General features: G+C 43.9%; 2 protein-coding genes across 2 annotated transcripts; one reads left to right on the top strand and one right to left on the bottom strand.

Moving 5' to 3' along the window:
• Positions 1 to 14,209: 14,209 nt before the first annotated feature.
• Gpr137b (G protein-coupled receptor 137B) lies at positions 14,210 to 50,538 on the top strand. Its single transcript, XM_036187920.1, has 7 exons — positions 14,210 to 14,709; positions 33,605 to 33,654; positions 37,976 to 38,198; positions 40,473 to 40,622; positions 42,209 to 42,337; positions 44,048 to 44,172; positions 45,753 to 50,538. Exons 1-7 carry the CDS (start codon positions 14,341 to 14,343, stop codon positions 45,862 to 45,864), a joined length of 1,158 nt encoding a protein of 385 aa, XP_036043813.1. The 5' UTR covers positions 14,210 to 14,340; the 3' UTR covers positions 45,865 to 50,538.
• A 2,663-nt stretch (positions 50,539 to 53,201) lies between these two features.
• Positions 53,202 to 95,120, bottom strand: Ero1b (endoplasmic reticulum oxidoreductase 1 beta). Its single transcript, XM_036187512.1, is given in 17 exon segments — positions 53,202 to 55,945; positions 59,075 to 59,208; positions 60,932 to 61,018; positions 61,575 to 61,644; positions 62,337 to 62,509; positions 62,511 to 62,584; positions 62,723 to 62,815; positions 66,835 to 66,861; positions 69,356 to 69,367; positions 72,204 to 72,250; positions 72,349 to 72,469; positions 76,722 to 76,795; positions 77,407 to 77,489; positions 78,912 to 78,953; positions 80,340 to 80,423; positions 84,634 to 84,753; positions 94,821 to 95,120. Coding segments are annotated over 17 exon segments (1,404 nt in total). The 5' UTR covers positions 94,923 to 95,120; the 3' UTR covers positions 53,202 to 55,884.
• Positions 95,121 to 140,720: the final 45,600 nt, after the last annotated feature.

The raw sequence follows: 140,720 nt of genomic DNA on the forward strand, positions 1-140,720 counted from the left end.
AGCAGGATCCTAGTACTCAGGAGGCTGAGGCAGATGGAGCTCTGTGAGTTCGAGGCCAGTCTGGTCTACAGAGCGAGTTCTAGGACAACCAGAATTGTTACACAGAGAAATTGAAACCCTGTCTTGAAAAACACAACAACAACAAAAAAGTCAGAGGAAGAGGAGAGACAGGAAAGAAGGAAGGAGAGGAAAGAGGAGAAGAGAAAGGAGGAAAGGAAGGGAGGGAGAGAGACTGAAGAGAAAAGAAGAGGAGTGAAAATAGGGTGAGAGAGGGAAGAGAAGAGAGGAAGGAGTAGAGAAGAAGGGAGGGAGCAGGGAAGTGTGTGTGTGTGTGTGTGTGAGAGAGAGAGAGAGAGAGAGAGAGAGAGAGAGAGAGAGAGGAGAGACAGAGAGAGACAGAGAGAGAGAGAGAGGAGAGACAGAGAGAGAGAGAGGAGAGACAGAGAGAGAGAGAGGAGAGACAGAGAGAGGGGGGGAGAGAGAGGAGAGACAGAGAGAGAGAGAGAGAGAGAGAGAGGAGAGACAGAGAGAGAGAGAGGAGAGACAGAGAGAGGGGGGGAGAGAGAGGAGGGAGAGAGAGAGAGAGAGAGAGAGAGAGAGAGAGAGAGAGAGAGAGAGAGAGAAGGGCTTCCACATAATCCACTGATTATTTAGCCAAGACTGTTAATTAAAGTTGGCTGTGACTTCCAGCGTAGCCTACCCTAGAGCCCACAGGAGGCCTACATGATGCCATCCCACTGAGCTATGGGTCAAGGCCACCATCCTCCATCCTACCTGCAATATTGTAGGATCTACCTACATCCCCTTCTTGCAACATTGAAGTCATGACATGGAGAAAGAACAAGATTTGCAATCCAAAAAACTGAGGTCAAATGGCCCTAAGCTGGCCCCGGTAGCTTGTCAGACACCACAGGGCACTTTAGGTAGTGTTTCTCAGTGGCTCACTGTTAGATGCAGAGCATTTGGGGCCAGTCTTGCTCTCTATGGCTGTGTGTCTTCAGGGAACACTTCTAACCTCCCAGAGCCTTCTCTAATCACTCATGTCAATGAGAACAGAATGATAAATTACAGGACATAGTAAGGGATTGATTTATTTGCCTGTTGGTTTAATGTAGTTAGAGTTTTCCTGCCTGGCCCAGTCAGGACAAATCTCTCTTACCCACCAGTCCCATAGTCGCTCAGACCCAACCAAGAAAGCACACAGAAACTTACATTGTTTAGAAACTGTATGGCCATGGCAGGCTGCTTGTTATCTACCTTTTCTATCTTAAATTAACCCATTTCTGTTAGTCTATACTTTGTCACATGGCTTGTGGCTTACCAGTGTCTTTACATGTTGCTTTCCATGGCAGCGGCTCGCGGTGTCTCCCCCAGCCTTCTACTTCCCAGAATTCTCTACTCTCTTGTCCCGCCTATACTTCCTGCCTGGCCACTGGCCAATCAGAACTTTATTTACACAGAGTGATATCCACAGCACTTCCCCTTTTCTTTTTTTTTTAAAAAGGAAGGTTTTAACTTTTACATAGTACAATTACATATAACAAAACAATTATCAAGCAAGAATTATAGTTACAATATTAAAGAAGATATCCTATCTATCTTATATTTGTGAGTCTAAAGTTTTATATCTAACTCTTCTTGTATCATAACTGAGGAAATTATTACTATACAGTCTTCAACCACATCAAAGACCTCAGAAGGATATAATATTACCTGAGAACCGGGAGAAGGATGTAAGCATTTTTCAGGAGTCTTGCAAGAGTAGACAGAGACAGCTGGCAGCCTGGACAGTCACCTAATGTTCCTTTGTAAAGTTGGGGCATCTGTCTTCAGCCCACAGGGCTAGAGTCTCTTGGTCACTTCTCTCAGTGTCCTGTAGAATGTCTGGCCGTTTCCTCTGTGAAGCAGGAACCTGAAGGACCATTTTGTCAAACAAAGTTTAGTGGTCACCTTTCTATGGGTCCTGCATGTCCAGTTGATCAAGCAGTCCAGGCAAGAACAGTTTCTTGCCCAAATGGCTATTTTTGCCAAGGTAAAGATAAACTCCATATGAAGTGTCTTCAATGCCCATCCTCCTCTCTGAAGTAAATCGGTGCTGCCAGGAGCAGACATGTCTCACTGTCTAGAAAGTCTAAATTTTAAAAATATTTTAAATGCCATATTCTGAAGGTCTTTGAAGTATTTGAAGATTACCTGTCTATCTGAAATATCTCTATGTATACCCAGAAGACTTAACTAACATGGCTATGAGTATGATTATCACAGATGATTAATTATTAATCTATTTTTAATTATCCATTACAATTTTAAATGAGCTATACAAACATAATACCTTAAACAGGAGTAGAAATATATATATATATAGTATAACAAAATTAACTTTAAGTTTGTATCAATAGACTAAAATCTATACCAATGTAAAACATTTTAAACAAGTTGTTGCTCTTTAGAAGTAAGTTCCCTAATCTACCCTTTCATCCTATTATATCTATATCATATTCCCCTTTCTTCTTTAGAAAGAGATCTCATTTATAATCAACCTGCTTTAAAGAAAAATATTGTTTTTTCTCTGTCCCACACCAGAGGGCTCTTCTGATTTGGGACATAAGAATGTCTTAACCTTTTTTTTTTTTAGCAATATGTCTGGGTTTAGAGAAGGAGTGAGCCAATTCCATCTCCAAAGCCAGCTTGATAATTTTGGGAATGTGGGCGTAGTTTTTGTTACTTCTTCCTGCTGGAGGGGGGCGCTGTATCTTATGGGGACACAAAGAAAATTTTAGGATTCTGGAGTAGTCCGTGAGGGTAAACCTCTGAGCCAGTTGCCTTGAAAACATTCTGGATGTCAGATCATCTGGGCCATTGTGTCACTGGAGACCTTTCAGGTGGTCTTGGCTGATCAAACCTGATGTATCTTAATCTGGAACAAATCCGTAGCCTCTGGTTTTCTGTGGAAACAAAAGCAGAGACTCCTTTCCAAAGCAACATATCTTTATATCCAAATTTTGAAGTCAAGGTATCTTTAAAATTTACATATTTGTTTAACTCAACAGCTTTTACGATCAAATCTTTTTCTGTAGTTAAAAATCCCAAAGACAACATAAACCAGATTCTCTGTGTAATATCCATCTTTGTAAGACTGAAGCGCCGCTGTGGCTGCTGGCTCTGCCCACCTCAGCTTCCCAACATGGCGGTACAGTTCACCGCCAGCTCTGGGTCTGGAGCCATGTGTACCATCAACTATCAGAAGCAGTTCTATCAAAGCAGTGCATAGCCCAGAAAACTTTTTTTTTTTTTTTTTTTTTTTTTTTTTTTTTTTTTTAACTAGCAAAGGCTAAATCTACCATGCAGCAGAGTAAAGTGCCGCTTGTAGACTCCTCATTCCCACCACACTGCAGGTCAGACACACACGCCAGGAACCCGCCATAGTAGCTGAAACCGGCATGCTGCCGCTAACTCGAGAGAGACAATTAGGAAGCTGATTTTAGCTCCGTCTTAGAATCTTTTTTCTCAGGTTTTAGGTGGAAACTCTTGCCCCACGTTGGGCGCCAGATATTGGTGAAATTATTAAGGCCACTCCACGTAGTTAAAAGGGAGGTTTATTTTGTGGGGTAACTTACAAATGAAGGGATAGGTTGCAGGGTCTGGCAAAGGTATAGCGCAGTCCGGTGGTGTTCTCTGGAGAACTCTGCTCGGTCTACCTCCAGCGTCCAGAGCCCCAACCAAGAGAGCAACCTCCTCCTGATCCTCGGTCTTCAGCTCCCTCCTCTGCCCCGCCTTGTGGGCGTGATCATTACTGAAGCCTCAATGGGGGTTGGAACTTCCAGGCCAATGCTGGGTTGGCTATCTACTACAGTTTAATATTTCTGGGGGCTGTTTAATTCCAACTTCCTACCTCCTACCTTGCTCACCTTGACTTTGTACCCTCTGACCTCAGAGTAGTTCTGGGTTATGTTACTCTCTGGGAGAATAGAAGTAGGAGCAGAGACTTTGGCTCTGAGACCTCCCAGTGTCCTTAGTTCAGTATGCTTTAGGTTATTGTTCTCTGAGCTCCAACAAAGCCATGTGGTTATCACCCTTCCTTTCTCTTCTGACACCATCTGCTTGACTATCATACTACAACCAACCATTAAGCCAATGCCTGCCTGCCCGCCCTCCTTCTTTTCTTCTTCCTCTTCCTCCTTCTTCCCCGACCCTCTTGATCCTCAGAATGGATCAAAGTGTCTTGCACATGCTAGGCAATGCCTTTCCACTAAGCCACATCCTTAAGATCTTACCATTCAGCACAGACTGGCACAGAATTCATTCTGTAATCCAGGCTGGCCTTGGACTCAAGCAACCCTCCTGCCTTAGCCTTCTGTGTATTAGGATTCCATGTGTGAGCCACCACATGGGTGTTAGGAATAAAACCCCAGTCCTCAACAAAAGCAACAAGTGCTCTTAACCACTGACCCATCTCTCTAGCCCTCTCATTAAAATTTTAAAAAGGCTTTTAAGCATGTGTGTACTTCCTGCCTGCCTGCCTTGAGTTATAACCATCCCATAGTCTCAGTGCATGCTAAACAATACACACACACACACACACACACACACGCACACGCACACGCACACACACACACTGCCTATAACAGCTACTTCTTCAGCGCCCACAGGTCCCACGGTGCTCACAGAAATGGTGTTCCTGGTCTAACACCTGATCCCTTACACCCTGCTGTTGTGGGGTCAAGGGCCATGGAGACAGAACCCAGAGCAGAGCAACTGCCCATAGTTACAAGGCCCTTGCTAAGTGGTCATCAGGAGCTGTCCTTATCCAAGCAGAACAGAGCTGGCTGCTGCTGGTTCCGGCCTCCTCTCCCCCACACCCTCCCATCCACTTCATGGGGCTGAACAGAGTCCAGCATCTAGTTGTACATTAAAGGACAGCAGGCCAGTCCCTAGGGCAGTGGGGACAGTGAGGAGCTGTATCTTGGAACATTGCCAACTCTGGGGGCCACAGGAACAGGCATGGTCTCATCCAGGCTTAATGGAACTGGTGATTGCCAACAGGCAGCATTGCCCAGCGGCTCAGACCAGACACCAGCTCTGCCCTCTGGGAGCTGTGTGTCATTGGGGGAAGGCCTCTAACTTCTCAGGGCCTCCTCTAACCACCTATGAGCCAGGAGAATTGGAGACCTGAAAAACAACTGGTTTTAGCAGGGCAAGGTGGTATAATCCTAGCACTTGGGAGGTAGAGGTAAGAGGATCAAGAGTTCAAGGTCATCTGTGGGGCTACATATGGTGAGGCCCTGCCTCAACAAAACAAAGAACTATGGCAAACAGCCAGTTGGCTTCGAGCTGAGTGTGGTAGTGCATACCTGCCATCCCAGCACTTGGAAGCTGAGGCCAGAGGATCATAAGTTCCAGGACAGCCTGAGCTACACAGGGAGACCCTGAAAAAGAAAATGGTTTTAGTTTGCTTGCTTGCTCATCCTGTTTTCCTGTAGTTATTTCATTCTATGCCTGACCTTTCCTAGCTATGACCACCAGGGCGCTGTTAGCTCACCACCTGTCTGCACCACTAGACCTCTCTCTCTTCAAACCCTTCCTGTCTTTCTCTGTGTGTGTGTGTGTGTGTGTGTGTGTGTGTGTGTGTGTGTGTGTGTGTGTGTATACACATGCACTTCACACTCATGTGAAGATCCATCCACTTGGATGGATCCCATAGCATAAAAGAGATGTACAAGGGAAAAATGAAGACAAGTCTTACTGGTTAGCCTGACCAGACCCACGGGAGTCACCCATGGCTTAACTGAGTAAACCTCCTTGCCTCCAAAACAAGAAGGAGCATATGGGAACTTCTGGGTTGGGCACGACTCAGTGTGGAGAGTTACCCAGGCCAAGTGTACAAGTAGGGCTGAGATTTTCTGGCAGAATGAAGTGGGATCCTCCTCTGATGAGACTTCTCCCAGTGACTTAATCACCCTCTCCTGTCAACTGATGTTCTCACTGATGGGACTTTGTTTCTAGACCCAAGTGTTCCTTACAAAAATGTGACTTCCTCTATCTATGGGCCAACCCTATGAAGTTTGCTTGATATTCCTTATTCTATGAGTTGTATCGAGGTGACGTAATCTGCTGTACCTGTGCTCCTGTAATGTGGGCACAATACTATAGGCACACATATCCAGGGTCCATCATTTTCATAGTTGCTGAGGTTCACTGAAGTGGAGAATTGGGATTCTCACGGGCTTGCGGCAAACCAGAGACAGTTCTTGTCTGTTGCACACATGCCCAGAGCCATCTACATCTTGTTCCTCCCTTGTGGATCTCAGCAGCTTCCAGAAGTTTCTCTGACTCAGTACAAGCACTCCATTCACCCACGGGGGCACAGCAAGCCACTTGCTCCCTGAGTAGTAAGGAACTCTTAGAGGTAATGTCCCAGCAGCCAAGCCATGGTGAGATGGCATCCTGTATTAGAGGTCACCACTGAAGCCACAGGGTGATTTTGTATTCTTTTTTTCCTGGTTCCTGAGACAGAGCCTCATGTAGTCCAGGCTGGCCTCAAACTTGCTATGGATTGAGGCTGTCCTTGAACTTGTGACCCCCTGCTGTGACCCCCTGAGTGCTGAGATTACAGGCCTTCGTTGTGACAGCAGCTCGGCTTGGACTCTTTACCATGGGCAGAGGGGAACAGCTGCTCACTCCTAACTCCTAGACCTCCACTCCTCCTGGAAAAGTCCCCATGGCTCCCCAGGTGCCTTCTTCCCCAGTCTGACAACTTCTTGGACTGAATTCCTGATGGACAAAATCCGTGCTATTCTTTTTGGGATGGGACCCCTCATCGTGTTCCTGTCTGAGGGTACAACCAGCAAGCCTTTGCTTCAGGATGGAGCATTGCATTCTTGAGAGCTTGTTTGTTGGTTCCAGCAGCTACTCAAATACCCTTGGCCAATGACTGGTCCTCCTCTGCGGTGAAGGTCATCCACTTTGACTGAGTGTGCCACTCTGTGGAATGGACACCTTTGGAGCAGTTAGGGAGGAAGGGACACCATCAGCCAGGTCATTAGCATTGATCCTGGCAATCAGTGGGGTGTCAGGTGCTGCAGATAGATAGATGCTGTAGTCTGGAAGGGTCAGTCCATCCTGAGGGCATCTAGCTGTCCTGACCAGGGCCCGTGTCGGTCAAATTCCACCCTTGGAGCCCAGGCTTGCCTTGTTCACCTCTTCGGCCTCCCTCCCTCCCCTGTCCTGCAGATGAAAGATGCTGGGCGCTCCCTGGCCTGTGGGCTGGGAGGTCACTCTCCTTCAAAAGCACAAAGCCCTCAGTGTACTCTGTACCAGAGGAAAATGCAAATGGTGTCCTGGGTGTGACCGGTCCCGAGGGCCCCAGAGCTGGCCTGCGCTTGTTTTTTTCCTTGAGGCAGCCTTATTTTCTCTTTCAGAGGACTGAACTATGAGGCCATTACAACTGTGAATATGTGAGTATGACCACAGTCTGGCTCATGAGTATCATCAGCCCAACGGCTGTGCCACTCATAACTGCCCAAGGTAACCAGAGATGCCCTAAAAACTGCAGTATTAGAATTAAAGGAAAGAAAAGCTCACCCAAGTTCCCCACACTTAACTGAGCATGGTGGTGCATACCTGTGATCCTAGCTCTTCAGAAGCTGAGGCAGGAGGATTATGCTTTCATAAGCCAGACTAGGCTGTAAGACCTTGCATTAAAACACCAAAAAAAGCTGGATATGATGGCTCAATTTTGCAATCCTAGCATTCAGGGAGCTAAGGCAGGAGGATTACCCTGAACCTAGGCTGCTTAGTGAGTTCCAGACCAGCTCACAGGAATCCTTTTGCCTTAGCCTCCAGAGAACTGGCATTATAGGCATGAGCCTGCAGGCCGCATATCCCCTGCAGTGTCTCTCTTGTTAGTTTATAAGAACACATGCTGTGCTGGGACTTTGTAGTTCCTCTCCCCAGTTAGAACTGCAGACAAGCTCAAGACAACCTTGAATTCTAACTTTGCTTTTCTTCAGTGCCTTCTTGTCTTGTGATTCCTAGCACATAGGAGGAACCAGACCATCATGTGGTGTGGAGCTTGCCTATCTACCCTTGAAAACCTGGAAGGATGACGGAACTCTCTTTGTCTTACAGATTTAAAGACTCTCCCTTGAAGACCTCATCACATTGTCTATAATGCTCTAACACTCCTGGTATTCCTGGAACTGAAGGGCCCCATCTCTCTTCCTTTGGGACCCCTGTTATGCTTGCCATTCATGGAAGCCATCTCTTGTAGTCTCTCCCATCTGAGGGCCTCATTGTGACTCCTTACAGCCATGCTCTTATAATTCTCCTAATACAGGTCCTGTAAAGGGTAACGTTGGTTTTCTCAGGTTCCTTTTCTAAGGTGTCTTTTATATTTTATCTATCAGGGTCTGCCTGGAGGAACTAGGTCAGTGGGGGTAGGCCTTTGGAGGTGATATCTCATCCCTAGTTCCTTCCCGTTCCTCTCTCTGCTTCACATCTGTCATGAGGTAAAGAATGCCCTCTAATACACAATGCTGCCACTGCACACTTTTGCTCAAGTGCTTAGGGCAAGAAACAATGAATGGGAGCCTCTGGAATGGGCAGAATACGTTCTTGCACCATTAAGTTGCTCTTGAAAGTATTTCAGACACAGCTGCACAAAAGGAAATTAATATGGCTGAGTCCATCAGCACAAAAATCTAGACACATGGCTACAAAGACGAAGAGAATGGCACTTCTCAATCTACCTGCCAACTTCCTGTTTCTGGCTTATCTCATCATAGACTTCCAGGTCATAGTCTGTTTTTGAAGAAATTCAGGGCAAGAATTCAAGGAAAGAGCTTGAATCCAAAAAGAACAGAGGAACACTGCTTGCTGGTTGCTGGCTAGTCTCTGGATTGCTTCTCATGTAGCTTTCTTATACAGCCTAGGTCCTTCTCTTTCAGAATAGTACCACCTACAGTGACTGGGCTTGCTTACATCATTATCACTGAAGACAATAGCTCATGACAATGCCACAGGCCATTCTGATCTGAGAACTCCCTCCTCCCAGATAACTCTAGTTTGTGTCAAGTTGACAGTAGAAACTAACTAACACAGGAGTCAAAAGGTATTCCTCTACTTGGAGGATCCTGGCACAGTTCCCTGGAAATAGATACTGGCTCTCTCAGACTCCTCATGACAGTGGATTGAAGAAACACTAGCTATGATGATATTTATGGCTCTGATTACTGAGGTGTTGTGATGACTGTGATGACTATGAGAGCCATGGTGACACTAATGACCATAGTGGTTATGATGACTGTGATGTCTATGATGGTTGTGATGTCTATGATGACTTTGATGAGACTGTGATGTTCTATGATGACTGGTGGATGTCTAATGATGACTGTGATGTCTATGATGACTGTGGATGTCTATGATGACCTGTGATAGGCTATGATGACTGTGATGGCCTATGATGGTTTGTGATGTCTATGATGGTTGTGATGTCTTATGATGGTTGTGATTTGTGATGTCTATGATGACTGTGATGTCTATGATGACTGTGATGTCTATGATGACTGTGATGTCTATGATGACTGTGATGTCTATGATGACTGTGATGGCTATGATGACTGTGATGTCTATGATGACTGTGATGTCTATGATGACTGTGATGTCTATGATGACTGTGATGTCTATGATGGTTGTGATGTCTATGATGACTGTGATGGCTATGATGACTGTGATGTCTATGATGACTGTGATGTCTATGATGACTGTGATGTCTATGATGACTGTGATGTCTATGATGACTGTGATGGCTATGATGGTTGTGATGGCTATGATGACTGTGATGGCTATGATGACTGTGATGTCTATGATGACTGTGATGTCTATGATGGTTGTGATGTCTATGATGGTTGTGATGTCTATGATGACTGTGATGGCTATGATGACTGTGATGTCTATGATGACTGTGATGGCTATGATGACTGTGATGGCTATGATGATTGTGATGGCTACGATGACTGTGGTGGTTATGATGACTGTAATGACTATAATGGTTATGAAGGCTGTTAAGGCTAAATGGCTGTGGCAGCTAGGATGACTATGATAGCTTTGATGATTGTGGTGGGTATCATGACTGTGGTGTTATCATGACTGTGATGGCTGTTATGATTGTGATGGTTATAATGATTATTATGGCTATGATGGCTGTGATGGCTTGATGATAGCGATGGCTATGATTATGATGATGGGATATATTGGGGATGACTATGATGGTTTTGAAGGCCATGATGATGGTATCGGCTGTGATGGCAGTGATGACTATGATGATGGAAATGACTATGATGGCAGTGAGACTATGAAGACCATGATGACTAAGATGACAGTGAAGGCTATGAAGATGGTAACAGTTGGGACGACAGTGCTGCTGCTGCTGGTGATGACAGTCATTATTATGATGACCATATTTGCTCTGATGACAGTGATGATCAAGGGTTGTGCTTATGTGATGAGTGAAAGGTGGTGAGTGGATGACATCCAGCCATGGACATGTGCCCTCCCACTAGTGGCACATCCAAGGATAAACACTCACAAGCTAAGACCCTCATGAGGATTCCCCCTGACAAGGGACTGTAGGGGACAAGCCCCCACATTTATTTTCCCTAGGGACTCTTGAGGAATGAGGAATAAGAGACTAAGTTAGAAATAGAGGGAAAGAGAAACAGAGAGAAATGCAGGATAGACTCAAGTGGGCCTGGATCCTATCCACTGGCCCTGAACTTTATTTTAAAGGTCTATTTATAATAATGTCAAGGGGTGGAGCAAAAGACCTCCCCCTTGCTAGTTACAGTCAAGTGTAGACCCTTACAAACATCTGATACTCAGGCCCATGGTCCAATCAACCTGTTATGCAGTCCTGTTGGGTACAGCCACTAGGAAACCTAGTGGGCTACAACAAGGGACCTGATAGAGAGATAGAGAGGACTGGGGTGGTGGGTCAAAGTTAGAGCACTTTCCTAGTACTCACCAGACCTTGGGTTTCATCCACAACACATAACATAACATAAAAAGGAAATGGAGATTACACAATGTGCCTCAAAGTGAGGAGTCACTAACACCATCCCTAGCTTTAGGACCATCTGTGCAATAAGGACTCTAACTTCTGCTTTAGTTTTTCCTTGCCATGTCCTAGGTATGTTTCTATCTGTTTGAAGTAGTCATACTTTTCCATCTGTTTTCTTCTACTGTTTTTTACAGGGCCAACTAGTGATAGGCATCTTAATACTTAATAAAAGCAACCATCTGTGTTAGTTACTTTTCTAGCTCCTATGGAAAAATACCCAATGAAAACAATTTAAGGAGGGGTTTGCTTTGGCACACAGTTTGGGGATACAGTCTCCTATGGTGGTGAAGGCATGGCAGAAGGAGTGTGAAACATTTGGTCACATTGCATTCATAGTCAAGAAGTAGAAAATAGACAAATGCTGGTGTTCAGCTTACTTTCTTCCTTTTATACAGCCTGTGCCTCCAGCTCATAGAATGGTGCCATCCATGTTTAACTCAACTTAGTACCTTCTTCACAGACATGCCCGGAAGTGTGTTGCCTGTAGATCCAGTCAAATCAACAATCAATATTAAGCATCATCCATGCCTAGCTATTGTTGGCATTCTTTTAAACATGTGGTGTAGATGGATTGCTCCCCTCTTAGTTCATTCTCTCTTCATCCACAATATCAGAAGTATGACTGTCAGAACTGTATAGCACCATACAGAATGAATACTATCAGTCAGCTTCTTCTGTAGCTAGCTTACTAAGGTAATCAAAGTCTATTAATGAGTAGAAATCAGATGCATGTACATAATTTCTGGGATGGCTTAATAAAAAAGACAGGTAAAATACTCTTCAGTTCTCTGTTTTTTTTTTTTTTTTTCTGATGCTTGCATGGACTATGGATGCAATAGTTGGAGAGCAAGCAGCCACCTGGGATCAAGAGATAGTCTTGCATAGTATAGGACAATTTTAAAGGTTGGTTTCTAAGGACAAATTATATTCCTTCAGTATAATAAAATGGAGACTTGGCAGGGTGGTGGCGGCGAACGCCTATAATCCCAGCACTCGGGAGGCAGAGGCAGGTGGATCTCTGTGAGTTCGAGGCCAGCCTGGTCTACAGAGTTAGTCCAGGACAGGCTCCAAAGCTATAGAGAAACCCTGTCTTGAAAAACCAATCAATCAATCAATCAATCAATCAATAAAAATAAATGGAGGCTTGCTTCTACAATGTGCTAAGAGAGCCAATGGTAAACAAGACAATATTTCTATCCCAAGGAAACTTACACAGATGTCAAGATGACTGCCAATTAGACAGGGATGTTCTGGAAAGACACAGAGCATTTAGCCTAAGTGGCCAGCACATGGTAGATGTTGTGGTCTATTAAGTGCATTGGTGCTCCAGGAGGTAGAGGCAGGGTGGTCTTGAGCTCAAAGGCCAGTGAGTTCCAGGATAGTCTGAGGTACAAATTGAGACCTGTCTTGAAAACAGTTTCTGGAGGAAATGACTCCATACAGATAGGTAAAAGGACTGGGTGAGAGATGGAAGAAGGCATGAAAGAGTTGTTTTGCTCAGTGAGTTGCCAGGCGTTGGTACTGTTCACCCTTCCTTGGGAGTTCAGTGAGGGGTCTCGATCCTGAGAAGGTGCGGTTAGACTCAAGCTTGAGAATAACAGGCAGATGTGATTTAGAAAGCTAGAGTCATCTGTTTTGTGCAGAACCCACTGAAGTGGGTCAGTTCAGAAGAGGCAGACCAGCTCGGCATCTACAGGGAAAGATTAGAATCAGATAAGGAACTCTACTCCGAAGGCGCGTTGACCTGGTTTAGTTGGAAGCCAGTGTGTAAATCCCAATTTTAAGGAACAGCCAGCTTCACTTTAGGCGTGGCTTCTTAAGCTAAAAGAACATGCAATTAGGAACGACACTGAATATTAATTTAAGAAAATGAGAAAGGGAATCAGAAAAGCTGGAACTGTCTCTTGGAAAATCCACGTTTTCCTTCTGCTTATCATAACTGCTCCTCTAGCTACACCTGCATAAGGCAACTTGGTTTCTCGAGAGCTCAGAAGTTACCAACTCCCAACACTACCACTATAAAATAAGTAGTGTGGCACAGGGTCGGGAATAAACTGAGTCAACTTGACCTGAGACTAGAGAACCTCTGAGCAGCAGCAACTGAGAGGAAGGAGAGTATCTAGGTGGATCAGATTGCGCTTGTCTCACCTAACCCTTGGTGCTCCTCTGCTCTGAGGACAAGAGCGCAGCCGCACTACCGCCTGCAGTTAGGTGTTCCGGGAGAACACTGCTAAAAGCAGTAGTTGACCAGAGCAGGCTGGGGAAATTGCAGCCATTTGGCTATTTGCATTCAGAGTTCAGCAGCGCTGCAGAGGCTGGCCAGCTCGTGGTCACAATTTTATTGTTAAAGGCGGGTGACTGCGTGGGTGTACTGGAGAAGGAACTTGCAAAGTGGTTTGGTTTTTAAATAAAAGAGTGAAAAGCAAAAACCATGCATCAGCAGAAAACGCGAGGTCAAGCGCGCAGACACGCCCCCAAGCCACACCCCCAACCAAACACCAGCCGCAGACTCCCACAACTGGAGCGTGCAAGCTTGTGGTGGAGTCAGGGGCGCGTAGTTTGTACGCGAGAGAGGGGGATGCCCAGGTCAAGGGCATAGATCTCCGTCACTAGACGACGCGAGAAGTCAAAGAGATGCACTGATCAGGGGTGCGTGCTATAAGGGGGAGCACAGTGCAGGGGCATGCGGATGCTCCCCAGCGCCATCAATGGGATCTTGGGGGAACACATGGATCCCAGACGTGGATGTTCCCAATCCCATCCCCAGCGCCAGCCGCGGGATAATGGGGAGCGCACGGGTTTGGGGGCACAGATGTTTCTCCAACCCCAGCCTTGGGATCCTGAGAGGCGTGTGGCCGCAGGTTAGGAGGCGCTGTGAGCCGGCGTGAGGATCATCCCTAGTCTTGGCTGTGGGTGAGCACAGTCACAAGCGTACTTGGCACGCGAGCACCGATCCGGCTTCAGCTCTAAGGCTGCTGTCCCCGGGGCGCGCGCACCAGGGGCGCGCAGGGCCGGGATGGGCGGGCCGGGTGCGGGCGCGCGCTCCTGGGGGCGCGGCGCTGCCAATCGCAGACAAAGGCCGCCCAGCAGATCATGTGGTGCGGCGGGAGGAAGTGCGGCTTGTTTTCCCGGCTAGGTTCTGGAGCGGCGGGTGCGGCGCGATGCGCGGGTACCCGGCAGCGGACGGCTGCGAGCCCCGATGAAGCCGGAGCGGCCCCAGCCCGATGGAGCCGCCTCCGTGGGAGCCGGTGCGCAACGACTCGCTGCCGCCCACGCTGAGCCCGGCCGTGCCGCCCTATGTGAAGCTCGGCCTCACCGCGGTCTACACCGCCTTCTACGCGCTCCTCTTCGTGTTCATCTATGCGCAGCTCTGGCTGGTGCTGCGCTACCGCCACAAGCGGCTCAGCTACCAGAGCGTCTTCCTCTTCCTCTGCCTCTTCTGGGCCTCGCTGCGTACTGTGCTCTTCTCCTTTTACTTCCGAGACTTCGTGGCGGCCAACTCGTTCAGCCCTTTCGTCTTCTGGCTGCTCTACTGCTTCCCCGTGTGTCTGCAGTTCTTCACCCTCACGCTCATGAACTTGTACTTTACGCAGGTGAGTCCCGAGAGACGCTCACCTGCCGGAGTCGCCCTCCATCCTCCGGCCAGGGACGGCTCTCCTCAACCGCAGGTGGAGAGGGTGGGGGCGAGGTGCGGGTCCTGGGACTGTCCTATCCTCGGACTCTAATCTCAGGTGATCCTACTCTGTTCCCGAAAGTAGGGAGGACCCACCGGGTACCCGGAGTCTTCTGTGCGTGCACATCGTATTAGGTGCTGATGCAAGGGGTGCCTGAACTCGTTTGCCCTGTCTCCCTTGCTCTTCTTAAGACACCTACCCCATAGCCTAGAAGGCCATCTGCGTGTTGGCCCCACTTTGGGGCCAGACACGGCCTGTTGTGGGTAATGGCGGGACGGGCTTGGTTTTGATGAGATGTTTTGAACCTTTGGGATTAGGAGCCCTACTGTACTGTGAATTAGTAACTCATTCCACAGGATTGCTTCACCAGGGCTGTCTGGTGGCACACCCAGCTCCCCAGCTGCAGGAGGTTTTTTAAGGCGTGCTGTCTGAGCTCATCGGAGAAACCCCAAGAAATAAGCCATAAAATTGAACCTGGGCTCTTTTTACAGGCTCACCAGCTTCATTTTATGAGATAAGTTAATAAGCTAAGGGATTGCAGGAGGGCTCCTGTGGCTGTGTCTTTACTTAATGAGAGTACAGTGATTGCAGGAGGCTTTACAAATCCCAAGTCCAGCATTTCACAAAGGCTTAATGACACTGCGGCGTTATCCTTGCCTTCTCCGGTTCCCATTAGCTTTCTGGGCACTAAAATGCCCATTTTTACTAGTGCTCTGCCCAGGGGGCAAGCTCTAACTGTGTCACCTGATGGGGGTGATGTAAGTGTCTCCTTGGCAGAGGTGCCGTGGGAGCAGGCATTTGAACAGTATCTCTGTTTTTCCAAAGAAAATGTTTTGATGAAAAAAAAAAGTTGTGCTTGTTGGGGTGCAGGTCAGTGGTGCTATGAACAATGGGTCTGACTGCCAAGGGGCAGAATTGTCCTTGCATGGTAGAAACTGCTGACTGAAAATTTGGAAGAAATATTTTTGACTTAACAGATACCAGATATGTTGGTGCACACCTGAAATCCTAGTACTTGATGAGTAGAGGCAGGAGGATCAGGGGTTCTAGGCCAGCCTCAGCTACATGGCAAGTTGAGGGCCACCCTGAGGTATATGAGACTCTGTAGGGATCTAAAGGAAACTAAAGGAGAGAGGGGGGAAGAGACCAGACATGTTAGGTGTGGTGGCTCCTACCTGTAATCTTAGCACTTGGGTAGCCAAGCCAGGGAGATTGCTATGAGTTCGGGGTAGCCTGAGCTATACAGCATGAGACCCTGCACCCCTCCTCCAATCAGATGTAATATTTAGCAGAGTATGTATGTGTATTTATATGTGTGTATATATATATTAGATTTAATAATATATGTATTGGGTTTCTGCTCGGAGCCTTCTTTTTTTTTTTTTCAAGACAGGGTCTCTCTGTAGCTTTGGAGGCTGTTCTGGAACTCGCTTTGTAGACCAGGCTGGCCTCGAACTCACAGAGATCCACCTGCCTCTGCCTCCCAAGTGCTGGGATTACAGGTGTGCGCCACCAACTGCCTGGCTGCTCCGAGCCTTCTTAGTGGTCCTCTTGGTCAGCGTATTTTCCAGTCCAGGGGTAATGGGCGTGGCTTGTCTGAGCGCCGCTTTTAAACTTGACAACCAATCCAGGCCATCAGCTTCATGACACACTGGTTTTGTAATTGGATAAAAATGGGGTGGTTCCTGCAAGATGCAGATGTAAGGTGAGGTGGTGTCACCTGGAAAACCGGGTCTCAGATGGAGAGCTCATCTCTGGTCCCTTTTGAGTATGCTGCCCTGGCTCTCTGTCGGTCACATGCCAAGCCTGCTCTTAGAGCCAGCTTAGGGGCCTGGCGGCACATTTTCTGCACCATCTGCTGGTTGTTGAGTAAATGCTGAGCAAGGGGAAAAGTGACCAGGCAGACAGAGCCACTGGTCAGGAGGCCCCAAGTCACTGTCCTTGTTCCCTTTATGTCCCCCAGGGTGGGAGGACACAGTGGCAAAGGGCGTTTTGTCTGAGGACTCAGGGTAGCTGGCAGGAGAAGGTGAGGGCATACCTAGCTTCCTCACAAGAATTCTGGTCCTTCTTGAGAGTTAGGAAGCTGGCTCCATCACTTGTTCTATGGCATGGGGGTTGCAGCCACTAGAAGTGACTGAAATGTGGCTCTCCAGGGATCACCCTGCCTGAGCTCATCTCAGACCATGTAAATCTGAGTGTGGAGGAGGGTGGCGACTACCAATTAAGAAGTATATGCTAGCTGGGCCTGGTGGTATGTGTCTGTGATCTCAGCACTTCGGGTGTGGAGACAGGAGGATTGCTGAAAGTTCAAGACCAGCCTAGACTACAGAGTTCAGCTTATCTCAGTGCCCCCTAAAAATATTCAAATCCAGTTGCAGTGATAAGGTGTGTGTACATGCACACTTGTCAGTCATGACTTAAAGGACTGAAAAGAGTGAGGACTAGGAGACTGCACGATGCAATCCCTACATCCCCAGGATGGGGTTCCTGAGGCAAGAGACTGGGTAGAAGAGAGCCAGAAGGCCCAGGGCTTGGAAAGGATCAAGAAAGGAGCCTGGGAAGCAGAGGAAGCTGCCTTCTATTGTCACATCCTTAGGCCTGACGCTCTTGTCACTTAGCCTTTCTTATAACCCATGAACTGTTCCTCCTCCCAAGCCTCAGAAACAGGAGGCATTACCACAGTCAGCAGCAGTGTGGAGTGACCCCACCCCTGGAATGCCCTATGGTATTTTTGTTGTACACAAAGAGCGGTCTGGAGAAGGGTGTGTCCTCTCTCAGCCTGTTGCTCTCCTCCGAGGGCCAGTCAGGGGAGCAGCACCTTGTTTGGTAGCTCAACCTGTCTGCCCTGGAGATGCTCTTGCTCTGCCTGCGGGTGACTGGGCGTCAGCTTTATTCAGGCCTGCTTTCTGATTCTTTTGCATGAAGCCTTAAGGGTAGTAGGACCCTCTGTACTGCTTAGCCACACAGACGTTGGGCAGGGCGCCGACTAGTGTCTTCTGGATCCCCCATCTGGGCGCTTTTCCCTTGACAGGAGTGCCTTCCCCCACCCCCTTGCGCATGCGCAGACAACAGATAGGAAGGAGCAGGACCCCCGGCAGGGCTCACCTAGCCAGAACTCTTAGCAATCCACTTTACTTTAGTACTTATACCCATTGGGCCCTCATGTTCTCAGATCAGTGGTGCCCGTTGAGGCTCCTCAGGGACCTGGAAGAAGGGGCTCTCATGCCAGTGAGCTCATGAGACTCCATCTCCGCTTCACCTTCTGATGTAGCCAGAAAGAGAGAGAGACAGCCAGTGGCTGGCTTTGTTTGCCAATCAGAAAGCTATATGCAGTGGTGTGTGTGTGTGTGTGTGTGTGTGTGTGTGTGTGTGTGTGTGTGTGTGTGTGTGTGTGTGTGTGCATGCGCGCGCACACGCGCACGATATCCCTAAATATTTGAGCTCTATTTGATACACCCATTGTTCCCAGTGATGAGTCAACTCCAGGGGACAGTTGAGTTACACACAGCTTGCAGGGGAGGGCCAGACATACACAGAAGCCTTGGACCTGGAGTCTGCTAAGCATCATGTCACATCACTCTCTTCATAGTTAGGGCAGGATAAGGCTTTGAGACTGAGGCCTGTGAAAGATCCTGTGTGTGGGACATTGTATTATCCCCTCAATAGTTTATAAGACAGTTAGTCCAAAGCAAAAAGTCTCAACTTCTGCATGGGGCAAGTCTGTCTTCAGAGCAGAAGCCGAGGGTCATGAGGTGGTTGGGGCTCTGAAATCCTGGTTGCTGTGTGTCCCAGACACCTTGCTAGAAATTTCCAGTCCAGGACTCCAATTTTGGAGGCTCTTGAGGTTGGTTGGATGAAGTGGGCTCAAGCTTTTCTAGGACCCTGTGTGGTTTGAGAAGAGAAACGGAGGAGTGAGCTCTCTGTTGGGGAGAGGTGGTGTGGTAAATGGACATTGTCTTGGGAAGTAGGAGACACCAGAAATCCAAGACTGTGGACTGTTACCATACCACCAAGAAAACAGGGTAGTGGATTCTGGACTAAGTGTGTTCTTATTATGACTTCTAGCAGTCAGTTCAGTCCAAAATTATCTATCAAATATCTGTTGTATGTCAGGCCTCTGGGAATTGGGAGGGGAAAGCTTCCAGGCCTCTTGGTGATTGTGAAGTGGTCTAAAGCTTGGGAAACAGAGGAGACAGATCTTGCTGACTCCTGGGTGTCTCAGGTCAGAGCTGGGACTATGCCTAGCCTGGGCTGTGCACCACCCAGAGCCCAGGTGCCTCGGTGATCAACACTCCAGGATCTGTTGAGCCAGAGTTGTGTGCATTTCTGGGTATGCATTTGTTACCTGAGTGTGTGACCACAGGTGCAAGGGTTTTGCACCTGTATGCCTGCTTACCTTTCAGTGTCTGTGTGCATCTGTGAGAAGTTGTTTATGCACATATGTTTGTGTGTATCTGTGTACAAATCCCTGCATGGACATGCACCTGTATATCTGTGTGCCTGGATGTGAACCCTATATATGTCAGTGTGCATGTTTGTGTATATGCCTGTGTAGTGGGAATCTTAAAGAGCTCTTATTAATGAAATCAAACCCGAGGCCAGTTATTGGGGTGAATGCTGGAAGATCAGAGACACAGAACAAGCCACAGCTACCTCACCTTGCTAGTTCCTCAGCTGGTCTTATTTCCTCAGACTGGAAGCTTCTGAGTCCTCATCCCAATGGCTCTCATCTATACTGTGTTGCTCCAAAGCCTGAATGCTAAACCAACCAAATGCTTAACTAACTACATGCTTTACTCCTTTAGTTCCTGGTCCTCACGCCTTATATACCTTTCTCTTTCTGCCCCCTCTCCCTGGGATTAAAGGTTGGGTTTCTGGGATTAAAGGCGTGGGTCACCATGCTTAGCTGTTTCTAAAGTGGCCTTGAACTCAGAGATCCGGCTAGCTCTGCCTCCCAAGTGCTGGGATTAAAGGTGTGTACCACCACCGCCCAACTCTGTTATGGCTTACTCTTCCCATTTTCTAGCCACCATTTGTGGCTTTGTTCTAGTGGCTGTCTGTTCTCTGACCCCAGATAAGTTTATTAGGGTGCACAATATTGTGGGGAACACAATACCACCACATGCCTGTGTGTGTGTCTACCTGTGTAGGTCTGTGAAAACTTGCCTGTGTGTACATGCTTGTCTATGACTTGTGTGTATGCTTCTGAGCATGTCTGTGTGTGAACACCTATGTACATGTCAGTATGCATGCTTATGTGCATCTTTGAGTATATGCTTGCTATGAATGCTCATGTGGGTCTCTGAAAATCAGTTTATATACACCTGTGTGCACCTCTGCATGTTTGCATGTGCCAGTGTTTGGACACCTCTGTGTGTGTGTGTGTGTGTGTGTGTGTGTGTGTGTGTGTGTGTGTGCATGTCTGTGTTTGTCTGTGTGTGTATGCTCATGGAGAGCCCGCACTCACAGTTATTGCTTCTGTACCCAGTACCTCCTGGGTAGAACCTCCTATCTGAGCAAGACAGGCTCCTGCCGTCCCTCAGCACTGTTTTTGTTTTGTTTTGTTTTTTGGAGACAGGATCTCAAGAGGTTGCCAAGGTTGGCCTTGAAGTTGCAATATAGCCTAGGCAGACCTTGAACTCTTGACTCAGGCTCGTGGGTAGCTGGGATGGCAAGCTTGAGTTACCAGATGTGACTTCAGCATCTTTACTCTCTGCATGCTCTTTCCTCCTTTCTCCCAAGCTTCCTTTGCATGCCTGGCACTCTGGGAACAGGCAGACTCCTCTGTGTCAGTGGTCTGGTCCTCTGACCTTGACTTCCAGCACAGGCTTGGCTGAGGAGACCGCACAGCAGTAGTCATCTTAGGACTCCCGATATGCTGGTCCTTTACATTTCAGTCCCTGCCTTGCCATAGTCACACAAACAGACATCAGGACAGAGCCCTGTCCTAAATCGGTGTCATCACCTGGATGAATTCAGTGGCCCATACCAGGGTGCTTCTGCCAGCGTTCACTGTCCCCGGGCTCGCCTCCCGGGCCATCCCTGTCCCTCTTCTGTTAGATGTTTTTCCTGGTAGCTGCAGCTCTGAGCCCCACGTGCGAGTGAGCTGAAGCAGGGCAGGGAACAGGAGAAGGGCTGAGCAGGCAAGCACTGCCCCATGCAGCCCTCTGCAGCACCTCCCTGCCAGGACCCGGCGTTTGGGGAAGATCCAATCTTGTGTCCACTTCCTTTAGCCCTTCCTGGTCACCTTGAATTTCCTTGTGAGGAGGAAGCCGCTTCCAGATTGGAAGTCCTGCCAGCCTTGAGCGTCAGGTGGCCATGGCTCCTAAGACAGAAAAATAGCTCCACCAACAGCTCAAGCAGCACCTATGGGGGCTGCAGAGGCTCAGAGATTCCAGTTCATTCTTCAGCTGAGGTCTTTACCTGGGAGGGGTGAGGGAAGCCTAGTAGTTTCTTCACCAAGCTGCCTATTCCTCAGGCTTCCGGTGGAAGATGGCGAGAAAGGATGGGATGCCTGGTGCTGGCCAGGACGTCAGGCCAGTGAGCCACATGTGGTCTCTGTCACATGTCCCTTTTCCCCTTTCTCCTATTTTTAAATAACCCTTCACAAAGGTAAAACCATCCCTAGCGAACAGATTTTAAAAGCAGCCTTCAGGATGGACTGGGTCTGTGGACCGCAGTTGGCTAGCCCTGGGGTCAGGACAAACCTGTTGCTTTTCCTAGCTCTCACTCCACCTTTAGACTGTGGGGTTTGCTGAAGCAAGTCCTGCAGGCAAGTCTCAAGCAAGCCTTGGCTTTGCTCATGAGAGTATCACTCATTCAGTGCCAACGTTTTTACTCCCTCTTAGTATAGCCTCAGGAGGGACCGCATTTCCAACACACAGATGGATCCCGGGGGCAGATCACATCCAACCTGTGGCTTCTAGTAAGCCGTCACTCCTTCCTTTTCACGGCAGCCTCAGGCAGCAACACCACCCTTTCTGTCTGGACGTTGCATATCAAAGGAATCATACAGCGTGCCAGCCTCTGTGTCTAGCTTATCTCACTTAGTCTATCATGTATTTGTTGTTCATTTCACAGCATTGGGAATTGAACCTGTGGCCTCCCATATGCCAAGTAAGCACTCCCTAAAGGGTTCTTTTTTTTTTTACTTTTTGTTTTGGGGGCCGGGTCTCACTAAGTTGCCTGGGCTGCCTTGAACTCGCTCTGTAGTGCAGGCAGGCTGACTTGTGTCTCATCTTCCCAAGTAGCTAGGATGACAGGCCTGCACCACCAAAGCTGCCTTTCTACTCGGAACCAGCCCTTCTTAGTGCCTTTCCTTGTTTCTGATGCGATGTAGACTTGTCCCTTCCCTCCTGGTTGCTGTCCTTGAAAGTCCTACCCAGTAGCTGGGCCTGCTGGCACAGGCCTGCCAACCCTGCTACACAAGAGACTGAGGCAGGCCTGCCTGGGCTACAGAGTGAGTTCAAGGCTAGCCCAGGCAGCTTGGTAAGTCATAGTCTTCAAATAAAAATGTCAAGAGGAAGTTGAGGATATAGCTCAGTGGAAGAGCACTTGCTTAGTGTCCTCAAGGCCCCAAGTTCCATCTCTAGTGTGAAAGGAAAAAAAAAAAACCCAAAAAACAAAAAAACCTCAGCCTGGCTGCTTCCCCTTCAGGAGTTCCCATAGCTATTCATTCTTTGTAGAACACGAGGAACACCGTCCGACACCACATGACCCACAGATCATGGGTTCCTGGGAAAGTCTATAAACCTCCACATTTGCCTTAATTTGAAGTAGAAAATCACTCTGTGGGGGGAAACCTGGGCGGTTTTTGGAGCTAACTTGTTTTGTAGCTTTCGCATAATTTGCTTCCCAGGAAGGAATACCCTGTGGTAAGATGTGTGCTGCTGCTGCATGCTGGCCAAGTGACCGTCCTTGGTGAAGCCTTTGACTAGCTAGTTCCTACTGTTATGAGGGGACATCCTCCCTGTCGCCTGGTTAATCTCCTTTGGATCCTTGTGGCAGTTGAGCAGCCCGGGTTACCGAACTGAAGCTGTGATCTTGGCTCACCATGATCACAGGGCCCTGTCGTCACTCCTGGGACTGAGAAGAGATCCTGTGAGATCCTGTGAGATCGGTTGTTCATCTGTATGCCAGTCAGCTTGGGACGGGCAGTAACAGGAGGGCGGGGCGGTGTGTAGCTCAGACTGAATCTGCCCTTGAGGCTGCTAGGTCACCCCGGCCTCTTCATTGAACCAAGTAGGGCCAATGAGCACGGCTCCTTAGAAGGAGGCTGCAGTGATACTCGTGGACACTGAAGGACCGGGGTACAAACATCTCTGGGATAGCACCCAGATGAACATTGGTGCCACCCCAGTTATATGACAGATGCTGAGCCTGAGCAGTTCACCAGCCTGTGCCTGGGACTGAGCAGACTCTCTGGATCCAGCTCTCAGCAGACAAGAACAGGGGAAGCTGGGGTACCAATGAGCAGCATTTGGTGTGACTTGGGTTCAACTGGAAGAACTTCCCATAGGAGGGTGGCCTTGAACTCACTGTGTAGCCCATTCTGGCCTCAAGCTCATGGTTTCCCCACCTCAGACTCCCTAAGACTGGAATTACAGACATGTATCACCACATCTAGCCTCTATAGGCCAGTCAGCTCCACTGACGTGGACACAGGGATAGGTGTGGGGCTGCAGCCCCTCTCTGGTCCCCAAGTCGTAGCTCTGTCTGGAAGGAAAGACTAACAAAGAATGCAGAGGCATGTTTGTAGCTAGAGTGTTCTCTACACACGTTCTCACTTTGCTGTCTTGCCCTGGTGACCTCAGCTGCAGATCCCCTAGAGCGGCTCCAAGTTCTCCAGGGAATCCTGTAGGAAGGGCGACACTCTGAATCTGATTTCAGGGACGCTGACTGTCTGCCATCCTGCCCGTTGAAGTGGGAAGCTCAAGGCCTGTAGATACCTTATAGCAACGGGATGATGGCTGGTGCTGGGAGACATGGGAGGAAAGAGGAAGACCAGGGCTTCCGGGTTTATGTAATTTCCCTAGTATATCAGGAAGTGGGCAGTGCAGCAGGGCCATGAGTCGATGCTCATGTGCCATTGAGCCCCTCACCTGGTTGAGTATGAGAGTTCCTTTTATGGTCAAGAAAGCATCCAGGCTAGTCTTTTGGCATTTAGAATCGTGCTTTGAAGCCATGTCTGATGATACATAATCATAATAGCCATCTGGGCAGCACAGGCCTACGTAGTACCTATCAAGAGGCAGGCGTTTGACCAATCCCTTTACACATTTTACTCACCTAGGTCTCAGAAACACCCCAGGCAGGTGCTGTTATCCATCTTATTTTATGGATACTTGAAGAGTAGTGAGGTCGGGTACCTACCCTAGATGCTGGTAATTGGTAAAGCTATCGAGGGTCACGTCTGGATTCATCTCAAGACTTTCCGCTCTTTCCCCTAGATGTTCCTCTGCTTGGGTGGATATGTACAGGTGGCCTGTGAAGACACAGTAAATGTGGTGTTAGGTGAAAATGCAGGACCTAGAGAGCTGTGTGTTCTGAGTGTCGTTGTCATGGGTGGATGCGCCAGCGGTAGAAGACTGTGGGAGGTATGGATACAGTCATAAGAAATACAAACTTGTGTGTGACAGTGCCATAGTTTGTTTCTGCATACATACAAATACACAGTGAAAGTATAAGCCTGCTGGGTGGTGGTGGCGCACGCCCTTAAACCCAGCACTCGGGAGGCAGAGCCAGGCGGATCTCTGTGAGTTCGAGGCCAGCCTGGTCTACAGAGCGAGATCCAGGACAGGCACCAAAACTACATGGAGAAACCCTGTCTCAAGCCTGCCTGGGTCGAAAACACCAGCCCCAGGGAAGGACTCACCCCAGCAGGAACAGGACCCAAGGCTTAGCTGGCAAGTGTGCCAGTTTTGTTTATTAAAAACAAAGCTGAGCTGGAGAGATGGCTCAGTCAATGAGGTGCTTGCTGCTGCACAGACATGAGGATATGACTTCTGATCTTCGGTGTCCATTGAAAAAAAAGCCAGGCACACACAGTAACACAAGCCTGTAATCCCAGCACTGGGAAGACAGAGACAGGAGGAGGATGTCTGGAGTTCCCTGGATAACCAGCCTAGTTTAATTGGAAATTGCCAAATTTAGTGAGAGACACTGTCTCAGAAAACAAGTTGGACACTGATTTAGAAAGACTTGTGATGTTGACCTCTGGGGCATGCGAGAGAGCGCGCGCGCGCGCGCGCACACACACACACACACACACACACACACACACTCCTCTTTCTCTCATACTTGTAACAGACATACAGCATGTTACTATTGGAAGTGAGTGGTAGGCATGTGGATTACTCTCTTTGCATGTATATGGAATATTTTGGAATAAAATGTGGCTGGGGATGTAGCTTAGTGGTGGCACTCTTGTGTAGCATATGTGAGAACCAAGAAAAAAGATGTATGGGCATTAGATGCAGTGGTGCAGGCCTGTCATCCCAGCTACCCTGGAGGCTGGGCAGGAGGGTCTGGAGTTCATAGCTTGTCTGGTCTTCAGAGTAAGTTCAGGGCCAATCTAAGCACCTCACTAGTCTCTATCTTAAAATAAATAGGGACAAGAGTATAAGGGATGTGGTGATTCAATGGTAAAAACGCAAGCCTGTCTATTAACATTCCCAGACCAGTTCACATACATACATCTACAAACCTGTGTGCACATGTCTAGCTTCTCGTTGCTTCCAGGGGCTTCCCAGGACTTTCATCCCACAGGCAGGACCAATGCCTGCAGAGGGTGAGGGGAATATGCTGCGTCCCCTAAGCCTGTCTTTTTCTATGGGACAACATTTCATGAGGTTGGGTACAGAACTGGGGACTCTTAAGAAGGTTATGTTTTAGAAGGATTTTTGAAAGACTTCCATAGAATTCTTTTTGGTGGTAGTGGGAGATTTGGAAACAGGGTCTCAATATGCAGTCCCAGGCTAGACTCAAACTCGAAGTGATCCCTCCTGCTTCAGTTTTCCAAATGCTGGGATTACAGGTGTGGACCCACATTCCAGAAAACAATAGAGGAATTCCAAAGCAAGTATAACTTAGGAAGCATGATGGATCCCTTCACTGGCACAGCTGTGTCTCTGGGGACAGCAGGCTTGCAAAGGGACACCGTCACACATGGAAAGGTGGGTGGTGTGGGCTGTTTCTACCAGGACCAACTATTATGACAATAGTGAAAGTGAATGTCAATGCCAACTTGAAATAGTGGTTGAAAACACAGGTCGTCAGAAGTTCAAAGGGTGTGAGCCGATCTGTGACATCAACAGCCTGTGATTTATTAGGCGAGAGAGACAGAGGTCAGCCACTTCTCAAAAGAACTGCGTCACTCATCTGGCCCTGTCATCTAGAAGGGTGTGGTGAAGGGCCTGGGGTTCCTGAGGGGTTTTAAGGTTACCTGTTTACCTGTAGTTGGACGGTAGTGAAGAAGCCAGTTCAAGAAACCATGCAGGATCTCCACATTCCCATCATCTGTCTGCTGGAGCCTTTTTTTTTTTTTTTTCTTTCCCCGAGACATGGTTTCTCTGTGTAGTTTTGTGACTGTCCTGGATCTCACTCTGTAGACTAGGCTGGCCTCAAACTCACAGAGATCCGCCTGGCTCTGCTTCCTGAGTGCTGGGATTAAAGGCATGCGCCACCGCCGCCGGAGCCTCTGAAGGCTGAAACTCAGATGTATAGCTGTCACCACCAAGAACAAGTCACTAAGACCTGTGTGAAGCCCTGCCTGGTTCTGCCAGGACAGACCAGACCCTATGAGCCTTCATTCCTCTTTTCTGATCCTTTCCTTTCTTTCCTGTTGGAGATTGAACCCAAGTCCTTTTGGATGTGAGGCAAGCATGCTATCACTAAGCCGTGTACACAGCCCCTTTTTTCTTTTCATTTTCAGACAGGTCCTCACCCAGTTGACCAGGCTGGCTCTGGACTCACCTCTGTAGCCCAGGCAGACCTTGAACTTCAATCCTCTCTCAGCCTCCTAAGTGACCAGCTCCTGGTAGAACTTAAAGAAGTAGAGGAACTGGGTGTGGTTGTGTCAGCCTGTAAGCCCAGTGCCTGAGAAACAGAGGCAGGAGGATTGAGCCTTTCAGGCTAGCCTGTGCTAACTAGCACACCCTCCCCACAATGATGACAAAAGGCTGATGAAGTGAAGCTAAAACTCAAAGGAATTTGCAGGCCCCTTTGCTTGTCTTGCAAAAAGACCTGAGGTGACAGGCCTGTAAGACCCGAGGTGACAAGCCTATGGAGTCTCTGAAGAGGCTGGCCTCCCCCCCCCCCCAGGCCACTCCTGCTGCCTCTCTCCCCACTGTGGGGGAATCTCCCGAGAGCCCTGGTCTCAGGGTTAGGAGGGGAAGGAGGAAATGCCCAGTTCCTGATCCAGCCTCTCAGCGCCTGGGAGTCTGTCTTGGTCAGTGTTCTACTGCTGTGAAGAAACACATGACCAAGGCAACTCTTATCAAAGGAAGCATTTAATTGGGGTTTGCTTTATAGTTTCAGAGGTTAGTCCATCATGGCAGGGAGCATGGCAGCACACTGGCAGGCATGGTGCTGGGGAAAGTAGCTAGGAATTCTACATCCTGATCCTCAGGCTGCAGGAAGAGAGAGAGCTCAAACCCCCAGTGATACACTTCCTCCAGCAAGGCCACACCTCCTAATACTTGTAATTCTTTCAAAACAGTTCCACCCCCTGATGACTAAACTATTCCAATATATGAATCTATGGGGCCACTCTTTTTTAAGCATTTTTAAAAATATTTTTTATTATTTAAAACAGTTTTTTTAACTTGAAATATATTTTGATCATATTCTTCCACTCCCCAAGTCCTTCTAGATCCTTTCCCCATCTCTACCCACCCAACTTTAAGTTTTCTCAAAAAACAAAAACTCAATACAACAACAACCCCCCAAACCAAGAAAACACCACCCCAGAAGAAACAAAACAAGACACCAAACTGCAATCAAATAAAAGCATACAAAAAACTGTGGAGTCCATTATATGCTGGTCAACTTCTCCTGAACATGAGGCCTGTCCTGGAGTGGCTGATATGCCCAGTATCACTCCATTGGAGAAAATGATTTTCCCTTTCACAGCAGGTATGACAGCTTAGTTGTTATTAACCTTTACCTTAGGGACTAGGTTCTCATTCATTCATAAAAAAAAAAAAAAAAAAAAAAAATATTATATATATATATATATATATATATATATATATATATCTCCAAGTAAAATGTAATAAGATAAAATAAAAACTATCAAAACCAACATCAAAGCTGGACAGCACAAACCAACAGAAGAAAATGAGCCCAAGAGAAGGCACAGGAATCAGAGGCCCACTTGTTTGCACACTCAGGAATCCCATAAAAACACTAAACTAGAAGCAATAATATATCCTCCTAGGACCTGGTGCAGACCCAGGCAGGCCCTGTGCGTGCTCACTCAGACTCTTGACTTCAGATGAACTCATGTTAAGTTAGAGGGCCCTGTTTTCTCGGTGTCCTCCATCCCCTCTGGCTCTTACATGCTGTCTGCTTTTTCTCAGGGTTTCCTGAGCTCTGAGGGGAAGGATTTGATGAGACGTTTTATTTAGGGCTGAGTGTTCCAAGGTCTCTCACTCTCTTTGTAATGTCTGACTGTGGTCTCTGTATTTGTTCCCTTCTGATGCAGGAGGAGGCTTCTCTGATGATGGCCGAACAAGACACTAATCTATGAGTATAGTAGAATCATTAGTAGTCATTTTATCACTACATTTTTTTTTTTCTTTTTTAGACCAGTATTATTTGGTTTTACATTAGGTCCCTGGGCTATCTGGTCTCAGGATCTTGGCCACCCGAGCAGTGTTGGGGTATGGGTTCTATCTCATGGAGTGGGCCTTAGAGGTCAAATGAGTTATTGTTTGGTTGTCCACACAAGCTTCGTGCCATCATTACTCTAGCAATATCTTGCAGGTAGTGCACCATTGAGGACAAAGGGGTTGGGGCTGGCTTGGTGTTTACACTGTCTTTTGGTAGTGTGCAGAGGACGTTCCTGTAACAAAGACACTGGAACATAGGGAATGTAGGCTCTATGTAGGCACCAGCTGGACATCTCTATGTTCAACGAATTGGGTGAGAGCTGTCTTCAGCAATGGGGCCTCCTGTTAGTTTGTAGAGAGCAATCAATAACAAACTATTATAGTCTTGGTAACAGCCTGGCTTGTTTGGGGATTCCCATGGGGTCCCTTTGGCCTACAATTCAATTAGATGTAACCCAATCCTGGTACTGGAAGCTTCATTTGGTGACAAGAGATGGCCAGCTGGACCCTGTTTCCTTGTGGGGTCCACTCTAACTCAAAGCAGTCCAGGCTGTGGTCTCGATACTCCAGCCTTTTGCTGAGAGCCTGCCTCTGCCTCTGCCCTGCACGGTTCTCCTGGTCTTACAGTTTTAACAAGGGCCTCATACTCTCCAATAGCCTCTGCCTGACATGTCACCTGCACACATTTTGAAAGGGTGACTATGTCCAGATTTGACTCATGGCTCCCACTTCCCTTTGCCTGCGGTTCTGGGTGCGCACTTCCCCTCAGGCCCTCCCCTGCTGCCAGGCCCAGTGGCCATAGTCAGTTCATAATGTCTCACCTCTCAGCACATATGACAACCCTCCTTGTTCCCACATTTCAGCAGACTGACCTTGACTGCTGAGTAGGCCGTTCCTGGACTCCTCTGTTCTGTTCCTCTTTTCTCTTCTCAAAAAAACCAACCCCAGCTTAACTAAGGGATAACTCACACCCCACGTGACTCCCCTGTGGCACTGTATTTAGGGTTGTACAGTTGTCGCCACAGTCATCTGTCACCCCAAAAGGAAGTCTTGTGTCCGCTAGTGGTCACCTTCTGCCCACCGTCCAGCCTAGACAGCCACCCGTCCACAGCATGGCTCTGATTTGCCCACCAGCACGCGCGTCTTCTCAGTGCAGGCCTTTTGTTTCTGCTGAGCGGCAGTTCTCATTGAAGTCCTTTCACGGCTTTTAACCAGGGCATGTACACCCCCAATCCAGCGCCAGGCTGGTGTCTCATGGCACCTCCTGATCCAGCCTTTCTGCTGGGCCGGGCCTCCAGGAGGCTCCCCAGCCTCCCAGCTCACACTTCCACACCCTCATGCTTCACACCTTCCTAGATTTGCTGACATCTCCACTCCTCTGTCTCCTGTGTCTTCACATTCTTAGTCCATGTCTTCACACCTCTCCACTCCATGATTCTTTGTATTGTCTGCCTCCCTACAGCTTGTCAAATCCCCACAATCCACAAACCCAAGCACCTCTCCTCTCTATCTTCACATCTTTGAGCTCTTCACACCTTCCTACATTCCCTGCATCTCAACCTCACACCTCCTCCTACTTCTCTCTCCTCACCTCCCTTCCTTTCTTCATCCCTCCTCACATTTTACACCTTTCCTCATCTCCTTGCACTCACAATCTCAACACCATCCCACACCTCCCTACAACCCCTCACACTTCCCTCATCTAGAGCTCCCTGTACCTCACATCTCATACCAGTTGCTCACCTTTAGACTTCACATCGATGGACACCTCCCTTATCTCCTCAGACTTCCCTGTACCTCACATCTCTCCACACCTCCTCTGATAACTCTCTACACCTCCCCTCATCTCCTAGAGCTCCCTGTACCTCACATCTCATACCAGTTCCTCACCTTTAGACTTCACATCGCTCGACACCTGCTTTGATAACTCCTTTCATTTGGCACCTCCCTCTACCTCACACCCCCACACTTCTCAGATCTCCTCACACTTGCCCACTTCTCTTTAGACTTTCCTGCACCTCACACTTCTACTTCTACTCAGACCTTTGTACCTCCTATCTCCTCACTTCCCCTCAGACCTTCCTGCACCTCATTACTGTCCTCATGCCTGGTTAATCTCATGTCTTCCTCATCTCACACTTTCCTATACTTTACGTCTTCTCTTCCCTCTCCTCCAATTCTTCACTGGTGCTTATTTAGGGACAAACCTGTCTTGTCTCCAGGTCCAGCTTTTCCTTTCCAGGGTTCAGAGGCCACCCATGTGCCTGGTGCCCACCCTGTGCGAGTCCTTTGTCTGGCCCATTAGAATTGTTTCCTTACTCTCTTGTTGAATTCCCCCAACCTGTTGGATGGCGGGAGTCTTTGCCCTTTACCTTTTGTAGCTCTGACTTTGTATCCATCTGTGCTGTTAACAGCTCTGTAAACTGCAACAGAGTGATTCATCTTTGTTTGCCTCGCGACAGGAGTTTCCTCTGCTTCCAGCTGAGTTCCTGCCAGTCTGGAGTCAGGGCAGTCTCATGGAGAAGGGTAGCTGGGTAAGAGGTCCCAAGGACCGAGAGGTCACGTGAGGCTGAGTTTTCATCAATCTTTAATGAAGCCCCTGCAGACAGTGGGAGCTCAGGACAGCTTGGACTTATTACCATTTTACAACTTAGTTCAGGCGTGTATGTCTTTTAATAAATGAGGACAAAATTATGCTCAAAATATATTTATGTATGTATTGATGGATAAAGCTTGCTATCTATCAAATGTCCATTCTCCCATCACTTGTATTATTTCCGTTTCAATTGTCATCGATTTCTATAAACTTTAGGGAACTTAAGGATGAAGGAAGAGTTCTGAGCACAGCTTGAGGAGCCTGGCTGAATTCAGACAAGATGTAATTGCTGCACAAGGAGGGTGGGTGAAGCTTTTTGTTTTGACCTTGATTTGTTGACTTGGAAGGATCATGGTGATGTCCTATCATCTAGGATGACTTCTTCCCTTCATGCAGGGATGAGACCTTAATGGTGAGGTGAGTTAGGGTTGGTAGGTTAGTGTCATCTTTGGTAGTGGCAGGTGAGGGGAGGGGCTTTCCTACTTAGTGCATTACTTAGATTCGTGTCCAGGGGCTAAAACTTGGATATCATTTTCAACTTTCTCTTCCTAATTATTGGAAGATCATTGTTGGTATTGTTGGTATTGTTGGTATTGTTGCTCTTTCTCAGGCTGCTGTGAACATCCCCTCTGTACCACAGGACAGTGTTCCCCAGCGTCTGTTCCCTGAGTAGCCATTAGGAAGACTGAGTGATTAAATAAATTTGGAAAACTGCTGTACAGCATGTTTCTCTTGGAGACTGATGTTACAGGAGTCTTTTAAAGGCTCTGAGAGTTCCTGTAGGGGAACAGGCACTAGGCCCCCAACATAGGTCAGTGGGTAAAGATGCTTGCTGCCAAGACTGATGGCCTGAGTTTGATCCCTGGGGTCCACAGACAGACTCAAAGTTATTCTTTGACCTCTACCTGCACACATGGTACATCTGTGCCCATCTACATACACACACAAATAATTTAAGAAGGTAAATGTTTTTTCTAATGTTTCTATATGTATTTGCTCACATGACCACATTTCCAATTTCTAATGCTGTTTTTTGTTTATTGCTGATTACCAGTTCTGTTAGAACAGCGTAAAGGTTCTGTCTTAGAGCCAATCCTCAGGTATGGTTGCTGTGCTGAAGCAGGCAAGTGTTTCCAAGGCTTGTGTGCTGGAAATGGGAGCCTTGTCCTTTATGTGGGACTGGGGACGGATTTTCATGGGTCTTGGCTAGGGTTGTTGGGTCTCTCCTGACTCCATTCTGTGTGTCCTTCACTAAAAGTGGGCAGGCAGAGATGTGGGGCCAGGGACTTCTGGAAACAAAAATTACTTATTTATAGTGCATAGTTGGTAAGGCTATACTGCCTATGGGATGGTGGGGCTGTTTTGTATCTCTTGAGTGAGGACATCATTCTGCAGGTTCCAGAGAAAACAGACACAGCATTGGCAAAAGCTGACAGTGAGCTGGGATCCCACAGGAGCCCTGGCTTCACTCTAACCCACTCATAGTCTGTCCCATGTCTTCGTGTGACCTAGGCCACACCTCAGCATGGTTGAGAGCAGAGATGATCTGGTGTCTCAGTCTGAGGCTGAGTCCACAGCCTGTAAATCTGTGCTCCCACACGCTGCACTTAGAGACTTTTTTGGTAGTTCTGTATGTCTGGACCCTTTTCCTTCAGTGGGACTATAAGCCACTGAAGGCAGGGTGGTCTTTGCTTTCTCTTTGCTGACAGCATTATGCATGGAGCTGAGCTCATTGATAGGGTCACTCAGTTGTGCCCTGGCTGGCAATGCAGCTCCCAGAGGCACATGGGTAGGAATGGGTAGTCTCACAGCAATGCCACTGAGTGTTAGGAACTTGTAGATAGTGAGTTAAAGAAAGTTGCATGCTTTGAATGAGCCCCCAACTGTAGCACAGCATCAAAGAAAATGATGTAGTTCCATGATAAGATCAAGCATCCTTTTTGCTGTGACACAGTCTTGCTTTGGCTGGCCTTGAACTTTTGGATCTCCTGAATGCCTGCTTCAAAAACACTCGTTAAAATTAGTGTAATTTCTGTCTTTTCTTCATTGGCTACTTTAATGAAGTCTCTTGCTTTTTTGTTTTATTTTGCTTCAGCGCTAAGCCCAAGACCATGCACATGTTAGGCAAGTACTTGACTGAGCTGCATCCTCAGTCCTTATTTGAGACAAGGTTTCACTGAGTTGCTGAAACTGACCGTAAACTCACTTGTAGCCTGGGCAGTCCTTGAACCTGGTACCCTTCTTTACTTCAGCCTCCCAAGACTTCTCAGTGTCATGGAAAAGTGCCTGGAACCTGGCTGTAAAAAGAAGAGGACTCTAAGTGATGGTGACATTTTGTTGCCAAACACTTTGTGCCCCAACCTACCATGTTTTTCTGTCATTGCAGGTGATTTTCAAAGCCAAGTCAAAATATTCTCCAGAATTACTCAAGTATCGGTAAGTACCCCAGAACGTTACTCCTCCAACAGAAAGTGAAAGTGTACATGAAACCTGTTTCATCAGCTAGAGTGTGTACATTTACCCTTCTGTAAACACCAAATAGCCCTACAGTGGTCCTGATTGCCTACTGTAATACTCTTCTTGTTCATGAGAGCCTGCACATTGATAGGATTTATTGGAGTCCTGTGGAACAATGCGTACACACACACACACACATACACACGCATGCACACACCAAAATACACCCCTAAACCTTCAGAAAGAAATTGCATCAGTACTGAACATATGCAGATATTTTATTGTCAGTTATTTACACAGCATTTGCGTTATACTGGGTATCCTGCATGACACAGACTTGATTTAGGTTATATAGGAGAATGTGCATAGGTTCTATGCAAATAAGCCATTTTATGAAGGGTTGTCCAGGCATCCTTGGATTTTGGTATCTTTGGTGTCCTGGAATCAATCCCTGGTAGATACTGAGAGATGACTGTATGTAATGAGGATTCTACAGACAACATTTATTCAACACTCAATTTAAATGCTTTTGATCACGTGTGTGTGTGTGTGTGTGTGTGTGTGTCTGTCTGTCTGTCTGTTTGTATCAGTGTATTTATGTTTATGGGGATGCCCAAGGAGGCTGGAGGTGTTAGATCCTCTGGAGCTGGAGTTATATGGATACCTGCTATAGGTGCTGGGGATTGAACTCAAGTCCTTTGTGTGGAGGCCCACAAAGGTTTCCTAGTGAGATATGAACTTGCTTTATTCAGAAGAGCTGCATTAGAGGATTGCTTGACCATGTCCATGGTTTCTAGGTGATTGGAAGGGTCTGTACTTGGCTGAGCTAGGGGGACATCTTTTGCTCCATGCCCTTGGCATTCCTATAAAAAGCCCTTTAGAAGAGCCAGGAGGGGCTGGTGGATAAGGATCCAGGTCCTCCCGAGCCTATCCTGTGTTTCTGTTTCTCTCCACTCTATCCTTCTTCTTTTTAAAAAAATTTTTTTTATATTTTTTTAAAATACAAACCCTTGTGTCGAGGGCTGACTTTCAATAGATTGCAGCGAGGGAGCTGCTCTGCTATGTACGAAACCCCGACCACTCTCTCCTTCTATTGGTATCTCTTATCCCTCACTCCTTGAGTACCCTGGGGTAAAATGTGGGAGCATCTCCCAGCTGGTCTCCCACACCTCTATAAGTAATACACTCTCTTAACCACAGAGCCATCTCTTCAGCCCCCAGAAGAGGTTGGTTTTTTTTTTTTTTGTTGTTTTTGTTTTTGTTTTTGTTTTTGTTTTTATCCTCGGTCTATATCTAGGAAACAAGTTTGGAAAGTTGTGCACGGATTGGGAGCCCATGCCTGACACTGTCTGTCCGTCCTGCAGTTTTTCTGTTCTGACTTCTGTCACTGCTGTTGTGTGGTTCTGTGTGTTTCCATCACACCGTAGAGCTGGAGCTTTGGAATCCATTAAGATGCGGTGATGTTGGAGCCAGGAGGTGGAGTAGCCTTGATCTCAAAATCGCAAATACCCTCAACCCTGAAACACCTGAATGTGCATATGAAACAGAAGTGGTTTTTGTTGTTGTTTACACTTGGGGTCTGTTCCCCAGTGATCTCACTCTAATTTACATTCCCAGTTTTTTAAAACAACTTTAGAACAATTTTATAACTAATTGATTGTACTTGGGATTAAACTAGTCACAAGCATTTTGGATGAGGGATACTCTGTGCCTAACGGTAACAAACCAGCTCTTCTGTGCTCTGCACTGTAATCTCCCATCCAAGTACTAACCAGGCTGACTCTGCTTAACTTCTGTGGTTTCTGGATTAGTGATGTTCAACCCATGTTGACACATGGAAGGCAGTGAAAACTCCCAAGGCTGCCTCCTCTTGCAGCCCCTCGACTCCCAGGACCTGCAGAGATGTCTGAGTTCTGTGTCTTCCAGACAGAGCATTTGAATGTCTGCACTCCGACCTCCGACCTCCTTCCCTTTTCTGTTTTGGTGGGGCAGGGGTGGAGATCTGAGATGGTGTTTCATCCCCCCCAGGGCCAGTGTCCAACCCAATCACATACTCCTCCTGGTATTTGGGATCTCATTTCTCTGGGCCACATGGCTTGTCCCTCCTTCCAGGTGTACACACTCACTCTGAGCTCCTTGTCATTAGAACTGGCTGGCCTGTGTGGTTTCCCCTTTCATCAGATGGGCTGGAGATGCATGTGGCTCTGGGTACAGGGCTGTGCAAAGGCATGCACAGTCCTTTCTGTCTACCTGGAAAGATGTCTTCTGTCCATGCCAAATTGTCTCCAACAAGAGGATGTTGTACTTTGGGAGCCAGAGGGAGCCAAGTTCAGGTATCTCATACGGGGCTTTGGGCTTAAGCCCTTCCTCATGAGGTAAGGGTTCGAGGCTAGCCTCCAACTCATTCTAATGTCACTGAAGATGACCGCAAACTTCTGGTCTTTTTCTGTTTCCACATCTCAAGTGCTGGGATGACTGGCGTGCACCTCTGCTCCCAGCTAACATAGCACTGGAACTCAAACCCAGGGCCTCATACATGCCAGGCAAGCATGCTAGCAGCTGAGCTACATCCCCAGCTCCTCTTTTCCATCTCAAAACATACACAACAGTAGCAGGAACCCCTGCCTGCTTGGTGTGAGCATAGCCAGGCCTCAGGCTTTGGACCCTGTATAGGTGGAGGAAGGCATGAATTGATTCTTCATCTCTTTGGTTCTAAGCCATGAGAAATCTGTGGAATTTAAGTGTAAGGGACTCAGGAAAGCAGAGAAAATGGAGTGTGCATGTCTATTGGTATGGGAGGGTCAGAATCAGCAAAGGTCTCTGGCAGCTGCTGAGTTGAGCTACAGGCTGTACTGGAAGCCAGAGAAAAAAGGCCTCTTGGAATCATGGCTTCTAACTAGTATTGAAATTACAAACACAGGCAACCTGCACCAGTCTATTGTGTGTGTGTGTGGAGTGGGGGATATGTACACGTATATGTAGCCACTTGTGCACCCAGAGGAGGGCACTGACATTGTGTGTCCAGATCTGTCCCTGTCCTTATTCCTTTGAGGTAGTCTCTTACTGAATCTGGAGCTAGGCTGGCAGCCAACAATTCCCATTGGTCACCCTACCCACCCCCAGTCATTGGGGTTGCAGGTGTGTATAGCCATGCCCATTTTGTGTATGTTCTGGGGATTTGGACTGGTGGATTACCTGCTGAGCCAAGCTCTCACACCGGTTCATTTTTGAGCCGCATGATTTCACTCCCCTTTGCGTGTCTACCATGTGGGTCTGCCAGAAGAGAGCGTAACTTGGGAGCTGTGAGAGGAACCTGAGCTGAGGCCTTGAGTGTCAGTGAGTGTGAGGAGTCGCCTCACTTGTGCACAGGCTTCTTGCACATGTGTAGCTCTGGAAAACTGTACGATGAAACTGCCAGTGAAATGAATGGTTTAGGGCTTGGGCTCTGTTTGATAAGAACACTCACCAAGGGTGTGCAGTGTCCTGGGTTCAATCCTAGTACTACGAAAGAAAAATAAGAAAAGAGAGGGCAGTTTTTATCCATTTAGCATTTATTAGTTGCTGTGTGTGTTGCCGTGGTAGATTTGTATTGTGGTTTTCTTGCAGTGTTAGAACTCAAATCTGGTTCCGTGCTAGGCAAGTGCTCAGCCACTTAGCAATGTTCCCAGCCCAGCTGCGGCAAAATTGTTTTTTTTTTTTTAAACCTTTCTTCATTTTATGCATGAATGTTTTGCTTGTGTGTATACCTCATGTGTGCCTGGTTCCAGTAAAAGCTAGAAGGCAATTCTTGGGGCTGGAGTTACAGACAGTTGTGAGCTGCCATGTGGGTGATGGGAATTAAACCCAGGTCCTCTGGAAGAGTAGCCAGTGCTCTTAATTGCTGAGCCATGCCTCCAGTACCTGTGGCAGGTTTTTACTCACAGGGAGTACTCTCCGCACCTGGTGAACTCAGGGTGGGTTGGGGGTATAACACATATGCAAATGATTGTATTAAATATATACAGTTGGCCGGACGGTGGTGGTGACACACATCTTTAATCCCAATACTAAGGAGGCAGGGTCAGGCAGATCTCTGTGAGTTCGAGGCCAGCCTGGTCTACAGAGCAAGATCCAGGACAGACAGGCACCTAAACTACACAGAGAAACCCTGTCTTAAAACACACACACACACACACACACACACACACACACACACACACACACACACGCAACCTTTAACATTTGTGAGGGACAGATTCTGTGACCCAGAATGTGTAGCTGATATGAAGTAACAGATCCTGGTGTGTCTGGTCTTCCTCAGGTTACCCCTCTACCTGGCCTCACTTTTCATCAGCCTTGTTTTCCTGCTGGTGAATCTGACCTGTGCTGTGCTGGTGAAGACAGGAACCTGGGAAAGGAAGGTCATCGTCTCTGTGAGAGTGGCTATCAATGACACACTCTTCGTGCTGTGTGCCATCTCTCTCTCCATCTGCCTCTACAAAATCTCCAAGATGTCCCTGGCTAACATCTACCTGGAGTCAAAGGTAAGGTGGGAATGTGGTCGAGTTCCTTACTCTGAAAATGGCTTCCTGGTTTGTACTTAGGACACAACAGATAGATCTTGCTCACCCTGTGGCTCAATGAACTCCGTGTGAATTTTTGTTTCTGGGTGCCTTAGCATGTGTTAGGTAGGAAAGTCTCTGGGAAAGTTCAGTCTGGTTCAGAACTACATCTGTTTAACTGTTGACTTATTTTGTGGCACTGGAGATCAAACCCAAGGTCCATGCATGCTAGCCAAGCATCTGCCACTGAGTTGCAGCAACGCACATTAGAAACATTTTTATTTGGAGACAAGGTCTTTGTAAGTTGCCCAGGCTGGCTTTGAACTCAGCATAGGCTAGCCTCAAACTCGCGATCCTCCTACCTTAGGCTTCTGAGTTGTTAGGATTAGAGGAATGTGCCATTAGGCCTGGCTGAACTACTCTTAACTATCTAGTAGGACAGCTGTACAAACAACTCTGATAGCAAGCATGTGTCTAGTGTTGACCTGGCCCCTTGATAAACACCCTTTGGGGGGAGGGTAATGGAATCAAACTCAGAGCCTCTCATGTATTAGGCAACATCTGTATCACTCAGCTGTATCCCCAGCCTTTAAAAAACAAATCATTTTAAGACAGGGTCTCACCATGTTGCCTAGGCTGGCCTTGAACTCAGGCTGGACTTAACTTGTGATCCTCCTACTTCAGCCACCACCACAGTAGCTGGGACTATGGCCTTACACCTCCAGGCCCGACTTGATGAGCATTTTTAGTGCCTGAGCTAATGTCTGCCTCCCAAGTGGGTAGCGTGTTAAATCTCCATTTAATGGATAAGGAAACAGAGCCATGCACAGAGAGGTCAGGAAGCTTGTCCTAGGTCAGTGAATGAGGGCCACGGTTCATGGCCTTCTAGTACCTCTTGTGTCTCTGTGGTGACTCAGATTTAGCCTATCCTTGTTGGTAGGAATGTTCCCAGCACTTGGTCCTGGATAGCTGGGGGCCTGGCCCCTCACCTCTGTCCTTACCCTCATCACTCCTGTGGCCTGGCCCTGTCATTATGAAGAGATTGTGATTACTCCAGAGCCTGTTACCATGTGACAGACCCGTTGTTGCCTTCCTCTGGGACTCTTCTGGCCTCAGTATGCCTTTGGCCTGAAGACTGCAAGGCAGCTGGGCTCCTGCCATGTTGTCTGGAGAAGTGGTCAGTAGGTGAAAATCCGTCTCCAGCTCTCACAGGGCACCCAGTGATTCAGCTGGATTCATGAAAACCCTACACCCTAGCTGGGCCAGTTTCATTTGTAAATTTTGATGAATTTTACACTTAATTTTTGTCATAAAGGTTATTATTTTACCTCTAATATATGAGTTATGAATAAAATTTTGTAAAATAAAAGTGTAGCTTTTAAAAGGAAGGATTAAATCATAGACTGTCAGATATTAGCTGACCTCTGTGACAATATGGATAATACTTTGATTGAGTTAATGACTCCTCCACACAGGATGCAAGTCCGCTCTGCTTTTCTTTGGTTTTGTTAACTAGCTGGGGGGTCCTTTAACTGTGTGCAGAAACTGATAAAGCTTCATAAAGAGGGATAAGCCACAAATACTCAAGTGATCCCATCCCAGAGACCAAGCAGGACTCCTGTGCTCCCAGCCAAGAAGGTTCTAGATTTTGAAAAAGGCCATATGCATCCTGACAAGGGCTTGTGGGCTGTACAAGGTGATCAGCCAGGATCTTGTTACTGAACAGTGGGACTTAAGAGATCTCATGAGTTTTTTGACATTCTGGCTCTTAAGATCCAGGCCTTATAGGCCAGGGCAACACCTCAGCCGGTAAACTGCAAACACAAGGGCCTGGCTCCGATTCCACCAGAAGCCACATTAGTAGGGTAGCATAGCGTAGCATCATGTGCTCATAATCCCAGTGCTCAGCAGAGGAGACAGGAGGATCAGCAAGCTCCAGGGACAGTGAGACCCTTTCTCAAAAACAGGGTAGAGTGTGATCAAGGAAGACACTATGAGACACACATACACCCAAAGGCCTTGGGGAAAGGCCCGTAGTTAATCCTCTTAGCAGCATCTTCCCAGTCTCAAGTTTTAGATGAAGGTAACAGAAATCTGAGAGGAAGGGGTACAGATGGAGCAAGGCCTGGGGTGGAGTGCTCTGGCAGAACTGGCTACCTGCCAAGGCTCTCAATTATCAAGGCTTACTGGGTGACACCAGATGGAAGGGGCTGGTGCATCTGCAGTGGCCCATTCCTGTTGGCTTTTGTCTTCCAGGGTTCATCGGTGTGTCAGGTGACTGCCATTGGTGTCACCGTCATCTTGCTCTACGCCTCTCGGGCCTGCTACAACCTGTTCATCTTGTCATTTTCTCAGATCAAGAATGTTCACTCCTTTGATTATGACTGGTACAATGTTTCAGACCAGGTCAGTGGGGCATGGAAGGTGCTGCCTGCATCCCACATCAGTGGGATGTGGTGAGGTGCTGTCTCAGTGGGGACCAGGTCAGTCAGTGGGGGTATGACAAGATGCTGCCTGCATCCCACATCAGTGGGATGTGGTGAGGTGCTGTCTCAGTGGGGACTAGGTCAGTGGGGGCATGACAAGATGCTGCCTGAATAGGGACCAGGTCAGTGGGGACCAGGTTAGTAGGATGCAATGAGTGCTGCCTGCTGGAAGGCCAGACTCCCTGTTTCTGCTGTTGTACAGTGCTGGGTGTACAGAAGGGAACAGGTATCTTCCCTGCCCCATGGGAGTTGATGGGTCACTGATGTGCAGACACAGATAAACCTGTGTGGTGGAGAAATAGTCCTCTAACAATACTATTGCTTTGCAATACTCCTTAGTGTTACCTAGAAAAACAGCAAATACCCAAAAGTGTGTAAGTCCAGGTATAAAAATCCTACCAGTGCTCCCAGCTGGAGCCGATTTAAGACAGTGAGATAAAAATAAAATGACCTCAGTGAGCTAAATCTATGATGGCTATATGCCTGGGAAAGATGAGACCATGGCTGTAACCTAGCAACCCTGGCCAAGCTTGTCCCATAGGTGCAGCAGGGAGAAAGCTGGGCAAGGATGCTCAGGTCCTTGTGCCGTTTGAGAAAAATCAGACGTGAGATCCCTACACAGTGGAAGATTATAGAGAAGTTCATCATACACATAAGGGTTTTCAAGAGCCGTAGCATTGGTACATACATGTTCAAACCATCACTACTGCCCTCTTGACCTTTTCATCTTTCCAAACTGAGGCTTCATCAAGCAACACATCTGGTCTTAACAAGTCACTTCCATTTTTCTTTCAATTAAGAACTTAAAACCTTCATGTTTGGGGTGTGATGGTTTTGAAATGCTTGTTTTGGTTGTTTCAAGCATCGGTGCCTTCTTGGGGAAAGGCAGAGACAGCACTGGGCTGAGCTGTGGTGGTCAAGGAGAAGGAGGAGACATGAGTGCCATCACCCTGGGGAGGAGTGAGGCAGCTTCCAGCATCATGTGCTAGAGAAAGAAGGCTTGAGGACCAGGCTGGGGCTCAGTGTTATCTTTCCTGAAATGGGCTGGGAAGCTGCCACGTCTGGTGTCTCTCTACTGTGGGACCTTCTCTCCATGAAACCTCCATGGCCCTCCTCTTGGGCATTGCCTTGCTCAGAGGACTCTTTCTGGACAAACTGCCTGTGGTCAGCTCTCATGGAGAGCAGGGTGTGACTGTTGTGATAGGACTCTGCACAGACAAGCTGCTGTCCATTAGGTGGAGTCTGGGCTGGGGTGTGGGCTCTGGGTTCATCTCCTGAACTGCAAAAGTGAGTGAGTGGCCCGTCATAAATAACCATCCTTAATGGTTTCCACCATCCTCCAGCTGAGTGAGGCCTGACCCATCACTGTGACCAGGTTTCAAAGGGTAGGCTTTAGGGGGAGCACTTCACTGTAGCTAGGAGTGTCCTCTGCTCTGTGTCCTCCATCACTGGTTGCCTGAGGTCTCATGACTTCATATCCTCCCCCCCCCCCCCGCTCTGGAACAGGCAGATCTGAAGAGCCAGCTGGGCGATGCGGGCTATGTAGTGTTCGGCGTGGTGCTTTTTGTGTGGGAGCTCTTACCCACCACCTTGGTGGTGTACTTCTTCCGAGTCAGAAATCCAACGAAGGACCTTGTAAGTACCTGCTGTCTGTTTGCTGGCATCCCTAATCCTCCCGAAACTAGCAAGTAGGATTTTCCTCTTACTTTTCAGTGAAGCTTCTTGGATCCCATTGCCAGGTAGGTCATCTATGACCCTTTCAACTAGAATCTTTTCCCTTAATTTTCTCTTAAAGAAAGTGTATTTGGGGGTGTAGCTTTATTTTACAAAAGAAATGAAAGTTAAGGTACATCTCATGGCCCTGGGAACTAGTGATTCCTAATGCCGCACAGTATTTAGTGGCCTCCAAACACATATGCCGCCCTTTTAGCAGAAGATGGAGGGCTGGAGATATGGCAGTGGGTAGAGTGCTTGCCTAACATGCATAAAGCCCTGGGTTTACTCCTCAGTACCACATAAAACCAGGCATGTAATCCTAGCACTGGGGAGATGGAAGCAAGAGGATCAGAGGTTCATTCATCCTTGGCTACATAGTGAGTTCAAGACCAGCCTGAGCTACATGATACCTTATTTGCAAAAGACTTAAAAAAAAGGAAGATGTAAACTCACTTTATCCCCAGAGTGACAACAGCTCATCAGAGAGTGGGAGAGCAGTGTAGTGGCATCTGAGTGACCATGCTAAAGCCACCCACTTGTGCTTGACCACATGTGCTGAACCAACCCTGTAGAAGAGAAAGTCAAGTTCAGAATTCCCTGGAAGCCTTGCTGCACCATACAAGCTAGAGTACAGCTTTGCTTTCCTGAGCCATACACTCAGGAGCGGGGGCCAGTGTGAGCAGTGACGGGGGCACAGCTCCTGGTCCATACCCCGATAACAGCAGCTTGCTGCTCTTTTCCCTACTCACCTCTGGGTGGTCACTGCTGACCCAGGAAACAGACCAGGGTGAGGTCCAACTTGGCTGTGCCTTCCCTGCTAGGATGGACTTCAGCCATGTCCATTTGCATTTTTTGAGAATTCGGTTTGGGGCAAGAGGATGAAAGGATCGAGGGAGGGTCCTGAAGGAAGAACCTCCCGAGAGCCTGTGTCATTATACAGGTGTGTCTCCACATGGACTGTCTGCTTTAGTTTGGGGAACTCTTTGTTGTTCTGAGACAATCCTGCTGTAGAATACAGGCAGGCCTTGAGATAAAACCTTTTGCCTCAGCCTTCCGAGTGCTAGGATTATAAGCATGAATGACCATGCCTGGCTATTTTGACATATCAGTGAGAAATGGAAACCGTAATTCATCATTGGAAATCCGAGCTATGTATTTCATTGTGGTGTTTATATAGGCATATATTTTGTTCATCTTCTCTCCCAGTTACCCTCTCCTTCCTACTGACCTCCTTGTCTCACCGACTAGTCTGTCCTCTTCCTATTTTCACACCCTTCCTTTTTTCACACACTGCCTATAGATCCTTAAAGAAAACAGCACCCCCTCCTCCATTTTGTATTTTGGAGACTGAGGATGGTAGCTCAATTGGTAGAGTGCTTGCCTAGCATGCATGGAACCTTGGATTTAATCCCTAGCACCCGAGATATAGCAAGAGGAAAACAATAAAAAATTCAAGGTCATCTTTGGCTACTAAGGTTGAGTCTAGACTGGGATACATGAGACCCTGTCTTTAAAACAAACAGAAAAGGCATACACAGCACATTAAACACTCTAGTGTTGACAGTACTCCTTCCTCATGTTAGCAGGCAGTTGTCTGCACAGATGCTAAATGACAACATCTTCTTCTAGACCAACCCTGGGATGGTCCCCAGCCATGGATTCAGTCCCAGATCTTATTTCTTTGACAACCCTCGAAGATACGACAGTGATGATGATCTTGCCTGGAATGTTGCTCCTCAGGGACTTCAGGGAAGGTAAGAGCCTGTTCCTGTTGGAGAGTGCTAGGCCACTGGAACAGATTGAACTGGAAGACTACCCCTACACAGAGCTGTCCTGCAGGGTCAGGTTCACCACGGGAGGTAGCCAGGTGTGGGAGAAAACAAACGATCTTTAAAAGATTCTCTCCTCCAGCATTTTTCCTAGTCAGTGTTCCATGGAATGCTTAATAGTTGTACTGATTTTAAAGAAATCAACCTTACAAGACTTCTCTGAGCCTACCCAGAGAGCGCCAGGGCATTTGCTGCTGGAATCACTCAGTGGAACATGATCTGGGACATCCAGGCAGACATCTCAGACCCTCTTCTAAAGCCAGAGAATACATGAACAGTAAATCACTAGAGTGAATATGTTATAAGAACCAGAATTTGAAATTTGTGATTCTTAGACATTTATTTACTAAGATATTCACCTGGGGACTGCCTCTTTTCTTGAAAATTCACTAGCAGACTGGGCTCAGTCTATTTTGCGGATGGGCACTTACACATGGTAGCATTCACAATGGTGTGTGCGCTGAAGACAGCAAACTAAGCTGGACCTGGCTGCCTTCCACAAGTTCCAGAGTCTGGATAACAGCTAGGAAAAGGAGGATGAGAAGCACCTGCTTGCCAGGGCCTGGAGCACCCCTCACGGCTTTGGTTCTTCCTCTCTCTGTGCACCCAGTCTGGCCCGTGCTCAAAAAGCTGTGCTTGCTTTTCGCTCTGTATAACCAATAGTGAAAGGCCTTGGAAATGGGAAGAGGGCTCTGAAAGGACCTTGGGTTGAGATACAGAACTGAGGCAGAACATATTACTGTCTCGGTGGGTAGGGAGGAGAGACCCCCAATCATATCACATAAAAACCAAAAACAAGGTAGCAGTCAGGGAAAAACACGGAGCAGCCATGTGTAAAGTACAGACTCTGGAAGCAAGCCAACTACAAAGATTTCTCAAGGTCAAAAGTTACCCTCCCAGAGTTTGAGCTCCAATTCTTCCTAAAACAGTCCTCTTATCTAGCTACCCCGCTGGAGCATCCCTAACCATTACTTGCCAATAATTACCAAGAGCAGAGAGGGGAGTGATTCACCCTGTACACAGAGCAAGAAAAGATCCTTTTCCATGAGAGGAAAATGAACACAGTATATTGAGTTCTAATGAGATTGTACATACTGCTCCTGAGGATTTCTGTAGGTGTTCATTCAACCTTGACAACAGCCCAACAAGGAAGGACTGATATCACTCCTGTCCCACAGAGGAACTTGAGACAGAGAAGTTGTCAGTCCAAAACACACAGTCAACTATAGTGCCACCTTGGGGTTCAGACACAAGTGTTTGGTAAAACTGTTCTCAACAGTGGCTAACTTTAGGTTCTAGTGGTCCCAAACTTCTGAGTACTGCTGGGTTCAGTGGACTTGAATATAGACTGCCTGCACTGTGTGTAGCTGTTTGGTGGGAAAATGGGCTTCAAGACACAGCGTGAAGAACTCAGGTCTGTTGCTAAACTACACAAGTCACGTGGACACAGCACACACACTATACTGTGTCAAGCCACTGAACTGGTTTTGTTTGTTTGTTTAAAGTTTTGCTCCAGACTACTGTGATTGGGGACAACAGAGCAACAGCTCCCTGGCACAAGCAGGAACTTTGCAACAAGACTCCACTCTGGATCCAGACAAAGCCAGCCAAGGGTAGCACCAGGTGCCAGTCCTATGGAAGAGTCCTCTGTTGAAAACCTTCAGCCAGACAGACTGGATGACAGCTGAGTTTTTAGGGCGCCTTTCCTTAGGAAACAGGACTCAGTTTTTTGCTATAGCTTTCTCATGCCTAGATCGGACTAAGCAATAATTTAGAGTGATAAACCCTTACTTTAGTATTAGCAGAGAGCATGGCTATTTCAGTGGGTGTAATTTAAACTTAAAGAGATTCTGTACTTTTATAAAGATGTATTTTATATAATTTAAATACTAATGCTAAAGTATACTAGGTTTTTCCTTGATTGTTATTGTATGTTGTAGTTTGCACAGATTTTCATGCATAATTCACTTTAAAACGTATAGAATACGTGGTCTAATAGTTTAAAGCTTTTGGACAAAAGTGTCCTCAATCCTTACCTCTGAAGGTCACTGAAGGTCACTGTGAGTGTGAGCTCCACATTGGTAGACTCCTTTATCTGCCACTCCAGTGTTGAAAGTTAAGAGGAAGCAGAGTGTCCCAGTCTGTGTCCACGGTAGTAGTTTCTCTGGAATTTTGCCCCCAGTCTGGTGCTTCTTCATCTGAGAGCACAACTGTAAGCACTCCAGTAACAAGTGGATACTGTCAAGATGTTGTCACCGACACTACTCAGCCTCCTTGGCTGTGTGTGTAGCCATGTTGTACACTTTTCTTCAGCCCAGTGTAACTGAATACTCACTACCTCAGTAGGATGACAAGATTGCCTTCCCTAACTCAGCCAGTGCTCGCTATAGTTAATGACAAGCCAAGAGGTTCCCACAGAGTGTTACCAATAAATATTTCTGGCCCTCAAGCTAAAGGACTGTGGACTCGTGTCAGCTTCTCTGTAAAACATGCCTGTTATTTGTAGGAGACTGACATGTGCTCACTGCCTGTTTTTTAAATAGTACTCTGACCGTCTGTTGAAAGCTATGTGTATGAAAAAGTGGGTTCTGCCTACGTGGTAGCAGGACCCCTGTTTCAGCCAGACAGCGTTCCAGACAATGATCCCCATGTGCTATCTCAGGGCTTTGAGAACCAAATGGCCATCCTGGAGGCTAGTTTCTTTGGCTTCTCACAAAATGCATCATCTGGTCACCAGAGCCAAAAGACAAGTCTCGCTCACAGACTCTAGCCCACTTCACATACTTCTGCTGTCCTAAGGTTTGGTAAAAACCCATCTTGGGGATTTAACAGGGACAAGCCCATTCTCTCCTGTTTAGATGTATTTAAAATTGGGATCCCAAATTTCACACAGGTTGTGATTGGATTTTCATTGTATAGCACACAAAGTTGAAGACTCTGCACAGCCCACATCTTTGCTTTTGAGTACGAGCAAACATCTGGGTTACAAGCCATTTAAAATAGTTATTTGCCAGGGTGAATTCCACACTGAAGCAAAGCCTGCACAAGTTGCCTAAATCAGTAGTTTACAATAACAGTGTACAAGACAGCTTATCTGTCACTATACCTGCAACAATTCGGCTGTTGCAGCCAGTGCCCAGAGCCCCTGTGTCCTTGTCGCCAGCAAGTCTGAATCCATCAGCAGCCAAGGGCAGGGCTTTCTGAAAAGCACAGTACCATCAGATAGTTATGTATGCACTCATTTTGTAGCACATGCACACTTTACAATTTGTCTATAAGAAAACAGACACCCAGCATTAACCAACAAGCTATGATCCACTTTACGATAAAGTTGCCAGCATTCATGGCAGCTATTTGTTTTGCATTGGAAAGGACAAAATGATATGTCTATTGACTCTCACCATTTTTTAAAAGACTATAACTCTTAAATGCTGTCACCACAGGCTGGAATATAAACACGGTGGCTGTGGTTCTCATGTCGGGAAGGAGTTTTGAGTTGCCTTTGAGCCTTCTCCCTTACTTTCTCTGCTAACAAAACTTCCTAATGTGTTAGATTAAACCTAGGAAAAGAAAAGTTAATGTTTACACCACCATGAAATTAAAACCCTGGTAATATTAAAGCTTAAAGTGCATGGGGCCAAGTATGGTATTATGCTTGTAATCTCAGCACTAGGTCAAATTTGAGGCCAGCCTGGGCTATAGAAATATTCTGAGATGAACAAGTACACAGGACAGAGGGAATACCACTGAAAGTGTGGCAGATGTGGTACCAGCATTGAGGTTTGCTGTAACGAGGCCAGGACACATAGTTTTTGACTGCTGGAAGAGTCATTTGCCCTCACAGTTAATATTTGCCCACATAGCTAATAATTCTGGGCCAAGCTGTGTTCATACGTATCATTGATTGGCACATATTCCTTTAGACAGTTAGCATCTGAGTGTTATGAGTTGTGAAATACAAGTTATTACAGCACACATCCCAGTCATATTTATGCATTTTTTAATTTTCTGTTGCTGCCGCAAGGATGGTATCCGGGGCCTTACTCATATATGGCAAATGCTCTTTACCACTGAGCTGTAGTCTCAGCTCTTGTTAACTCAGTCTTGACTACCGGACACACTCATAATAACTGTTCTGTCCCATGTTTATCTGCATAGATCAGGTAAATCCTAATGCACCCCAAATTCCTCCTTCACTAAAACTCAATTTTTGTGGACAAGTGTTGAACCAACCCTTCACCCCTGTGAAAAGCAAAAGCAGCATCAGTCACTGTGGGTGCTTCAGAAGCACTATGAGAATCTCATTTGGATCTACATTGTACATTACTAGAATATTGTGTACCCATATGCATGTGTACCTGCACAGTGACGATCAAATCTTGGCCTTTCTCCTGCTAAGCAAGTGCTTTGCCGCTGGGCTACATACATTCCAATTCCAGTCCGTTGTTTGTTCTTCAGGGTTACAAATAATTTATCAAGATTTACAAGTTAAGCCAATTATTCTAGAAAAAGGATCCTTTCACTTTTATTGGGCAGAGATCTTAAGAGACTGGGGTAGAAACATATCAATGTCCATTTCCTCTTTATCCAGTAGGTACGAGCTATTCACAGCTTCTGATGGGACCAGATAGGGAACTGCTGAAAGGAGCAGGCTCAAGTCAGAGTTCTCAGCAAAGACTAACTAATAAGATGAAGTGAGAACAATTTTTAAATGGGACTGTGAAGACAGACTGTGGAATTCACTGGGTCTACTGGGTAACTCTCCTATACAGTGCCGGACTGGGCAGTTGTCATGAGTTCGGATTTGAGATCATACAGAGAGGATCACACATTAACTTACTCATAGTTCCTGGTGGAGACATGAAAAACCCTCTCCTCAAAGAACAAAGTACCTGTCACCTGCTGCGGCCATCTCTATCTCAAACTATTGGACTCCTATACCTTTGCCTCATCCTTGCCCTAGGTAGGTACTATGTTCAGTATGGACTCATGCAATCCAGGCTTGTGATCCTTGGATCCAAATGTAGGGTCTTGGCAGCTCCTATAGGCATACACATCTGCCTTCTTCAAACCTTGATTTGTCCCTGCTCCATTTTTTTTTTATGTAGATACCTTCCTTCCCAGTGGCTTCTTTTCCCCTAAGCCTCATCTGGTTAACCCCTCAAATCCTGATTTTTTTTTTATACTCTGAATAGACCTTATGTCTCCAAACATTAACTTAGAACTAGAGTTTAGATGCCCACTTTATTCAGCTTATATGAGCCTCAAAATTCCTCCCTTTCTACCAACCCTTGTTCATATAATTGTTACCCATGATTCTGACACCCACTAGTCACTTCCCAGTCATGGTGTTTCTTCAAGACCCTAACTAAAGCATGAAAGGGTGCATACAATCAGTGCCTTCCTAGGGCTGCTGTGTCCGTGTAACTGAGCATCCTTCATGTACTTCCCTAGAAATAAACTCACTGGCCCCATCCATGCTTCAAGTGATGGGCCTATGAAAGGCTTTGCCCAGCTGTAGGTACATCCTAGGCAGGATGGTTTGGTAGCTGTCAGATGGCTTTCCTGACTCAGTGTGCTGGTAGCATCAGGAGGCTACCTGTACTGCTGAGAACATTTTTAGGTGGCATGTGGCCTCAGTGGCATTTTCTTCAGGTGAAGTCTTACTATAAATGGAATGGAATCTGGTTGGGCTATGAAGGCTGTGTTGTGTGGTGGCAGGAGTGTTTATCTCACTTATTGCTATGTTTCCAGAGCTCAGAAGAGTCAACCCTCCTCATAGCTGCCCTTAAGTAACTCTTACACTTGCACTTTTACCAAGGTTAGCACTCACTGAAGGGCCCCCACTTATGAGTCTTTTACAGACAACCAATTTTTTAACAAAGAAATGGAAGGAGAGAGTTGTTTTTGTTGTTGTTGTTGTTGTTGTTTTAATAATATATGAAGGTAAGCCCAAAATTATTCTTGGAGACTTTGTCTTACAAGGTGAACTCTGACCTCATCGGTGCTGTCATACCTTTATTAACTGCTCCATTTAGTAAGAGTACTCAAAAAATTACCCCAAGTAGTTAAAACCTAAAAGGGTCTTTACCATGTGAGACTGAGTTAGAAGAATAAAGGTATCGAGAAGTTAAAAGTGCCTTCACATCTAAGGGTGTAGTTGTAGGCAGAGTGCTTGTCCATGTGTAGGAAGCTCTGGGTCCAACCTCCAGCACAGCACAAAATGGGCATGACTGTTTACACCTCTGATCCCAGCACTTGGAAGTTGGAGGATCAGAAATGGGAGTTTGAGGCCAGCCTGAGACACATGAGACCCTGAAAGTAATGAAAGGGAAGGAGGAAAAGAGACCCCAAGAAAACAGTTTGACAGAGTTCTGTTATGCTAAAAAGAATTTTTCAAAGCTCACATGGAATCAAACAGTATGGAGGAAAAACAAGTCAAAAGGGTGCAGGGAAAGGAAGGAGAAGGTGTGATTAGTCTGGACACACAGTAAACTCCAGCTCACCAATACCGTGTGCTGTCACATTAAGGAAAAATGAGAGCACTCCCCTTGGTGTCATTTAACCAAGAGTGAGCTCAGATTTGGATTTTCTGTTTCATGCTCCCTGTGTTTTCTGTCCTCATCCTGTGTGCCTGTCCTATCAGTCTGAATCTGCCTGCCTGAAGGCTGTCTTGTAAATCTACCCGTGTGTTCATCCCTTACAAAGGGCTTTGCTCTTTATTGAACAGCACAGAAGGCATCACATGGGGGAAGGAATTAGTGACACTTTACAGAAATCTTTAACGGAGTTCTATAAGGGACCAAGTCACAGACTCAGTTAACCCCATCTGACCCACACGACAGTATTTCAAACACTATTGTTTATCAAGCAATATTTAAATGTTGTGTTCAACATTATGGTGGATATTCATTTTAGAAGATTGCTTTCAGCTTCTATACTTGCTGTTTTCAGCAAATGATACACAGGCATTACTCTGGGTCAAGGATATGAAGAAGTACATAACTTAAGGTTATAGCTATGCTGGGCTGGAGAGATGGCTCAGTGGTTAAGAATACTGGCTGCTCTTCCAGAGGACCCAGGTTCAATTCCCAGCACCCATATGGCAGCTTACAACTGTAACTCTGGTTCCAGGGGATCTGACACCATCATACCAGTGCACATAAAGTTAAATCAATTATTAAAAAAAAAAAAAAGATTATAGCTTTGCATTGGGAATTCCAAGGGCAAGTAAGGGTGACTGTTAACATTGTTCTCTGAAAGGCAGGATAAACAAACAGCTGAGTACACAGTAGGATAGCAGTCTTAAGTCATAAGTGACCTCAGACCTCCACGAGAAGTTCTAGTCCAGTCCTCAGAACATATATTTTTTTAATATTGCATCACCATGAGAGGGCTGAGGACTAATGTTAAATATTATTTATTAAAACAATGCCTACTGGTACATATAGAAAATGGACTGATGAAATGGAACAGAACCTAGCTAGATAAAGAGCTAAGTCCACAAAGATATCAGAGATCTGTCTTATCTACATGTAGCCTCAAACTAGTCATGGAAAAGATGGGCTGGTCAGGAACAACCAGGTTATCCTCTTGAGAAGGTAAGGGTGGTTTCTTAACCTGTATTTTGTACTAGGATCCATCCATCCCCAAAGGATCAGAATTTAAAAAGCAAAAGGCAAAACCATTCATGAAAATCAGAAAAAAAAGAATACTGGTGGATTACTGTCTTGGTCTGAAGTAAGGAAGACATTCTCTGAGTTAATACAGAAATCACCAAAGAACTGGTAAATCAGACCATACAACAGCATGATAAAACCATTAGAGCAAAGCCAGAAAACCAACTGGAAGAATATGCCACTCTTCACACTTAGAACCTCACCTGTTAGAAGTATAATAGCCATGTGGTAAAAGTGGACAAAGGTCATTAAGCAGAGTCAGGAGACTCCTTCCTATATTAAAAGTTGTTCATTTTATATAGTTAGGCAACAAATGACTATTTTAAATTTATATTCTATCAGAACATCCAAGTCTAGCATTTGAATGCCATTTCTGATGGTGATGTGGGTGGGCAAGCACTGTCAATCTGTAGATGGTATGTGAACTGTGGAGGGCAGCATCTGAGTCAGTGCCTTTCAAAACTCAGTGTGTGTAGTCTTTCTCTTTTGAATACTTACTTTAGAGATGTACGCACACAAACGTGTAATGACATGTGGACAAGGTCTAGAAACAACCCAAATGCCCGAGAATGGTACTGCTCAACTAAATAATGACAGCCACAGTAAGGAAACCAAGCAACCACTATAGTGAAAAAGCTATCTGGTGATATGTGGCCATTGAATATTAGGTGATAAAAAGCAGATGGTGTGTATGTGATGTCACTCCCAGTAAAGATAGAGAGAAAGGCTTTATATTTGTATATGTTGGCATATTTAAAAAAATTATGGATGGAAATAGAAAAGCCAAGGAGGGAGGGCGTGTGTGTAGTGTGGCATTGTATTTTTGGTATAAAATGTGTTTTTTAACCAGATGAATGTACCACCTATTCAGAAAGTTAAATAAAGCAAGCATTTTTTTTTTAAAGCCTATGGCTCAATACAAATCAAAAAACATCGAAATTCCTACAGTTTGATTGAGTGGTAATAGGCCATTACAAAAATGCCACAAATGGCCCAATTATCAGTAGAGGCTCTTGAGCCCTGGGTTCTGGTGGCATGAGTTGTGACTATAGCCGATTCTCAGAACTCATCTGTTTTCATGCTTCAGAAAATAACTGTACTTCCCACCTAGTGTGCTGGTGACGAGCTGTTGCATGTGGAGCCCTCAGCATAGGCTGCCAATACTTGCCATTTGTACTACAAGAAGAGTCCCCCTCAGACCATGCAGATGGTGTATTTTCTCCCTGATTCATAAGTTATAATCATGTTCTCTTGAAATGGAGGAGGAAAAAAAAAAAACCAAAGCATAAAAAGATTGCAGAAACATGTACTTTAATTCATGGTCTAGATTCTGGTGGGTACAACAGTGAATTATTCGGAATTCTGCTCAGAAAACTCAAAGCTGTACCTGTAGATGTTATTTCAAATAAAGGACATGTGGATTTCTGTGCTTGGCTTGTACCAAGGAGTTTCCATGACACTGTGTACCTGGTCTGAGCCTTTTGGTGACTAGCTATGGCTTCTGCGGGAACTTCAATCTGCAAACTGCTGAGAGGCCTACTGTGAACTGTTTCCAGATGTCCAGCTGAAGGCTGTCCTTCCTTATATACAGTGGCACCTAGGCAGAGTCGAGAAATACGGCACAGCGTTTCATACACATGGTACAGGGGCCCAACATTTGACCTGTCAAGTTTCAAAACTAAGATCTTGTTTTGTCTGATCCTCCACATAATCCAATACTGAATACTGAACATTGACTATTTTAATATATATAATCTGTCTAACACCAATACCATTAAAGAAAAACCAACGTAGGCAACCCAGGGAAAATACTTCCTCTTCTTCATGTTGATTTTGCCATCAGGTCTGGTCGTTTCCGTCAATTTTTGTTGTCCGATGCTAGATTTTTGCAGTAGGTGACGAGACATGGATAGACAGCATCTGTTGCTCCAGCTGTCAAGCATTCTCAGCTAAGCAGTGATCCCCTGGCACTGGTGACAGAACTGGCAGACAGCCTCCTGAGGACCAGACTCATTACCAGGGCCAGCCTACAATCTCCACGGTCCTCAGACAGCAGAAATATAGGCCATGCACACAATCCTAACGTATGTAAAAGTTATCCAACAAATACCAACTTAAAAATACTTGCCTTACTGAGGAAATTCAGTATAGCCTTGTGTACGTTTTAACTTAACCACATCTTTTCAATTCCCTAGAACACTCTAATACTACCATGTGTCCTAAGCTTGAAGCAAACCACAGTTAAGAAAAATTCAAATGGAAATTAAGATTTTTTTTCCTCAAGCAAATAGTTTAAGACAATAGCATATACCTGCAGTAATGGTAAGTGACATTACCAAAATGACCTCTGCATTTAAAATAAAAATAGACAAAGTGAAAAAATTTCACATTTCCTTACATTCTAAATGGACACTACAGAACACTTCTTACTGATGAACTAGCAAGGTCACTGGTATTCACTTTGTAGACTTTTTGTCTTACGGTGGCCCACTCCCATCACCTGGTAATGCTTGCAACTCTAAAAAAGCAAAGAAAAAGGAAAACTGGAAGCTAGCTTAAAAGAAAAATCAACCTACAAAATCCCCCACTATCAACAAAACATTTAGTTTATAAAGGTTAGAAATAGGAGGGAAGTAACTAGTGAGGCCCCAGTCCCCCGTCACACCTCCACAGTGGATGGCGAAGCATCAAGAGGACCGAGCAACTCAATCTGCACACACCATGAAGTCACAAGGAACACAGTCCAGACTTTGGCAGATAAAATGTGGGTAAGAGCACTTACTGTTTACTTCAGCAAGATGGAATCTAAGGAGAAGAGACTTTGGACTCGAATTGCTTCCACATAGATAAAAACCTTTCAAGTAATCCCATTATCCACTGCCACCTTTAAAAGAACCAAGATTTAAAACATTGAAAGACTTTAAATCCCAGGTTTAGAAAATGACAGTCTAGGTCCTTCAAGTCCTCTACTGTCTTAAGTCACACCAAGGATGGCTGCTCTGGGATGAATGGAAGGTGGGAGGGGGTGAGACCCCTGCGAAGCATCTCACCAGAAGGAATCACACAAAGAGGTAGAGGATTGCATAGATTGTGTTCAAAATAAAACATTGAAAATGCTTACTTTAAAACAGCAAAATTTGTGTATAATGCCAGTAGCATTATAAACCCATAGGATCCCATTCAAAGTTTATGAATAAACAATCCATTAAATAAATAGGGCTTTTCATAAAATAACTGAAAATGTTTATAATTAGGAGAGGAACAAAGGAGTCAGAAGAAGGGGAGCTGTGGGCTTTAGTAAAGGACACTCCACTCTTGAGCCAGCCGGTGTACATAGGACATCTGGCCAAGTGAGCGTGGGAGGGCACTTACCCACCTTCACCAAGGCAGGACCCTTTAGGCCAAAACCAAAGCAGCAACAGCAACTAAACATCTTAAAATGGTTGAAGTCCTGGGAAGTCATCCAGAACCTCTCTCACTAGTCATTGAAAGGCCTATTCATTATAGTGACAGCCCTGTGTTACAGAAGATGACACACTGTTAGGCAAGGCTAAAACACTAACTACAGCATTGACAAATTTCTGTCACTGAGACCAGCCCTAGGCAGCACTGGTTCCCTAGTTCTTTTTCTATAACAGACTGAATAGTCTTCTCAGGATAGACACAGTCACTTAAAGTTTGACAACTAGGAATGAAGGGTGGTAATACAATACAAATAAAACCAATGTGAAACAAACATGGGATTAGTATAACTTACAATTTTAAAGTATATACTTCATTTATAAATATCTCTAATTGATAGTCTATTAAGGATCATAAATATTCAAGTGAACATTTGAATTTTCTCTTTAAGAGTTCGAAATTCTTGAAGTCTTAGACACTTAGTCTCTCTGCTCAATGTCCAAGGCTAAAAGGCTTCACACAGTCCGTTATGTCTACGGAGACAGAAAAGTCTTCATTACCTCCTGTGCTGTAATAATGCTTTAAAGTTCTGTAATTCTCTTATGCTTGTTGAAAGCCTACAGGAGGAAAACAAGTAAGTGCATGTTAGTACATACAGCCTGCAGGATGTGCACACATTTCAAATAGTTCATACTGGATCCTTGGGCTCTAGAACCTAGAAGCAAAAACCTAAAAGAACCAAACACTGAACATTGAGAATTCCATTTTAAATAGATATGCTGTAACTCTATTAAAAGTGACAGATCATGGGGCTTTGGTTCTTTGGGCTTGCTTAGAAGGGCAAAAGAAGCCAATTCATCTTCACATCAAGACTACAGATGAGAACCAGGTATGGTGGTGCACGCCCTTAATCCCAGCATTCAGGAGGCTGAGGCAAATGGATCTCTGAGTTCAGAGGCAGCCTGCTTTACAAGGTGAGTTTCAGGACTGCCGGGGCTACACCAGGGAAACCCTGTCTTGAAAACAAAACAATAACAAAAAGACTGCAGATGAGTCATAGAAACAATGCCATGAAAGGCACACAAATATTTGTTGTCTCCTACACAGACCCTCCCAACTCCTAGTACCTATCTACATTTATGGTATTGTGTAAGGGATTATTGGCTCAATGAATAAGTAAAGAGCTTAAACCCAGAAATAAAATTCTGAGATGGGAAGAAATGAAAAACTTACAAGTTCACTTTTCCCTTATGTACAAAATTCAGGGTTAATGAAACAAAATTCCAGTATTTCTCTTCTACAGCCTAGTGATACAGTGTATACTGCTAACTACTCTTTTTCCGTTACCCCAGTACTTGAAGACTCCCTGTTTATTGAGAGCTTATTGTTTATTGAGGTTCCAGGCAATGATCTGAGCCTGTCAAGTGTACACACTCAATTAACTTAAAGAATGCAACAACAAAAGGTCGCTAGGACTTTGCTTTTACATTTTAGGTAAAATCAGACTCAAATAATTGGCCCTGATAATTTCATAGGGAGTGGCATTATTGTTGGAGTGGGTATGGCCTTGTTGGAGGAAGTGTGTCACTTTGGGGGTGGGCTTTGAGGTTTCCTATGTTCAGGATACCACCCAGTGTCTCAGTCACCTTCCTGTTGCCTGCAAGATGTAGGACTCTCAGCTCCAGCACCACATCCGCCTGCATGCTGCCATGTTCCCCACCATGGTAGTGGACTAAACCTCTGAAACTGCAAGCAAGCCACCTTCAATTAAATGTTTTCCTTTGTAAGAGTTGCTGTGGTCATGGGTGTCTCTTTACAGCAATAAAAACCCTTAAGATACTCAGCTAACAGGTGGGTTCTGAACAGGGAGCCAAGGTTTGCTGAGATGTACTGCAGGCAAATAGCAGGCCAGGATCCCAGGACTCCAGAACCTGTCTCCTAGCCAGCACTCACTACAGGGAGAACAGGTTCTAGACAGAATTGAAGCTAGAAGGAGACATTTCTGAGAGCCAGTGAAATTTTGATGAAATGTTCACTTTAATTTTTCCTTTCTCAATTTAATTTTGTTTGAGCTTAAAATGTTTGCTATTGAAGATCTTTTTCATTTCAAATAATTTACATTTCACCTAGTTTCTTATGTTATTTTTCTTCAGATCTCAAAAATGTGTAGGCTGAATGTTTCCTGAGATGTAAAACATCATCAGCCACTACCTTGTGTGTTATATCTCAATTAACACAGACATCTTCACATACAGAGAAGAGCTGGGCACAGCAGCTCACACCTGAGCACCAGGGGCTGAGACAGATCACCGAGCTCCAGGTCAGCTTGCATGAGAGTAAAATCCTGCCTAGGTAAAAATAAGTATGTGGAGGAAGTAGGTGAAAGCTTGGCACTAAGATGAGACATATCTAAGCTATCTGTGGTGATACTGTGTTCCCCAAAATATTATGCACCCTAATAAACTTATCTGGGGTCAGAGGACAGAACAGCCACTAGATATAGAGGCCAGAAAATGGTGGCACACATGCCTTAAATCCTAGCATTCCAAAGGCAGAGATCCATCTTGATCTCTGTGAGTTCAAGGCCACACTGGAAATAGCCAGGCATGGTGACTCATACCTTTAATCCCAGGAAGTGAGCTTTTAATCCCAGGAAATGATGGCAGAAAGGCAGAAAGGTATAAAAGGCGTGAGGACCAGGAACTACGGTTGGTTAAGCTTTTAGGCTTTTAAGCAACAGTTCAGCTGAGATCTATTTGGATGAGAACTCAGAGGCTTCCAGTCTGAGGAAATGGGATCAGCTGAGGAACTGGTGAGGTGAGGAAGCTGTGGCTTGTTCTGCTTCTCTGATCTTCCAGCATTCACCCCAATACCTGGTTCCAGGTTTGTTTTTATTAATAAGACCTTTAAGATTCATGCTATAGTTATCTTTAAGTGATTGGTCTCCTTTGAACTTAAAATCACACTCATAAAACATACACATTAATCTCTGTCACTTGATTCCATTTATTTAAAAATAAACTTTTCCCCATAATTTGACTTATTTTGCCCTACTGTTACAACATAGCTTTATTTTCTATGATTCTTTTCCTTCTGCTTTATAACCCTCATCACTGCATAAATCTCTCTGTAGGCAAATTCAAATTATTTTTAAACAATTTCTGATATAAAAAGCAAAGTGTGTGTGTTTGTATACTTTTCTGATGTGATATATACATACATATATAATTATATATATATATATAATATTTCACAGAAAGAAATGGGGTAGGAATGTGTGGGAGAGGACTCCTCAGCTTCGGCAATTCAGAGCAGAGAAAGTGTCATGTCTTTGATTACCTTCTTGATCACATTTTCCTTCTGTCTACTACTGTACTCCAGCAGGCAGTAGCCAGCTAAAAAAGAGAATATTAGAAAACTATTCCCCTCATGAAATTGAGAAATCAAACTGAAAGGTACTGGTACTGACAGAGAACAGGCTGTCAGCCTGGAGGCCACACTGAGCAATGAATAAAGTTGGGTTTGTTTTGTTTTGCTGTTTTGAGACAGGGCAGGTTGGTTCTGAACTCATGATCTGCCTTCCGCAGCTTCTCAAGCTGGGGTTGTGAGTGTGTGCCACTCACACCCATCATTTTATCTTTATCTATTTAGCAAACCAAAAGCATACCTTTGGGGGAAAAGACAATCTGTGCAGTATACTGAAACCTGTGGGAGAGTCAGGTCTCGGCTGCAGGTGCAATTCTTACCTTGCAAAAGCATTTAAAAGAGCAACTATTTCTTGCCGAGTAAGCTGGAAGCCTTTAGATGGACTGTTCTCCGGAAGTTTCTGGATTTCTTTTTCAGAGAATAGTATCTTCAAGGCAGTTCCTAAACCCTGAGTCTAAAGAAAATATTCATAAACTTACAATTAACTTTACACAATAGCTCCTATGAAGAACTACTCATTAAGGACGCTGAAAACCACATGAGGGAGGTGAGAGATGGCTCAGCAGCGAGGAATGCTTGCTGCTCTTCATCCAGTGCCTCATAACCACCTGTAATTTCATCTCCAGGAAATCTGACACCCTCTAATGGACAGATGGACGGACAGAGGAATGGACACATACACACACAGACAGACACACACAACCCCTAAAACAGAAATAATCTCTTCTTTAAATCCTATGAACTGAGCTTTACAACGCAGTGCAGTGCTGGACTATACAAGAAGCAGTATCTATTCCCTCACAGGTCACATACACATAAACACAACACTGCTCAGGAAAACTTGAGCAAACTGATGCTTGTTGAAGAAGTTTCTGTTCTAGATTGCCAAAATGCCTGTTTTTATCATCAGAAGCACAGCATTTGACTTGTAATCCTGAAAGCACATTTTTTTAAATAGTGCTAAGGGATCAACCCCTGCTCTACTTCAGCTCTACACCACAGACCCATTAAACACACCTCTACACTTACAACCCTTAGCAATTCAAAGTTCCAAGAGTATTGCAAGGTGACCCTACACTAAGTTATTTCTTAGCACTAGAGGAAAATTTGATTTCAGCACAGCTGCCTTTAAAATAATCCTATTGCACTAGCACTGTATAATTCCAGTTGATGCAGAAAGATCACAAATTTTATGCCTTAAATACAAAGCAAGACCCTCCTGTCTTTTAAAAAAAAAAATTGGAGGGTTGGGGATTTAGCTCAGTGGTAGAGTGCTTGCCTAGCAAGCACAAGGCCCTGGGTTTGGTCCTCAGCTCTGGAAAAAAAAAAAAATTTGGAAAAATACCCACAAAAACAACAATTAATTTTGTCTTCTGATTTTCTGTACTTATCATCACCTTTGGAAGAAAATAAGAGGTAAAAATCAAATAATCCTCTGTATATTGAAGATTAAGGCCTGCCCTACGGAACTTTTGCATTTTGTGCTAAGTAGCCTTTTACCAGTGAAACAAACCATGTCCAAAATTTGATATTTAATTTATATATAAATTAAATATAATTTAATTTATTGTGTTTTAGTTTATATATAAAATTCTCTATTCATAACTAACTTTAAAAATGAATCTACGGGGCTGGAAAGATGGCTCAGCAGTTAAGAGTACTGACTGCTCTTCCAAAGGTCCTGAATTCAATACCCAGCAACCACATGGTGATTCACAACCGTGTGTAATGAGCTGCAGGCAGAACACTGTATACATAATAAATAAATAAATGTTAAAAAAAAACCCAAAAAATGAATCTAAGATGGCACCAAGACACAGAACACAAAGATATCCTTGTTCATGGACCTCCAGCACAGTTTAGTAGCATTTATCTTTCAACAACAATACAGAAAAGCCACACTTGGATCTGCTTGTTTCCTAACACAAAGTCACTGAACAACAAATCTTGCTAAAACTAAAGTAAGCAGCTGGGCTGTGGTGGTGCACAACTTTAATCCCAGCACTTGGGAGGCAGAGCCAGTAGATTTTTGTTAGTTCAAGGCCAGCCTGGTCTACACAGCTGGTTCCAGGACAGCCAGGGTTTACATGGAGAAACTCTATCTTGAAAAACTAAAAACTAAAGCAAGCAGAAAAATGTACAGCTATGAATAGTCTGAAAAGGAAGACCACACACACCTGCAATTTCCCCCACAATCTGCACTTATCACATCCGACACAGTCCATGATACGCGAGATGTTCTTGAAATGTAACCGGAATTCCTCCTGGTAAGCAGAAAATACCAGAATTAGCCTTTTGAGATTAAGCTACACTTGGTTGAATCACATATATAAAATAAAGTTTTGAAGTTTACAAGTGATTAAGTTGTTTTCAGTAGTAAAAGATCTGACTTTGTATATACAACATGGTATATTAAAACAACACACATTAATAGGAGCTAATATTCATGGTGCATATTCAACACAATCTACTGAGGAGGGACTTTAATGAAGGGCTGGAAAGGTAACAGTGGGAGGAGGCCGTTACTTGTAAGAACTGAGCTGTTGCTAACATCAAATAGCTTCTTACATCTGGTTTGTCAGGGTATTTTCTCACAGCCACAGAAAAAGTAACTAATATAAAACATAACTCAGAATGTTGGCCCTAGAACAGATCCAACTGTAAATCACTCAGTGCCATGCTGTGACACAGGTATTCAACAACCAATGATCTCAATTTATAGCAAAATCTAACTGGACTAACATCAGAATGTTGGACAACTGGAGAAGTTTGGATGAATAGGATAAAAACACAACAAATGCTCCCACAATGCCCCGTTACCTTTAGTGACTTGGCCCCCTTTTTGTCACCCGCAAACATGGACTTCTCATCAAAGTGCATGGGGAAGGATCTGAAATGACAAGGCCATAAGCAAGTTACTAATGAAAAGTCCAAGTGCTTGTCTTAGAGCTCTGCTAGAATTCTGTAGCCCCACAAATACTTAAAATCTGCTATTTATAATGTAGGAGGGGACAGTTCACATATACACTAATAAGACTACAGCAAGCTACATGAGACTCTGTAATCTGTAAGACTGCAATATCTTAAGGAAATTAGTAAAATTATTTAAAAGTGAAAAGCAATCTCCAAGTATGCCAATACTTAATATTTCTATATACTTTAATATGTGGTTTATTTCAGGTCCTTCTCCATCTACCTTTTCCTTCATGCTTATCTTAGCACTAGTGAACATGTTTTACAGACTATGGATGATTTAAAAGGCTATGTTCTGGAAGGAAGCTAACAACATCTTGTATGTTCACTGTAATGCTTTTACACTTACGACTCTATGTAAGTTTAAACAGTAAGTAAAAGAATACCAAACTGGTAGAACATTTTGATGCTACATAAAATCTTCAGTTCTTTATTAAAATATACATGGCCTGTTTTCAAGCATAAACACTTCTGTAGCCAAACTTCAGGGAGGCTTTTTACTCAGCACCTGAAGAACTACAGTGGTAATATAGCTCCCATGTTCCTCAGCTCTGCACCTCTTTTTTCTAATGTTTAGAGGATTCCAGGACACTGAAAACCAAGTCTTACTTTGTGTCCTGAAAGATGCTGAGCAGAAGGGTCTTGGTGTCGGCATCTTCTTCCAAGTTGCCAGTGTAAAGATCAACAATTGAGCGCTCAAAATAAGGGGCCACCTTTGACAAAGCACGAAGCTCAATCAAGTATAAAAAGTATAGATTTTTCAGCCTTCTTGGACCCTCTCCCCTTTGTTTCCACAGGGTCAAAGCGGCGTTTAAATTCTTTGATGTTAGGTCCCCAACTAGGTTTACCCCAGTTTTCTGAAAATAAAGAGAAACACATTGTCTTTTAGTATAAAAAGTGTTTTTGTTTTGCTCTGCAGAATATGCATTTTACATTCCAACACTTTTTACAGTATCTTACAAGTAAAACAGTCTCCATTTAAGAAATCTGATTACCTTCCAGAAGATAATTTGCACACAAATGTAAATTGATGCTGGCATGAAGTCCTGATATAAGCTTATAGAAGACTCTTTTCTCAAGACACAAACCTATTCAGAAAAACACAGAAAAGGAACCCACACCCATTAGATACAGAGTATTTAATCAAAAAAATCCGTACATGGGTTTCAGGTTAGTACTCAGGTTTTGGCTGGAATATGAAGTGTCCTACAGGCTTAGGTTTGGGATACTTATTTCTCTGGTGGGGCCTAGCTAGAGGAAATACAATGGTGAGGGCAGGGCCTGAGGGGCGATATTATTCATGCCTGCTTCCTGTCACTCTCTGGTTCCGGTCTGGGTACAGCTGTGCTCTGCCACGCATTCCCTGTCATGATGTTGTTTTCATGGAGTGAACCCTCTGAAACTCTGAGCAACATAAACCTTTCTGTAGGTAAATAGTTTCTGTCAGCTATGTTGAAACAAATACATCAGAAACAAATTCAGAGATAATATACAATCAGATGGAGATTTTCACTAGAAAACAGTAAGATTCTTGTTTCAGCATGGACTTAACTACTGAGTATAATGAAAAGTTAACATGGAACAAGACAGAAAAGCCTGACCCCTGAAGGTGGCCCAAACACTGTGGATATAGCTATTAAATTCCTACACTACCCAAAAAGACCTACCCCTTGAAGGTGGCCCAGCCACTACTGGATGCAACTGCAAAGTTCCTACATTACCCAGAAAGCAGTTAGTTGCACAGGTTGTAGTTTAGACCAAGAATGTACTAAACACAACTACAACAAAAAAGTCATTGCTTTGTCTTAGCCATAGATGGGCCTTCTCATACCTTCCCTCTGTGTTCTTTCTTTTAATCACACACACACACACACACACACACACACACACACACACACACACGAAAAAAATCTGTTGAGTATTTATAATACAAGTCTCACCACGATATGGAATTCAAAGATATGATGCAAAGTCACTTCATATAGCTTCCTTAACCCACACAGATTTCTGCTAAAAATTTATGGCAAATACCAACATAATCCCACAATCCTACCTACCTCTGCTGCCCTGTAAGGTTTTCTCTTGTAGTAACATATATCGTAAGTGTACTTAGTGCCACCAGATAGTAATCTTAAGAATGGCTAAGATGGAGCTGGAGTGAGGCTCAGTAGCCGAGAATATTCTTAGCATGGACATGACCCTGAATTCAACTCTCAGCCCTAAAGTAAAAAAATAAATAAAACCTCAAAGCTAATGTGGCCATTTACACTGCCTTTGTTATGCCACAATAAAAAAGAAAAAATTTTGATGAATATTCTTTATAGAAATTTTAAAAATGAATGAAAATCAGAATAAGAGATGTAAATTATGATTTACTTTCTGTGCATGAATGTTTGTTTGCATGTATGCATGTGTTCTATGTGCATGTGTAGTGCCTGTGGAAGTCAGAAGAGGGCACTGGATCCCAGGGACCTGGAGTTACGGATGGTTGTGAGCTGTCATGTGGGTGCTAGGAACCAAATTCAAATCCTCTGCAAAAACCACAGAACCATCTCTTGTGTCCTCCGAATAGAAAATTTTAAGAATCCATTAGATGCAGCTTCTCTTTACCACTCAACAGATTTTTCTTTTTTAATACCCTTCCTACTGGGGAAAATGTGACATTAGTGTACAATCTCATTTATGTGCCAGAATTTTCTTACTATAAGAGCATCTCCTTGGTGTACTGTTGCATCTTCTCAGGGGCTCTCAGATCATTAATTTACTCTATGTCTTACCACAGATGGTTCTGAAACAAACACCCTCACAATAGGAAGAACGATTCTTTTGAGATCTCATTCTCTAATTCAAAATGTTATGGAGACCAAAACACAGAGATTAAAATTTATTTTGTAGCTTCCTCCACAAAGCATATAGCCAATTTTAAATATTTGTAACAAGGGCTACAAGTAAAATGAAGAAATTTACTAAAATATTAAAGTACTAACATCAAGAAAAATTTCCATCAAATACTTAGTCAAGAAGCAAATGATCAAATTTGAGGTTCAATTTCTATTCCTTCTAACCTATCTGAACAGGCAATGCTTCTGCCTTCCAAAATGGCCAATGTCTAGAGAGAAGCAACAACAAGAAAAGCAAGTCATGAAAATTCACAAGCCTAAAAACCAGAGCCTGGAAACTCAAGAGGAGTTCACAGAGCCTGTAAGCTGGAATAGGGCAGGTACAGTGAGGAAGATGGACCGGAAACATGCTTCTGTGAACTGGTGACCTCAAGCAAAATGCTGACATCAAAGATGTGCCAAATGACTGCACCAATAAGACAACACTGGGTGGAGATGCTGGAGACCTGTAGGCCCAGCCTGGTGCCAGATGGGAGGGGCTATGCCTGCAGGGAGCAGGCAAAAGCTTCCACCTCTTGCTCTGAAGTAACACAAAAAGCTATCCTACAAAGGTAATTCCACCAACTTCTAGTTCTTATTATATATAGCAAGTTCGACTAGCCAATTTAGGGAGATCTCTTTTAGATTTAATAGCATTCAAATTAATTTTCAACAGTGGGTTTAGGGGACACTGAAGATATGTAAACATATTTCTCACAAGAGTGCTAGATTTTCTACTGTCGCAGAACTGTACTGCATTTGAATATCTCTTGGCTGTTTTCAAGGAATTCTTACTGGTATCATCTCCACCTCCAGGTGAGGAGACAATTTCAGAAGAGACTAAGCCAGTTGCCAGTAACTAGATGTGCTCTGTGGAACCACATTCTCAGACTCCAAGCAGCAGGGTGCTGCTAGAGTAGTTGATACACAGTGTCCAAGGTCAAACACTGACAGATTCTGTTCTCCTCCTCCATTATCAACATTCAAGGGTCTGAGTCTCAACCAGGAGTGTCCAACTTATGGTTCACGTGTAGCATGCATCCAAAGATATCTATAAATACAGCCCAATACATTTGTAGACCCCAGTGTCATGTCACAGTGTCAAAATGTTGGGCAGCAAAATTTGTTTTTGTTTTTGTTTTTCGAGATAGGGTTTCTCTGTAGCTTTGGAGCCTGTCCTGGAACTCACTTTGTAGACCAGATTGGCCAAACTATTTATTTATTACATATACAGTGTTCTGTCTAGATGTATGCCTTTATGCCAGAAGAGGGCACCAGATCTCATAGATGGTTGTGAACCACCATGTGGTTGCTGGGAATTGAACTCAGGACCTCTGGAAGAACAGCCAGTGCTCTTAACCTCTGAGCCATCTCTCCAGCCCCCGGGGAAGCCCTGATCTTAATTACTTCCACAATGTTCATCTTTAGAGTAGACTTATTAAGTTATGTATCTTCTACTAAAGGTCGTTTTCTAACACAACTCATAACAGTATTCACACACGTTCACTTTAAAATAACTAAAATATATACATAAGTGACTAAGAACAAACAGAAATTATGACCAGAAACACAGGCAATTAACAACTGTCAGAATCAACTACTTAGATTTAACACTTTGCTGGAAGCTTATGGCTATGAAACAATGATTTCCCTCCATCACTTTGCTAATTTCCCTCCATCAAGCTTGCTAATTATCCACTAATATAAAACAGTATAGCATAATTTCATAAGCATCATACCCCCAGTTACTAACCAATGCTGTTAAACTCCTAGAGCATTTTAACTCATAGCATTTTCTGTTTCTAATATGGAAAATATGAAGAATAAATATTGCATTGTAAACTAGATTGCTTTACACTTTCATAGATGAATGTGGGTTGTATAAACATGGTACATATGTACAGTCTTCTGCATTTAATTCACCTTGCCTTGCTTTATACATCACAAGTTTTCCTTATTAAGGGAAACACCTCGGCTTTAAAAGCACACTTGTTTGCTACTAACTAGTGTGGATAACATAGGTGCAGACTGAGAAGCCAGTTAGGAAAACATAATCTGTCTAGCCTGTGTATTCATCTGGTACTGATTTTTGGCTGCCCAATACCCTCAAGATTTTCACATTATTTTATCACAAAATATAACCAACTCAATCATGTTATTTTATTTCAAATATTGTTAAATATAAGTTGTCTAAACAATCAAGCACAAATTTAAAAAAAAAAGTTTACCTTCTAGCCATGTATAGAATGATTCTCCTTTAAAAAAAAAAGAATTTGGTTAAAATATTTTAAATATTTGTGTATAAACAACAAATAAGGTCACTTGAGGACTATCTCTAGGAATGTCTACTCCTTTAGACTAAATAGTAAAAAGGGCATATGTTTCTGGAAAAACCCATATATAATTTAAATATCTCTGGAGAGTGTTCTTACATATATTTTATTAAATTAAATTATTATGTAAATACTAAAATATATCTTATTCAGTGGAGGTTTAAATTCAAATCCATGGGGGCAAACACTTAGTAAACTTAAATCAGTCTGAGGTAACAAGCACAGTATTTAATTATGCCAGCAAACTAACAATACAAAAATTAAATTATAATTACTCAATTTTTCCTAAGCCAATAAGCTAGGTGTGTTTCCTCAATTATCTAAGAGTAAATTTCAAAGGATAATTTTCAGTGTAATTCTTGCTTAGAGTGACTATGACCCATTTGTGTAGGACCTAAAACATCTCCCCAGCACCCAGGGGAAGGTGGTAAGAAACACAGAACTTGGGTTCCAGAGCAGCAGTAAGTTCCAGTGGTCTACTTAATATACAGCATGTTGACTAGAGTTAGCAACAATGCGTTGTGTTCTTACAAACTGTGGAGAGATTTTAAGTGGTTTTTTGCCACAACAAAAGCTAAGTATGTAAACAAATACATACAGCGCTGATCTTGTTTAGCCACTCCCCATGACATGTATTTTAAAACACTGCTGATACATGTATATAATTTTGTCATTAAAAGAGAGAAGAACCTGCTGGGCAGTGGTGGTGGCACATGCCTTTAATCCCAGCACTTGGGAGGCAGAGGCAGGCAGATCTCTGTGAGTTCAAGGCCAGCCTGGTCTACAGATCGAGATCCAGGAAAGGTGCAAAGCTACACAGAAACCCTGTCTTGAAAACAAATGAGAGAGAGAGAGGAGAAGAGAGAAGAGAGAGAGAGAGAGAGAGAGAGAGAGAGAGAGAGAGAGAGACAGAGAGACAGAGAGAGAGAGAGAGAGAGAGAGAGAGAGAGAGAGAGACAGAGGATGAGGAAGAGAGAGAAGAGAGAAGAGAGAGAGAGAGAGGAGGAGAGAGAGAGAAGAGAGAGAGAAGAAAGAGGAGAGAGAGGAGAGAGAGAGGGAGAGAGAAAGAGAGGAGGAGAGAGAGAGAAGGAGAGAGACAGAGAGAGGAGAGGAGAGGAGAGGAGAGAGAGAGGGGGAGAGAGAGAAGGAGAGAGAGAGAGAGAGCGCCATTTCTAGCTCAACAATGCTGAGTTAGGGGGAAAGAAAGGAAGGAAGTGCTGCTGGACTTCCTGAGAGAAGGACAGAAAACCCAGCCCACAGAGGTGCTGCCCATCTCAGGGATAAACTCTGGGTGCTCTGCTGCTCCCGGGTGCCTCCCCATTCCACCACAGAACAGTGCAGACAGCTTTGCAGTGAACCACTCCACATACCCTTCGAAGGATTGTTACTACCTCACTTCCTCAAATAACCTCAACTGCCAGTTCCCATTCGGCTGCAAAAACCATCCCTTAGATGTCTTCAGTCTTCCCACTGCAAACAAGTCACAGGGACACACTAGACTTAAGTAGCTCAGCTCTCAGGTTCATGCTACTTCCCCGACAAGCCTGTACTGGCTAATTCTACTCATCTACACCTGCTCCTTTAATTCCGAATTCATCTTCCAGGCCACTTCTTCCAGGCAGCTTTTCTCATCATGTCTCATCATACACCCGAACTGAGTTACACCTGCTGGGGCGGGGGCTGGGTGTCCGAGTCTCTGTATGTTGTGGTGGTGGTTGTGCACTGTACTTGCTTTCCTCTGCTCATCCTTGGCTCTTTATACACCCTCCACTCTTCTAACTACTGAACACAGGCAAGGAGACAGCCTCTGAAATAATTTTCTGACCATTTTGCAGCCAAATGCTAGTAAATAGTCTTTCTAAGATTAAGCACTATATTGAAAACTGAGAATGTAACTTTCAAAGTCAGTAAGTAAATAAAGAAGTCACAAATTATCTGATATAAAACTTTGCTACATTTCCTCAGAATCTTCATGTAGATTAAAAAATTATTATTCATTGTGTTTGTGGGTGGGAGGTGGGGTTCATGAGTGCCACAGCATATGTGTGGAAGTCATAGGACAACTAAAGGGAACCTGCTCTCTTCTTCCATCCTGTGGGTACTGGGGATTGAACTCAGGCCATCAAGGTTGGCAGAAAGTGTCTTTACCACCAACTTTCAAGATTTTGTTAACAGAAAATGGGGAAAGTGGTATTTTCTATACTTTCTAAACATTTAAGTAAAATGGTCTCTTTTTTTTTAACATAAGACAATTCTGCTATTTTTTAAAAATTTCATTTTTATCACCATTCACCATTCTTTTCTGGAAAAAAAAAAAGGCTAAGCCACCTGCTTTGGGTGAAAAGAAGAAAAACACCAAAATTTAATAGTAAAAAGGTTTTTTCCATGGTTGAAGTAAACACGAGTTTCAACTCACCATCATCTTCCCCTAAAGGAGAAAAGAGAAAGACATTACAAAATGCCTTACCCTGTTCAGATCCCAGCCCTGCTAAAGTTAACACACGGCTTATCCTCACTGTTAAACTGTTCACTGTACCATGAATGCTGATCACTATTACAGGCATCCCGCAAATAAGAGCCTTGTCTGCAAGCCAAAGAGTACAAGACTCCCACATTCTACAAAACAAACTGGGGGAAGGAGGAGGGAGACAGGAAGAAACTGAGAAGGGAAAAGGAACTGAGCCTGGAACACAGGTGCATAATCCTAGATACTTGAGAGGCTGAGGCAGGACCACATCCCTGAGTTCAAGACCTGGGCTATAAGGTGAGTTCTAGGCTGGAGTGGCCTTCTAGGGAGCTGGGGATGTAGCTGTGATAAAATATTAGTGTGCACCGGGCGGTGGTGGCGCACGCCTTTAATCCCAGCACTCGGGAGGCAGAGGCAGGCAGATCTCTGTGAGTTTGAGGCCAATCTGGTCTCCAAAGCAAGTTCCAGGATAGGCTCCAAAGCTACAGAGAAACCCTGTCTCAAAAAAGCAAGCAAGCAAACAAACAAACAAAATGTTAGTGTGCATAAAGACTCGGTTCCATCTCCAGCACATTAAAAGATCAGGAAGCAAATGAAATGGCCAGAGGCAGCTAGGTTCAGCGCCCAGCAAATACACAAATATCCTTCAGGCCCTTCCCCAGCAAACTCTGTGGACAGGATCGTGTCCATGCTTCTCTAGATGATTACTCTTTTGCTCAAACAGCCTGAAAGAGAGGGTCAAGGACACTCTCCTGGGATGGGAATGGCCCAAAGGCTGAGCTGGCTTCCTCTATTGCTTGCTTTTGTTGCTTTCCCCTGACAAATTCTGATAGAACAGTTTGCTTTTCAGAAAAAGGTTCTGTTGCTCCAAGACTTTTGGAAAACTAGTTTAGAAGCCTAGAGCTGCCACTGCTTCAGGAATACAGTGGAAGAAACCGCTGAGGAGGCAGAGCCCTCTCCCACCATGTCAGTAGGGAGCCCTCCACGGCCACCCGTCAGCCAGAGTTGCAGGCTTCCTTCAGCAGCTGGGAAGAGCTGCGCCCACTCTCACAGCCTTGGCTTGTCTCTAACAGTCTTCCCAGGTTTTTCTTCTCTTCCCTCCCTAGTCTCATTGTTGATTTTCCCCTCCTCATCTTTGCTGCAGGTTTTGGTCTAATTTATGGTAAATGGAAACAAAGTGTTTCTTCGGATCTGACATCTTTTGTGAAACAAACAATTGTATTTTCTACTTTGAAACAAAGTAACTACAGAAAAGGTCTGAAGAACTGCCCTCCTTAACTGCAACAGGAAAAGAAAGAGGTCCTATTGTCCTTTATACAGCTTCTATAGTGTCAATTTTTATAACATTTTGTGTAATTAAGACACTGAAGTTGAAACCATAAAAGTTATGATATAAAAACAACAAAAGAGACAAAAAATAGAAGTCGTGACCACTCTGCTCCTAGTCCCAGCTTTGATCAGTCAGTTTCAGAATGAGCTTGGAAAATAGCATTTTGCCTTGACAGAGCCAACATCTAAATGCAGTGCTTATGTTCAATCACTACATCTGTTTGGGCCTCAGGCCAGAAGACACAAATCTACTTAGGAATTTCAGCGTTTTCTCTCAGTCCTGGCCTAAACTCTGGAATGGAAGGTCAGCTACAGGGTCAATCCCAGGGATTAGCTGCTCCTAGAGAAGAGGATGGAAGCCAGGCAGCGGTGGCACTAGCCTTTAGTCCTAGGATCTCTGTGAGTTCAAGGCCAGCCTGGTCTACAGAACAAGAGCTAGGACTGGCACCAAAACTACACAGAAAAACCCTGCCTTGAAAAAAAAAAAAAAAAAAAAAAAGATGATGAAGATGTCCCCACTGACCACAGCATGCTACACTACCTGAACAACCTACTAGCTATACATGTACCTTACATATGTTTTTACAGTAAGACCTCAGTATCGTGTGCTGTGGGCTAAGAGCTTTGCCCAAACATGGAAGTTCTCTATGATGACAAAGGCAGCTAACATTGCCACCATCTTTATAATCAAGTGAACTAAACTGAAAAGGTAAAATTCAGGTCTACACTGACCATACAAACACTTAATGGCCAGCTGGCAATTGGTTACTTTATGGAACAGTACAGGGACTGGAGCAGTGCTGAGGACAGCCTGAGTGCCTGCACGCTCATCATCCTTCCTGTGCAGAGAGAGCATGGTGCATGGGTAAGATCCCAGAGAACCCTTAGATAGGTCTCTGGCGGGGCCCAGCCTCCTGTGCTGTATGCTCACCTGGCTCCCAGGTAACACTGTGGACAAGCTGTGATGAGCCCCCTAACTCTCAGCTTTTGCTGCACATCACCAAGCAAACAGAGGTTCTTAACCTGTGTGTCAGGGGTCACATATCTGATATCCTACACATCAGCTATTTAAATTATGATTCATAACAGTAGCAAAAACAGTCATGAAGTAGTAATAAGTTTATTTTATTATTAAAGGGTCGAAGTACTAGGAAGGTTGAGAACCCCTGAACTAGAGTGTTTAAAAACATGGGGAAAGGGTCCTTATTCTCTGGCTTCTTAATTTACTGTTGTGGGGCAGGACCTGGGCCTCCAGAGTATGAAATTTCAGGAAATTTGAGGTATGTACAGATCCCTCACATCTTCTAATCCATCCTACACCAGGCTAGTTTAGGACCTGGCACAGAGCTCCAGAAGACATCTAGCCTATTAACTCATGCTTGGGTTAATCACTAAAATTAAACAAAATATAAATTACTGATTTACTTTCCTTCAATTTGAAAACACATGAAATGTACGGAAAACCCACCTCGGCTGGGTGCCAGGGGATTTAAAGGCCGATACACAGACCGAGGCCTGGAAGAGAGCACAAAGCCCAGCTGTAAAATGGTTTGTTATGTGTCACCTTCTCCCAACAGAAACAGCCACCTGCCTCCCCCTCTGGCCTCCATTACTTGAAGCAGTTCTCTTCGTAGATGCTGTTCCACACCCTCCATGCCGAGGAGCCCTTGTAGCCAGTGTACCGCTCTGGGTTCAGCAGCAGGTCCACATACTGTGCAGCAGGAGATCGTTCATCTGCCAGGAACAAGTGGTAAGACCACTCAACTTCACTGCTCACCTACAGCTTGGATCACAAAGCAGCGACTCCCCAACCAGAGAAGTGCTTGCGTCAAGTCACATCCTGCTCACACTGTTGGGTGGTTAACTCCTGTGACCGCACTTGACCCTGAATTTGTAGAACTTGGACAAATTACTCAACAGAGGAAAGAACAACTTCTTCCTTTCTTTGGCTTTTCAAAGTTCACTCAAGTAACATTCTCTACCTTAGTTATAACCACCCAGGAATAAAAAGAAATAACAGAATCAGATTTATGTGATATTTTCTCTTTCTATAATGATCTAGCTCAACATAAACTAGGAAAAACTATTTCATTACATCTTCGTTACAAAGGTTTTTCCATCATTCTTTCCAGAATAATTTGGTCATTAAACTTCCTCTTTCTTTCCTACCTGATAGTGTATTTTCTGTCACTAAACAAGATTCATTAGCTATTCAATGACTACCACCCCATAGTCATAGGGGAAACTGGCAACCTGACCCACGCTCTTTGAGGGCTACCTGCTGCTACCATGATGTAGAAGGAATATAAAGGTACCAAAAAATTGTCATTATTAAATAGACTGAATATAACAGATAATGGAAACATGATTTTACAGAACGCAAGATCTCTAATTCTAATCACAAAGATATCACACTACACAAATTTAGGCACAGTAAACAAGTTACAACTGGACATACAAAAACTCACAAGCAATTTAATTTGAATTGAAATCATTACTTTTAAAAATCCTAATAAAAAATAAAAGTTCAAGCCATAAGGTTTTTAAAAACATTGCTTTTTAGGCTAAGAATGTAGGATGTAGCTATGTGGTTTTTGATACCTGCAAACAAATACAAACCTTAAGAAAAAAAAAGTATATTTTTTCTTTTTTGTAATTAAACAATAAGAATTGTTAAAATTTATTATTTAATTTCTATTTTTTCCACAGCAGAAAAAAAAAGACAAGTTTATTGAGTACACTTCAAGGGAGCAGTGGCCAGGGCAGGAACAGAATGGCCTGTCTCATTTATTTCTAAGCTTTGTATCTTTCATTTATAAAATTTTATGTATGGATATTTTGCCTGCATGTATGTTTGTACACCACATGTGTGCAGTTCCCACAAAAGCCAAAAGAGGGTGTCAGATGCCTGCAGCCTCAGTTACACATAGTTGTGCTGGGAATTGAACCCAAGTACTCAGGAAGAGCAGCCAGTGCTCTTAACTGCTGAGCCATATCTCCAGCCTCAGTTATTCATTTTTAATTTCTTTTAGCTGTTTTTAACTCATCTGTAAAGCAGATTCCATTATATAGAAAACTTCTTGAATATCATTGAATGCCATTACTGTATTCTCTGATATAAACATGTATGCAAATGTACACACACACACACACACACACACACATCCATACTTTCTGAGTGTATATATATGAAACTAAACAAGTGCAGGTCTGGTATGTATGTGTGGATGGGACTAGCACCAATCTTCTCATCACAGAAAACCCTCTCAACAACTATAAAGGAAAAAAGATTCTGACATCAAACCATGACAATTTACTGCTGTGGGATGGTCTTTCTGCATGCTGTGAATATGTGTTGCTATGATTGGTTAATAAAGACTCTGCTCTGGCCTATGGCAAGTCAGGTTATAGCCAGGCAGGAAATCCAAGAGAGTGACAGGAAGAAGAAAGGCAGAGAGAGACGCCAGCCTGCTGCCAGGAGAAGCAAGATGTGAATGTACCAGTAAGCCATGGGACAACACGTGGCAATGGGGATTAATAGAAATGGGTTAAGTTATAAGAGCTAGCGAGCAAGAAGCTTGAGCCATAGGCCATCCAGTTCATAAATAATATCAAGCCTCTCAAGGATTATTTTATAAGCAGCTGCCACTGCCGACTGTGGGGGCAGGTGGGACCAGAGAAAACTTACAACTACAATTTACAGTATATTTTAGTGCGTCAGCAATGTAGCTCAGTGAACACATACTTGCCTAGTACGTATGAAGCCCTGCCTGGGTTTGATAATCAGCACCACAGATGTGTGCATGCACACACACAAGTCATCTAATAAAGTATTTTAAGGAAAAGTTTTAAAAAGTGTATAATCAAATTATATCAGTTAAAAAAACTCCTTAAATAAAACTTTTATTCTTGGGTTTCCTTCATCTAAAAAATCTTTTAATACTTTTTCAAATCATGGAAAGGGGAGGATTTGTTACCTTTGCAAGGGGGTTGGCAAGCTACCCAGTGGCTGAGTGTGGCTTGGGGCTGGGAAGGACAGGTCCTGAAGACCACGGAGCATGTGCTCAAGTGCTGCGTTCACATCACCCCAGACCTGAGAGTGTGCCACAGGTACAGAGTCCACAAAACCCAAGACTTCTACCTGATATTTTTTGAAAAAAGTTGACAACCCCTGACCCACACTGATAAAGAATTCTTTCTGCCCGGAGTGAGCAATGCAGCTAGTTCCCATAGTGGTGCTGCGGCCATCCTCCCCCACTAGGCCAGTTATGACATTGATTCTAACTAATTCAAACAGAAATTGTATTCTTTACACTGATGTGCCTTAAAACCCCTATGCCCCCCTTCCTGAAAGTTTTCTTCCCTCTACAAAGCTCTCTTTTCTATTTGCCCATGCTAAACACATAGAGATCAGAGGGTAACCTCACTTGTCTGTCCTGCCTCTACCTTGAGATAAGGTCTCTGTAGCAAAACTAGCTTTGACTTCTATGTAGCCAAGAATGACTTTGAATTTCTGATCCTCCCTCCTCCATATCCCAAGTATAGGGATCACAGGCATGAGTCATGACACTAAGAAGTGCCTCTGGTAAGCACTCAGCATACTTGAGTGTCAACTAGAGCAAATGAAAGAACAGTGAAGTAAAATAAACAGTGACTTGAGGCACTTCCACTCAAGAAGAGAGAACAGCAGCCACAGAAGGTAGCTCTGACAAATCATCAACTCTAACCATCACAATGAGGGCATTTCACATTGCCCTGGTTGTCCATTTGTATATCTAGATAACCATGGTAACACTTTGGCTCTCAATTCTCATCTTGATTCTGTAACTGATTCCATCTTAAAGTGCACGACAGCACAGTTCGGCATGGCAGTCTGAATGAGAACGGCTCCACAGACTCCTATGACTACTTGATCCCAGTTAGCAGAATTCTTTGGGATGGATCAGAAGATGGCTTGTTGGAGGAGAGGGGTCACTGGGGTGGGCTTCAATGTTTCAAGAGACTCCAGCCATTCCTGGTGTCCCCTCTCTCTGCCTTGTGCTTGAGGATCCAGATGTGACTCTCAGCTATTCCTGCCACCATGCTTTCACTCTACCACCATGGACTCTACCCTCTGAAACTGCTAAGTCCAATTAAATGCTTTTTTCTTGTGGTTGTTTTCTTGTATAAGCTGCCTTGGTAGAGGTATTTTATCACTGCAACAGAAAACTAAGACAATCTAAGAATCTTCTTCAAATCATTACCAAGCAGCATGACCACCTTAGACTTGGAAGTTGCTGCTGTCCATTTCTGTCGGTGTAGGTTGAGTCACAAGTTCTTTCCTACTTCCCACAAGTTAACACTACATTAAAAACTGAAGAGAGGCCAAATGAATGACTTGAATGTACAGCACAGTGGAAATATTCTCAGGCAATTTTGAGTTACTGTAATTTTCTTTTGTTAAGAGAAACGGTAATTACTTGTCTGACCCCATCCTGCCTATGTATCCTTCCAAGGGATGCTTGGAAAAGGAGGGCTATGAGGAAGTCAAGTCAGAGTCCTCCCTAGTACTGAAGGAATTGTTATGGTTTATTGAGACCTCCACCACATTCTCATGGCCTGTTCACAGAACCCAGTGATCTGAAGTGAAAGCCCACAGGAGATGGCGTGCTGGAATGTTAATACAGGTTTGGGACTCAGATCTAAGACTGAATCATGTCTTAGCCTCTTGCTATTATGTGATCTTGGGCAATTTATTTGCTTTTTGAAGCTAAAGTTTCTCAGCCATGGAACAGTACACATCTACTAGGGAAGCTGTAAAGATTAGATAGAGATAATGTACCTATAGCACAGGGCCTCAAACGTACCTCTCACAATTAATGCCACTATCAATGGTAAGGTCTCCACAGAGAAATCTAGTGTTAAACACTAATTTAGGTCATATTTTCAACAGTTTGTCTTATAAAAGGCTTCAGGTTAAAGTGATGATGACAATTTATTTTATTACCATCAAGTTCACAAAAGTGATCCTGTGAGTCATCATATCTCGCCCAGTCAATGAATGCTTCTTTGCTTTCGTTACTATGGGAAGGAGGAATAGAAAACAATTACATTTGGAGCTGACATTTTAACATTGTATTATAGTGAACAAAAATAGAGATCATTTCCTCAGAAGATGATGCCACAAATTCTAGCAGTAGTTAAATGAAGGAATGATAAAAAGTCACATGAAAAAACACAGCTATCAATTTTGATGAGTTGTTTATATTTCCTAACTACTTTAAAATGATTCTTAGCCCTAGTAATTATTTTGAATTTAATTTACAAAACATATAACAAGCCCTTACATATAAAACTCAACTGACATACAAATGTAGTAATGTTATTTTTTTCTAAAGTAGAAGTTCAGCTTATTTACTGAATTCTTTAAGTTGCTTCTGTATTTATAGAACCCTCAAATACCAACCCCCAAATACCAAAATCACAACCCAGGCTGTGGTGGCACACTGGGCTGTGATGATAAACACCTTTAATCCTAGCAACTGGGAGGCAAAGGCAGGCAGATCTCTGAGTTTGAGGCCAGCCTCGTCTATAGAGTGAGTTCCAGGACAGCCAAGGCTACACAGAGAAACCCCGACTTGGAAAAAAAGAAAAGTCACTGATATAAACAAACCAAGTACAACTAAACTTGCCTTAATGTACTATTGATGGCGCCCAGCTTGTTAGCCTGCTCACAGTCTTCCAGTTCTTTGGTACTATTTGCCACTTGCAAGTACTACAAGAAAATTCAGACAAAGTTGAATGACAGTGATTAGCTCTTCTTTAGCAGACAATCTATCAATGGTGACTTGTTTTATCATCAAAATCCTTACTGTAAGGAAGACTTAAAAATAAGGCGTAAATCTCTACCCATTAAGTGAGCAAAGGCATTAAAAATGCAAGTTAGCATGTGTATGCTGGTGATGATGTCATCCAGGAAAGAAATTGGATAAATATGTATCTATAATTTTACAGACACATAAGTCCTTAGAAGAAGGGAATCTTCAATTTAAACTATATCCCAAGGAAACATTTTTTAAAATATTATAACCATCTTAGTGTTTTGAATCATTTTAAAATACTGAGATGCACAGACCCTATTGTCTAGCATCCCACTTCTATACACAGTACTAGGGAAACTTTCAAGTGCACACAATGAAGCCGGGGGTAAAAATGCCAGTGCTTCACTGCAAGAGCAAAGAACCAGAATGACTAAATGTCCACATGCAGGGTGGCTACTGTTAGTCACACAAACAACTCGCATATCGCTGTGAGGGTGAATGGACAAGATCCAATGTGTCAACAGAGAAAGAACTTTAGAAACAAAAACAATAAGCCAAAATGTAAACTGAAAAGTATTTTCAACTTGAAGAAATTACTAAGATTTTTAACTTTCCATAAAATAATCTGTATATTATTGTACTGCAGACACATGTTCTGAAAGTGTGTTATTTATAGACAGATACATATGTAGTCAGAGCAAAACCACGTAAGTCATTTCAGGAAATGGACGGCTCTGGGGAGAAGGAAGTAAAATGGGATTAGAATGGTGTTCAGCAGGTGGACTACCTTGATATTGCTTTGTTTATTATAGCTTTGAACCCAAAGTAAATGTGAGCAAGAGAATATCAACAATGCATGGAAGAGATGGATAGAACAAGGACACAGTACACAAGAAGGCAGAGAAAGAAGATCTTCGTCATGTATGTGCAGCAGTGTAAAATGGGAGTTAACTGCCAGCTAAGAACACAGCTTACTCATTAGAGGGAGGGGGGGGCACAAAGAATACCTTAACACCATTTTCAAGTACTTGGCTCAAAATATTATAGTAATAATTTTCTTTATACAATGTAATCTGAATCTAACAGACACTAATTGAAACAAAGAATGAAAATAGCTACTAGTATTTTTGCTGCAGCTACAATTGAGAGTTTTTAATCTAGAGATTCTGCAAACAGATGTCATTTCAAAAGAAGCTAGGAATGCATGGTCTCACTGCTTGATTCAAGAGTTAACAATTTGAATTCTGAGGCAAGTGTCTCCATGCTCAGCTAAACTCGTGGCTCTCTACTATGTCCGCCCCCCCCCATCCTCACCCTCACCCCCCCACCTCCCTACCCCCATATCCAGAAATACTGAAGGAAGAAAAGTAACTTACCTTATTTGAAGGCCCAGCTTTAATTCCAACTGGAATTTTACTCTTAAAAGGAAAACAGTAACATTACTTAGAAGACAATCAGAAAGGATGGCTGCTATCAGGGGAAAAGGAAGGGAACAAGAAGAAACTGATCTCAAATGCATATGTACTTTGCTTCCTATGTTATGACTTCTCTTTTTAAAAATATATACTTTATGTGTATGAGTGTTTTGCCAGCATATATGGATGAACATCATGTTTGGTGGTATTGTATTCCCCAAAATATTGTGCACCCTCATAAACTTATCTGGGGTCAGAGACAGAATAGCCACAATATTAAACGTAGAGGATAGGCAGTGGTAGCACATGCCTTTAATCCAAGCATTCCAGAGGTAGAAATCCCTCTGGATCTTCGAGTTCAAGGCCACATTAGAAATAGCCAGGCATGGTGACACAAGAACTGAGCCTTTAATCCCAAGGAGTGATGGCAGAAAGAGAAAGATATATGAGGCCTGAGGACCAGGAACTAGCAGCATTTGGCTGGTTAAGCTTTTAGGCTCTCAGTTCAGCTGAGATTCATTTGGATGAGGACTCAGAAGCTTGCAGTCTGAGGAAACAAGACCAGCTGAGGAACTGGTGAGGTAAGGAAGCTGTGGCTTGTTCTGCTTCTCTGATCTTCCAGCATTCACCCCAATAACTAGCCTCAGGTTTGATTTTATTAATAAGAACTGTTAAGATTCCTGCTACAATCATATGTATGCCCACTGTCTGTGGCAGCCAGAGAGGGCAGGCACTGGATCCCCTGGAACTGTGGTTATGGATGGCTCTGAGCTACCATGTGAGTACTGGTAACTAAAGCCAGACCTATGTAAGAGCAGCAAATGCTCTTAACCCCTGAGCCACCTCTCCAGCCTCTGTTGTGAGTTTTTCGATCAACATGTGTTTATTTCTTATTAGAAATGTAGCACAGAAGAGGCTATAATGCACTACAGATGGAAAGTAACTGATCATTTGAACTTAGGAATTAAATACTCAGCTTAGAAACCTATTATGAGCCAGCCAGCATCGTGGCTCATACTTGTGATCCCAGAACTCAGGAAACTGAGGAAGGAAGACTGCCATGAGTTCAAGGCCAGCCTAGGCTGTAAGGAAAGAACCTATCTGCAAAAATACACACACACACACACACACACACACACACACACACACACACACAGTATCAAAGGCTCTGGTCTTCCTCCCATTTTAGAATCAAGACATATTCACACCCCATCACCAACAGCACTGGGCACAAGAATTCCTCAACTCATCTTTCAAGGGGTCTAGTCATAAGAGCTGAAAGCCTCTGAAGTCTGGGAATAAACCCAAATACAAAGACACAGAGGTTGTGATTTTTTGAAAGCCCAAGAGGAAGCCCTCCCTCCATTATTATACTCTTACTTACTGTACCTCTGGACAGGGCTCCACATGACAGTCTTTTATTGAGCAGTGGCCATCTTCTGCCCAGAAAGGACAAGGTCGCTTCAGATTAACCTTTTCGAAGAAGAAGAAATCAACATTAACAATTGGGTATGATAATTACAGAATGTCTGCCAATGTCACTATGTTGGGCATGGTGACACAGTGGTAATAAGAGGGAGAAGCTCCTTATCCTGTGGCATGTACACAGTTCAGATATTAAATTACTGCAGCAGGGTGGCATGTTAACTTCTAAAACAAATGGCTATGGGTTCTCTGACATTGGAAAAAAGGGACAGCATTCAAGTTCACTGCTCCTCTGAAGCATAGCTGTCATTGGGCAGCATTTCAGAATGACTTTAACATTCCCCAACACTCACCACCACCTTAGCATCAGGGCTCCCACACTCCCTTAGTGAGTATGTACTGAGCACTGGCTGTCAGACACCAGGTTAGGCTCAAGGCAAAAGAGAGCTTTCTCTCTCTAGGACTTATAATATCCTGAAGAAAAGAGAAATCAAATACTCACACATTTATTTCATTACAAATTGTAGTACACATTCCAAAGGAGAACCCAGAGTTGTATGTAGTGATGCTGATGGGTAGAGCCTCTGAGGAGGTCATACTTTAGGAAGATGAAAAGTGGGGGGCATGTGTATTTGGCTACAGCAATGGAGAGCTTTGTGGTGTTGAGAATGAAGAACCACCAGTTCCACCATTGTTAGGAGGCAAAGAATGGACAAAATGGCAGAGTTCACGGATTTCCAAATTCTTAATACAACAGGAAGCTGATAATCCAACAGGACTTAGAGATGTATTTCCCAAGGTAAAAATCAATGTTTTCTGTTTCTTCTCTTACTTGTTACTTACTTTGACCACTTCCAAAACCACCATTTGTCTCTTGCCTAAGCAACAGTTACATCAAAACCAAGCAGACCCTAGCAGAGTTTGCTCAGAACTTTTCCGGTGCCTTTTCCTGCCTTGGAGCAAACCCAACCTTGCAGCAGCTCTACAGGTGCCACTCTGTATAGTGATATTTTATTTGTACTGAAATGTGATTTTATTTGTATATTAATAAAGTTGCCTTGGGGTCAGAGCAAGCCATAGCAGAAGCTGGGTGGTGGTGGTGCATGCCTTTAATCCCAGCACTTGGGAGGCAGAGCTAGTCAGGATCTCTGTGTGTTCAAGGATACAGCCAGCATGGCAACACACGCCTTTAATCCCAATACCAACCATAGAAGACCTGGAGATCTGTACAGACAGGCAGTGACGAAGAGGTCATGTGGCTTGGTTTACAACCAATTAGAAGGCAGAACAGAAAGTCTATATAAAAGACAGGACACGGAAGTAGCTCTCTTGCAGAGAGGAAAGACAGAGCAGCAGTGAAGGGTAAGGTTTTCAGCTCTCAGCTATTGCTCTGACCTCTTGGCTTTTAACTCTGCAATTGGCTCTGTGTTTCTTATTTAACAAGATGGTTACATCTACAGCTCTGTAGCCACTGTCCTCGTCTCCTTTACCTCATCTGTTACACTACATTTCTGCTTGACATACCAGGTTCCTTAAGTCCCAAAGCCTCTATACTGCCCGTTCTCTTTATCCTCTATTGCTCTTTATCACTATTGCCTTGTTTCTCCACCTTACTGAGGTCTCTCAACAGCAGCAGGCCTTGGCTAGACCCTCTAAAGTAGTAATTAGAATGTAACCACCACCCAATATATTGGTGTATAGTTTTTGTGTATGTTTGTATAGGTATTTGTGTATGTGCCATGTGTACATGCTCATGCTTTTAAAGCTGGCCCCAACTTACCTCTCCTCATTCACCTGCTTCTGTGGCCTAAGCCTTCTTCTAATTCTTCAGATATACTAAGCTTACTCCTGTGTCAAAATTCTTCAATCTACTCATTCAACTTCCCTGGAATGTTTTCCACAAATCTCACCACACTTACACTTTCACATTAGGATGGTCTTTGCTCAAATGTCATATTAGAATAAATACCATCCTTTCCTGTACATTTCATCAAAGCAAGGCTCTATATCCCTTACGCTGCCCCATTTATACTGTCTCCTGCTTTTTCTCTACAGCATTCACCTTACATCTGACATTATAGTTCACTGCCTAGTTACTTATTGTTTGTCTCTCTAAGCAGAACCAAAGCTTTGTCTTATTCACTGCTGTATCCACAGTACTAAGACTAGAGGCTGTCACAAAGTCATCAATGTGACCAACTGCCCAGCTGCAAAGGTGAGTGGTTGCTTCTACCTCCACTTCCTTGTTTGCTGAATCCAAGTATCTATCTGTGTGTATGTTTGAAATCAACCTTGTTATTTTTGCCTACTTAACTTTCATTTTCCCTTCTTCTGGAAAGGTCTTCTAATTTCTCCTTGATAAACAATGATTTCTCATGTTCCTTTGAATGGCACTGTCATCCAAGGTATACTTCCTTCTTTTGGTAAAGGTATCACATGACTACCTGGACCAATCATGATTCTCTCCTCTAGAAACTATGGGAAAACAGCTCATTCAGCCTGGAAGTTGTAGGGCTGATGACACAGCTCAGTGGAACAGTGCTTGCCTAGATGCCTAACAGGCCAGACACCCTAGATTCAACCACCACAAAGTTTTGGTGGTATCCTAAAGGGAACGGCCACTAGTGCCTGCTCAACTTTCATCTTTTCTCAAGTGTACTACTTCAGTCTGTCTTTAAATTTCATAAACTATTTAATTATTTTCTCTTTCTCAAACTTCTGTTTTTCAGTCAACACAAGAACCCTACTTAGGATACTCAGACCTATGATTACTTCAATTTAAAAATGTGGATAATAACAAAATTTTCATATGAAGAGTAAGTAAGATATCTATTCATCCAAAGATTCAATTCCTCAATGGGCCAGTCCTTGTATGAATACAAAAATAGTAGATGCAATCCCAAAAGAGAGGTGTACATGAGTGAGGGTTGGGATAGACTCAGTGCAAATGTTAGCTGGACACCCAAATGAAGGCACGGTCTCTGACAGCACACAGAAAGTCCCTACTTTATTAGACCGAACCATATGAAATTCGTATGATCAACCATTTTTGAAATATGAAAGTAAAGTAACTTCATGTGATTTTTCTAATATTATAAAGGAAACAGCTACACATACAGTCAGTGATTTCATGTTGGGACTCAGAAACACCTAACTTATTTGTAATGAAAGATCAGCCATAGTTTAGGTACAGATTTGTCTTTGAACTCCTAACAGATTCTGTACAAAGGAGAAACATTCACTCCTTTCTGGATATTCTTGGTATTTGTAGGCAAAGGAATGGGTTCCCAAATCTGTAATTTTCTAATTTATTTTCTTGAACAACCTACAATTGCCAAAAGATTAAAATTTTCACCCTCAAAAATATTTAAAGAGCTAAGATAATCTATTCAGAATCAAGATTAAAAAGGAAACCATGTTTAAATTTTAGAACAAACTAAAATGAAAATCAAATTATATACCAACTAAATCCTGAGAGCAAGAACAAGACCAAAGTCAAACATAGCTTTAAAATCTAGTTGTGAAATAGAGCTGTGCACACACAAGAGGACACAGACTAGAGGAACAGGGAATGAATATGGCCAAAGTACATGATGGACTTGACCCAAAAGGCCATCAGGAAGCCCACTGTTCGGGGGATATACACTAATAATTGTTTTAATTCACTAGACTACACTTTTGGTATTTTCTCCTTAGAAATGTAAAATTACAATTGTTTCTGTGAGTTCTGATTGCTGACATACTTAAAAGTCTGCTACTGCCTTTTCTGGTATTTCTAGAAGGCCTAGAGACTCATGCTAGGTTAAAAACAGATTCTACAGAATTACTACAAGAGTATGGTCTACTTGTAGTATCACTTGGTCTGCAGCCCCCACACAGCAGGTCAGTGACAGTCTATTACTCTGCACTGCTTACAACACACCCATTATACAAACACTAAACTAAACACCAACTAAAGCCTGGACAGCTCGGTCCAGATCACAGAACCTATGCTCACAGAGGCTGACAGTGTGGGCATCTGAAATGTCTGTAAAGGAGGAGTCTTCATCTCAAAACCAAAACTGAAAGAGTGATTCCTCAAACATAGGAAGGGGGTGCAGATTCTTGGCATTTAATAAAATAATTTCTCTACTATGATACTTTTATTAAAGTTTCATTTTTAAAAGGTTTATTTTGAAAAACATAATAAAACAAGTCACATTTGCAGACAACTATATAGAAATCTTTGGATTAACAGAATTAAAATTTTCCACCTTACCTTGTAATAACGAAAATAGTCTCGTTCTTGTAACTTTTGTAATTTGGGGAAGATTTTGTAGGTGTTGAAGTTATCAATGCTGTCAATGTCACACAAGCAATCATCCAGAACTCCAGTCACCTAGAACGTACATATGTATAAGATACAAGATATACAAATCACTAATATTTATACCTTAAATCTAGTCTATTATTTTAAAAGATAATGTATTCATTCAAGTTGGCCAGTTTTGATTAAGATTCATAACATTAGGGCCAATTAAATGGCCTAGTGGGTAAAAAGTGCTTTCTGCCAAGTCTGATGACCTGAATTCAATCTCCCTCTACACAGAAGGCAGGAACTGACTCTTGAACTTATCCTGTGACTTTTATATACATGCCATGCCATGTGTGTACTCAGCCCCCAACACATACACAAAATAACTACCATAAAAAACTACTTTTAGGATTCATGACATTAAAGCAGTCATTTTTTAACGATGGCAGTTGAATATAAAAAACAACCACAAAAACCAAGAAAGTTACATAGATCTACTTTGAAATAGCAAATCTTTTAGGGCTCCAAATGGAAGATACTTCTGCCTTTCCTCTGCCTAAATATCAATAAAAACACAAGTAGCCACTGGATTCCAGACTAACTTAGAAGCCACAGTGCAAGGCCACTGCTGAGACCACCTGCATCTTTCCTCTAGGCTGTCACTTATGTGCCAGGCATGATGCTAAGAGCTTTAGTATGTCACCTCATCTACTCCTTAAAACTATCCTGAAAATAAGAAAATTATGGTTTAACAACCTTACATTGATTGTTTTACATACCCAAAGAACTTAACTACCAAATCTACCAAGCTTTAAAGTCTGTATCCATGAATCCAAGAAGAGAAACAGGTATATAAGAGGTAAATTCTAAGTCCAAAAATTTCCCTAAGACATTCTTCAGCTTTATTAAAAATGACTATATATATATAAAATGCACAACTTGAATTAGTGCCAGGAGAAGTCTCCTGAGTAAAAAAACAGCATCCCCCAAAGTTACATGCTATGGTTCCATGTACAGAACACTCTGAAAAGTTTTAGAAATGGTGAAAAGTGTGCTGGTCTCCAGAGCTTAGAGACTAGGCAGAGTAAGAACTGGAGTGGGAACAAGATAATGTGGTAATGCAAGGCAATACAGACACTAAGATGGTTCAGCAGGTAAAAACACTTATCCCCCAAACCTGATGACCTGAGTTCAATCCCTGTATCCCACGGTGGAAAGGAAGAACCATTTCCCAAAAGTTGTCATCTGATGTCCACATGTGTCCATATCTACAGGTGGATTGTGCACATATTGTACAGGTGTGTGCATGCACACACACACGCACACACACAATGATATGATGATGATGATAGGAACAGGATAGATGCTTAAAGTGAGCATCTACACCCACACATTTCATACATGTGTGCACACGCGCACGAAATGATGATAATGATGGGGGAGGAGGAGGATAGGAGCAGCACAGATGACTGAAGTGATTAACCTGATCCATATTTTCACTGTGGTGGTGAATGCACGAAACTGCAATGTAATAAAAATGTGAACACATACAAATAATGGACACAGAATTGGGAAAATACTAAATCATCCTAAAATGGCAACATCCTGTTTATAATTCTGTACTCTATCTTTACAAGATGTTACCATTGTGATAACTTAGTAAAGGGAACACAGCACTTCTCTGCATTATTTCCTACAACTGCACATGAACTTGCAACTACCTCAGTTCAAGGTTTTAACTAAAAACAGGTACAGGACACTGCCTATTAAAGGTTCTATTCCTGAAGCCCTTGGATGGAAGGAGACACACGAGCAGTGAGCCGAAGTAGAAGTCCTAGCCAATCCTTTTTCTTTCCCTGAGTGGAAGTGTCTCTTTCAACTCCCTCCCTCATGTAGGCAGCAATGTTACCTTTACATAAAGAACAAGGGTTGGTTGTCCAGCATTTCAGCTCTGGAATTCTGCACTTACCATCCTTCTTCCTAGAATCCTCTTACTAACTCCCAAATTTCATTGCACTTTTAGGTTCTCAAGCAACACACACACACACACACACACACACACACACACACACACACACACACTACACACACACACCACACACACACACCACACACACACACACACACACACACACACACACACACACACACACACACAGAGCTGTTTTTAAAATACTTTTTCTAAGTCAGGCATGGTGGCTGTCTTAGTAAGGGTTTATTGCTGTGAAGAGACACATGACCATGGCAACTCTTTTTGTTGTTGTTGTTGTTGTTGAAACAGGGTTTCTCTGTGTAGCTTTGGAGCCTGTCCTGGAACTCACTCTGTAGACCAGGCTGGCCTCGAACTCACAGAGATATGTCTGCCTCTACCTCCTGGGTGCTGGGATTAAAGGCGTGTGCCACCACAGCCTGGCCATGGCAACTCTTATAAAGGAAAACATTTAATTGGGGCTGGTTTAACAGTTTCAGAGGTTTAGTCTACAGTGCTGGAGAAGAAGCTGACATTTCTACATCTTGGTCCAGAGCAGCAGAAAGAGAAATTGTCACTCTGGGTGTGGCTTGAGCATATATGAGACTTCAAAGCCTGCCTCCACACTGACACACTTCCTTCAACAAGGCCACACCTACTAACAGTGCCACTCCCTATGGGCCAAGCATTTAAACACATGAGTCTATGGGGGCCATACATATTCAAACTACCACTATGGCACATGCCTCTAATTCCAGCACTTGGGAAGCAGAGGCAGGCAGACAAATTCTAATTGGTCTTAACAATAAAAACCCAGAGTCAGATATTAGGGTAAATGTTGAAAGATCAGTAAAGGAGCCAGCCACTAGAGAGTCTTCTTACCTCTATCAAATCCTCAGCTCCACCCTGCCTTATCACTTCCTCTCTCCGCCCTGCCATATCACCTCCTATCTCCACCTCCCAAGTGCTGGCATTAAAGGTGTGTGACACCACTGCCTGGCCTCTAGTGGCTAGATCCTCACTCTGATCTCCAGGCAAGATTTATTTGTTAAAGCACACCAATCTTTGAGTTTGAGGCCAGCCTGGTCTACAAAGTGAGTTCCAGGACAGCCAGGGTTACACAAAGAAACACTGTCTCCCTACTCCAAAATAAAACAAACAAAGAAAAACCCCTTTAAAGTAACTGTTCTTTCTTAGTAATGTTTTTTTAAATGGAAAACTTTTGGTTTATGAACCATCATACTTTAATATTTTCAGGGGCTGGAAAGATGGCTCAATCAGCAAAATGCCTGCCACACAAGCCTAAAAGCCTAAATTCAGATCCCCAACACTTACATAAAAAGCTAGGGAGACAGCACTAAGGAGGCAGAGACTGAGGATCCCTGGGGCTTGCTGGTCAGCCTGGATAATTGAATTGATGAGTTCCAACTTCATCAACTCAAAAAATAAGGTGGCAAGAGATTGATGGCACCTGATGTCAACTTCTAGCCTCCACATGCATGTATGCATACACAAAAAAGCCATTTTCATTGTGAGAAGTATAAACTGCTGTTACTACATATCTGTAACTTTTAAAGACTATTCTGATAAATCCTGTGTGCCACCAAACTTTTGAAATGTAGATGTGAATATTGCCCACATCCTTGAAGTTCCTTCTCAATTACATCTACCTAAGAGGTTAAAATAAAGCTTACTGTTGTAACCAATTTTCTTTGTATGCATCCCTAAATAATATACTCACAATTCCTCTGTTTTTGTAATATCAATATCATTTCCTTTCAATTCTTCCACATTTACTTTGGCATTGTCTATAATGGTGAGTTTTACTTACAACTGGCTCATTTACTTTCCCTGTTGTAAATAGTGCTTTATAATATGAAAAATCACAGCTTATCTATTCTATTTTGCTCCATGTAGAAGGAAGAACATCCCAGGGTATGCAAGTCCTGATTCCTAAGATACTATTTCACAAATCTAATCTTTTTTTGTTGTTTTTATTGTTTTATTTTGTTTTGCAAGACACAGTTTTTCTGTGTGCCTTGGTTGTCCTAGAACTTGCTCTCTGGCCTTGAACACAGAGATCCACCTGCCTCTGCCTTCTGAGTGCTGGGATTAAAGGCATGCACCATCACTGCCCAGCTCACAAAATTAATCTTAAGAGGATATTATTTTGCCAGGTGGTGGTGGTGCATGTCTTTAGTCCCAGCACTCGGGAAGCAGAGGCGGGTGGATCTCTGTGGGTTCGAGGCCAGCCTGGTCTACAGAGTGAGTTCCAGGATAACCAGGACCGCTTCACAGAGAAATCCTGTCTCAGAAAAAAAAAGGAAGGAAGGAAGGAAGGAAGGAAGGAAGGAAGGAAGGAAGGAAGGAAGGAAGGAAGGAAGAAGGGATATTATTTTACAAAGCAAGAGGATTTAAAGATGTGACAGGGACAGGTAAGATGGCTCAGTGGGTTAAGGATGCTTGCCGGGCAAGCATGGTTACTTGAGTTTGATCCCTGAAATCCATGTGAAGTTGGAAACAACCAATTCCTCTCATCTCTACATGCATGCTGTGGCTGGCAAGCAAGCAAGCAAGTACACACACACACACACACACACTAAAAGTTTTAAAAAGTAAAATGTAAAGATGTGATTAAGGATCTTAAGTCATGAAGATTATACTAGATTACTCAAGGGAAACCAATAGAGTTTAACAATTTTTTTTAATCAGGAAGAGGCAGGAGAAATTAGAAGAGGATGCAGTACCGACATTGAAGATACAGGAAGAAGTCACAAGCCAAAGATAAGGATGCCTTTAGAAGTTTGGCAGAAGCACAAACAGTTCCATCTATACCCTCCAGGGATCCCACCTTGTTGTCATAATTTTAGCACTGTAAAACTCATTTTCAGATTTTGGGCCTCCAAAATTATAAGATTAAAAAAATTATATTGTTTTTAGTGACTAAACTGTGGAGGTTTGTTATAGCAGCAAACAGGAAACAAATGTATTCCATATTGATTATAAATTAGGCTAAAGAACAAAGGTACACAACCATTTTTGTACATGTATCTTGGGTACATGTGCAAGACTTTCTCAAAGTGATAACCTCAGGTGTAAAATTGCTCTAAGCACACATTCAGCTTTATAGGTGAACAGCAGGCTGAATTCCAAAGTTTTTACACAGTTTTAGGTCAGTACCTCACCACCAATGATCAGGAGTTAATGTTGAGACACGCCCTCCTGAATATTTAATATCAATCTATGGTTTAATTTTTACCAATCAAGAAAGCATAAAGAGGTATGAGGGAATAGTGGATTTGTCCTAATGAGGTACTACATTCATTTCTTCCTAATTCTGAAGTTTGAGATGCTTGTCATCCAAATGTAAACGCTGGAAAATAAAAAATTGGATATGGTGATCTAGAACTGAGGTTTCTTGTGTTCAATTATAAACCTGAGACTTGGGTATAGCTGGGCTTTTAAACCAAGCATCCAGATAAGATGAACAAGAAAGACACAAACCCTGAGGCTCAAATGACTAGTGATCAAGGGCAGAGGAGAAACAAGAAATAAGCCACGTGTTGTAAGATAGACTAGCCCACTACAGAGGAAGTCAACCAGGAAGTTAGCATAAGAAGCAAGTACTTAAAAGAGTAAGGGTTGAGCTGTGGGGCAAAAATTCTGCTGACAGGTAAACCTGAGGCCTGAGAACTACTATAGTCTTAGCGACAAAGACATTGGTAACCTTGACAAGAGAAAGCAGTTTCAGGGCAGTAGCACAAGAGTCTGACGGTAATGAATAGGCTAAATAAAACAAGAAGAATAAAACAGGCTAAACAGAACATGAGCAATAAAAACAACTCAGCAAGTTTTCTAGATCTAGAATCAGAATTTAAAAAGGAGGAAGGGATAGCACAATCAGTAATGTGCTTTATGAGGACCAGAGTTTAATATCAAGAACCCAAGATCATAGGATGACAGTAACCACTCATTGGGGGAAGAAAAAAAATTAAAGACCTGGAGAAATAGAAGACACCAAGGGAACCATACCCTTGAGTGGGAAAGAAGAAATGGCCCTAAGATACATTATAAGAGCAAAACTGACTCCTCCATGGTTGTAACCAACACAGTCACAGCAGCTGGCAGAGACCAGTAAATGGATCACTCTGTGGCAGTTCTCTTTTGTTAGGCATGGAGCTGACAGGGCAGAAGAGCAGATGATGAAGGATTAAGTTGAAAAATATGTAATTTAAATTTCTTCAGCTGGGTGTAATCAGCTATTTAATCCATCTTTTGAGTTTCAAATTTTACTTTTTCTTTCTTTTTCTTTTCTTTTTTTAGTGTGTGCATGGGGTAGGGCAGAGTCTCAAGTAGCTCAGGCTAAGAAGGAACCAGCTAGCTGGGTGGCAATGGCACATGCCTTTAATCCCAGCATTTAGGAGGCAGAGCCAGGCAGATCTCTGTGAGTTCGAGGCCAGCCTGGTCTACAAAGTGAGCTCCAGGTCAGGCACCAAAACTACACAGAGAAACCTTGTAAATAAGAAGAAATCAGCTACTAAAGTGAGACTAACCTTGACCTTTATGACCCTGTCTCCTACCTCTTGAGAGGGATTATAGGTACATATCACCACACTTTGAAAACTTCAATTTCATTATTTTTAATATTTTGATCATTCTTTTAGATCTATTTTTCATACTTCTATGTGTTTTTTATTTAAATACATTAAAACATATTAAATTAAGTAAAAAAATTCAGAACCTATAGTCACTTACTGTCTCTAGAGTTTCCACTATGGATGTTCCTCAACTTCCCATGAGAAACCTCCCCCAAGAAGCCTACTAAAACAAAAATATATATGGAAATTTGGTCAAGACACACAACCTACCATACATCATAACTCAGAAACATAGGAGACAACCTGGGAGTACAAGTTGTTTACCCTTGTGGTGGCATAGCTGATGGAGAACTGTGGCTTACTGGATCTGTCCAGCATTAAAGTGCATAGCTAGTCAGAGAAAACAAAAATCAAAATATGAAGTAGTTTCTACCATGCAGATAAACTTTCTAACATCTGTAAAGTTAAAAAAAAAAACATTGCAAATCCAGGCATCCTAACACAGGGCTATCTGTATCTGATCACGGAGTTCTCTTGCCTTGCAGTTTTGTGATTACTTTTTTTGGCACACTGCTAGCTGTTTATTCCACTGAACACTATCTCTGAAAAAAAGAAAAAAACTTAAGTCCTTGAGCTGAGAAGACTCTTTTCTAGGAGGAAGGCATTTGCTTTCTCCGGTAACCTGGGTACATGAACCTGGGCTTGCTGCGAATTCTACTTCCGGCCGCAGCTTATCCTAGCACAGGTCACAGGGTCTCCACTGAGTTCTCACCCTTTCTTCCAGCAAGTTCTTTCTTTCTTTTTTTCTTGTTTTGAGACAGGGTTTCTCTGTGTAGCTTTGCGCCTTTCCTGGAACTCACTTGGTATTCCAGGCTGGCCTCAAACTCACAGAGATCCGCCTGCCTCTGCCTCCCGAGTGCTGGGATTAAAAGTGTGCGCCACCATCTCTCCCTGCTCTTAGCAAGTTCTTTTACTCTCCCCTTACACCAAGGAGGTAGCTCTTTGGGGTTCAGGCTTTGTGGTGGGGCCTTCCATTCTCCCAGCTTAGGGAAGACACTGGTGTAACTTCTTGCCAATTCCACCTCCACAAACAAAGCTGAGAGACTAGAAGCTTGATCTTCCGGGTTTAAAAGAAACCCTCAGGGTAATGAAATAGTTACACACACTGAGTCCCACATTTCTGACTTCCATTTGGTGGGGAGCTGTGTGCTTCTTGATTTTTCATGCCACTGCAGACGGGCATTTTAAAGGATTTCAAATATATTTGACTGAAATAGCCTTTACAGGAAAACTCTATGTAACATGCCATGAATCATATTTGCATTTCATTTATAAGAAAATGGGGCATGAGATATACAAATGAACATCCTTTCACGTGGTCAAAAATATTTTTCTTGCTTTCAATATAGAAAGCAAAGTACCTGTTTCCTTAAATGACTTTGATTTCTTATGAACTGAGGGGTTTTTCAAAAATTCTAATTTCTTCCTTTTATCTTTACTGTTTTTTTTTTTCTTTCTACCAAGTTTAGGATACATGAGAAGTTTAAAAAAAAAATCTGTCTTAGTTCCACTTTCTGATTTTCTGATTTCTGCTTTTCTATACTCTGAAGCAAGCATGCCAATTTGTAAATACTGTGTCGAGCAGAAGGGACTACATTAGGGCCCCAGTTTATGTCACTTAACAAGTCAATTAAGCTCTCTGAACTTCACTTACCACAGCCTTACATTTGAGATATGTACCAAACAAAATATATAATTAAGCACGTTACAGGTTAAGGTTCTACCTAAAAATGTTATTAAAGACTATATTAGAAAGTATCACTGGGAAACAAAGTATACATACACTTCTGTAGCCTGTTTAGCACAGTGGTACTTTGAAATGCACAAATATTTAATTGTTGAAATATATATACTCATTTGTATATAAGGAAATAGAATTACAGGTGCATTATAAACCACTAATAAGTATGATTACTGGTAGCTAGAGAAACCTTAAGTGAAGCTTCTAGACTGGTGATAAATTATGCAATTAATATACAACATATATAAGCAAGGAAATGAGAAATCAGACTTTATGAAAACATCTAAACGTAAATTCCACTCAAACCAAACAGAACTAATAACTAGAAAATAATTTTGCTATTGACAGCCTGGGAAATTTATTTTTGCTAAGTCTAGTAAATACATCCAGAATTCTATCATAGTGTTTTCCAAGCCAGGCTAAGATGCAGTGGAGGAAAAAAAAAAAAAAACTGCATTACAGATACTTGCAAGGCTTGTTTACAATGCTGATTCCCTGTTCAGTTCCAGATGGACTCAGAATATATCGAAGGGGGTCAGAGAACCTCCATGTTCAATAAAGAATGTCTTTTTTCTTCCCTTTCTCTTTCCTTTTTCTCTGGTTGGCTCATTGTTTAGTTTTTGGGGTTTTTTTTTTTGTTTTGTTTTTGTTTGTTTGTTTGTTTGTTTGTTTGAGAGAGGGTCTTTCTATGCAGTCCTGGCTAGCCTGGAACTTGGCATGTAGACCAGGCTAGGGTCCAACCTGTGGTAATTCTCCTGCTTCTTTTTTTCCTGCCTCCTGAGTGCTGGGGTTACAGGTGTGTACCACTGTTTCCAGATGTTGCTTCTATTTTTATCAAATTATTCATTTAAAGAGCACTCACATAAACATGAACAGAATATTCAAGCATTCTAAGATTTAGTGCTGGGCATTACAACATCAAGAACAAAGTCGGAAAAACATGTTTACACGGTTACCATCATTTTTTTTTTTCTTAGCAATGAGCGTTAATTGCTTCAAACTGCATGCCCCCTCATTACCAGGCCATCTGAGACACTTCTGTTTTGCTTCGGTTTGGCTCTTTGAGCTAACCCTTTGCAGCAGGTGCAGACAAGATGCAGCAGCATCTGGCAACCTAGTCAAATCTTACCCACCTAAAAAAGCAACAAACCTATCTCTCTTCAAGGCAAGAGGCTGTGATCAGCTAACCCTTGGTTTTCTAGCATAGAGAGAGCGGTACAGTAAGTAATATCTGCCTCATCGAGGCAACCCCAAAGTCCAAAGGACTCTCCAGCCAGCAAGCCTCACTACAGCCTTAGAGGCCCACAGTCAGGGCCCAGACCCTCTCCAAATGTCGTCGTTAAGCGGGCTCACCTGGCAAGCCACTTTGCATACGTAGGACAGGTGGGTAATAAAGTGGGTAAAGCCTGACAATCTCTAGTACTCAAGTTCAAGGAAGTGAAGTCCTGTCCCCTCCTGTCCTCTCGGGAAGAGGGTGGAGAGCCTCCCTGTCATCTCCAGAGGGAAAGGTGTCAGAGGTTTCTATCCCCCTCTTGCTCAAGACATCGCGTTTTTTCTCCCCGTCACCATCACAATGATAAAGCCGCTAGCGCTTACTGGCCGTCACCATCTTCCTCTTTCGTCTGCCTCCGCCACGCGTGTCGCGTCCCCGCGCCGGCCGCGCTTTACAGACGTTTCCCGCACTAGCCGGTGCGGTTCTCTCAGTCCTCGGCCGGCCACTCGCACCTGCACCTCGGCCTCTGGGCGACGCCGGTGCTGCCCGTCCCCCGCCCCTCGGGCTCACCTGGGTCTTGACGAGACTTGGGAGGAAGCTCAGGGTGACCAGCAATTGCACTGCGGCCGCCGCCCCCTGCCCGGCGACGGCCCGGCGGAACCCCGGACTCATGGTGACCTCGGCCGCTCAGAGCTGGGGAAAGGCGGGCCGCTGTGACGACGACGGCCGGAGGCAGTGCCCGGAAACCCGGAGCCTCCAGGACCCGAGGTCTGCGCGCCGGCCTCAGGATGGGAAGACTCTACGGTTCTCAGCAGCGGCGGCTGATGTACCAGGGCTGCGCGCCCCCGCTTCATCCCAGGAGGCCCCGCCCCCGGCGCCCTCAGTTGTGATCACGCCCTCTGTGCAAAGCCTTCTGGGAGTTGTAGTCCCAACATCCTCTTAGGGCCCCCCCACAACGGGAAGGCCTTGAAAATGGAGAACTACAGGCTCGGGGGTCGCTCTGCCTCTCCGAGGCGGGGCTCCGCGGCGGCCAATGAGGCGGGACCACGAGGGCTCCAAAACACCCAAGAGCGGGCGGGAGACTTGGTACTGTTTTAAGGGTTGGCGGTGGCGGCGACGCCTCAGAATCGTCGCTCTGGGAAACGAGGCTGGGGGCCCCCAGCAGTGCGTCTGGCTTTGTGCTGGTTGCTCCTTGTCAACCGCTGGTCCTTTTGGAGCCAAGACAGTCTCAACAGGCGAGATCTTTAACCTGCTGTCCCAAGAGCTTTCTTTGCCTCTTTTCTCACCTCTGCAGTTACCTAAAACTGTCTGGTATCTTGTCAGGGTGGCTTCAGCACTTCAAGTCACACGCCCCAGAAGTGAATGCCGTTGCTTGGTGTCTCCCCTACTCCTCTACCAACATCGGAAAAATCTATAATGCACTTTAAAGCATAAAGATAAACTCAAACCTACACAGCGAAAAAGAAGAATCAGGATAAAGGCACAGAAAAACTTGAAGCGACATGGGCTATCCCAAATTAACACATTCTAGTTTATAAGCATTGCGGCTCAGATGGAAAGGTATCCTGGCAGTAGGGAGCCAAGGAATACCACAAAGTCAGTTTCGTGATCTTAATTACACCTCAAATATTGTCCTAGGACTATTAAGATTATGTACATAGGCTTCCTGTAGTGCCTAGCAAATAGGAAGTGTTCAATAAATGGTAACCGCTAGCTTTATCAATATTCCTGAGTTGTAGGAAACATGTTTGGTAGTGTGTATTAATTTGTCATTGTTGATGTAACAAATGACCACAAATTTAGTGGTTGAAAACAAACCTAATGTATTATTTACATTCTGGAAGCCAGAAGTCCAAAATGAATCTGCAGTATTGCATTCATTTGGAGTATTCTAGAGAACAATGTTTCCTTGCTTTTTCCAGCTCTAGAATCACTTGCATTTCTAGACCTAGGACCTCATGTGACACAGTGTCATAATCTGCTTCTGTTGCCATGTGTTTTCTGGCCCTCTCTCTCTTGTTCTCCTGCATATAAAAACCTGTGATTGCTTGAGGCTTGACCAGATAATCCAGGCAATTTCTTTATCTCAAAATCCTTAATTACATCTTCAAAGACTCTTTTGCTATCTCACATCTACAGATAAGGATAGGGACATCTGTGACTGCCTACTAATCAACCCAGCAGTGTGTTATATCTTTCAAAGAACATTCACAGACATGATTCCTCTGGACCTACTGCATAATCCGTAGGGTCAGCTAGAAATGAAAATTCAAGGACTCTTTTCAAAAAAATGTGAGGAATTTCAAGACAGAGACAGCAGAGCAATAAACCAAGTGTAAGGCCCTGGAACTCCGCACGACTTCTCCAGAAGCCAGCTCCCTTTGTCCTCTTCTCCTCCACATTTCTGTTGCTTCCACTCTGGACTAGGCCTTCCTTCCCTACACAACCAACAGAGAACTTGAACTTGCTTCTCAAAGCTGCCTTTCTATGTGCCTCATGTCTTTGTGTGTTGGATATGCAGGGGACTTTCTTTGAGCCCCTTTGTGCTTCATTTGGCCCGGATAACACATATCATGGGACATGGCCATAAAATTTTATTAGTTACAAACTGTACTATTTTTTTTTTTTTTTTGGTTTTTCAAGACAGTTTCTCTGTGTAGCCCTGATTGTCCTGGAGCTCACTCTGTAGACCAGGTTGGCCGCAAACTCAAGAGATCCACCTGCCTCTGCCTCCAAAGTGCTGGGACTAAAGGCGTGTACCACCACCACCCAGCATAAACTGTCCTATTTTAAAATCTCGAAGTTTTTAATATCTGGTATCAAGGGCAGAACCCATACCTATCATTCAGAGCACTTCAGGGTCTGTCACTGAAGAAAAACTTGAGTGATCAGTTGATAGGGGGAAAGTTTGCATGTGGCACAGTGTTCATTTTTCAGCTCAGAAACTTGACTCACAATGTTTGGAAACAATTCTTCCCCCTTGGTGAGTAAAATCAGAAGGAGGTGTTTTTCATGAGAAAGAAAGGTCCCGGGGGGGGGGGGGGGGGGGGGGGGGGGTTACGCTGACCTGTGCTGTGATCTGTAGTAGTGTTTATTGTAACGCACAGTGTGAGAAGATTATGAGTTGATGAACAAACCACCTTCCACAGCTTTAGCCTTGCTGTCTACTTCTGCTTTCCTGAAAATCAACTACATTGCAACCAACAATGGGGCAGGCATTGCCTCTATGATGCCAACCATGCTGCCTACCTATGATCCTCAAACTTCCCATCCTAATGACTGGGTTGCAAGTTGAAACAGGAAGGCCAAAGCACATCCCTTTAATGGCAAGCTATAGGAAAAATTCAGATCCAGCTAGATTTAAAAAGAAAAATAACAGTAAGTAGAAAAAAAAAAAAGACAACTCACTTACAGCTCTGGAAAGGTGAGCCCATCGGGGTATAATTCAGGGACCAAGAGGAGCAGGGACTTTTGGCTAGTCTTTTCCAGAACATTACCGTTGTACTGACTCACTGTTTCCAGTTACTTTTCATCATTTACTCTCCCATACAAATTCCTCCAGTTTAGCTGAGAGAGGGTGTACTGGCTGGTTTTGTGTGTCAACTTGACACGAGCTGGAGCAATCAGAGGGGAAGGAGCCTCAGTTGAGGAAAAGCCTCTGTGAGATCCAGCTGTAAGGCCTTTTCTCAATTAGTGATCAATGGGGGACTGCCCATTCCATAGTGGGCGGTGCCATCCCTGGGCTGGTGGTCCTGGGTTCTATAAGAAAGCTGGCTGAGCAAACGGGGGAACAAAGCCAGTAAGCAGCACTCCTCTGTGGCCTCTGCACCAGCTCCTGCCTCCAGGTTCCTGCCCTGTTTAAATCCCTGTCCCTACTTCCCCCAATCTGAAAGTATAAGCCAAATAAGCCCTTTCCTCCCCACCTTGGTCTTTGGTCATGGTGTTTCATTGCAGCAGTAGGAACCCTAACTAAGACAGAGGGTAAGAGAGAGAGAAGATAGAAATAGAAAGCACAAAAATATTGACAACCCTACAGAACTACAAAGAATGGGAAGAGAGGCTAGGTACACAGATGCATGGCGAGACCCACTCCCTTCCCTCATTAATAATTCCAGAGAAAGAGGCTGGACAAACAGAAGCAATAGCTACTTCCTCCAAGAAGCCATACTATTACTGTGTGTCATACAAATTCACTCTTTTTCTCTATGGTAGTAGAGATTGAACCTAGGACCTCACACATGCTAGTCAAATACTGTACTGCTGAGCCATATCCCTAGTCCCCATCCCCCCTCATATATATATATATATATATATATATATATATATAATATTTTATATTATATTTATATTTATATTTATATTTATATTTATATTTATATTATTTATATATATATATTTAAATTTATTTGGCTGGGCAGTAGTGGCACACGCCTTTAACCCCAGCACCCAGGAGGCAGAGACAGGTGGATCAAGACAGCCAGAGCTGTTACACAGAGAAATCCTGTCTCTAAAAACAAACAAAAAATTTATTTGTATTTATGTGTACATGTATGTGCCTGCTTTTTGTGCACATTGTGCATGCAGTGCCTGCAGAAGACAGAATAAGGTATCAGAGCCCCTGGAACTGGAGTTACAGGAGGTTGGGAACTGCCTGATATGGATGCTTGAACAGAACTGGGGTCCTCTGCAAGAGCAGCAAGTGCTCTTTACCACTGAGCCATCTCTCCAACTCCCATATTAGAGAGGTCATAGAATTTTGATTCTCCTGCCTCAAGCCCCCTGAGTAGCTAAAATCACAGCGTTTGCCACCAGGCCTGGCCTTCAATTCACTTTTCTTTACCTTGGCTTGCATTCATACATTCATTAAGTTATCTTACATGTCCTGGGCTGTGGGTACACTGAAAAGCATACATCAGGACACCGGCCAGCCAAACACAGCAATAATATGTTCTTATGGATAATGTGATTTATTATTTACAGACCTTCTGGCTTATACAAGCCTAATTATCTGGAACTAAGCTGTAGGAAAATTATTTTTTTAAGTGGGAAAAAATATATGAGCCTCCCAGATCAATCCTGGGAAGAATGAGGACCAGCTTTGTCAATTAGTACAACTTCTTCAGGGCAAACAGAGATGATTTCTCATTGTTGTGGTTGGAATATATTATGGTTAACTTTGTGGGAGAATCAATCTTAGTACAGATGATGTATTACTTTTCTCATTGTTATGACCAAATACCAAAGCAGTGGGAGCATGAGGCTGCATGCTCATATCTCAGTGGACTAGGAAACAAATCAGGCTATAAACCTCATGCCCATCCATTGCCTCTCTCTCTCTCTCTCTCTCTCTCTCTCTCTCTCTCTCTCTCTCTCTCTCCACACACACACACCCCAGAAACTTATTTCCTCCAGTCAGGTCTCTCTTCTAAAGCGTTCACAACTTCCCAAAACAGTGCTACCAGCTGGCCAAGGATTCAAATACTGGAGCCTCTGGGGACATTTTATATCCAAATTATGACAGATGGTAAGCCATGATTTTATTTCCTGTGACTCTCAAAGGAGCCTAATCCAAATGAACACAACTGACCTGAGTATGTTTCACCTTTTTGAATGGATCATGTGAATGGCACTTAACCACTGAGCCATCTCTCCAGCCCTTTGCTTATTTTATCTTTTTAAGTTTCCCAGTCGGGCCTTGCCATTTTGATCCTCCTTCCTGGGCCTTCTGAGTAGCTGGGATCACAGGCCTCTGCCACAAGGCCTGGTTTTCAGATTCACTCTTCGTGTGGGACTGGGAGATGGTTCAGCTGGCAAAGTGTTCCCCATGCAAGCACGAAGATTTGACTGAAGATTCCCAGTACCGCATAAAAGCTAGAGATGGCGGCACTGTGCTTGTTATCCCATCACCAGAAGGTGGAGACTGGAAGATCCTGGCCAGTTAGGCTGGCTAGCAGAATCAGTAAGCCCCAGGTTCAGTGAGAGATCTCATCTCACAAAAATAGGATGAAGAGCAACTGAAGAAAACACTGCATGTCAGCACACTCACACACACACACACACACACACACACACACACACACACACACACTGCAACTATAGTCACAAACATGCACAATAGCAGAGGAATAATTCCTTCAAGTTCACTGCGCTGCTCTCAAATCTGAGTAGTTCTCTCCATTATACTCATGGATTTTGTTGGTTCCTTCCCATTCTACATCCCCCTAGTCTCGGAGAGGATAGCTAATCACCTCATTCCTGTACTTACCCAAATGCTAGGTGGTCCTATGTTGCTAGAATCCTAAATGATCTTATAATAATATAATAGTAATAATAATAACTGGAGTCAGATATTGGGGTAAATGCTGAAAGATCAGAGAGAAATTTCTCACCACTACCGAATCCTAAGGCTGAATGGAAGGCGAGATCCTATCTCCACAAATCCTCTGACTGCAAGCCTGAGTCCTCAGCCAAAAGGCTTTATTTCCTGTCTCCTCATGCCTTATATACCTTTCTCTGCCCAACCATAGTGCAGGGATTAATGGTGTGTGTGCTTCCCAAATACTGGTAGCAAAGGCATGAGATCTCAAGTGCTGGGATTAAAGACATGTGACTCCCAAGTACTGGGATTAGGGGCGTGTGCCACCACTGCCTGGCTCTGCTTCTCTCCTAGACTGAATCAATCTCATGTAGTCCAGGGTGGGTTTGAACTCACACCTCCCAAATGCTAGGATTAAAGGTGTGTGCCACCACTGCCTGGCCTCTATATTTAATCTAGTGGCTGTCTCTGTCCTCTGATCCTCAGGCAAGCTTTATTTGATACACAATATATCACCACAGTCCTACCCATAACATTTATCCAAATCTGATAGCCTTCTGGTCTAAGTTGGAGTTCACTTTTCTTGTATCTGTGTATCCACCTCGAGTGTGAAAGTTTAGCCAAGTCTATCTTGCACTATCTCCTTCTGTGACTCTCAATCTCAATCCCTATGTCCAGCAATCAGTGTACATATTTGTGGATGAGTTGTTCGTGTTGCTCACTGTCTCAGTTTATTTTAGAACTTACCAGGACCCCTTATTTAGAGCCCCTGAATGTCTCCTGTGGATTTCTGGGTAGTTCCTATATTTTGGAAAAGAAGATTCCTGAAAAAAATGGAGTAAAATGAAATAGACAACTGTTCATTAAGACATGAACAGAGGTGTATTCGGGGACCAAAAAAAAAAAAAAAAAAGAGGCTAGAAATAATAGACTGCCACACTGCTGGAATCGCATCACTAGAAATGATTACTTTTTTAAAGTTGTCTTTTGTCTGCATGTATGTCTGTGTACCGCATGGTTGTGAAGGGCCCAAGGAGACCAGAAGAGTGTGGTGGTATTGTGTTCCCCCAAAATATTGTGCACCCTAATAAACTTATCTGGGGTCAGAGAACAGAACAGCCACTAGATACAGAGGCTAGAAAATGGTGGCACTCATGCCTTTAATCCTAGCATTCCAGAGGCAGAGATCCACCTAGATATCTGTGAGTTCAAGGCCACACTGGAAACAGCCAGGCATGGAGACACAGGCCTTTAATCCCAAGAAGTGAGCCTTTAATCCCAGGGAGTGATGGCAGAAAGCAGAAATGTATTTAAGGTGTGAGGACCAGGAACTAGAGCTGGTTAAGCTTTTAGGCTTTTGAGCAACAGCTCAGTTGAGATTCATTCTGGATGAGGACTGAGAGGCTTCCAGTCTGAGGAAACAGGATCAGCTGAGGAACTGGTGAGGTGAGGTGGCTGTGGCTTGTTCTGCTTCTTTGGTCTTTCAGCGTTCACCCCAATATCTGGCTCCAGGTTTGATTTTCTTAATAAGACCTGTCAAGATTCCTGCTACAGAAGAGGGCATCACATCCCCTGAAACTGGCATTACAGACAGTCATGAGCTACTATGTGGGTGCTGGTAACTGGACCCAAGACCTCTGGACCCTAGAGGGAAATAGGATGACTAGTGGGTGTCAGAGGACATGAGACAATAAAGGAGAATGAGTCCTTTTTTTTTTTAAAAAAAGATTTATTTCTTTATTATGTACACAGTGTTCTGCCTGCATCCCTGCGGGCCAGAAGAGGGCGCCAGATCACATTACAGATGGTTGTGAGCCACTATGTGGTGGCTGGGAACTGAACTCAGGACCTCTGGAAGAGCAGCTAGTGCTCTTAACCTCTGGGCCATCTCTCCAGCCCCAGGAGAATGACTCTTAACAAAATGTTTAGGTCCACATATGCAACTAAGCCCTTTATAAAATAGACTTTTGTTGTCGTAACCTCAAGCACCATTTGAAATGTCTGTTGCTGCTGGGTTTTTTGTTTGTTTGTTTGTTTGTTTGTTTGTTTAAAGCAAAGTCTGGGTGGATAACCATGATGCTAAAGAGACTTAGGTTTAACAAAGTTGCACTAAGTATGTACATTTCCAAGGTGTCTTCAAGTGCATTGTGTTTCTTTGATGGCTCTATGGCATGGATAATGCCTGACTTCTAATGAGGAAAATCTGACCAATGGCTCTAAATAAAAGTCAAGGCAATAGAGTGGAAATTTAGTAACACCAATCATTTTTTTCTTGATAGCAAGCTGAATTGTGATTAATGAGCCTGCAAGGTGGCAATCTGATGTGTTTAAACAACTGTGTTGATAGCCTCCAGCATGTCAACAAATGGCCACGGGGACAGATTTTTTCTTTTCCTTTTTAATAGGATCTCCATCTGTGACTTACAAGGGACTTTTTGCTTGGTGATCACATTTCTGAATTGTAACTGAGGGGATTTCTTCTCCTTTTCTTTTGCAATGAATTGGAATTAAAAGTAATGAAAACCAAAGAGCTTAGCTGGTACATGGTTCTGTATTAGCTATTCTTCCCTTTAAAGTGTTCCTTGTGCTTCTTAGTATTTACCCAGCTGCAATGTTCAAGTGTGTTTACTAAGGAGCATTAAAGCTGATAGACTGGAAATCTGTTAAGAAGCATTGCTATTCCCAAAGGCATTTACAGGTTTTATGCGATTTGGATAAAACCTTCTTTTGTAGAACAGATTCAGTATGTTACTATGCTAAAAGGGAATATATAATCTTTGGTTTTCTTTATAATACTGGGGGGGGGTTGAAGCTGGGATTTCACCCATGATAGGCAAGTGATCTGACACTGAGCTATACCCTGAGGCTTCTTTTTACTTTCTATTTTGAGATATGGTTGTATTGAGTTGCTCAGGCTGACCTTGAACCCACACTATAGCCCAGGCTAGGCTTAAACTTGTGATCTTCCTGCCTCAGCCTTTCAAGTAGCTACGATTACAGGCCTGCACCACCAGGCTGGCCAGTAAACTATGATTTGATGGGGGTGGGACAGTTAAACAAACAAAAAAACTAAAATCTTTCTTATGCCAGCTTCTACTTCTGACCTTGTGAGCGTTAATGTTGTCAAGTTGGCAGCTCTACAGCTGGCAAGGAGAGAAACCTCTGGGGGTGCCGATCAGAGAGTCTCTAGATTGGGCTGACTGAGGTAGGAGAGCCAACCCTAACTATGGACAGCATTTTATCCCATGTGCTGGGGTCCTGAACTGAATAAAAGGAGAATGCAAGATGAATACTGTCATTACTTTGTGCTTTCTGCCTGCAGTTACAATATGACCAGCTGCTTAACACTCCTTCTGCCATAATGATGGCAGAATCTTTTCCTATAATGATGGAAATATACTCACAACCATAAGCCACAGTAAGCCCTGCCTGCCTGCCTTCAGTAGCTTTTGTCGAGCATTTTGCCAAAAGCAACAAGAAAAGTAGTAAGTACACCTTATCCTTATAAGACAAGTTCCTCCACACCATCACAAAATTGCATGACACCCTATACGTTGGGGTAACCTGGCCTCTACTCACTTTCTTCTACCCCAATACACAAGCAAGACTTTAAAAGGAAGAATAGCTAATACAGAGCCATACATCAGCCAGAGCTAATCTCAGTGAAGGTGAACACCAGGGAATATTTCTTTCACATAAAAATGAGCATCAGAGGAAATAGAAATAGAAGGGCAAGGCCCTTATGGTAGTTTGAATAAGAATAGCCCCTAGGGGTTGGGGATTTAGCTCAGTGGTAGAGCGCTTGCCTAGCAAGCACAAGACCCTGGGTTGGATCCTCATCTCTGGAAGAAAAAAAAAAAAAAAGAATAGCCCCTGGAAGTTCATGTATTTGCATGCTTAGTTACCAGGGAGTAGGACTGTTTAAAAGGATTAGAAGGATTAGGAGGTGTACTCTTGTTGGAAAAGGTGTGGCCTTGATGGAGGATGTATGTCACTGCAGTGGGTTTCAAGTTTCAAAAGTCCATGCCAGGCCCAGTCTCTCTCTACCTGCTGCTTGGGGACTAGGATGTAGAACTCTCAGCTACTCTTCCAGCACCATATCTTTCCGGCATGCCACCATGCTCCCCACCATTGTTGTGGAATATTATTTTAACTAGGTAAAGTGTTACATTTGCTTATGCTACGGAATATTTAACTTTGTAATGGTTTGTTACATTTGTTTGTGCTGCATTTGTTTAATGATGTAAGGATATGTGTTTAACTATGTAAAGATGTGTTGCATCTGTTTCACCTAGCCTGCCTAAGGCACCTAGTTGGTCCAATAAAGAGCCAAATGGCCCATAGCTAGGCAGGAGAGGGATAGGTGGGGCTGCCAGGTAGAGAGAATAAATAGGAGAAGAGCAAGAGGAAGAATGAGAGAAGAAGAAAGGACAGAATGAGGGGGACACTCAGGGGCCAGCCAGGCAGACACAAGAAGCAGTGAAAGATATACAGAAAGAAAGTAAAAAGTCCTGAGGCAAAAGGCAGATAAAGAGAAACAGGTTTATTTAAGTTAAAAGAACCAGCCAGAAAGGAGCTAAGCTAAGAATGAGCATTGAAAACTAATAATAAGTCTCCATGTCATAGCTTTGAAGCTGGTTGGTGGTCCCTAAAAGAAAAAGCCTGATACACACCATGATGATAATGGACTAACCTCTGAAACTTTGAGCAAACCCCAATTAAATGCTTTCCTTTGTAAGAGTTGCCTTGGTCATGTGTCTCTTCACAGCAATAGAACACTGACTAAGACAGTCATGGAGATGAAGGACTGTAGAGAGGGACAGGCAGAGACCACAGCTATAGATAGTGCTGTGGTTGTATGTCAATACCGCCTCGATTCTTCCCTTGAATCGGTTCCCACCCTCAGCCACTGAGAACCCTGAGACGTTTATGTCTCAGAATCCAGTAGTCTTTCCCTGAATGAAATCAGGTAGAATGCATTGGTTCTAGTCAATGACTTCATCCGTGCCTTGTGCTGTTGCTGCCTCTCCTAAAGTCACATTCACACCCCTGCCTCATTCATCACCTTGCACTCCCTCCCCTGCTTTCAAGGAGTCTGGTTATTATTCTGCACCCCATATGGGTAGTATCCTGGCCATCTGTGTCTCATTCTCATATACATACCAACATTTGTCATGGGTCTGGGTCCCATCTGACCCTCACAGAAATCACCTCCTTGATGGTTCCTATTTCATATTGTGTAAGGATATTGAGTTCTCAGAGACTTACATCCCACCAGGATCTTCTCCACTTGAGCAGGGTGGTCATCTAGCATTTAGGATGTTTCATCAAAAAATGATAAACCAGGTGTAGTGGTACACATCTGTCATCCCAGAGCTGGGCAGGTAGAGACAGGAGGATCCCTGGGGCTTGATAGCTAGTCAGTCTAGTCTAGTCAGCAAGCTACAGACCAATGGGAAACCCTGTCTCACAAAACAAGATGGATGGCTTCTGAGGAACAAGATCCAAGGATGACTTTCTGACCTCCATGTGCACCTGCACCCACATATTCAAAATAAAATAAAACACACACACACACACACACACACACACACACACACACACACACACTGAATCCTGTGCTTATTTTTGGAGGGGGGGAATAAAAGACAAGCTTAGTAAATACTCTTCAAGGTATGGAGTATGCTTCTTACCTATTGCTCTTCTGGTTGGAATGCCCATGGGATCCTCCTTGATTATGACTCCCCACATTCCTGCACAGGGGTGTGATGAACCATCATAGTAAGGTAAGGTACATTCTAGGAAGTCCTCTAGTTCCTCAAGAATGAGCTAAACGAATTGTACCTGTCCCTCTTCCATGATTAAAAAAAAAAATTACATTTGTATTTGAGCCAGAGTTTCTTTGTGTGACAGTCCTGACTGTCCTGGAACTTGCTTTGAAGACCAGGCTGGCCTCAAACTCACAGAGGTCTGCCTAACTCTGCCTCTAGAGTGCTGGGATTAAAGGCATGCACCACCATGCCTGGCCAAAAAGTTACTCTCTATTCTGTTGTCCCATAAAATATCTGGATGCTTCCCAGAAAAATGATGTTTTCTTTCTTTCATTTTGGTGTGTATGTATCTATGTGTGCACATTTACACAGAGGCCAAGAGGCCTACAGTCAACGTTTGGTGTCATTCCTCAATAAGTTCCTTATTTTTTGAGACAAGGCCCCTTGCTGAACCTGGAGCTCACCAATTTGGCTAGCCTAGCTGACCAGTGATCTCTAGAGAGCCTCCTGTCTCTACCTCCCCAACACTGGGAATTCAGGCATGCACCACCGCACCTATCTTTTTACATGGGTGTTGGGGATCTGAACTCAGGTTGTCATCCTTGCGTGGCAAGCACTCTATTGAGTGTCTACTATAGATCTAATGTTATATGTCTCCCTGATAGAATTGGATTTGTATGTCATACCTTTGAAAGAATCCTGGTGAATGGGATTAGTGGCCTTACAAAATGGACTCTAGAGGGATACAGAGATTGCTCAGTGATTAAGAGCACTGACTGCTCTTCCAGAGGACCCAGGTTTAATTCCCAGCACCCACATGGTGGCTTGAAATCATCCATAATTCCAGTTCAGGGGATGTAACTCCTTCTTGTGGCCTCTGTGGGCACCAGACATGCATGTGATGCACAAACATACATTCAATCAAAACATTCATACATGTGTAATAAAAGCAATTCTCTCTCTCTCTCTCTCTCTCTCTCTCTCTCTCTCTCTCTCTCTCTCTCTTCTCTCTTGATATATATACACGTGTGTGTGTGTGTGTGTGTGTGTGTGTGTGTGTGTGTGTGTAAGGGGACTCTAGAAAGCATCTTCATTCTTTCTACCATGTAAGGATACAACAAGTAGACAGCAATCTATGAACCAGATCTGCCAGTTTTTTGACTTTAGACCTACTTATGGCCTTCTTTTCAACTAAAATGTGATTCCATAGAGGGGAACGAGACCTGCCTGATTTGTCCTTTGCTGTCTCCTCAGCACACAACAGAACATTGGACATAAGGAAGTAACTCAGTAACTATTTGTTGACCTAGTGAGTGACAGCAGAGCAGACTTGCCAAGGACTTTCCAAATCAAGGTCCATAAACGTCCTGCAGCCCAGTGCACAAAAATAACATTGGAAACAATGAGGATAACAGAACCAGCCTGGCTGGGAAGACAGGGGTCCTAGTTAAAACAGTTGAATAATAAATACACAGAAGACAAGGAACGCAGCAACCATGAAGGAGTTTCCTAGTGCCCCGGGCAGCAAGATGGCTGAAGCTGGCGACAGCTGTGTCTCTGCTGAGCTAGACTCGAGGAGTAAAGTGTGATACTACACAGAAGCAATTTAACTCAAAGTCATGCGGCTTATCATCTGGTACATGATTAATGCCTCTCTACTCCATGTGCCCAGGTCCCCGGGGCTCTCTGAGAATAGGCACTGAGCTAGTCAACAGAGAGTGAAGCAGATAAAAAACCCTGGTAAATATTCTAGCAATGGGGAAAGCATAGTTGACTCTTGCTGAAACCCCAAACTTGCTAATGACCCCCAGAAATCCCAAAGTTGGGGGCTGGAGAGATGGCTCAGCAGTTAGAAGTGCTTAATGCTCTTGAGAGGAATCAAGTTCAGTTCCCAGCTCCAGAGGGTTGGAAAAACTCTTCGGCCTCTGTGGGCACCTGCACTTTCATGCACATATATACACAATTAGAAATATATTATTTAAAAAACATAAAAACAGCACTAGGGATGTGGTTCAGTTGTTAGAGTGCTTGCCTAGAATGCACAAAGCCCTGGGTTCAATTCCTGGTACTGTGTAAACATAGCGTGGTAGTGCACCACACACACACACATAATCAAAAATAAAATACATCCTTAAAAAGAAATCTTGGAGTTATTTATTGTAACCATGTTTGTTATCATTGTTATGATCATATACTGATTGTACAGAGCAAGGAGTTGATGATTTTATACAAACTCACAGTGTGCTTTTAATCATGTTCACCCTCACCCCCCGCTGAAGAGATAAGATGTCTTGGCAGTTAAGAGTACTGGCTGCTCTTCCAGAGGGCTGAAGTTCAATGCTCCACACCCACATGGCAGCTCACAACCATCTCCAGTTTCAGGAATCAATATGCTGGCTATTCCTTGATCTACCTGGGCATCAGAGAGAGCAGACGTGGAAATGCTGATTCCCAAGGATCTTAGTCTCCAATTCCAATATATTTCTACAAACTTATTCTCATACTGCAACTGCTCCCTTACTCTTGTGGACTGGAATTTACCCTTCAGCCTCTTAGCACCATTCTCCATTCTCCACCAAGACATAAAGCTGGAATAAGTGAACAGCCTAGAAGGAATGATTTTCTGTTTGCTAAACAGAAACATTTCTTCCTTATAGATAACTCCAGGGCTGAAAAGAATAATGAAGAGGGTGAATATGATTAACTTTTTAAATTTAATTTTATGTGTATGGGTGTTTTGCCTGAAGGCATGTCTGTGCACTACATGCATGCCTGGAGAAACCAGAAGTGGATGTCAGTCCCCTGGAACTGGAGTTGCAGACAGCTGTGAGCCACCATGTGGGTGCTGGGAATTGAACCCAAATCCTATGGAAGAGCAGTGCTTTTAACCACTGAATTACCTCTCCAGCCCTTCAAAATAGTATTTTTATGATAATAGCCAACAACATAGGGTTTTTTGCTATGATTATTAACTTATTAAATCCTCACAACAATGTCCTAGCTGGTAGGCATTTTGCTTTTCACACATCATAGATGGCTTATACAACTTGTCTAAATTCAGGCAGCTTCAGAATAAATGGAGGAATCAGAATTTGAAAGAGGCGTTTTCCCCAGAGCTCTAGTTTGCACCACTTTGGAATCTTAGTGGACCTGACAGTTGCTCCTGACACCCTGCCTTGGCTGTCATACTCCACAATCCCATCATCTGCAACTGAGAAGCCATGTTTGAATCAATATACAAGAGGGGAATAAGAGAACATTCCAGGCTTAGAAACCACCAAAGAAATAGCTCTCACATCCTCTGTCATTGAATTCAACTCAGAAGATTGGCTTATGACTGCTGGGAAAAGACAGGGTCTTTTGTTGAGAAAGGGGATGGGAGATAGTTTGGTATGTAAAGAGTTTGCTCCTCAGCACCTGTAAAAAACCTAGGCTGAGTGTCATACACCTATAATCCAGTCACCAAGGAAACAGACAGACAGATCCCTGGGGTCCGCTAGCCAAATCTGTGTGTGGCTTCTGCTTCTGTGAGAGACTTTGACTCAAAAATAAGGTGGAGGTGACTGAGCAAGACATCTGATGCTAACAGCTGACTTCCATACATAGGTGCACACTCAAAAGCACAAACATACATGCACACACACACAAAAGTGTTAAGGGACTGAATTGGCTTTGAACTCCATCTGTAGGGAGGAAGCTGGCTTAGCTCTGAGAAACATTTCTTGAATAAACCTTAGCTACAGAAGATCCACAGAAAACAAAGACGAGAACTCCCTTCACCGCCAGCAACAGGTTCACCTGAGGAGAGAGCAACCTCTGTTCTCAAGGTTTCTCAACTTCCCTTACAAAATGCTCTAACCACTGGGTCTCAGACTGATGACCCATGGCCTCACGTGACTCATGGGACTATCCTGTTTAGCTTACAAAGTACGGGCCCCCAGATTGTTTTAAAAACACGTTGAATCAGTTACCAACATTTAGCAGTCAGGGCAATTTACATTACTATCCAATCTGCCAAACCGACAGTCACTGTGCCATTAGCAAGGGACACACGTCATTTCCACATACCCCCTCTGACCCCAGCAGCCCATGCAGCCAATGTCTTTACATTGCTTTAATAGGCGTCCAAGTGGCTGCCCTGATTGCAGCCTCCCAGGGCTTTCCGCTGACATCAGCCCTTTTCCTTAGATGCCGGACAGTTTTCTGGGTGATGGCTGGCCACTCCATTAAGTCAATTATGGACTATGTGTGTGTGTAAGAAGAGAACACCTTAGGCTCACATCAGTGCAAACATCTCCTCAGAGGTTGTGAAGGACCTGGTGTAAGTGGTGAAGGGCTATTTTATCAAATGGCCTTTTGGCAGGACACACTTTGACATACATCATCTTCAGAACATGAGTTATATACTTTTTAGGACTGTAGGATGATTTTTTTTTTAAGTTTATTTAGGTTTTCATTTCACAAATGGCCTTTTTGAGAAACTGCTAAATCAAGATGCCAGAAACGGTATAGATAATATACTTGTCTTAATTACTGTTCAACTGCTGTGAAGAGACACCATGACCAAGGCAACTCTTACAAAGGAAAGCAGTTGACTGGAGGCTTGCTGACAGTTTCGGAGGCTTCGTCCATTATCATCAGGGCAGGGAGCATGGTGGCACTTTCTGGCATGGGTTTTTTAAACTTCAAAACCCATCCCCAGCAATACACCTCTTCCAACAAAGACACATCTATGCCGGGTGGTGGTGACGCATGCCTGTAATCCCAGCACTCAGGAGGCAGAGGCAGGAGGATCTCTGTGAGTTGGAGGCCAGCCTGGTCTACAGAGCTAGTCCAGGACAGGCTCCAAAGCTACAGAGAAACCCTGTCTCGAAAAACAAAAAACAAAAACAAAACCAAAAACAAACAAACAAAAAAGACACATCTACTCCAACAAAGCCACACCTCCTAATCCTTCTCTGACAGCTCAACTGGGGACTAAGCATGCAAATAGACGAGTATATGGGGACCATTATTATTCAAACCAGCACAATACCTCAATGGCTTGTCAGTAGAAAACTGTAGCCATGACCCAGTTTTGCTGACTTGTTAAGGGGTTTTCCTCAAAAACTCCTGAACTGGCATACACAAAAGTGATAAGACGGAATCCTTCAGAGGGAGTTTTGTCTTCTCCTAAGAGGCAGGTTCCTGCTATGATGTCCAGGCTGTTCTCAAATACCGGATTTCTGGGATCCTTTTGCCTCAGCCTCCAAATAGATAGGATTACAGATACACATCAATACACCCAGCAAAGAATTTGCTTCATGAAAATTCTTTATGTAAATTTTTAAAATTATTGTAGTTAGTGGATAAAATAATGGTTTCATTACAACTTTTTTATATATGTCTATCATATTATATTTTCCTCATACTGACCCATTGCCCTCCTACTCTTTTTCCTCCTGCTAGCCACTTTCCTTCCCCCGAAGAGTTTCCCTTAGGTCTGTCTATGCCTCTCTCTTTCTTCTCTCTACACACACACACACACACACACACACACACACAAATATCCGCAAACAGAAAATAAAAGAGAATCCATAGACAATGATGCTGGTAAGGGCAGGACAGAGAACACAGATTCACTTGCAGAAAGACTACCTCCTGGAGTAGGTAAAAAGTGCTGGGTCATTCCTCAGAAGAAAGCTGTAGTTCTGAGCTTTCCCATGATGCAAAACAAAACAAAACAAAACAAAAAACAAAAAACAAAAAACAAAAAACAAAAACAAACAAAAAAAAAAAACATACCCTGAGGAGGGACAAGTGAGGTGCATGACACTGTCCTTGATGAAAACCTTCCTGTGTGGTGACACAGAGGATCTTCCTGACCTTAGGAACACAGAGAGAACACGAAAGAGAGGGCCACACCTGTGGCCAGCGCTCCCAAATCTTAGCATTCCTTCAACTGTGACAGTGCCTCTCTGTCATGCTCACTCTGGGTCAGAGACTTCTGCTGTCGGGCTCAAGAAGGACCCCTGCTCCCTGGGCTGTGCCTGCTTGGATCAGAAGCCCCATCCCAGTTCTGAGACTCAAAGCTATTGGCAGACACTGCCCAGGCTCTCATCTAATATTGCATGGATGCTACCAGGCTAAAGCTTGCAACAGCTCACCTCGATGATGATGGTTAGACATTTTTACTAGCTGTAGAGTATGGCGGCACACACCTATAATGCCAGTACTCGACTGAGGTTAACATACTGAGACCCTGTCAATACTAATAAATGATAAAAAAGTAAACAAATAAAATATCTTTAAAAATACAACCTACAGGTTAGCAAAACCAAACAGAAGTGTTACCAGCTATTAGAGGTGGCAGAGTGTGGTGATTACCAAAATAGCAATGCACTTAGCCAAATTCAGAATCAGGATCCTGTGGGTCAAACACCATAGCCTGCAAAGCCCACAAGTACTTCACCAGTATTTATAAATAAGGCAGTGAACTCTCAACTGTTTGTTTTTGCCTACCCCTAGTTTTGATTTACAAGACCTCAGGATGCCAATGTAGCCGCCACTGCTCCTGCACAGTTTAAGTGCTGACTTACTTTCTCCAGGAAGTCCGAGAGTACATATTGGTCAGCCAACGCCTGGCTTTCTCAATACATTTTTTAAAGTTTTTGCTTTGTTTGCTATCTGATCAAGGTTTAGTTTTGGTTGGGGTGGATTTTTTGTATTTATTTTTTATTTTTATATGTTGGGGTGAATGTGAGCAGGCACCAGCACATATGTGAAGGTCAGAGGACAACCTGTGGGTCTCGGATCTTTCCTTCCACTGTGTGGGGCCAGGGGATTGAACTCAGATCCTCAGGACACAGGCCAGAGCAGTTTCACTCTTCAAGTCCAAGGTCAGGACTGGTGAGATTGCTCAGGTGGTGACTGCCTTTGCCACCAAGTCTGACGACTTGCGTTTGTTCCTGAGACCTGGACAGTGGAAGGAGAGAACGGACTCCTGAACATTTTCCTCTGATCCTGCATGCTTACCACAGCAGGCACACAGGCATCCACACATGCACACAAAATGAGTAACTGTGATGAAGTTCAGCGACTAGTGTAGCCCACAATGCACACTTACCACTTAGGTCTGTGTTCTATGCCTATTTTATTGTCAGTGAGAGAATCCTTAATTGGTAACCCCTTACTGACCAGAGCTCTCTCACACAATGATCAATGAACATTCACTGCTAGAATCAAATACTGTTTACATTTTCCATTAGATCTCCACAACAGCTGTCCTAGAATTGGCATCCTTCATAGCAAGAGAAAATTATAAGCCCTGGGTTCTTTTACTTGGAAGTTATTAAATTTGAAGCCATCAAAAACATCAACAAAATAGGACAGTATTTTGTTGAAAAGATGACATCAATATGCATGCTTTTGACAATACAACATGGTCATCCATAGGCAGAGAAAAGGGAGACACTAGAAAGTATTTACTGATGGATCACTATGGCAACACCAGGAGAAGAGCACTTCCTCCACACAAGGTAAAGTTCTGAACATAATCTTATTCTTAGCATTACCAAGATGAATTTCTGGGCAGTTTTATTAGAGTTTTGCACTAACTGTTTGTGGTTTTCATTTATATTTTGTATTTCTTCTCTGTGTGTGTATCTGTGTGCATGCACGTTTGGAGGCACACAGATGGAGGAGTGCTTGTAGGAACCACAGGACAACCTTCACTGTCAGACCTGGATGCTGCCCACCTCTTTGTGAGACAGGGTCTCTCACTCACAAGGCTCACCAAATGAGCTAGCCTGGCTGGCCAGTGAGCATCAGGGGTCTATGTCATGGCTACCTCCCTGGTGCTGGGATTACAAGGATGCTATCACATGTGGCTTTCTCCACATGGTTCTGGAGGTCAAACTCAGACCCCTGTGTTTGCAGGGCAAGTACTTTTCTGACTGAGCCATCTCTCCAGTTCCCTAATCTGTTCCATTTTTTTTTTCTTTTGCCTACGTCACCTGGCATTCCCAGGTGGTCTCCCATTCTAGTACTAACTGGGACTTCATCCATTCTTAGGTACAAACTGTGTTGTTGTTCCCTTCTACAGAAACTTTGAGTGTATGGTTATACACTGCACTTACTATGTATTTATTAGGAAATGCAATTTCAGCTTTCATTTGCTGTAGAAATTTATTTATTTATTTATTTTATTGCACATTTGTCTGTGTGAGAGTGCTGGATCCCGTGGAACTGGAGTTATAGACAGTTGTGAGCTGCCATGTGGTTGCGGGGAATTGAACCAGGGTCCTCTGGAAGAGCAGCCAGTGCTCATAGCTGCTGAGCCATTTCTCCAGCCTTGCTGTAGAAATTTGACATACCTAAATTTTAATGTTTGCATCATCCTACTGCATTACCATGGCAGTTATATCACCATCTATAACCTCATACTTTGTTTTATAAATTCACCAGGATGTGTTCTCATGAATTCACTTGTGCAGGAGAAAGTTCTTTACGTGCTCTCTCATGCCTGTTACAGAAAAATACATTACTGCTGGGCATGGTGGCACACACCTTTAATTCTAGCACCCAGGAGGCAGAGGCAGGTGGATGGATCTCTGTGAGTTTGAGGCCAGTCTGATCTCAGTAGCAAGTTCCAGGACATTTAGGACTGTATAGTGGGACCCCATCTCAAAATAAACTATATGATTTTAAAGGACTATATTTTTAAAAATCAAGGTCTTATGTGTTTCAAGCTGGCCTCAAACTCACAGAGTTTGTTATTCAGCTGAAACTGACCCTGGACTCCCTGTTTTTTCTCCTCCCACCTCCCAAGTGTTCAGATCACAGGTGTATACCATCATGTACAGCTACAAAGACTATTTCTAAGTAAAATGTGAGTCCGGGTTCTCCTATGTTCTGAGCATTTCTTTTGGGAGGCTTAAATATGGCATTCTGGATAAAGCAGCATGAGAGAAGGGACCTTTGACTGACAAAAGACGTCAGAGCTTTCTTTCCCTCAAAAGGTCATCAGATCAACATTGCAGAGGACGTGGCAGTGCAGATAACCCCACGAGGTTGTGACTTCATTTCTTTTAAGTGTCTGTAGAAAAGAGATTGCTGATATGGAGACAACCCAAGTGTCTGTTGATGGGTGGATGGGTGGACAGATGAAGAAGCCATGATACATTGTGGATGTAGTGGAGTCTGTTAGGTTTTACTCGACAGAAATGACTCCAGGGAAGAAAGGTCCTTTTTATCTCATGGTTTCAGAGGGTCTTACTCCACACAGAAGAAAGGAGATGATGGAGTTCATGGAGCTGGGAGTTTGTAGCATGGCTCATTCAGATCACCAGAAATAGGAAGCAAAGAGTACTATTATCAGAACCAGGGGCTGGCATAGCTTTCAAAGGCTTTCCACTGCTGATCTGCTTCCACCAGCCAAGCTCTACCTCCTAAAGAGTCTATGATCTTCAAAAGAATGTCATGAGTTGGAACCGAATTTTCAAAACATGAGGTCTGAAGGAGTTTAATAGTCCTGTTTCTGTTGTTGTGACAAAACCCCATGACCAACACCTTCTTACGGAAGAAAAGGTTCATTTGGGCTGGTGGTTCCAGAGGGCTAGGGTCAACGGTAGAAGAGTCAACTTGGCAGCAGGCAGATAACATGGCAGCTGGAGCTGGAAGCTGGAAGCTGGGAGCTCGCACCTGAAACCTTAAGCAGGAAGCACAGAGAGTGACCTTGAAATGACACAGGCTTCTGGAAGCCTTAAAGCCCACCCCTAGTGACATACTATCTCCACCAAGGCCACACCTCCTAAACCTACCCAGACAGCACCACCAACTAGGAACCAAGTATTCAGAAAACTGAACTATGAGGAAGCTTCTCTATTGTGGTTACCTCACCACTCTCTTGCCCATTTCTCTTTCATTTAAAAAGTCACAGAAACACAAAGTCAGCAAAGTGAAAGAGACTTTCTCTTCATCCCCCTGAAATATTTCTTGACTATAAAATTTTCTTCTCTTTATTGTATAACACAGAAAAACACGAGATAATTCAGGACCATTAAAATTTCTTTCTTTCCCAGGCTCATTTCAAACTCCCTATGTAGCCAAGGATGACTTTGAACTCTAGATCTTCCTGACTCTTCCTCCTAAGTACTGAGATAGCAGGCATGCCCCAACCTCAGTTTATATGATGCTGGGGACTGAATCCTGATATTTATGCATGCTAGGCAAGCACTCTACCCACTGTTCTGCCTATATACTTCGCCTTAGTATCATTAACATTTCTAACAAGTAACATTTTGTGATAAAAAATCATTCTAAAGTAACCAATATGTCCTACACTGGAGTTTAATGCAATAGGCATATCCAGGAGATTCTAATACTAAAATCTCTCTCTCTCTCTCTCTCTCTCTCTCTCTCTCTCTCTCTCTCTCTCTCTCTTTCACACACACACAACACACACACACAACACACACACACACACACACACACACACACACACAAAGATAGTCTCAATCACATGATCTTCCTGCCTCAGCTTCCCAAGTGTTGGGATTACAGATGGGCCAGCTATGTTTAGATTCCATAGAAACTCAAGTAGGTAAAGAACTTTTGGACCCCTGCATCTCCCTGAACTCATCAACTTGGGCTCAGCTCTGAGTTTGTGGAACAAAAAAACAACCTTTCTTTACGCAGAACCATCAGCCATGTGCCAGCTGGAACACTCCCAATGGCATTAAGTAACTCCCCTAAAACAACAAACAAGGACAGAGATGGCAGTGAGCTTTATCGGGTTTCCTTAAATGACAATGTCAGTCTTGTTCCACTAAATCCACAGCACCTAGCACCCGTGGACACACAACAGCAAAGGTTAGCTAATTAGTGCCCTAATTTCTTTAGAAGCACAAAACTAGTAGCATTGACTACTGTTAAAGTGGAGGGGCATTGTATCAGGCTGTGAATAACAGAAACAGACAAATTTTCTAACATCCAAGACCACTGCCTTAGTTACTTTTCTATTGTCATGGTAACACACCATGACCAAGGCAACTTATAAGAAGAAAGAATTTATGGGGGGGGCTTACAGTATCAGAAGTGAGTCCATGACCATAATGGTATGCAGCATGGCAGCAGGCAGGCAGGCACGGTGCTGGAGCAGTAACTGGGAGCTTACGTCTTGAGACACAATCAATGGGTAGAGAGTAATAGGTTTTCTTTCCCCTGGTAATAGGTTTTTCTGAACAGTAAGCCAGATCAAGCCAAATTGAAAAAGTATGACAACAGGTTTACTTGAGCAAAGCAACTCCCAGTCTGAGAGACTGAGGCTGGAGAAGCTGCAATCCTGAGCTACATCAGGGATGTTATATAGGTTGTAGGCAAGGGGTGATGACATGTTTGCCACAACCTGTGTTTGTGCCCAAGTATGGTCAAAAGTTCAACGCTTAGGGGGAAATTTGGGCTGCTATCCACAACAGGGGAGGAAGTTGCAATAGTTACCAAAAATACAGAACCTGGTCTTTTGGCGCCTTTTCTTTGTTGGAGACTCCCTGAGCAGGTGGGGTTTGGGGAGAGATAGGAATGGGGCTTTCCAGACAGTGCAGGAGCATGTTGGAAATTCCAACAGAACAGAGACTCCTAGTGACACACCTCTTCCAACAAGGCCACACCTCCTAATCCTTCTCAAACGGGTCCCTAAAACTGGGGACCCCCCTGTGGGGGCTGTTCTCATTCAAACCACCACATTCATATAACTCCTCGGGGGGTGGGGGGCAGGATATGAACAAGACTGAATTTCCTAGTCTACGAAGGACAATGGAGGCTGGGTTCAGATACCCATGGCCCCAACCTTTGGCCACTCCCCACTGTGCATATAAGCACCCCAAATTCTAACAGGTACACACTGCCTTTGAAGGAGTAGCAGTCTGCTAACACTGAAAGGGTAGGCAGGAGCTGGAACTAGAAAAGTGAAAAGCAACTATTTTGTTCATCTGGGTATGAGCTTAGGCACCAGGAAAGCCAGCTGCCAGAGCCACAGTCATGAAGGTCACAGGAACCACCATGTCCCTATGGTCATGCACAGGCCTGGATTGCCATAAAGACCTCTGCTTGGATGATTATTACATATTTTTCTACAATATCTGCAGATCTGCCTTGCTATTCAATCTATTGCTGAGGACACCCAGTCCCTGTGACAATATGTCCCTGAGACAACATCTCAGTCCTGATTAGTCCCCATTTCTAGGAGCCTGCCTCAGACACAGTCATCAGAATTGATCCTTGTATCTTGCTTAGGCTGGCCTCAGACTCCAGGGCTGATAAAAGGTTCTACAGCTCCTAAGGAGCATGGGCCTCACCATCCTGGGTCAATACAATTGATTTGGTCCAGGAGGATGGTTTATGTGGACCATGTAAGCATGAGGACCTGTGTTCAGAGTCCCAGAACCTACATAAAGCCAAACAAAGTAGTTTGTGTCTGTAATCCCAGCGTTCACGGGAGGTGAGACAGGAGGATCCCTAGAGGCTCTCAGGCCAGCAGCTTGGAGTGTGCAGTGTTGAACAGCAAAGAAGAGGTAGAAGGTGAAGACTGACACCCAGGGTGTCCTCTGCTCTACACACGTACATTAGTGGTTTTGGTACACCTGAACTTACACGAAAACACACACAATGATAAAAATTACAGGCAAACAAATGATAAATTTGAACAGACTATCAGCCTATCCTAGACACTCTCTGGGAGATAAGTTATTGAGAGTTCATGATAGATATCCATGAGGGTAAGGAGCTGCCTTAAAGCCTGTCATACCAACTTTTAATCTCAACCCACAACTGTTACAAAATTCCCAGGTGCTGCATTCCCATTGCATTCACAGCTTAGCTCACTATCTCACTGGAAAAAAAAAACTTCTTTAATGATTTCTTGACACAAGAGACACCAGCCATGGGTACAAAGTACACTGATAAGGTACCTCGATGCTGGGACATTTCTGGACTAACAGGTGTTTGCATGTGTGTGCAGCATTTAGAACTATGATGAATGCCTGGCAAGATCAAAAACATGTAACACTAACAATTACCCTCCAGGCAGGGACTATTATGAACCTCAGTTCATAATTTATGAAATAGGGTTACAAACCAAGAAATAGCAAAGAGGAGAAGCAAGATTTGAATCCTGAATGTCTGACTTCACAACCAGGCAGATCCAATAAGCATCCAGACCTGGCTCAAGTTTCACCTTTGTACTAGCCTGGCCCCAATCTTGGATAAGCTGCTCACATCCAGGGTCATACCTTTCACCTGCAAGTTCAGGTGAACTTGTAAATTAACTGCCCACTTGACCATTTGTCAAGAACCAGGAGGGAGGGGCTAGGGAGATGGCTCAGTCAATAAAGTGCCTACTGTACAAGCATGAGGCCTCCAGGTCAATTCCCAGAACCCATGTAAAAGACCTAGTGTGGCAGCACCTGCTTGTAATCCCAGAGCTGGGGAGCGAGAGACCAGGTATATCCCCGAGCTCCCCAGCCAGCCAGCCAGACTAGCCTATTTGGCAAATTACATGCCAGTAGGAAATCTTTCATTTTTAAAAAAGTGGATGGCACCTGAGGAATGGAACACCCACCCACATATGTGCATGTACACCCACCCACACCACACAGATAAATAAATACTAATTTTTTAAAAGGCATATGGTGCTAAAACATAGGCATACTATTCATCTGGCAAATAATCCGCCAGGCTTCCAAACATGTGCGGGTTTGCCATTTCAGGGACTGTCATCCAAAGAGCAAAGGAAAATCCATTTAGTCAGTGCCTGCTTGACAGACAATATAAGTGCATGGTTCTTTCTATGTCACGACAATGGTTAAGCAATTGTATTATTAAGAAAATTGCAGTGACAACTTACATTTTCTTGATACAATCAGGGGCATTGTTGCCACTTGAATGTTGTGGGTTGCTGGTTTAGGAATCATCTCACTCTGTGTTAGTGTCAAGGCGGTGGAATTAAATGGAACAGGCAATTTAGCTTTGGAGTTTTGGAAGGAAGCTCAGCTGTGATTAGCAAGCCATCAGGGGTCTGGTAACTACTTTTATTTACACGGCATACATAATACAGATATTGTGAGGTGGGTAATCGACCTCTAAGGAGGCTGATGATTTATGTACTGAGTTACATCTCGACTTTGGCATAACTTGTAATTTGTGGTTGGTGATAAGATTGCTGGTATTTATTTTCTTCTTTCCTTGGCAAGTTCTCAAAATAAAAGGAACTAGAATGAGCCTATTGTTTTCCTTCTGTCTATTTACAGAGCTATAAAACTCAAGTTTTCTTCACTAGACGGAGAGGAAGATAAATCAGATAAATTCGGGATAAAGTTTTAAATGATTAACGGTTCTAAAAAGGCGAGCAAAACGAGAGCTGTCAGTTTGAAGAAAGTTCGTTTGTATAACTGACACACTGTGTAGGCTAGAGATTAAAGAGTGCTATTCTTAGAATGAAAACAAGTAAACCGAGTGACTGGTAAAGCCAGTTCCATGTCTCCTCCTCTTGGTTGCAGACTGTTCACACAAAGCACAGCGCTGAACGTCAGTTATAATAACAGGCATCAAACTCTGTGTAATTAAAGAACAGGCACCAGCAAGAATATCCTATCAAGAAGTGACAGTTAGGGAAAAAGCATTCCCCCAAAGATCTTAGAAACTGAAACAACTGCAGAAACAAACCCACAGCTGGAACGGTCCCACAAGGCGCCCCAAGGGATGACAGGATAAACCCACTGAGACCCATACCCAGACATCCCGTGGACGCGCTGTCCCCCTTCCTGCTCGCTCACCCTCTTAGCCACAGTAAAAGAACTTAGCAGTTGGGCTTTTCCCACAGTGGGCTGGTCTAGGGCCCGGGTTTGCTTTTCCTATAAGCTCCAAAGCCACCAGCCCACAGGTTTGCGCCTGCGCTGCCCACACCTGGGTGCAAGTTGCTTAATGCCCTCCAAGTCGGAGTTCCCCGGATGGGTTGTGACTCGGGGTCAAAGGAGGCTCCTACCCATGCAGGGTGTCGAGGAAACCAAGTGTGGGAGTGTGCGCTCAGATACCTCATTTGCATAGATGCCTCGCCCATTCTACATCGCCACACCCCTCAAGCTAAGCGGACTACTCCATTGCCCCGCCCATGGCTCCACCACGACCAATGACTGTAAACCACGTGGCCTCCAAAACAAGGGTGGAGTGTGACAGCAGAGCCCTGTTCCTACGCCCTTGGTGGCCACCTCGCCCCCTTCTGGTCTTCTTCCCAACATCTTGGATTGAGCTCTAAATGCTGCACGCGGGCTCCCCCAACCGAGACTCAGGCTTTCCAAAACCGGGACTCTCCTTGTTCAGACATACAGACTCTTAAATTGAAGCTGATTTCAGAAACTAGGTACCCTGGTGGCTGTGCAGGTGTAAACCGCAGACTCAGACCTGCCTGAGAGCAACTCTTCCACCTGGAGTCGAGGGAAGGTACTGTAATCACCGGGGTGGAAGACACCTGCCTCTTCCCCAAGACTCCCTTTTGATGAATGCCACCTCTAAGGAAAGAACCCTGGGAGGAACCCGATTCAGGTTTAACTTGTGTTATATTACTCCCATCCCTAGTGCCGCCGCCCATAGCTTTCTTCTGATTTGGGCTGCTGTCCGAACAGGGCCCCAGCAGCTTCTTCCGTATCAGCTCACAGTTAATAAAAGGGTTCGCACGCTACAAAGAGTAAAGGGTTACTCAGTCCCCAGGTCTGCGCTTGTGGAGCCAACTCCTGGTCACACACTGTCATAGAACCCGTATGTCTGAGAAATGCTTGCAGACAGCACCTTTTGTTAGAGACTGTCTCTAACCCTGACGCATGACTTTAACAGCTTTGTCAAAAGTTAGGTGGCCATATCTGTGTGAGTTTATTTCTGGGTCCTCTTGTCTATTCGTGGGCCTTCGTGTTTGTTTTTGTGTCCATCACTTGTTGGTTTTGTTACTACGGCCCTGTAATATAATTTGAAATTGAGTATTATGGTGCCCCCGACATTGCTCTTTCTGCTAAGGACTATGTGGGGTCTGTTTTGTTACTGTGTGAGTCTTACGATCATGTTTCCAGTTCTGAGAACATCATTGGGATTTTGATGGGGGTTGAGTTGAATCTGTACATTAGTTCCAGCCCTGTTGCCATTTTTACAATATTTGTGGAGAAGAATGAAACTAGATCTGTATCTCTCCCAGCCCCTGCACAAAAGTCAATTCAATTCAAAATGGTTCAAAAACCTTAAAGAAAGACCTGAAACTGCTACAAGGAAATACTTCAAGATGCAGGCACAGGTAAAGACTTTCTGAAAGGTGCTTCAGCTGCACAGGAAACAACCCCAAGGGTTGACAAATGGGATTATGGGAAGCTGAAAAGTTTCTGGACAGCAAAGGAAGCCATCAACAGAGTAAACAGCCTACAGACTGGGGGGGGGGGGAAGCCGTCAACTAAACTTTAAGTGAGAGATCAATGTATAGAATATATATAAGGAGCAACACAAATACCAAAAAAAAAAAAAAAAACCCTCTCAATCACTAAACAGGCTTATGAACTGAACATTTATGGCTCAGTGGTTAAGAGTATGGACTGCTCTTCCAGAGGACCCAAGTTCAATTCCCAGCACCCACATGGTGCCTCACAACTGTCTGTAACTCCAGTTTTAGGGTACCTGATATCCTCACACAGACATACAGGCAGGCAAAACACACACACATACATATATATATATATATATATATATATATATATATATATATATATAATAAATTATTTTTTAAAAAAGAAATATGGCCGGGCAGTGGTGACACATGCCTTTAATCCCAGCACTCGGGAGGCAGAGCCAGGCGGATCTCTGTGAGTTTGAGGCTAGCCTGGTCTACAGAGTGAGAGAAACCAAAACAACACAGAGAAACCCTGTCTCAAAAAAAATAGAAGAAGAATACAAAGAAGACAAGGAAAAGGGAGGAGGAGGAGGAGGAGGGGAGGAAGAAGAAGAGAAGAAGAAGAAGAAGAGGAGGAGGAGGAGGAGGAGGAGGAGGAGGAAATACAATTAGCTATCAAATACTTGAAATATATTCAACATCCATGGCCATCAGAGAAATGCAAATTAAAAACCACTTGGAGATTCTATTTTGCCTCACTCAGAATGGCTGTCATCAGTGGGAAAAAGGTAGCAAATGCTAGCAAAAAATGGCGGGAGTGGGGAGAGGAAGCTTTATTTAGTCTTGGTGGAACTGTAATCTTGTGCAAGACAAAAGCAAGTTGGAGAGAAAAGGGTTTATTCAACTTATACTTCCACATCATCATTGTTCATCATCAAAGGAAGTCAGGACAGGAACTCAAAGAGGGCAGGAATCTGGAGGCAGGAACTGATGCAGAGGCCATGGATGGGCACTGCTTACTGGCTTGTTTCTCATAGCTAGCTCAGCCTGCTTTCTTACAGAACCCAGGGCCACCAGCCTAGGGATGGCATCACCCACAATGGGCTGGGCATCTCCCATCAATCACTAATTAAGAAAATGCTTTACAGGTTTTTCTGTAGCCCAATATAATGGAAGCACTTTCTAAATTGAAGTTTCCTTCTGTCAGATGACTTTAGCTTTGTTAGGTTGATATGAAACTGTCCAGCACACTTGGGTGTATATCAGGGACTCCAAGACAGCACACCACAGAGATACTTGTACAACCATGTTTATTGCTGCACTATTCACAATAACCAGGAAGAGCAATCAGCCCAGATGCCAAACACCAGACAAATAGACAAAGACAATGGGGCGCCTATACACAACAGAATCTTATTCAGTCGTTACTAAAAGTGAAAATACAACATTAGCAGGAGAAATGGATGGAACAGAGGAAATCACGTTAAACAAAGTAAGTCAGACTTAGAGAAATACATGTTTTCTCTTAAATACAGAATCTAGATTTAAGTTTGTGTGTGTGTATGTGTCTCAGATCCTAGCATGCGTGTGTGTGTGTGTGTGTGTGTGTGTGTGTGTGTGTGTGTGTGTGTGTGTGTGTGTGTGTGTGTGTGTGAGAGAGAGAGAGAGAGAGAGAGAGAGAGAGAGAGAGAGAGAAGCAGGAAGAGAGCGCTGGTTCTTGACTCACTTCCTCCTTTTTTTCAGTCTATGACCTCAGCTCATGGAATGGTGCCACCCACATTTAAGGTGAATCTTCCTGCTTTAATTCACTCAATCTAGAAGCTTCCACTTAGTCATGCTACGAAGCATCTTTACATGGAGATTCTAAATCCTTGCTGACACAAGGACGTGGAGGACAACCCAGGACGAAGGTCAGTGCTCTGAAAGATCACTATTCTCGGTAAAGTCACTCAACTGTGCTCTATTTGAGTTCTTGTTAGAAGACAATGCATCCTTTTATCTTTCTGCCACTTCCTCCAGCAGTTCAGATAATCAGCTTCGGGTGTTGCTTAGGAGAGTGAGAGGTTCATTACCTCCCTCAGAGCTACAGACATTTTTTCTTCAACTCCCTGGGTTGCCAAGCTTGAAGCATCTAAGATACTAAGGTTTGCCTTTGTAATCCTGTTTTATAAGACTGTTATTCTTCCCCCTTTGAAGACTAACTCTAAGTCATTTAGATGCTTAAAAGCCTAGACGTGGCACATTTTATTCTGTTCATTTGCTCTCCTCAGATGCCAAGTAGGTATCGCCGTGCCTTTCCAGAAGGCACACGCCGGCTTATGTGCAAACGACTCACATTAAAGTGCCAGGCAAGCCCAGGGATTTTTTTTTTCTCTTGACTTAAAATAACTTTTTAGCATGCAAAAGAACAACTTCTTTATGACATTTCCATAGCTATGAATCACTGTAACTTGTTCTTATTCCCTCCATGACCTCCCCTGCCCTCCCCCAAGCTGGCCCCTTTCTTCCCCCTAAAGAGACTCACTCTGCTTCCACTTCATAGTTATGTGTGTGTTTCCATGGTGATTCAAGAGTCCATTAAGTTGTTTGTGTGTCTATATGAGTGTATATGTATACATTTATTTGATCTAGGTTGAAGGAGAGACAATACGTCATATTTTGTTCCCCTCACTACTCTCTCCTGTTCCTCCTCCCCCTTCCATTTCTATGTCTGAGAATGGATACCATACATTGTATGTATGTATGTATGTATGTATGTATGTATGTATGTATGTATGAGCATTTTGCCTGAATGTTTGTAATCTGCACTGCATAGGTGACTAGTGCCTGTACAAGTCAGAAGAGAGCGCTGGATTCTCTGGATCTTGAATCATGGGTGGTTGTAAGTTGCATGTGGATGTTAGGAATTAAACCCAAGCCCTCTGCAAAAGCCGCAGCGGCTCTTAACTGCCAAGCCATCTCTCCAGCCTCCTACCATATGCTTTTAAACTTGTTAAGGCATTGTAGGTTTCTGTTAGGGTTGTGGGGACTGAAGTCAGGACCTTGCACACGTCTCAGCCCATTGTTACGGCATGTTTTATAACCCAGAATAAATTGCTATCACAGTGAATGTTCTCAGAGTTCCTGAGAAGAATGTGTAGTCTGCTGTTAGATAAAGTAGACAAGACATGTCAATTATATCAAGTTGATTGGTGACTCCCCCCACCCCGTTTTTACAATATAGTGCTTTCAGGATACAAAGCTTGTTTTGAAGTTACTTCACTCTTTCAAAAGTGCATCTCCTGGGCCAGTGAGATGACTCAGAGGGTCAAGGCTCTTGCTGCCAATCCTGGTGACTTGAGCTCAATCCCTAGGATCCACTTAAGTGGAAGGAGAGAACTGACTCCCACAGGCTGCTCTCTGACCACGGCACGTGCACAGGGGCATGCCCTTGCCTATGCATACACAGATGCATACACAAAATAAATGCAAAAACTGAATGCCTTTCTTAGCGCCAGCTGTATTTCAAAAGGAGAGAGAGAGAGAGAGAGAGAGAGAGAGAGAGCGCTCATGTGGGTGCATGTAGAGGCTAGAGTTAGCAACAGGTGTCTTTTTCTTTGTCACTCTCCACATTCCTCTTTGAGACTGTATTTTGTGGAACTTTTACCTGGAACTTAATGATTCAGCGAGACGAACCGCCCATCAAGTCCATAGGATCTGCCTGTCTCTGCCTTCAGGGTTACAGACACGGCTCCCATGCCCCAGCTTTTTACCTGGGTGCTGAGGATTCAAAATCAGATCCTCATGTTTTCATGCAAGTGCTTTACCCACCTAGCAACTCTTCCTCTCCTAAATGCTTACTTTTTGACTGGACATTTTAGCAAGGCTGTGATGGTATTTGCTATTCCATTCACCTGTCTCCTAACTCTCTTCATGGATGCTGCACCTGTCCACTAGAGGGCACTGAAGTCATCAACTGTAACCATGGATGACCCTGTCTCCTTTCAGTTGTTTTGACAACACATTTTGATGTTCTAATGTTCCATACATACAATTAGAGACTATGGGTTTGGTGGCTGATTTTTTTTTTTTTTTAGAATTGGTTGCTTTTGCCTTTTTCAATGTACCTTTGTGTGGGTGTGTGAAGGTGCTCATGTGTGTATGTGCATGTATAGGTCAGAGGACACCCTCAGATACTGTTGTTCTTCAGGTGCTGTCTGTGTTGCTTGAGACAAGTTTTCTTATTGGTCTGGAACTCACTAAGTAGGTTTAACTAGCTGACCAATGAAAACAAGGATCTGCCTGACTCCATTCTACCAGCCCTAGGATTACAAGTGCATGCCACAATGTCCAGATTTCTTACATGGATTCTGGGGTTCAAACTCAGGCTCTCTCATTTGCAGGACAAGCACTTTCCAATGGAGCCATCTCCCCAGCCCTGTAATTCCCCTCTTGGGCTCTGATAACTTTCCTTGCTCTGAAGTATGCTCTTTCAAAACTTAATGTAGTTATTTGCACCTTCTTTTGATTAGTACTAGCATGGTTTATATCTCTCCCACCCTTTAGAGTTAATGCATATGTCTTTGCATTTAAAGCAGAGTTCTCATAAATAAGACATACTTGGATCTTGGTTTTTAAATTATATTCTTATTTATTTATTTATTTTGTGTGCATCTGTGCATGTATGCATATGCATATGGACTCACACATGAAGATCAGAGGACAATCCTTGGGAATAGAGCTGTCTCCTTCTGGTATATGGATTCTGGGGATCAAAGTCACATCATTAAGCTTGGCAGCAAGAGCCTTTACTTTACTCAATGACCCATCTTGCCAGCTCCTTGTATCTTGTTTCATGATCCTTTGTAATACTGTCTTTTTTTTTGAGACAGGGTTTCTCCTGGATCTTGCTCGGTAGACCAGGCTGGCCTCGAACTCACAAAGATCTGCCTGCCTCTGCCTCTCGAGTGCTGGGATTAAAGGCGTGCTCCACCACTGCCCAGCAATACTGTCTTTTTTAATAAGTATATTTTTAATTTTTGTCTCTCTTGGCTTTTTGCTTTTTGTTGTTTTGAGACAGAGTCTCACTATGTAGCTCTGGTTGTCCTGGAACTCCCTATGTAGACCAGGCTGGCCTTAAACTCACAGAGATCTCTGCCTCTGCCTCTGGAGTGCTGGTATTAAAGATGTGAACCACCATGCCCAGCTTGTCTTTGTTTTTTGTTTGTTTTTTTGTTTTATTTGAGACAGGGTTTTTCTGTGTAGTTTTGGTGCCTGTCCTGGACCTTGCTCTGTAAACCAGCTGTCCTCGAACTCACAGAGATCTGCCTGGCTCTGCCTCCCAAGTGCTGGGATTAAAGTCTTGTCTTGGTTATTTTTATGTGAGGGTTTTTAGCATAACTACTAATTCTAATTAGCATATTTAGACAATGTTTAAAGTGATCATTGGTGTAATTGAATTTCTATCTATTATATCTGTTTCTGTTTAATGCATTTGCTTTCTTTCTAGTTTTTTCTTCCACCATTTTTCTACTTGTGGTTTAAATTGAGTACTATGATTCCAATTTCTTAACACATTAGCTATATTACATTAAAAAACATTTCTGAGTGTTTATTCTAGAGGTTAAAATATACATTCACAACAAATACAAGCACACTTTCTGATAGCATACACCACTACCTTGGTAACACAGGCACCAGTGAAAACAAAGCAGTCTCCAGTCCTCCCTTCTGCTCCTTTGCAGTTAGAGAGTAACTTCTCAAGGTGTAGAATTCCAGGAGGGGGCTTATCTTCTAGCAGTGCTTGCAAGTTTTCACTCCATGCTTTTCTTGGTTATACAATTTCTAAGGAGAAGTTGGAAATAATTCTCTTTTTAAGATTTTATTTTATTATTGTATGTATGTGTATCTACACATGAGTGCAGTGCTCAAGGAGGCCAGAAGAGGGCATTAGATCTCCTGGAACTGAAATTACAGGCAGTTATGAGTTGCCTAGTGTGGGTGCTGGGAACTGAACTTGGGTCTTCTTCAAGGGCAACAAGTCTTCTTAGCTGCTGAGCCACCAATCCAGCCCAACGTCACTATTGTTTTACAATATTTTGCAAATTTCTTTGTTAGTTGTTCCAAAAATTATTGGGAATTTACATTTCCATATGAGTTTAATTTTCAATCAGTTTCAAGTTCCAAGAAAATCTTGTTGGTTTGATTGGTCTTCACTGAATGTATAGTTTAATTAGGGAACTGTGGATATATTTAGAACATTATGCCTTCTTATCTATTAATTAGATCTATTAATCTATTGCCTGGCATGGCAATTTTGTCAGATTTGTTTTCTTTTGGTTTGTTTGAGATAGGGTCTTGCTGTTGAATCTTGGCCTACCTGGTACTCACTACTCTGTCACAGGCTGGCCTCCAAGTCAGTGATCCTTCTGCCTCAGCCTCTGGAGAACTGAGATTATTTTGTCAGTTATTTAAGGAATGTTTTTTTAATAAGGCTTCCCAGTTCTGTAATATTCTTATACCATTTTATTGAATTTGTTGTTGGTTACTTTATGATTTCATTTGGCTATAGAACATCTTACTGCCAAGACGTAGCTATTTAATAGTTCTAGCAGTTTCTCAGCTGGTTCACTTAGATCTAAGCCCACCTTCTCAGCATCCTGTGAATTCCAAACAACCATTTGTTAAAGATGTGGCAGAGCTCTGTCACCAATCTAAGCCTGCATTCTTCATCCTGGAGTACAAGGTACAGGAAACCACATGTGTTGATCATGGTCACCAATAACACTAGGTTGTTGTCACACTAGGCCTTTTCCCCTGATAACACTGACAAAACACACAGAACAGAATCTCTTCTCACTTTTGTTAGTTGGCTCTGTTTCCAATGTCCTCCACTTTCCATGTGGGGGGGTTAAAGCTGGGACATTATGCAATGCTGGGCAAATGCTTGGCCACTGAGCTACACCCCAACCCTTCAAGGTATAACGTGATATCCACCTCTTTAAAGATGTTCTCTTTAAGAAAAATTTTAAGAAAAATCTGATGTGGAAAATGCAGTGCTCTGGATTTCTTTCTCAGAAAGCATACGGAAATAATGCAGAGTCCAAGATCACCCAAAGTGAAGGTACCAAGACTCCTGGAGGTGATGAGGGGGCTCCAGGGACTCCTCCATTTAGTCTTCCCTACACACTACAGTTCGTTAGAGTGAGTTTAGAGGCTCATCAGGTGTGCTGGTTAGTTTTATGTCAACTTGACATATGCTAGAGTCATTAGGGAAAAGAGAACCTCAATTGAGGAGATGCTCCCACCAGATTGGCCTAAGGGCAAGCCTGTTGTACATTTTCTTGATTGATGATTAGTGTGGGAGGGCCTAGCCCTCTGTGGTTGGTATCAGTCCCTGGGCAGGTGGTTCTGGGTTGTATAAGAAAGCAAGCTGAGCAAGGCATGGGAGCAAGCCAGTAAGCAGCACTCCTCCATGGTTCCTTCTCCAGCTCCTGCCCTAATTCCCCTGGATGATGCTCTATACACTGTAAGCTGAAATAAAACCTTTTCTCCACAACTTGATTTTCATCATGGTGTTTTATCACAGCAATAGAAACCCTATCTAAGACATCATCCTATTGATGGAGTAACTCATTATCAGAAAATTCTTTGGGGGCTGGAGAAATGGCTCATTGGTTAAGAGCATGGCTGCTCTTGCAGAGGACTCAGGTTCAGTTGCCAGCATTGATATGGCACCTTAGAAATGTGTGTAAATGTAGGTCCAGAGGATTCAATACCTCCTTCTGGCCTCCATGAACACCTGTATGCATGTTGTGTACATATTTAAGCTTGGATCCATACACATAAAATAATAACTCTTTAAAAAGAAAAATCTCAATTTCTTCTTAATCATTCATTGTAGAGTGCCATGTACATATCAAGTGACCCCCAAATGCCAAAGAATGCAAAAGATCTCCTTTGCACAGCCACTGCAGGGCAGTTATTCACCTGGTGCCCACTCTCCTGCTTTCCATCTGCTCTGGGTATAGTTAGCAATGCTCTACTGAGAATCACTGACATGGCTGTTTTGTTTGTTTGTTTCTTCCTTTTTTTCTTTCTTTGTTTTTGAGACAGGGTTTTTCTGTGTGGCTCTGGCTGTCCTGGAGCTTGCTCTGTAGACCAGGCTGGCCTGGAACTCACTGAGGTCCACCTGCCTCTGTCTTCCAAAGTGCTGAGATTGGAGATGTGTGCCACTGCCCTGCTGACGCTGACATTTTCTCTCTCTCTCTCTTTCATTTTTAGATTTATTTTACACGTGTTCTGCCTATGTGTATGTATGTGTAGCATGTGTGTACCTGGTGTCTGTGGAGGTCAGAAGAGGGCACTGGATCTCCTGGAACTAGAGCTAAGGATGGTTGTGAGCCAATGTGTGGGTGCTGGAAACCAAACTTAGGTCTTCTGCAAGAGCAACAAGTGGTTTTAACCACTGAGCCATCTCTCCAGCCTCTTCTGCCATTTTTTCTGTGGGAAACCAAATATAGCCCATGCCTCTGATATATACACAATGCAAAATAAACCATGAACTGCAAGACAAAGTTCATCTCACATGCTTAGAAGGTATAAAACCAAAAAGGAAACACTTGAAAATTATTCCCACTTCTGGCTTCAGAAGACAGCTCAGTGGGTAGAGTATTTTGCATGAACATGAAGGCCTGAGTTCAGATCCCCAGAATCCAAGAAGAGATGGATGCTCGTCTCTAGCCCAAGGACTTCCACACTGAGACAGGAGGGAGACATGGAAGAATCCCTGGAAGCTCATGGGCCAGTTAGCCTTGGAATACACAGTGGTGAACAACTAGAGATCCTGTCTCCAAGAAGGTGGACAGTGTGGACCTGAGGTTGTCATCTGAGCTTGCAGATACCCGTGGTACAGGCACATCTGCACCCACATCACTTGAATGTGCACATGCACACACACACACACACACACACACACACACACACACACACACACACAAAGAGAAAGTGTACAGACTTACATGTGGAGAGACAGCTTATCGGTTAAGAGCATTTGCTGCTTTTACAGAGGACCTGAGTTTGATTCCTAGTACCCACAAAAGGCAGCTTACAGCTACCTGTAATTCCAGTTCCAGGGGGTCCATCACTCTCTCTGGCCTGTGTGGGCACTCCAGGCATGTGGTATATATGAATAAACATACACATAAAAAATAAATAATAAAATACATCTTTAAAAAACAAAAGAAAGGCTCTACAGAGAGGGGGTAACAGAAGGTGATAGAGAGAATGAAGGAGTCAAATATTGCATGTTTTCTCTTATATGTGGCATGCATACACACATATGTGATATGAACACAGAAGGAATACTACATGGAGGGGGGAACGGGACTTGTGGGGTGACAAGAGAGGACAATGGGGACTGCAAGTGAGCAAACTACAATGACAAATATGTATGAAAATGCCATACTGAAACCAATTATTTTATATGCTAAGACAAATAAGAAGCCAGGCAGTGACAACACATACCTTTAATCTCAGCACTTGGGAGGCAGAAGCAGGCGGATCTCTGAGTTCCAGGACAGCCTGGTCTACAGAGTGAGTTCCAGGACAGCCAGGGCAACACAGAGAATCCCTGTCTTGGAGGTGGGGTGGGGCATGGAAGAAATCAAAAAGTCACTAAAAAAAGAAAAATGAGAAAATAATTATTTATGCTAAAATGATGATGTACGTCTCACAGTCAGAAATCAAACCAGCAAAGCAGATATTTTAAAGTTTTTAGTCCCTCGGCTAACATTTCGCAATAGATATTTTCCAGATTACTTTCTGGATTACGTGCAAATCTACTAGGCAACTGATTGGTGTGCAGCTATGGCTGCTTTCAGAAACATCAGGACACTGAGGGCCTGCAGATGAGTTCCCACCATACACCAGCGCCTTTTCTCACCCCTGTGCCAGAACTCCTTGAAGAAACAGCCTCAGAGAGGGTGGGCCGATCTTGGCTCCTGGCTTCTCCAGGTACGCTCCATCAGAGCAGGGAAGGCACAGTGGACATGGTCAGTGGCTCTATCCATGATCAGAGCAGGGAAGGCACAGTGGATGTGGTCAGTGGCTCTACCCATGATCAGAGCAGGGAAGGCACAGTGGACATGGTCAGTGGCTCTATCCATGATCAGAGCAGGGAAGGCACAGTGGATGTGGTCAGTGGCTCTACCCATGATCAGAGCAGGGAAGGCACAGTGGACGTGGTCAGTGGCTCTATCCATGATCAGAGCAGGGAAGGCACAGTGGATGCGGTCAGTGATTCTATCCATGATCAGAGCAGGAGCATCTGTTATGGTTTGTTTACAACCATGCAGGTCAGGAGGCAGGGAGCTGCACTGGAAGTGGGCTGGGCTGTAACCCTCAAAGACCAGGCCCCTACATAGCCAGACACCATGCCCCCAAGGTTCCATGGCCTCCCTAAATAGCACCACTGACTGGGGACCACATTGTCAAAACATGAATCTGTGAGTGATAGCCCCATTTAAGCAAGACATAAATTTGCTTTAAGAAACTATGGTGTCCGCCGGGTGGTGGCGGCACACGCCTTTAATCCCAGGACTCAGGAGGCAGAGCCAGGTGGATCTCTGTGAGTTCAAGGCCAGCCTGGTCTACAGAGCAAGATCCAGGACAGGCACTAAAACTAAACAGAGAAACCCTGTCCTGAGGTAGAGGGGGGAGGAGGAGAAAGAAAGAAACTATCTTGGGGATAGTATGGCTCAGTTGGTAAGAGCATTTGTTGAATAAGCATGAAGACCTGAGATCTCAGCACCCCTATAAAAAAGTCAGGTATGGCCACATATGGCTACATACTGACCTGTACCCTCAGGACTTGTGTTGGGTGGAGACAGAGGGACCACTGAAGCTTGCTGGTTACCTGCCTGGCTCCAGGTTCAGTGTGATACTCTGTCTCAAAGCCCTAAGGGAGAGTCCTCCCCCGGCCTCTGCATGCACTCTGTGTGCACACACACTTACACACAGACACAGATACCACACACACAATTTTTTAAAAATTACAGTGTACTGGAAAGATTAGTTCCCCACCTACCTTCTCTTCTCTGTTCCCCCTACGCACAGCTGCCAAACTAATCTTTCCAAAACACCAATTTTCTTCTGCCTCCCCAAACCCAGCTCCCTGACTTCCTGTTGTCTACAAACTAGTCCTACATACTTCTGCCTGGTGCTCAGGGCTCTCTAGATGGCAGATCCTCCAAAAGGTTTCCCTTTTCTCTGTTTCTTCCACCACCAGCTGCATGACCTGGGCTAATTACCCAACAAGTCACTCTCAGTTCCCCATGGATGTTTTCCATAGCCATGTTCTGAGAGGCGGTGACAAAGTCAGCTGAAACCTCCTGGGGTCAGTGGTTAGAGGTGATATTGTCCACCACTGTCCTGTTTTTATTTCTGTTGCTGTGATTTAAAAAAAAAATACCCTGACCAAAACAAAACCCACAACTTAGGGGAGAAAGGGTTGATTTTGGCTAATTGTTCCAGGCTATAGTCCACAACCGGAAGAGAGAAATGGCGGCCTGCCTGCTTACATGCTTGTGTTCAGTTAGCCTTCCCCTTTCTCTCTCTCTCTCTCTCTCTCTCTCTCTCTCTCTCTCTCTCTCTTTCTTTCTTTTTTTTTGTTTTTGTTTTTTTTTTTTTTTGAGACAGGGTTTCTCTGTGTAGCTTTGTGCCTTTTCCTGGAATTCACTTGGTAGCCCAGGCTGGCCTCGAACTCACAGAGATCCGACTGGCTCTGTCTCCCGAGTGCTGGGATTAAAGGCATATGCCACCACCGCCCGGCGCCTTCCCCTTTCTTACACAGTCCAGGACTACCTGCCTAGGAAATGATGCCACCCACAGTGGGCTGGGCCCTTTCACATCAATTAACCCTGCTAAGAAAAGCCTTTATGGGCATGCCACAGGACAACCTGATCTAGCTAACTCCTTTTTGAGACTCTCTTCCCAGGTGATTCAGGGTTGTGGCAAATTGACAACTCACCACCTAAACTGCCAAATGCCAGGAACTGAACGGGACAGTGAGTCTTCAGGAGAAAACTGGGGCACGCTGGGCGGTGGTGGCGCACGCCTTTAATCCCAGCACTCGGGAGGCAGAGGCAGACGGATCTCTGTGCATTCGAGGCCAGCCTGGTCTACAGCACAAGATCCAGGAAAGGTGCAAAACTACACAGAGAAACCCTGTTTCAAAAAACCGAAAACAAAAACAGAAACAAACCTGGGGCACTATGATGGAAAGTTAGAGGGTCAAGTGACAGAGCACTCTATGAAGGATAAAAGGGCCAGCCAAAGAAACACACCCTGGCCCTGAAACCAGAGCCAAAGAAACACACCCTGGCCCTGAAACCAGAGCCAAAGAAACACACTCTGCCCCTAACCAACTCAGTACAAAAACCAACCAATCCCTGAGTACAAAATCAGCTAAGCCCTGAGCACGAAATCCAGCCAATCTCTGAGTTTATCCAAGATCAGGGATTGAAATCTGACCAGTTCCCACCCTGAACATCTTCACCATGGAAAAACACCACCCCTACATAAGCCTGTTCAGTTTGCAGCTGCCTTTTTCCACCCTGGGAGAGGCAGCCACCCTCCTGGATTCTTCCTTCTTAATAAATCTCTTGAATGAGGTTTGGGTGACGACCTTCTTTTGCCTGAATGGAGCAATTCATTGCTCCCTCCTGGTTTTCCTCCTTCCCTTTGGGATTTATTTATTAATCTCTTGTGTGAGATTCATTGTGTGGTGTGACTTTGTGGTATTCCTTGGCTCCTGACTGCCAGGTTACTTTTCCCTTCAGAGCTGTAACACTTGCACTGGGGACACCTTCCCAGCTGCAGCAGAGTATAATACTTCTACTGGGGAAGCCTTTCCCTTTAGAGCTGCACCACTTACATCTTATAATGAATTAGAATTTTAAATGTAGATACTTATTTGACAGTGCTGAGAACTGAATCTCAAATCATACATATGCTAGGCAAGTGCTCAGCCACAAAGTACCATCCCAGTTCTTGTTTTTTTTTTCTTCTGTTGTTGTTATTTTAATCTCTTGCTGTCGCTGCCTCTGTCTCTCTCTCTTTCTGTGTGTGTGTGTGTGTGTGTGTGTGTGTGTGTGTGTGTGTGTGTGAGTTCATGAGCCTGTGGAGACCAGAGATGTTGGATCATCATGGAGCTGGAGCTGCAGGCAATTGTGAGCTACCTGACATGGGTTCTGGGAACCAAACTTGGGTTCTCTAAAACAGCAATGCATGTTGTTAAACCATGAGTCATCTCTTTAGCCTCAGTGCTTGGCATTTTGCTTGATGCATGGAATCAAATTTAAGAAAGTATTTGCAGGTCCTGGTGGCATAGGCCTGTCATCCTAGCACCTCTGAGGACTGAAGCAGGAGAAGGGCAAGTTCAGGACCGCTGTCTGGGCTACAGTATTAATTCAAGGCCAGCCTGGGCAACTCAGTAGGACCAAGTCTCAAAATAAAAACTAAAATAAGGGCTGGGGGTACAGTTTAGTGTAAGGGCCTAGGTTCAATCCCTCTCAAAATCATCAATGAATGCTATCATCTACTTCTCCTAGTCCCTGCCATTCAAAAACAAAACATATTGAAACATTTATTGGAAAAGGACAATAAAAGCTTAAGTCTACTGTGAGATGGTGTCTCCTAGAAATGACAAAGAAGCTACACCCATGATACCTCAACAATATGGCCGCCTAATCGAGACCTGAACAATGACGACACCAACAGACCTGCTAACACAGAAGGGGGAAGTCTCACGGAGCCCACCCCTAGATAAAGAACTAAAAGCAAGTAAGAGACGCTGAGATTGGGAGAATAGTCTTCCCCAGGGATGACTCCACTAATTGGTTATCCAATACCCACTGGTCGACCATGAAATCACACACCTCAAGCAACACTAAAAGGACTCAGCAGGTCATACTTATATCTATGTGACAATAAGGATTGAAGGCACCGATTTAGAAGGGAGCCAAGGGGAGGTGGGAAGGGGAGGGGTCGTAGGGAGGAGAAGGGAGGGAAAATAATATACTTATATTAATTTTTAAAAATTGAAGAAAACACAAGCTGCTCTCAGTAGCCTAAACTGTAAGGAAAATGTGTACTGTATGACAGCTACCTGCTTGTGGGACAGCCATTGGCTTACTCCTCCATCTTCTTATTCCACTGTTCTTCCCTAGCTTGATCTCCCTTCATCTTCTCTCTACCTCTTTCTTTCCTTCCTTTTTCTTGCAATGCTCGTATCAAACCAACAGCCTACAACATGCTAAGAAATGTTCCTTCCCTGAGTCATATCCTCTGTCCCCGTTATTTCGGTAAATGTTCACACTCCCACAAACCACCTCAGAGTAGTTTGCTTGTGGTTTCATGCCCAAGAGCCAAAGCCAGCTGGTTTGGCTCTGAGATGACCAAGTCAGAATAGGACAAATGGAGGTCAATTATAAACTCCAAAGCAGGCTGGAGAGATGGCTCAGAAGTTAAGAGCACCAACTGCTCTTCTAGAGGTCCTGAGTTCAAATCCCAGCAACCACATGGTGGCTCACAACCATCTGTAATGAGATCTGGTGCCCTCTTCTGTATACATAATAAATAAATTAATTAATTAAAAAAAATAAACTCCAAAGCAACAACATTGGACAAAGTAGCACATGCCTGTAATCTCAGAGATGGAGGTAGGAGGATTAGAAACTCAAGGTCATCCTCAGTTACATCTAGAATTCAAGGCCAGCCTAGGCCACATGAGACCATTTCTCAATATATAAGCAAACAAACAACTCCTCCACAAAACGTAGCCAGACAGCAGTGGCACACACCTTTAATCCCAGCACTCAGGAGGCAAAGGCAGGCAGATTTCTATGAGTTTGAGGCCAGCCTGGTCTACAGAACTAGTTCCAGGACAGACAAGGCTACACACAATCCTATCTCAAAAAACAAAGCAAAACAACAACAACAACAACAACAACAACAACAACAGAGCTGGAGCAATGGTTCAGTGGATAAGAGCACTTGCTATGAGAACAAAAGGACCTGAGTTCAAACCCCCGGAACTCCTATAGAAGCTGGGCATGGCCACAAGTGCCTGTGGAGACAGGCAGACCCTGGAGCTTGCTGGCCAGCCAGACTAATCAAGATAATGAGCTTCAGAGAGACACATTGTCTTAGGAAAGAATGTAAGGAAGGGAGAGAGGAAGGGAGGGAGGGAGGGAGGGAGGGAGGAGGGAGGAAGGAAGGAAGGAAGGAAGGAAGGAAGGAAGGAAAGAGAGAGCAATAGAGGAAGAACCTGACATCTTTCTCTGGACTCCCATGTCCAAGCACACAAGACACATGCAATGCCAACCCCCAAATAAATAAATCACACATATACAAAAGCAAAACCAAAAGCATTAAAGCAAGGGAAATATGAAACTTAACAAAGGACTTCAAGATTGATGCGGTTTAGGGCACTATAAGAAAATGTCACCAGTGCCCAATGTTACAAGTGTAGGGACAAACAAGATGGTTCAGTGATGAAGATGTTTCCTGCTGAGTCTGATGCCCTGAGTTCTATCCCCAGGGCCCACAAGGAGAACAGAGAACTGACTCCTGAAAACTGTCCTCTGGCCTCCACATGTGCACACATACATGCAAACTCACATACACACAACAAATCAGCAAATGTAACAAAATATTAATTTAGGGGCTGGAGAGGTGGCTTAGCAGTGAAGAGAACTTGCCACTCTAAGTTTGGTTTGGTTCACAGGCACCCATGCTGGGTGGCTCACAATCACCTGTAACTCCAGTTCTCAGCAATCAGACACCCTCTTTTGGCATTTGTGGGCACCTGCACCCACATACACATACCCACACATAGACACACACATACACACACTCTACAAATAGAAATAAGTCTCAAAAGATACTTTTGAAAGGGCCATGCGATTCTTGCCCACCACCACTACCAAGCGTGGCACTCTCTGGGAGCAACAGAAGCAGAGCCCGAGAAGTCTAATGTGACAATAAACGGATTGCACAGGAACTTCAGAGGATGAGACATATTGTTAATCACTATTTTGTGTACTGAACCCCTAGAAGATCCTGTTTTCTATCCTATTTCATTGATCACAAAACATGTGGGGAAGAACAGAGGACAATGACAGTGTCACAGTTCACAGGAATGGAGCCAAAGAATCACACCAAAACATCAGCTCCATCTTTCTTAACAACAACAACAACAAAATGTTGTACATAGACATACATGCAGGCAAAACACCCCACATACAAAAGTTTAAAAAAAATTAACCTTAGTCTGATGTGGAAGCTCACTGTAATCCCAGAATTCTTGAGGCTGAAGCATTGGGAAGATTGTCATAGTTTGTGTCTTGCCTAATCTGCAGTGAGACCTTTCTCAAAAGAGAAGGAAGGAGGAGGAGGAGGAGGAGGAGGAGGAGGAGGAGGAGGAGGAGGAGGAGAAGAAGAAGAAGAAGAAGAAGAAGAAGAAGAAGAAGAAGAAGAAGAAGAAGAAGAGGAAAAAGAGAGAGACAGAGACAGACAGACAGACAGACAGACAGAACAACAAGGCTAGGCTCAGCAGGTAAAGGAAGATGCTTGCAGTCCAACCTGATGACCTGAGTTTGATCCCCATGCCCCACATGGTAGAAGGAGAAAAGTGATTTGGACAAATTACCCTCTGACCTCTCCATTGGCTCCCATGGCAATGCTCACCCATGTGCACACACAGAGAAAGAGAGAAAGACAACACACATTTCTAGAATCCTCTTCTATTCAGTGAAGGATGGGTGTCATAGGAAGACTTATCTACAATTTCTTTTGGAACAAACAAGCCACTTGATGTTGTGCTAACGAGACAGCCCAACTTGATATGTAGTACCTGACCCTCAAACCTCAGAATTCCATCTCCATGGGAAGTCCACAAGCAACCACAAACCAAACCTCAAACTAGATTCCCTAAGAAAATACCCCATCTATAATAATTCCCTCCCCATGTGATCTTCCTTTCCACGCAGTCTCATGTTTTACTGTAGCCCCCTCTCTGAAGACCGTGTCCCACCCCACCCTCACCCCCTCACACACACACTTTTTCCTTTTTTTTAGATAGCATTACGCCAGAAAGTTCAGGCTAGTTTCAAACTCCTGTGTGATGGGAATATAAGCGTACATCATCAGGCAGGGATTAAAATGAACTTTTAATTTAAAATGTTTATTTTTGCAGTACTGTTTTAAACCCAGGGCCTACACATGCCAGGCAAGCACTCTACTACTGAACTACATCCCGGGCTGCTGGCTGCTTTCAACTCCTTTTTATAGGTCTATGGTAATGTCTGAGGGCAGATACAGATGATGTGATAGATACCTTTCCGAGATTCCCATTAAATTTGAATTGTCTGTAACCTTTGTATACGGCAGATACAGTTAGTGAAGATAGAACCACTAGAGCTGGCTTAGCATGAAGAGTGCTTATTGCTCTTGCAGAGGACCCAAGTTCAGTTCCTAGCCTGGCCACAACCACCTGCAACTCCAACTCCAGGGGATCCAACGCCCCTTTCTAGATTCTGTAGGCACTGCACTCACGTGTACATAGCCTCCCCATGTGGTTTTAAAAATAATAAAAATAACTTTTTAATTTTTAAAATAAAATATAGCCATTTTAAACGATCACATTCTCTGATCACTTAGTTAGCATAAAATCCCATTTAAACTAAATCTTAATTCATTCAACGGCCAATGGGTTCTGCATTTCTGACAGAACCTTAACACTGTGCTTCTTTTTTTCCCCCTCTAGATGAGTGAGCAAGAGACCTTGAGACTGGCTTTTCTTCCCGCTCCTTTGTGTAGCGCTCACCCAGGAGGTCAGGCAGTAAGTAATGCCAAAGAAACATCAAAATAGAAAGTGCCTGCGTGTGCGGTCATGCAGCCGTTCAGGCTGCCTGAAGATTAGGAAACTGTTCAAACATCAGATC

The sequence above is a fragment of the Onychomys torridus genome, chromosome 5, assembly GCF_903995425.1.
Source record: "Onychomys torridus chromosome 5, mOncTor1.1, whole genome shotgun sequence".
NCBI classification, from domain to species: Eukaryota; Metazoa; Chordata; class Mammalia; order Rodentia; family Cricetidae; genus Onychomys; species Onychomys torridus.

Bases quoted from the DNA above. Each gene is read 5' to 3' on its own strand.
- Gpr137b (XM_036187920.1), top strand. From the start codon at position 14,341: ATGGAGCCGCCTCCGTGGGAGCCGGTGCGCAACGACTCGCTGCCGCCC. The intron at 14,710-33,604 runs GTGAGTCCCGAG...CTGTCATTGCAG, and splicing joins TGAACTTGTACTTTACGCAG to GTGATTTTCAAAGCCAAGTC. The intron at 40,623-42,208 runs GTCAGTGGGGCA...GCTCTGGAACAG, and splicing joins GGTACAATGTTTCAGACCAG to GCAGATCTGAAGAGCCAGCT.